The sequence below is a fragment of the Erythrolamprus reginae genome, chromosome 1 (assembly GCF_031021105.1).
Source record: "Erythrolamprus reginae isolate rEryReg1 chromosome 1, rEryReg1.hap1, whole genome shotgun sequence".
In the NCBI taxonomy this organism is placed as follows: Eukaryota; Metazoa; Chordata; class Lepidosauria; order Squamata; family Dipsadidae; genus Erythrolamprus; species Erythrolamprus reginae.
Window position 1 is genome coordinate 209,536,586 of NC_091950.1, and position 117,969 is coordinate 209,654,554.

At 40.5% G+C, this 117,969-nt stretch overlaps 4 protein-coding genes and 1 long non-coding RNA gene across 9 annotated transcripts; 3 read left to right on the forward strand and 2 right to left on the reverse strand.

The window, feature by feature from the left end:
* The first annotated feature begins 7,818 nt into the window (after positions 1-7,818).
* RFTN2 (raftlin family member 2) lies at positions 7,819-43,849 on the forward strand. Of its 3 annotated transcripts, none has more exons than XM_070737695.1 (10): positions 7,819-7,991; positions 8,457-8,603; positions 11,369-11,552; positions 15,921-16,032; positions 18,720-19,038; positions 21,664-21,867; positions 25,344-25,462; positions 29,344-29,447; positions 37,004-37,082; positions 43,170-43,849. In XM_070737695.1, exons 2-10 carry the CDS (start codon positions 8,465-8,467, stop codon positions 43,434-43,436), a joined length of 1,527 nt encoding a protein of 508 aa, XP_070593796.1. In that variant the 5' UTR covers positions 7,819-7,991; positions 8,457-8,464; the 3' UTR covers positions 43,437-43,849. The 3 variants fall into 3 exon arrangements, with proteins under 3 accessions (XP_070593796.1, XP_070593815.1, XP_070593805.1); XM_070737714.1 differs by lacking the exon at positions 7,819-7,991 and adding an exon at positions 8,143-8,252; XM_070737704.1 differs by lacking the exon at positions 7,819-7,991 and having other exon boundaries at positions 8,261-8,603.
* A 5,037-nt stretch (positions 43,850-48,886) lies between these two features.
* On the reverse strand, positions 48,887-86,189 carry LOC139156471 (MOB-like protein phocein). Of its 3 annotated transcripts, XM_070732112.1 has the most exons (9): positions 86,106-86,189; positions 83,127-83,291; positions 59,477-59,539; positions 58,949-59,049; positions 58,241-58,283; positions 54,682-54,768; positions 53,034-53,113; positions 52,835-52,946; positions 48,887-51,091 (listed from the first exon to the last, which is right to left on the reverse strand). In XM_070732112.1, the coding sequence occupies exons 1-9, from the start codon at positions 86,106-86,108 to the stop codon at positions 50,960-50,962; spliced, it is 786 nt and encodes a 261-aa protein (XP_070588213.1). In that variant the 5' UTR covers positions 86,109-86,189; the 3' UTR covers positions 48,887-50,959. The 3 variants fall into 3 exon arrangements, with proteins under 3 accessions (XP_070588213.1, XP_070588211.1, XP_070588212.1); XM_070732110.1 differs by lacking the exons at positions 83,127-83,291; positions 86,106-86,189 and adding an exon at positions 63,742-64,008; XM_070732111.1 differs by lacking the exons at positions 48,887-51,091; positions 52,835-52,946; positions 53,034-53,113; ... (2 more) ...; positions 58,949-59,049; positions 59,477-59,539 and adding exons at positions 79,472-79,677; positions 81,806-81,895.
* Positions 63,468-78,938, forward strand: LOC139156472 (uncharacterized). The gene is made up of 3 exons (XR_011557321.1): positions 63,468-63,990; positions 77,965-78,072; positions 78,174-78,938. It is a non-coding gene; the product is annotated as an uncharacterized lncRNA (long non-coding RNA).
* A 494-nt stretch (positions 86,190-86,683) lies between the features above and the next one.
* HSPD1 (heat shock protein family D (Hsp60) member 1) lies at positions 86,684-101,567 on the forward strand. Its single transcript, XM_070732114.1, has 12 exons — positions 86,684-86,828; positions 89,214-89,389; positions 90,472-90,724; positions 91,373-91,455; positions 92,003-92,098; positions 92,401-92,494; positions 93,749-93,917; positions 96,964-97,063; positions 98,305-98,550; positions 99,652-99,826; positions 100,713-100,891; positions 100,974-101,567. Exons 2-12 carry the CDS (start codon positions 89,216-89,218, stop codon positions 101,124-101,126), a joined length of 1,722 nt encoding a protein of 573 aa, XP_070588215.1. The 5' UTR covers positions 86,684-86,828; positions 89,214-89,215; the 3' UTR covers positions 101,127-101,567.
* Positions 101,428-117,731, reverse strand: COQ10B (coenzyme Q10B). Its single transcript, XM_070732115.1, has 5 exons — positions 117,409-117,731; positions 110,893-111,042; positions 108,999-109,191; positions 105,106-105,207; positions 101,428-103,149 (listed from the first exon to the last, which is right to left on the reverse strand). The coding sequence occupies exons 1-5, from the start codon at positions 117,483-117,485 to the stop codon at positions 102,982-102,984; spliced, it is 690 nt and encodes a 229-aa protein (XP_070588216.1). The 5' UTR covers positions 117,486-117,731; the 3' UTR covers positions 101,428-102,981.
* Between the last annotated feature and the right edge of the window lie 238 nt (positions 117,732-117,969).

Below are 117,969 nucleotides of genomic sequence, written 5' to 3' on the forward strand. Positions count from 1 at the left end.
TATGATGTTGCAGCATCCCCATGGTCATATGATTTACATTTAGATGCTTGACAAGTGACTCACATTTATGATGGTTGTAGTGACCCAGGTGATGTGATCCTGTTTTGTGACATGACGAACAGTCAATAGAGAAAACATTCACTTAATTGTGTTACTAATTTAAGAACTGCAGTGATTCACTTAACAAATGTGGTGAGAAAAGTTGTAAAATGAGGCAAAACTCACTTAACAAATTTCTCACACAGCAACATAAATTTTGGGCTTAACTGGTTGCAAGTTGAAGACTACCTGTATAGTCATTATATCTTTCCTAGATACTTTTCATTGTGGTCTCTGTAAAACAAACTTCTTAATTTGTGAATTTCTTCGTGTCACGTTCCATCTAGAACATTCTAGAGCTTTGAAATACTTGGCCACATCATGCTCTCTATGTATACCATATAGTTAAGTGTAACTTATGTCAAACTACAACAGCATTAATATTTTACCCTAGCTCTGATTTCCTTTAAATACTGTCTTATTTTTTTTAAATTTCATGTTTTTTAAAAACATCTTAGCTTGACGTCAAATGAAAACATTGTATTGTTTGAAAATCATTACTCAAGAAACCATTGTCTTCTGCCATAATCTATCCAGACTTCAACCGTATTGTCTTAAAGGTCACATTTCACAAGTATCAGCATTACAGGAGCAAATTTTACTCATAAGACAGGCCTCCACAAGTCTTTATTTTGGAGAAGGTCAGTCAATAGACTCAAGGTCTACCAGTCATTTATTAAACACACTTATTGCAATTAGCCATCTCATTTGTGAGCAATTTTCTGGAAACAAACCCTTGATTTTAAAGGGTTCATCTCTTTAAATCTTAACTGAAATTTAATTGACAACGGATATATTGCCCAATAAGGGCTCAAACTTTCTAGCTAAATGGCCTTGCCTGATTTCAACAAGGGAAAAAAGAGGGAGGAAAAAGATAAAGGCATCTACAACAGCCTTGAGTTCCTCACCATATCAGCCTTCTCAGTTCTGCTGAAGTTAATTCTATAAATTCCAATCTATGTGTCTAATTTTTATCAATTCCTCTTCATTTGACTTGAAATTGGGGAAGATTCAGGAGATGCTGGACAGCTTTTGGTAATATTGCTATTCTGTCTTCCAGGTTTCTATCCTTTAAATTTAAAACATTTCTTTGAGATTTTGCTTTGGCGTTCTAGGATGACAAGGCCTTTTTGCCTAAATATTCATGGTCCCAAATCTCTTTTTCCCAAAGGAGCCCTGGTAGCACAATGGTGAGAATGTAGTATTGCTATCTAACAATGCTGACTGACAGCAGTTCGGCAATTAGATTCTTACCTGCTCAAAGTTGACTCAGCCTTCCATCCTTCCAAGGTTGGTAAAATGAGGATCCAAATTGTTGAAGGCAATGCACTGACTCTGTAAATTGCCTAGAGAGGACTGTAAAGTGTAAGTGCTATTGCTATTATTTTCAAAAGGCAACTGGGCTTTCTTCGTTTTTCCTTGAAGATGGTTCACTTCTCATCCAAGCCTTCAGATCAGTATCTGCAGAGACCTTTTGATCTTGTCCATTTAACAGAGATCACTCCATTCATTGCTTAATGAACTACAGGCCTATCACCACAAAGCTGGTATCAGTTCTTTGAGGTAAGCAAGTTTAGAAAAAAGGCAGGGCAGGAATACTAAGAATGTGTGTATTGCTGTAAAATAGAATTAACACTCCTGAAAATCTATCGAAAGTTTTTCTAAGCTGCTTTCAGCAAACAAAAGTTGGGGTTACCTTAATTTTCTCAGGAAAGTTTTGAGTCTACCTTTAATGGCTTACTCGCTGAGGTTCAACAACCTGGTCCATCATTTAGCACAAGATGTTTCATCAGTCTTCATCTCTTTCCTTCCTGTATTATTATTGAAGAGTTCAAGAAATGTATGGGCCACGCCAGCTACTTTGCCATCACCCTCTTAGTGAAAGTAGAGCATTTCTATTAATTAGGTGCATTAACACCATTAACAATAGCCTGTGCTGATGGATGAGAGAGATTCCAAGACTGCTTAGATTCTCAGGAGCTTTTTCTTCTAAATTGCCTAATAAATAAAGTGAAATGCCAACATTTCTCCTGGAAAACATTCTCCTTAGCTCTATCTCATTTACTAATAGATCACAGGCAGATAGTCCAGATTTTCTCAGGAGGAACCGTAAAATAGTTATGGAATCCCAAGTTGGACCTAGAGAGATGTATGTATTTATTCAATTTCAATAGCCATCCAACTCAGCCAAGTGACTCAATAGTTGTCTATTGTACATTTGTCTCTCATTCTCCCAATATATAGGAAGATGTTAAAAACATTTCTATTCTGCTGAGGATTTGAATACTTTTATGACTTAGTTTGGGATCCATTTATTTTGGATAAATGTTATCTAGAACATGTTAAAGAATGTAATCACATGCTATTGGTGATTGCTATGAAAGAAAGAAAAAATGATTGGTAAGTATTTCTGAACATACACTGAAATGTGTATACTATCAAAAAAGTCTTTCTAATATTTTGCAGGCACTTCTGTATTTTTCTGTGACACATTATATTCTATTTTCCTACACAATGGAACCAAAGTATTCCATAACAGTTTCTCTAATATGGAATCACTCATATGTCTTGTTACTACCAACATCTCCACTTAGTATAGCTACTATAAATCATTCACACTATCTAACTATGTGGAAGGATTTTTCAAAATTAGCTATGTAGATCTGTTGCTAAGTTAAATTTGTCAAAACCAGTGGTGGATTTAGCTGGTTCGCACCAGTCCAGCTGAACTGGCTGTTAATTTTTTGTGTAGTTTGGTGAACCAATTGATTCTACCATTAGCTGGCCCCAACCATGGGAGTTGCCATCATGGTGGCGATGTTGTAGGGGTGTGACTGGGAGCCACACTGATCAGCTGGGAGACAGCAAATGTACCGGCCCCACCAATCAACTGGGAGGCTACACACACACACACACCAGCCCATTTTTGGCCTGGATAGCTTCTTGCAAAATCCTGCAGCAATCACTATTCCCTCACTAACCTGCTTTCCAGCTCTGTTCTCTGGCATTCAGGGCAACAAAAGAAGACCATATGAATACCAGTTTTAAAAAAAGTTCAGTCAGAGATTCCAACTTCGCAAGATCTTTTTTCCCTCTGAGAAGTTAGAAGTTCTGACTGAATTATTTCTAAATTGGTAGTCACCTGGTCTTTTGTTGCCCTGCATGCAGGAGAACAGAGCTGGAAAGCAGGTTAGTGAGGGAATGATGGTTGATCTGGGATGGGGTGGAAGTGACAATTTTGCATTATGATATCTCTGGAATGGGGTGGAAGTAAGGCTTTTGCATTATTGCATTATTAAAATTTGATATAAACCCTAATATTTAACTAATTAAAAAACTACTTTGAATATCTGATTTGCATGTTTTGTAATGATTTGTTTTTGAAAAAAGAAAAATATATTATTAATCTTTGTTTATTACTTTGATTTATACAGGCAACCCTCTGAGTATGTGACTCAGGATAGCTCATTAAAAAAAGTTTACATTTATAATACTGTTCAATTCTACATTGAGCTATATATGATAAAATCAGTAACTAAAATAAAACTAAAACTACCATATAATACACACAGGATCCACCTCTCATTCTAATTCAAGATCTGAAGGAAGAGTTAAATTTTCTGGGACCTCTTAAACGCAGCAAGGGTGTGAGATAAACTTCAAGGGGATTGGTTTCCTAGATCCCATCAGGTGGTACTGCTTAAGAAGCATCTTAGCTCAGTGCATTTTTCCTTTCCTGGCAAAAACTATAGGAAACAGTTCTTTTGATAACCAGCCCTGTTTTATAAAGTGCTTTATAGACACTGACCAACATCCTCAATTGCCTTGGACATTTATTTATTTGATTGATTGATTGATTGATTTTTATGCCGCCCTTCTCCTTAGACTCAGGGTGGCTTACAACATGTTAGCAATAGCACTTTTTAACAGAGCCAGCATATTGCCCCCACAATCCGGGTCCTCCTTTTACCCACCTCGGAAGGATGGAAGGCTGAGTCAACCTTGAGCCGGTGATGAGATTTGAACCGCTTACCTACAGATCTACAGTCAGCTTCAGTGGCCTGCAGTACAGCACTCTACCTGCTGCGCCACCCCGGCTCATTTACATCTAGTGGAAACCAACACAGCTCATAGAGCAATGGTGCTATATGATCATGACAAGGCTTGCTGCATTCTGAATTAGGTGCAGCTTTCACATGTTTTGGGGAGACAAGTTGGACAACCTCATGTATAGCACATTGCAGCAGCCCGTGTGCAAGCTGACCAAAGTATGAATGACTGTCCAAATAATAGCACTAATAGCAGCCAAGTTGGTTTTGTGTGAAGGTCGCTTTAGCCACAGTTGCCATTTATTTCTTGACGAAGAGTAGTGAATCCAAGAAAACTCCAACTGTGGACGAGTCTTGCAGAAAAGAGCCTCAGAAAGCCATCAAGATCCCCTGCACAGTAACTGGCGCAGACTGAATTAAGACCATTTGAAAAAAAAATAGAATAGATAAAATAATTGTAAGCAAATAATAGTTTTTGTGCAATGTGCTACTGCTGATTTATTCTACTATAGCTCTCAAGTGCATCTCAAGTGTGAGAGGCACGAGTGTGTGTGTGTGTTTCCAGAAGAAGAGGGAGATGGGGAGAGAGAAGAGAGAATATAGCTAATTGTAAAACACAATTGCTGGTTAAAATAAATTGATCACTCATTTGGTTATATTAACAATTGTATCTTAAATATAGACGAATTTGTGCACACAAATTCATGCCTCTATGCACATCTTCCCTTTGAGCAGAAACAACAGTGAAGAACAGGATGAAGATTTTATATTACTTAATTTTTATTTATTTATTTTGTCAAGTACGTATTGGTAGTATACAAAAATATAACAATGTTTATATACATGGTTATATTGTACTAATAATAGAGAAACATTAGGACAGGGACGCTAGGCATGTGGTGCACTTAGGCAGGCCCCTTACTGACCTCTTAGGAATCGGGTGAGGTCAACAGTGGATAGTCTAAGGGTAAAGCTTTGGGAGTTTGGTGATGATACTACACAGTCAGGAAGTAAGTTCCATGCATTAACTACTCGGTTGCTAAAGTAGTATTTCCTATAATCGAGATTGGAGCAGTTTACTTTGAGTTTGTATCTGTTGTGTGCCTGTGTATTGTTGTGGTTGAAGCTGAAGTAGTTGTTGACAGGAAGGAGGTTGTAATAGATGATTTTATGTAGTTCTAAGCTTTCTAAACCTAGGATTTTGAGTCTGAATGCATATTCTGTTGCAAGTGGAGAAGTGAAGGGCTCTTCTCGTGAAGTATTTCTGGACGTTTTCTAATGTATTTTTGTCTGAAATGTGGTGTGGGTTCCAGAGAGGTGAGGATTGGTCTGGTGAAAGTTTTGTATGCTGTGGTTAATAGTATTATATTACCGGAGAAGAAATTACGTAGGACTGGTTAACAACTCTTGTAGCCTTTTTGGCAATGTTGTTGCAGTGGGCTTTGGCACGTAGGTCATTTCATATGAGTATTCCAAGGTCTTTTACAGAGTTGTCTGCAAGGTCTTATTTATTTAGCTTATATTTGGTATTCTGATTTTTTTTGCCAATGTATAGGACAGAATATTTTTTGGTTGAGATTTGGAGTTGCCAGATGTTTGACCATTCGGACACAAAGTCAAGATCTTTTTGGAGGGTAGCTGTGTTATCGGTGGTGTTGAAAAGTTTTACATCGTCGGCGAAGAGAACGCAGTTGCTTGCAATATGATTGCAAAGGTCATTTATATAGAGTATGAAGAGTGTTGGTCCTAGTACGCTGCCTTGGGGTATGCCGCTGTTAACAGGAACAGGATTAGATATGGGATAACAGTGCGATAACAGATGAGATAACAGTGTGATGCATAAGGAATGGAAGATGAAGGGAGAAAAGGAACTGGAGGAAAAAGGAAAGAAAGAGGTTCCTGGACTGAGCGAGAGAAACCTGCTAGGATATCACAAACAGAATTTGCTACCTGGAGAAATGGGCCCCACTTCTCCCTAAAGTCATCTTCAAAGGCAAACGATTGCTGCTCACGTCCTTGTTTTTTAAATTTCCTTGTTTAATTTTCAGCAAAGTTATAAACACCCACACATATTCTCAGATGGGGGAAAATTGGCTTCTTAACTAAATATATCATATGCAAAAAGAGTATGCCATGTTGAGCATAATCCCTTTCCATGTGAAAATCAGCCATATTTTTATATCTATTTCATGTATGCTGTTAAGCTACTAACTTTCAAGTCATTTTACTTAACAAAGGAAAAAATAGAAACTATAAACTTTTATGTGTAGTCTAAATTTCTAAATAGTCCTCTGCATTAAATTTCCAGAAGTAAAGTGTGTGTTTGGATATGAGATCCAGAATAAAAAAATAGATCACTGTTGAAAAATAGGCATCCCTCTATTCTTGTATTGGTTTTTAATTTTATGATTCATTGCAGTCAGCCTGATGTTTAGACTGGATTTGGCATTTTTATCCACCTATCAAAAATCTGTGGTAGACAAATGTTTTTGATATTAATAAGAAAAAAACTTTTCTTTTTCCTTCTGTTAGTTTCTAAATTATGGATTATAATAAAGTGTCAGAATTTTATCTCTGTTGAAGAAAATAAATCAGATGCTTTCACAATTGACTGCACTTAGCTCATTCAAATAACTTTTCATAATCATATCAAAATATGTACAGTACCATACATTTTTCTTTATAGCAAGCCAAGAGCATACTTTTTACAGACATCTTAGCACAATGAAGACTTTACACAGAGACTAGAGACCACACCCAGCTCTAAGTTTAGTTTTTTGCACATGCTCAGTAGCACTTTTCCCTCATTAGCTGACTGAGCTACCACATGACTCTCCAAATTCATGAGTATTCCAACATGGTTATTTATTTAGATTAAATACATGGCTGCTCTGAGATAAAATATTCCTGTAAAACTCAAATTCTGTCAGATTCAGGAAGTCAAAAATATTGTATAATTGTTATAAAAACCAATTCAGTTATCACATTATCTAATATCAATCATCAATAATGCTACTGAGAATTTGCTGAATTCCAACACATGGAATTGATGCAAAGCCTCATCATTTGTAATAAAGATTTGTACCCTATTTTCTTGGGGGGGGGGAATTGTTTCTGAAATTGTGAAAGTGCAGTGTTCCAAAATATTTCAGTAGGCCTAAGGGATGTCCAAAGGGAGGAAAAACAGAATAGACCTGTAAAAAAATGAACAACAAATTTGCTGTTTTTCATGGTTATAATCTTTTGTCCAACTGCCATCTTCTGGGGTGACAAAAATCTTTTATCACATTCTGGCTTAACTTGATTATTGCATCTATTTAAAAATGAACACAAATAAAAGTATAATTGTTAAAAACCCAATGCTTCAGCTACTATTTTAGGAAAGTCAAATAAATTTTAAAAGATTGTTTTTACAAAATGTTCCAGAAGTTAGTAATTACTAAGGAACTTTCTCAATACCCAATTTTAAAAATGATATTGAATTACCCTGATCATTGCTCCACTGAATTGTTTTCTAGGCAGTGTAATCATTCCAAACACTATGATTTCACTGCTCTAGTCAAATCTTTATTTTTAATACGGTAACATTATGGGTGCTTTTCCAGCTGTCCTAAGAAAAGGAAGTAAGCAACTAACGCTCACATTTAAAATAGAGTTGAACTGCTTTTCATTTATTTTCCTCCCCTTTGAGATGCCAGAAGCAATTTCCTTTTAAAGTTGACTTCCTTTCTGGAAATGATTTTCTTCACAGACCATGGTGAGGCTCTCTATCCTATTTCTTTGACTCCATTTGCCCATTTTATTTCTTTTACTCGCCAGTGCACTGAAGCAGATCTTCTGACTGTAAGTAACCACGCTAAAGTTTTGCTCTAACTTTATTTTGTTTCTTTGGGGTTTTTTCATCATTATCAGCCAGCTAAGAGAGACAGACAAAGCACTCATTGGTGCCCTCTGCAACAGAACACTATTTAGGGGGCTGGCTGTAAATTGACGTGGCATGGAAAATCTCTGCTCACTTTGTAGCAGTTTGTATTTTTTTGAAAGAGGAGTAGTACTCCCGCTGAATTTGTTGCCTGGTATCCTTAAGAGTGATTGTGCCTTGCGGTAAATATGGAGAGAAAAGTTATCTTTTTTCTAACTTGGGAGCAGAAGATTGGTTGCTGTGTTTGGCTGTTTGGCTAACAGCAATAAAGAGGATCTAAAACAGATTGCTTGTTTTAAACCTGTCTTGTGAGAGAAGCCGATTTTGTGCCTGCAGAGTTTCTTCCTTAGCTTCTCCTTATTCTTCCCCTTATACCCATCCGCCAGATCTTAAGATGGGGTGTGGGCTGAGAAAGTTAGAAGATCCAGATGACAGCAGTCCTGGAAAAATATTTTCAACTCTGAAGAGACCGCAAGTGGAAACAAAAACAGACTCTGCTTATGAGTACATATTACTGGATTTTACTTTAGAAGGTATGTATGAAGTGTTTTAACCTTTCAGAAGAACTTACTGTATAAAAAAAGTTTGATTCATTTTCCTCTACTGCTTATTAAATTAAAAATTTAGAAATGACTATTAAAACATTTCTCTGTCTGTGCTTGTCATACATGGGTATCTCTGAAGATAGTATAGTATACAGTATATCACTTTACAAGACCTTCAGGATTACGGTGGAGCTATAAATAGTAAGTGGAACATTGAAGATATGAAATACAAATATAATAGAACATACTCTTCTTTGTTTTATATTGTTCATGGACATCTGTGCTGTTAGAAACAGACTACCCTGTAGGGCTACTTCCTTCTTTTGTAGGGTGTCTTGTTTCTAACCAACTCCATGTCCCAGAAAGTTGAAAAAATAAACAAACAGTCCCAGATGGCTTCCCACTAAGAACAGGCAGCTCTGTTCTGCGAAAGTTGCTTCTGGGATTTTTTTGAAGAAGTTTTCATAAAGCTATTTATGAACACCAGCTTTTTTTGTGTAGACCTTAGTAGGAATTAATCCCAAACACAACTTGCATATTACAGTCAGCGTCAATATGCTCAGAGTTATAATTTAAACAGAATTATTTTATAATCTATAGGATGCATAATGACCAATATACAGTACCACTGAACTATATACTGTATTAGCTTTTTAACATTTTTATTTGGTTTTGGATGAAACCGCTTTGGTTCATTATGAGGAGAAAAAACAGTAATAGATAGTTACAAAGTTTTATATTTGATTGCCTAAAATTAAATGCAACTATATTAATTATAATTGTGTATTTTGCTTTTGATTTAAATCACACTTCATTTTAAATCCACTTTTATTTTAGATTTAAATATGTATATTTTCAGGGTCATAAAAGTACTTTTATGGAGATTATTTCTTTTAAAAATAACCATATTGCTAATAATTCAAACAACTATTAGCAATTTTATGCACTAACTTTGGTAACTAAGATGATAGATGCCATTTTTCAATCATATATTATAATGAAATAGGCAGTGGGGTCCAAACTTGTCCTCCTATTACTGGAAAACCCTTTCCATTCCTGGCAACTAGTCAAAACTCAATGGAGACTCCTATTGGAGCAAACACGGAGGCAATGAAATCCAGTAGTAGAACCTGAGATGGTAAGGTATGAAGACTCCAGAAACAACATGAGACTTAAATATTTTACTGATGGTGGTGGGAAAGCTGAACAAAACTGCAATAATTATTTGCCAGCTTCTTATACGTCTGACACTTGCTATACATCAGTGTTTTTCAACCAGTGTGCCGTGGCACACTAGTGTGCCGCGAGACATGGTCAGGTGTGCCGCGAAGCTCAGCAAGAGAAAGAAAGAAAGCAAGAGAGAGAGAGAAAGAAAGCAAGAGAGAGAGAAAGAGAGAGAAAGAAAGAAAGAGAGAAAGAGAGAGAGAAAGAGAGAGAGAGAGAGAGAGAGAAAGCAAGAGAGAGAGAGAAAGAAAGCAAGAGAGAGGGAAAGAGAGAGAGAGAGAAAGCAAGAGAGAAAGAGAGAGAGAAAGAGAGAGAGAGAGAAAGAAAGCAAGAGAGAGAGAAAGAAAGCAAGAGAGAGAGAGAAAGAAAGCAAGAGAAAGAGAGGCAGGGAAGGAGGGATAGATAGAAAGAGCAAAAAAGAGAGGGAGGAAGGGAGAAAGAAAGAGGGATGGACAGATAGGGGAAGAAAGGAAGAGAGAGAAAGAGGGAGAGAAATAGAGTGAAAGGGAGGAAGAGAGAGATATAATTTTTTTTGTCCAAACTTTTTTTAGCCCCTCCCATTCTCCCCCCCCGATCTCTCCCCCCCCCTCGCTCAATGTGCCCCATGATTTTGTATATGTAAAAAATGTGCCGCAGCTCAAAAAAGGTTGAAAATCACTGCTATACATTATTTGTTATACTGAGAGGAGAAAATGTTTTGTCATTTATAGATGCAAGCTTCCTATTAAGCACAGAACCTGAGTATACTTCCTTTCTAGTTTGTTTTTTAACACAAGTTCCTATATCACATTATTACAAAGCTTGAAAATAGTTGGACAGTCACTGGTATCAAAAGCAGAGCTTCATATGTGGTAACGCTCCAGTGTCTAAACAAGTACGTAATTCAGATGTGCAATACTGTATATATACGCCAAAATCTATTCTAATGTAAATTTCCATTTTAAAAAACACTTAATAATTTAATAACCCTGTGTTGTTATTGCAACCACAACAAATATAATTTGTTTAACTTTCTCCCTGTACCTGTTATTATAACTATTAATGGTTTAACACTTCCCTTACTGCTATAGTAATAGAAGCCACATGCAATGTTATGTTTTTTGAAGTAGGTTTTTTTTTTAGGAAATTGATTGAAATATTATATCTTTTTCTTTTACAACAGTTCTCTGAAATTATTTGTTAAGTTCTTTTCTGAAATTCCTATTTTTCTTGGATTCGGCATCTCTTCTTGGCAATGTGGAATGAACTTCACACCTTGTGTGACCCTGCTAGGTGTATATACTCTAAGCATCTAATCCTGACTTCTCACATATCCCAGGAGCATTACTCCTACCGCTAGGATGAGGCAGGGCAGCAGAACTTTAGGAAGCGGGTTGTCTTAGTAAATATCTGAAGTGAATAGTTGGTGAATAGTGGACCCCTCTGGTGATAATGTATTACAGTACAACTGTACAGCTTAATCTTTATAAAAAGTTATTTTAAATGTTTGAATCCTATATCAAGTGTTTCTGTTGTTTTAATCCTTTTAGTTGTCTCAAATCCAGAAATTATCAAAATATGTTCTGTTTTGGATATTGTAAAGAATGTGGAGGAGTATTATGATAAAGGATATGTGGTAGGAACTATCCATCCTGTTTTACTTTCATCTGGACAAAGAAGGCATTTTCCAGCAATCCACATCTATCGAGTTGTGCTTGTGCGTCTCAAATTCAGGTATGCCATATAAGAAATGCTTAAATTCCAGTAAGTTTTTGGATTGAGCGGAATTCCTTCGTCAAAAAAAATTTGTTCCCTGCTTTAAGAGTAAAACCATTATTATAACAACCACATCACAATTTTGTTGCATCTTAGAACAAATTAAATCTTACGTTAAACTGCATGGCTTAGTTTATTCCCCATGCACAGGGCCGCCGATAGACCGGTACTACTGGGAGTGGTGTCACGGGCCCGGCGAAATTGAACAATTAGGGGGGCCCGCAGTCAGCAGCTCCTTGCACATGCGCAGACTGTACCCTCCCTCTTTTGCCGGCCGCCTGCCTGAGCCTCACCTCAGCAAAGTAAAAGGCCCGGCCAAATTGATTAGGTAAGGCAGGCGGCCCGGCCGGCAAAAGAGGGAGGGTACAGTCTGCGCATGTGCAAGGAGCTGCTGACTTGGCGCCAGGAGGCTGGCCGGCGGGGGCGGGGGCCCCTAATTGTTCAATTTGGCCGGGCCTTTTACTTTGCTGAGGTGAGGCCCTCACCTCAGCAAAGTAAAAGGCCCGGCCAAATTGAACAATTAGGGGCAGCGGCACCGGCAACGGGTCGGTGGAAGAGAAAGAGAATGGGAAGAAGGTGCTTCGGCCTGGGAGTTCGGTGACCACAGCTTGGCTGATCTTCTATAACATCACCATGATGGCTGGAATCCCACCCCCGCGAGGAAAGAAGGCAGGGAGGCCGGCAGATAGGCAGGGAGCCCCGATGGCAGCCGCAGAAGGAGCTCGGCCCTCCGGAAGCCAAGCTCCCCATCGCTATGGGAAGCCGGCCGCTTCTCCTGCTGAGCCCAGTCCTCGGCCGGTGGTTTTCGGCTCCTCCCGGAGCCCCGCGCGGCCAGCGTTCCCTCGTGCCCGGCGGGCTCCCCTTTCCTAAACCCCCGCCAGCCCCCTCATTCCCTTCCCGCCCTGCCCTCCTTCCCCAAGGAGTCCCTTGCCCATCATCCCCTGCCGGGCATGGGGGCTTCCGCCGCCTCCGCCTTCCGCAACGTCCCCCGAGGAGCCACATGGGTCTCCAGCCTTCTCCTGGTGAGTCAAGGACGCGGCAAGGATGCAGGCGAGGGAGAAAGGGAAGAACCTGGCGCCTCAGGCGCTTCCCTCTTGCGGTAGAGGGGTAGGTGGTTTATGGGGAGCAGGGGAGGGAAGGAGCCGGCATAGTAAAAATCACAATTTCTTTCGTTGCTTTTTCTTTCTTTCTCTATTTCTCTCTTGCTCTTTCATTCTTTTTTCTTTATCTTGCTTTCTTTCTTTCTCTTTCTTTCTCTCCTTCCTTTCCTCTTTCCATTTCTTTCATTCCCCCTCTCTTTTTATTTCTCTTTCATTCTCTTTCTTTCCTCTTTCTTTCTTTTGTTTCTTTTTCTTTCTCTCTTTCTCTCTTGCTCTTTCATTCTTTTTTTCTTTCTCTTGCTTTCTTTCTTCCTCTTTCTTTCTCTCCTTCCTTCCCTCCTTCCATTTCTTTCATTCCCCCTCTCCCTTTTTATTTCTCTTTCATTCTCTTTCTTTCTTTCTTTCTTTCTCTTTCTTGCTCTTTTTCTTTCTCTCTTTTACCTTCCCTTCCTCTATTTCTTCTTTTCTTTCTCCTTCCTACCTTCTTCCCTCCCTCCCTTCCTTCAGTCCTTCCTCTCTTACTCTCCCCTTTCATAAGTTTCCTTCCTTCCTTCCTCTGTTCCTGTCCCTTCCCCCTTTCTTTCTTTCTTTCTTTCCTTCCCTCCCTCCATTTCTTGCTTTCCTTCTCCTTCCTTCTTTCCTCCCTCACTCCCTTCTTTCACTCCTTCCTCTCTTACTCTCCCCTTTCACACCTTTCCTTGCTTTCTTTGCACCCTTCCTCTGTTCCTGTCCCTTCCCTCTTTCTTTCCTTCCTTCCTTCCCACCCTCCGTCCATTCATTCACCCATTCCTCTCATGATCGCCCCTTTTACCATTCCTTCCTTCCTTCCACCCTCCCTCCTTCCTTCCTTCCTAGCTCGCCCTCGCCTTTCTTCCCTTCCTTCCAGATGGGAGTGCCCCCTCAAGACACCCGCCCGACTGCTGGTACCCTGCTTTTTCTTTCCCCTCGTCCTTTCCAGCTCCTCGCCAGTGGCTGCCGGGTGTGGGATCCCCCTCCCCCCCCCTCGCTAGAAAGCACATGGTTTTGTCAACAAGAAGGGAGAAGTGCCAAGGAGCCGTAAATAAGCCTCGCTCTGCCTGACCTATGCCAGGAGGATCTTTCTTTCCCTTGTCACTCCCGCTTCTTTCTTTCTCCTGGACGAGTCCACACAATCGGCTTAACCCAGTTCCTGAAATAGCCTATGGCAGTGCTTCCCAACCTTGACAACTTGAAGATATCTGGACTTCAACTCCCAGAATTCCCCAGCCAGCATTCGCTGGCTGGGGAATTCTGGGAGTTAAAGTCCAGATATCTTCAAGTTGCCAAGGTTGGGAAACACTGGCCTATGGGACCGCCTCACTTGGCGTGAAGCGGGAAATGATCCCCGGGGGTTGGAGTGGCTTGGCGACTTAAAATAGTTTTAAAATGGCGGGGGGGGGCAGACACTTAGGCTGTATGGGGCCCCAAAATTCCTGATGGTGGCCCTGCCCATGCAAATAGCTGTTCAAATCAGGAGACTTGCAAAAATAATATCCTCTCCATCCTCTCCATCCTCCATCCTCCATGTCTATGTTACATTACCTAAAAGTGAGATGTTAAGTGCTGTTAAAGCTCAAGATAATGAATATACTAAACTCTCCTTAAACCTTAAAATGTTAACTTAAAGCATTTCTCAGGACATAAGTTTCCAGTCTTGTACAGCTATCTGCACTTCATAAACAATGTGGGACAAGACATTAACATTTCCTTACTGTTAGCTTTTTAAGCTGAAAAATGCTAAACTTCAAGTCTTTAAATCTAACTAGTTGTTAGAAAACAGTTATCTTCAATCATTTATTGCTTGTGTCATTTTGGAGAACTTCAAACAATATAAGTTGTTTGTCGTGATGAAAACCCTTTTTGCAACTATTTTGTCTGGAGCTGCAAGCCAAGTACTTTATTTTAATAAGGCGAAGTTGAAGGATAGATTGAAATTATCCTATTCATTATCTCAGTTGGACTCACATACATCAGCAGAACTCTAGAAATCTTTTATCCTGCTGCATCATCTGGGGTTCCTCTGAAAACTAATGAGGATTCTCCAAGCTCTACAAGTATAACAAAACTGCACAGGGCCTACTGAATCGAAGATTACTGTCATCCTCTTGTTACAAGGGGTAATGGCCTCAGTAAAACAGAACTTTAAAAATAACCCCAAGTTTCTTTTGGGATGGAACCCAAAAGAATCCATCAGATGCCTGGAGTGGATGAATCAAATAGGTCCTACCTCCCTGCTCCAAGGCCAACAGCTGATTTATCCAAGACAGGGGAGTGGTTGTAATATCACCAAGTTGCCACTGGGGATAAAAAATAAAAACTTTGAAATAAAAATAGGTATAATATGTAACACCTCTCCCTCCCCCCAACATACACACACATGAGTCAGGCCAGAGATAACCTAATCAAGTCCATGATTGTCATAGTGTCCAGGAACTCCTGAGCTGCTTCCAAGTTCACAGTCAGGGATAACAGACTGAAGTTTCCCAGAACCATAAGCCAGGTGAACTCCATCACAAATCCATCCCCAGATTTAAGCTACTCAGCTAAGGAAGCCACTCCAGATTTCTCTGCTATAGCTCTGGGTGTCTTGGCAGTCAAAGACCTCCAATATCTTCCAGGACACCAGACAAGTCTACCTCCCCTGTAATTTGCTTAATTTGGGCTAACTTGGGGAGGTTCTGCTTCACGGTGTCTGAAAAATGGCTGCCACAGCTCTGTCCCATTTCCAACTTTCCAACCAAACATTTTGCACCAAAGACTCCAAACTCCAACCCTCAACAACATTTTTAATATGCCTAAATTCCTGCATACCTTGCACATACACGCAGCCCTAACCCCAGAGCCATTACACAAAAGTAATGCATTTGTAGCTCAAATTAAGCCCCTCAAATCTTAGTCTGCACTACAGTTAAAATACCGTCACTGAACCTTCTTAGATATATGAAGGAAGTTTGCTTTTTAATTCACATATTTATACTTGCATATTTCATCAGAAAAATATTTAGTATTTAAATTAAATGTAAATAAGGTTGCTCAATGGGCAATTCAGTTCTGTTCCAAGCAACATGTCTGGGCAAAAGAATCAAGAATAAAGGAGTTGCCAACATTTCAATTTATAATTTTGGGGAATGAAAAAAGTTTTGCTTGCTAGTATTTTGCACAAGGTAGGTCAAATTTCAACAAAGGCTGCTTTCTTTCTGTGCTCTAGCCACAAGAACACACCAATGAGAGAACCAAGACAGCCCAGGCTTGTGATTGAAGAGTGTCCGTTAACGTATGAAAAACTAACAAATGAGGCAGTTAAGGAAGAGTTAGAGAAGGTATGACCATCTTCACTCAATACTGTACTTTTCCTTGAACTACAATCCTACTCTGAGAACTCAATATTTATGAACAAAACCATACATATCTAATATCAAACTTTGTCTTGATGCTAACATAACTGCCTTCAGGATCATCTGTTTCAACCACGTAATTCCACATTACTAAGAGGTTCAAGAAGCTAGGTAGCACTGCAATTCTGCGGCATCCCCAGTGCTATCAAACGGGGGTGTCAAACTTGAGGGTAGTATCAGAGTTGTGTTTGACCTAGCGGGGAGCGTGACCAGGATGGCCGTGGGTAGCTCGACGTCATTCGTGTTGGGGTACCTGTGATGGCCAAGTGCTAAGGCAGACCTTCAAACCCTCCCCCCTCTCATGATTTCCTTCCTTCCTTCCTTCCTTCCTTCCTTCCTTCCTTCCTTCCTTCCTTCCTTCCTTTTCTTCTTTTTCCTTCACTCTTTATTCTCTTTTCTTCTTCCTTCCCCTCTTTCCTTCTTTTTCCTTCCTTACTCTCTTCCCATCTTTCCTTCTTTTTCTTTTCTCTTTCCCTTTTTCCTTTCTTGGATGCTCAAATCAAAAGGGGAAACATTTATCATTGTTTTGCTTTGCTTTTAGCTGGCCGAGGGCTGCAGAGGCCTTCGTACCCCAAAACAGGGCTGGTGTGTGTGTGTGTGTGTATGTGCACTCCCCTGGGTTCCATTTTTTCTGGCAGTGGCACCACAGGCTGGTTCTTTGCTGTTTCCAGGGCAACCCTGTGAGGCGGATCTAGCCTAGATCTGTCCCACAGGACTTGAGTTTGACACCCTTGCTATAAAACAACCTCCTGAAGGGCATCGGGTTGGCTCCCTCCTTGTCATTTTTCTACAAGAAGCCTAAAAACTGGGTCACTTTGGGGGGGCTTTCTTTGAGTCTTTCCCTGATGCCACCTTGCTTTTGGGGTTTATGTGTGTATGTCCCCTTTCAATTTTAACGCAGAGCTAATCTGTTGACTGGCTTTACTATTATGATTGTTTTGATTGGTTTTAAATTCACACAACTGTTTTAACTTTTATGTAACCTGCAAACATTGAGAATCAGTTGACTGCAGCAGAAGAAAATACTACAAATAATGCTAGCATCCCATTTATAGACACCTGCAATTGAGTTCTCTCATAACTCTTCCCCTGCCCTGCTGGAGTCAAAGATGGGTAGGAGTTGAAAAAAACAGTGGTGGTGGCAGCTATGGAAAATGTTTCCACATCCATTTCTTTGTGTTGGCCTGCTTTACACAAAAACCTGATTTCAGAAGACAAAATATGCTAGGATTTCTTCAGAAAAATTCCAAGAGGTTTTTGATGAAATATTCTATTGAATCATACATTTAGTTCTGTATTAATACCTTCGGTTAGGTCCCACAGAGTTGGCCTTCTCCAGGTCCCGCCGACAAAACAATGCCATCTGGCAGGACCCAGAGGAAGAGCCTTATCTGTGGCGGCCCCGACCCTCTGGAATCAACTCCCCCCGGAGATTAGGACTGCTCCCACCCTCCTTGCCTTTCGCAAACTCCTAAAAACCCACCTTTGTCGCCAGGCATGGGGAAATTGATTTTCCTCGGCCGCTCCGTTTTATGTATGGTTTGTTCTAGTTCTATGAGTGATTTTAATCAGGGTTTTTTAACTGTTTTGCTTTTTTAATCATTGGATTTGTATTTTGTATTTGTGTTGCAAGCTGCTCCGAGTCTTCGAAGAGGGGCGGCGTACAAATCAAATAAATAAATAAATAAATAAAATAAATGATAACTGAGTCCCTCAGCTGTTCAGTAAAGCTTGCAGAATGCAGCCTTGAAATATTCCATGTTGACATTCCATGATGAAATGTTGAATATCATATTTAATGAAATGTTGAATGACAGCCAGCTTGGTCTAGTGATAAGGCACCAGGCTAGAAAGCATGAGATTATGAATGCTAGTGGACCAGTCACTCTCTTGCACCCCAACTCACCTCACAGAATTATTGTTGTGGGGAAAATAGAAGGAGTAAGGAGTATTAGGTATGTTGGCCACCTTGAAGTATTTCTAAAAATAATAATGGAAGATATATAAACAAATAATTCCAGAAGATCAGCATTTATCATCTTTGCATTGATGTTTAATACATTTGAAGTATGTTTTAAGAGCTAATTAAGGAGAGGTTAAGGCATCAGGCTAGAAATTGGGAGATTATGAATTCTAGTCCTGAGTTAAGCAGGAAGCTAACTGAAGAAGTTTGAGCCAGTCCTTCTCTGTTGGGTCTAGGAAAGAGAGAATAGCAAACTAATTCTGGAATCTTGCAAGTAGAGTGTGGGGATTTGTGTAGGCTCTTGTCACGATTCAGCAATGACTCAAAGGCACAGATATAAATAACATTTTAAAAATCCCTTTACATATCATTATTTTTACCCCTATGCAAATAGGCAAAAGACAAACTGCATATATTGTTCTCTTTGTAAAACTGAAGATACATGTTTTAAAGTTAGTCAAAATTCTTGAATAGATGGCTGTTTCATAATATTCATAGTAAAATAGATATGCTATTTTTATATATCAATTAATATTTCTTTCTGTGTATTCAAATAAAACCATCATACATAAGCTAGCTACACTCCTTCTTAGTGAACAATATACACATCCACCCCACTTAATTAATACTGTCTTTTAAAAAAATATAGGTCAATGATGCTGCCAAAAGAGGAATGAAGTTTGTTGGGTTTATAATCCAGTCTTGCTCCCAATCTAAAATCTGCAATGGTACAAACCTGGGTGAAGATATGGAGTCTGACTCGACACTATGCAGAAGGAACAGAGAGCAGAGGAGCCATGATTCAGAGGAAAATGTTAGAATCTGTAATGAAGGGACACTGAGTGGTCAATCCTCTGGGAGTGGAATACAGGAAAAAAATCAGCCAGATAGCAGCCCAACACAAAAGACTGAATTTCAAGATGGAAGAGAAGGCTGTCCCAGTCCAAATAAATTAAAGGAAAAAGAAGGTATTTAAACACATCATCTATATAGTCTACATGCACTATGTAACTATCTCAAACTATAGAAATCTAACAGTACAGCCATATTTGGAGGCACCATTCCCTGTAAGCTGCGCACATGCGCGTGCGCGCGCTCCAAAATACCCCCACGCGCACCTTTTTCCTCGGGCACGCAGTCCCCATCCCCCTGCCAGCCCGCGGGGGGGCGGGGGGGGGCGGGCGGGGAGGTGCGGGCAGTAGAAGGGAGCCGCGGCCACACCTGCCTCTCCATGGTGCCTCCGGCCCCCTCGCGCTCCTGGCCTCTCGGCCCTGCCCCCCACCCGCCCGGCCTCTCTTTCTCCTCCGCTGCAAGAGAGGGGGAGGGGCAGGCGTTCTCCGGAGGCTGGCGGGCGCGCGGGCGGGCGCGCACTCTTCCCATCTCCCTGCCTGCGCGCCCACCCGGAACATTCAAAGTAAGAGCGAAGGGTTTTCTTATTTTGAATGTTCCGGGCGGGTGGGCTGGCAGGGAGATTTGGGGAGCGTGCGCCGGCTGCCCCCCGAACACCTGGCCGCCCGCCCGCCCGCCGCTCGCTGCCCGCTCCGCCTCTCTTTCTCCTCCGCTGCAACATGGCGCCCGGCCACGCTCCACCTCCCGGGAGCCCAGCTGAAAACAAAACGGCTCCAAAAGTCGGCTGGGCTCCCGGGAGGCGGTGCGCGGCTGCTTCCTCTTCACTGCAGAGCCGCCGGGCAGAGGCGAAGACAACGGCGCCCTCCACTCTCTCTCCATCTCTCTCTCTCTCTTTTTCTCTCTGTTGCCGGTGTGGTGAATGAGAGAGAAAGAGAGAGAGAGAGAAAGGAGGGGAGAGAGAATGAGAAAGAAAGCGAGAAAGCAAGCAAGAGAGAAAGACAGGGAAAGAAAGCAAGAGAGGGGGGAAGGAGGGGGAGGAAAAGACATAGAGGGAGGGAAGGAGGGAGAGAGAAAGAACAAAAAAGAGAGGAAGGAAGAGAGAAAGGAAGAGGGATGGAGAGAGAGGGAATGAAAGATGAAGGAAGGGAGAGAGAAAGGGGGAGGGAGAGATAGAAAGGAGTGAGAAGGGGGTAGTTAGGGAGAGGGAAAAGGAAGGGCTTGGAGAAAGGGGGAAAGAAAGATAGAAAGGAAAGAGGGAGAGAGAGATAGAAAGGAAAGAGGGAGGGAGAGATAGAAAGGAAAGAGGGAGGGAGGGAAAGATAGAAAGAAAAGAGGGAGGGAGAGATAGAAAGGAAAGTGGGAGGGAGGAAAGAGGGAGGAAGACATAGAAAGGATAGAATTATGGATGCAAGAACTTGCTCATGTGTGATAGCGCACGCCCACACTTACTTACTTACTTACTTACTTACTTACTTACTTACTTACTTACTTACTTACTTACTTACTTACTTACTTTATTTATTTATTTATTTATTTATTTATTTATTTATTTATTTATTTATTTATTTATTTATTTATTTATTTATTTATTTATACTTATATGCCGCCCAGTGCCAAAGGGACTGCCGCTCAGACACTATACTTTTCCGCTCACCCCGAAAAAAAATTAGAGGGAACACTGTTTGGAGGTATTCTTAAACCTTTCCCATCTATCTCTTTGTTTATCTGCCCCTTTTTTTTCAGCAAAGAGAAACTATTCAAATTGAAAAATGTATTGCCCTGCTTTTTATAACGATTATTTTCAATCTGGAAACTACAACAGAATATTGTCAAGATAATATTATCATCTCCATTCTTACTGTCTTTAGGATAAAAACTGGCTAAACAATCATTCTCTCTTAAATGATATGGAGCATCAAATGAAAGTAAATAATTATCACAGAGCTCAGAACCTAAGGATACTTTGCCAAGGATACTTTGGAATCCCCCAAATATTTAAGATTCTTACCTTTCCCAAATTGTAAAAAAAATTGTTATAAGGCAGATACAGCAGCATCCTTCCCTCTAAAACTCTGCTAGCCCAACACACTTCCCCTGCAAACCTGAGCAGATAGAAACTGTATACCATGTTAATATATACTATGTTAATGTACTTATCAGGAAAGCCTTAATGAACTCAATATAGTCTGGAGGACAGAAGGGAAATGACCGAAATAGAAGAATGAACTTTAGAGATAAATATCTGTCATGTGAATAATTTGGCTGGGAATATTAGGATGTAGGGTCGCCAAGTTTAGTTTGCAAAGTGGCAATCCAAGTGAGATCTCCACAGCATAGTTACAGCTGTAAGATTATTGGTGAGATGTATGGCAGTAGCTGCAATAGATGAGCCAATTAAAATTTAAGAATGGAAGTGTAGGTGCTAGACATCAGAAAAAGACTGAGAAAAAAGAATCCTGTGAATATGATACAAAAAGAGAAGAAAAACATTTTGCAAATCACAATAAAAGAGGAAACTATGTTTTGTACTGAGAAAATGAAGGATGGATACCGTATATCAATTTGAATTAAAATAGTATTCAAATGTCATCCTGGACTTTCATCAACACGGATTTTAATTTGTATTCTTAATGCAAAATGTAATCTTGTAAATTTTTTAAAAATCTGTAGATATAATCTCCTTCCCACTGATATTTTTACAATGCATATTACCCTAATATCTTTTTTTCATTTTGTTTCCGCAGATACCAAACTATACACAGTTTTCAACGTCTTTGAAGATGATTCCATTAGTTGGACGTATCATGATGGTATTTTGTCTCTGAAAGTGTCACGGAAAGGACCTGTGATTAATACATTGGATGCTGATTGGTTAGATTTAACCACATTTTATTACAAACAAGGGTTGTCATTAATTGATTCCTTTGTGTGTTGGGAAGCCTCAAAAGGTAAGGAAAATGGTACTATTTTTCATGCCTAAAAATAAGGATATCAGTAAAATTCATTCAGAAAATTTTGATTGAAAAGAATGTGTGCAGGTTTTAAAATAGGCTGCAGAATAAATGAAGACAGTGGTCTGTTTGATACAGAATAGTTAAAGCTTTCAGATAAGGCTTGCATCTGTCACCCACCCACAGTTATAGATACTACATTTATCACTCATTGGCTTTCTCTCCCAGGGAACTATTAAAAGATCACCAGAGGGGAGGGAGAAGCAATGAAGATCCCCCACCAGCTGTTATCTATGCATATCACTTGTTTTCCACTGTAGAGAACCAACTGTTTTTAGCAGAATGGCTGGGGGAGGGGGAGGGGAAGTCTAACTTCCTTTCCTCCAACCAAGAGAGAGTCAAAGAGAGAAAGAAGGATTATTCACCCTTAATTTAGCAGTGAAAAATAAGAACTACCAACAGCTGGGCAGAAGAAAGCTATAAAGAGGCTTGGAGAAGATTAAGCAGTTTTTCAAACTTCCAATTTGTTCTTTGTAGGTGAGGTCAATTTTAAGTTCCCAGGTTGATCTGGCCTTCCACTTCGAAGTGAATTATGGAACTTAAAAAGATAACCAGAAATAAAAACCTAAACCTGAAATGTTTGCTGTCATGGAAACTTTTTGTTTTAAAAAAATGAGATATATGATGAACTCCCTATTACATACATCACAAGAGCAGCTGGCTTACCCATTTTTAAGTGGTTGCTACAGGAAGAATTAAACATGTGAATCCCACTCGTCATTTCTTTTAACGTTAGCGACCAAAAAAAAGGAACACATATATTCAAATTTTACTCTTATTTACATCTAAGCTACAGTATTTAGTTTCTAAAACTTAATTGAATTTCTTATTAAAGGCTAAACTGGACATGAAATGATTTAAGAAATGAACTATCATATTTTTTGGACTATAAGATGCACCGGTGTGTAAGACACACCAAGATTTCAAAGAGGTAAATAAGGAAAAAAAGTTTTTGTCCTTCCTGGCCCACAGAAGTATTCTGCAAGCCTCCCAAACCCTCTGTGTGCTCCTTTTTTTGCAAAAATAGGGGCGTTTTTGCCTTCCCCAGCTCCCAGGAGCACTCTGCAGGCCTCCCAAAACTTCTGCGCACCCTGTTTTTTGCAAAAATGAACCTGTTTGTGAAAAATGGAGCACGCAGAGAGAAGTGTGCAGAGTGCTCCTAGGGGCTGGGGAAAGGCAAAAATGCCTGTTTTTGTGAAAAACGTCCCATTTTTTTTTGCAAAAGTGGGGTGCACAAACAATTTTGGAGGCCTGCAGAGTGCTCCTGGAGGAAGGCAAAAACACCCGATTTTTTCAAAAAAGGCCCATTCTTCACCCTTTTTCACAAAAGTGGAGTGCGCAGAGGGTTTGGGAGGTCAGCAGAGTGCTCCTGGGGGCTGGACGAAAGCAAAAATGCTCCTATTTTTGCAAAAAATGTCCTGATTTTTTTGCAAAAAATGGAATATGCAGAGGATTTGGGAGGCCTGCAGAGTTCTCCTGGCGGCTGGGGGAGCCGCCAATTTTCACCAATTTTTCCACAAAATGTTTTTGCCTCCCCCCAGTCCCCAGAAGCACTCTGCAGGCCTCCCAAACCCTCTGTGCACCCCATTTTTTCGAAAAACAGGCTTATTTTTCGCAAACATGGGGTGCAGGTGCAGGGTTTTGGAAGGCCAAAAATGGCTGTACAGTGATCCCTCGATTTTCGCTGGTTCAAACTTCGCGAAACGGCTATACCACGGTTTTTCAAAAAATATTAATTAAAAAATACTCCGCGGTTTTTTTTCTATACCACGGTTTTTCCCACCCGATGACGTCATACGTCATCACCAAGAGTCACTTCTCTCTCTCTTTCTCTTTCTTTCCTGTCATTCTCTGCTTCAATCATTTTCTCATTTCTCTTTTTTCTCCCTTTTTCTATCATTTTTCTCTCTCTCTCTACCTTCCACTCTCCCCCCTCTTGCTCTCTCTCTCTTTCTCCCTCTCCCTCTCTGTGAGAACGCCTGCCCCACCTCTCCTGCAGCCCCATCGCTGATAGCTGGGACGAAAGTGCTCTCAGCTAAGGGACAGTGAGAGGGGTGAGGCAGGCATTCTCAAAGCGCTCAGAGCGGCTACCGGCCGAATGAGGAGGATGAGAAGCCGTAGCCGCCAGCGCTGCTGCAGGAGGACCCGTGTCCGAAGAAAGCCGGTGAGAGGGGTGGATCGGGCGGGCAGGCGGTAGCGGCGAGGGGGCCGGAGGCACTGGGGGGGCAGGGGCAGCTGACATTCAAAGCAATCTTTGCCGGCCTCCGCACTTTCATCGCTCCCTGCCCTAATTTCAAGCCCGGCTCCTTGCGCTGCCTTGAAAAAAGGTGCGTGGGGGTAGTTTTTGGCTGTCCATAGCCAAAAATTGTGTTTTTACTTCCGCACCGCTACTTCGCGGAAAATCGACTTTCGCGGGAGGTCTTGGAACGTAACCCCCGCGAAAATCGAGGGAACACTGTATTTGGTGTTCAAGGTGCACTGACATTCCCACCCTCTTTTAGGAAGGAAAAAGGTGTGTCTTATACTCTGAAAAATACGGTAATACATAAATCTCACAGATACAGATGAGGACTGTGAATTCTTAACATATGCAGGGGAATTTTTTAAATGTAATCTTTGTAGAAGTATAATAAACAGCAGATGACTTGCTTGAAGCTAGTAAGAAGTTTGACCTAGAATTTGCTTTGCTGCTGTACATTATTTGCCATTTTATTTATGAAAAAATGATGATGTCAGATTCCTTTTGCACTTAAGAAATGTACTGCATATTCTCTTTATATTATATCTACCAAATCAAAATTTAAATTGAACATAGCTGAAAACAGGACAACCCGATCTGGGGTGGTGTCAAAACAGTTGTTCGATGGCAACAAAGAGTCTTTCACATCCAAGATTTAGTAGCCCTAACTATTATTTAGAAATGTGTAGAAATGTAGTTTAGAAATTATTTAGAAATCAAGGATAAATAACTTCAGCTTAGTCTGAAAGCTTTTGCAGGTGGTTAGACAGTTGAATATTATTTGAGCATGGTTTAGTAATGAATATGTACTGTGTTAGAAAGTCAACTGGGGGGGGGGAGTTTAATGGCCAAATGCACTTTCGGCTCTGACCTCATTTCTGCCCGTTCCAACTCTACTCATTATAGGAACCCAAGATATGTGATATTTAATATGTGACATATGTGACACAGTCACTTAGAAATTAAGATGGGCATTGTCTAAACTTGCAGAAATAAGTAAGTACTGTAATATGAATTTACCAAATACTGTTAATTGACAAATCACATCAGAACGATCATGTGTGAGACAGAAAAGGAAAGCATACTCCTCTTAATTCATAAGTGTAGTACTATAAAGTTTAGATATTTTCTAAAAGCTATTGTTTACTACTTTTGCTTTTTTTTCTTTCTCTAGCTGACTTTGGGCCCAAATCATTAGAAGGGTTATTTATATATGAAGAAGAACCGGGGTTTCCAGGTTCGGAGAGGAAAGGAAATGATGCTATTGTTGTAGAACAATGGACTGTCATTGAGGTAATTCCCTGTTTTTGTTTTTGACAATTTAAATTACTCCTCCTGATTAATTGCAAGGGTTTATATAAACTCAGCATACAATTAGAAAAATAATCAATATGTGAGGGAGTTTGTAATATCTTGTAATTTTAAACGTATTTGAGGTTTCAGCAGAAAATAACTCACAGTTCAATTATCATTTTAGATAATTATTCCTTGTATATATCTTTGTTTTCTAGTGTCCGTAAAGGCCAAATCCTTACAGGAACAATGGTAGGAGTGATTATCACAACTAAACAGTTGATGATAGGCAATCATTAAAAATAATGCCCTGTTTAAAATTTAAAAATCCTCAAAGAAATGAATATCAATGCAATGCAATAACAAACACATAATGAAATCTTCAATTTAAGAAATGAAGCAGGTGGGTCTATTAAAATTGAATTAAATCTAAATGGGATTTTACAAACTCAAAAACATATATGAGAAGTTGCACTTTCCTGAAAGTGATGAGAATTGCAGTCTAAAATACAGTGATACCTTGTCTTACGAACTTAATTGGTTAGAGGACGAGGTTCGTAAGGTGAAAAGTTTGTGAGACAAAACAATGTTTCCCATAGGAATCATTGGAAAAGTGATTAATGCGTGCAAGCCCAAAATCCACCCCTTTTGCCAGCTGAAGCGCCCATTTTTGCGCTGCTGGGATTCCCCTGAGGCTCCCCTCCATGGAAAACCCCACCTCTGGACTTCAGCATTTTTGCGATGCTGCAGGGGAATCCCAGCATTGCAAAAATGGGCGCTTCGCTGGCAACCGAAATCCGGAGGTGGGGTTTCCCAGCAAGGGAAGATTCCCCTGCTGGGATTTCCCTGCAGCATCGCAAAAACGCGGAAGTCCGGAGGTGGGGTTTCTCAACAAGGGGAGCCTTCGCCTGGCAACGGAAGTCCAGAGGCGGGGCATCCCAGTGGCGGCAGTGGGTTCGTAAGGTGAAAATAGTTCGGAAGAAGAGGCAAAAAAATCTTAAACCCCGGGTTCGTATCTCGAAAAGTTCGTATGACGAGGGATTCGTAAGACGAGGTATCACTGTACTGTACAATATTATCTAGCACTTTTGCACCCTGGAGTTTGCCTTTTATATAAATGGTCGGGTCAATTGGAGGGAGAAACAAAATCACAAGGCTTAATTTGGAAGTTTGAAACAATTGTCATTTTCCTTCTCTTGTTCTAGAAAGAAAGTCATAGCACTAGAATCAGTGCATTGGCTTCTCTGGACACAAAAGCATATTCAAGAACTTAAACTGGACAGCTTAAGTACTGGTTCTGGTTCAAGGGAGTTGGCCACAAAGGCTGTCCTTTATGCATGGAAGACTTTATGAAAGGATTTTTTTTCCTTTAATTCAGAAAGAGCTGATGAAAGAAGTTTCATCAACCAAATTCAGCCACTGCCCTCCCCACAGTTATCTCTCACAGACTTACAAAGCTGACAAGTCTCAGATGGTCATTTGTTCTTTGGCTTCCCATATCCAACTTTTCAATCATCCACTTTTTGTTAAGATATCCGGTCCTCTACTCTTGTCTAACAATTCCTATCCCCCTGCTACATTCCTTCTTGTTAGCAGTAAAAGGTAGCAAAGTCTGTTCTTATACAGTAAATTTTGTTGGAACAATTTCGATCCAGTGTATTTTGTCTGTAAAATCCAAATTACACTGAGGACTGTTAAATAGAGGGTTTTACTATATTGCCATTTCTGTGTCTCATATATTGAATAGTTCATGCTGAGAAGCATTAATTCTCCATTGGATTTGCATATTTTATATTTTGTAATGGAGGACTCTTTGTCATAAAGTTTGTCTAAAGGAATGGCCATTTGCTAACAATGCATATGTGCAATACACCTCCACTTGGAATAACAAAATAATTACTCCTTTCATAGAAGTTATCCCACAAAAAAGCTCATCAGTTCAGTTCCCCAAGTGACTTCATAAATAGGTTTTGACAACTGGAATAAATTTCTTTGATTAGTTTTTAATGGAGATTTCAGAACTTTTAAGCTTTGATGTACCTCAGTTGATATACTTAAAGAGAAGAAAAGAGCTGTGAAATATTCCGAAATATCTAAAGGTCGCCAAACTCTTACTATTGTTCAAGTAACTCATACAGACAACTGTTGTAGTGTGACTTTTGGAATTCAGAAAGACTCGGGAATAAATGGAAAAGGAATTCTCCATTCTAAAGAATTTGCATGTGCTGATGAAAGAGAATTACACATTCGTTTTTCCCCCTTTCCTGCCTTTTTTAAGATAAAAAGCAGGTCCAACGATAGTGATACAGCTGCAACAGAAGCTTCTCAGAAGTTTTTTTTTTAAAAAAATACTGTTTTATATCCAACAATTATGCAAAAATGGCTTTGCATAAATTAGAGCTCTTAAGAGGAAAAAGTCCTCTGTATATATAAACAGATAATTTCTTCTTTGTTCTTAGCTCATCAATTTACTTACATCATTAAAGTTACAACATATATTTATTTTTAGGTTCAATCACATTTTGAAACCAAAGAGAAGATTAGGGAGAAAGGGCTGTGAGGAACAAGAATATTTCAAGACCACACACACACATACACAATCTTTTGACCCAATGTTATTTTTTAAAAAAAATTGAGGCTATACCAGTAATAACATTTGTGCAATGTAACATAACACTTTAAAAACTATTATGCTGTTACAGAAATAAAATTATTATTTAACCAATGGAAAAGAAAATGATGCGTACCATAACTTTTAAAATGTCATATATATTAATGTAATTAACAGTGTGTTGTAAAACTGAATAAGATTGCAACTCCAGAAATTGGATTTCATTTCTGATTAGACCGGCATTGGGATGCTCTATTTATAGTAAATACAGGGTTATTCAAAAAGAATGAACCAATTTCATGATGCAATATTTTATTAAGGAAAAGTAATTGAAAACTCCAGCCAAGTCACAATCAACGTTTATTTGCTATCTTACAAGTGTTCAATGTGGCCACCACCTGCAGCATGGGCAACATCAGTGCGATAAGAGAATTCCTCCCAGGCGTGTATCAGCATATCACAATCCATGGAGTTGATTGCTGTTGTTATTCGATGTTTAAGGTCATCAGGTTTAGTGGGTAGCAGTGGAACATAAACAGGATCTTTTACATATCCCCACAAGAAAAAAATGACACACAGTTAGGTCTGGGGATCTTATTTGTTTTATTTGTCAAGCATGTATAAGGTGGTAGATATTGGTATAAACATTAGCAAAGTACAACTAAATTAGGCAATAGGACAGTAGGACAGGGAGAGCAATGGGCACAATGGTGCACTTACACATGCCCCTAACAGACCTCTTAGGAATGAGGTGAGGCCGACTGTAGATAGATCTTGCAGGCCAAGCACAAAGAGCAAGGTCTTGGGCCCCTTTCCAACCAATCCATTGCTGGGACCCTTTTTCATTTAAAAAAGCTTGAACCATCAGATGCCAATGGGGCAGTGTTCCATCTTCCTACATCACCCCGGATAGAGGTTTTGGTGTGTGTTTTCAGGTCTACACTAAAAAATAAAATGGAACTAACCTTAATGGAACTGAATTTCTTTAGGAAAAGAAATATGTAATTGTCAAATTTCTTTCCATAAACACACCAGAACAGCAAAAGGAAGAAAAAAATATAACTATACCAAAAAAGTATATGCATGTCTGTGACCGTATATATGTGCCTATACTGTTCTTATTTTTTGGTATGTTCATGGTTAATAATCCTTTTTTAATATGCATAGACATTTGGATTTCCCCTCCTTCTTCTCCATATCTCGTGGTCAGTCTGTGGAAATGTTTACTCTACTCTTACGTATATATTTCTGTATCTATTTTTGTTAACAGGGCAGTGAAATCAAAACTGATTACGCTCCTTTACTGCATACTTTGGCTGAATTTGGCTGGCTTTTAACATGTGTGTTGCCTACTCCTGTCATCCGAATGGACAGGTAGATGATTTCAACCATTTCTCTTCCTATTCCTGGGAATGTAATTGAATACATATATTAATATAATATATATATTAAGGGAGAGGTTTGTGGCAGGGGTGAAATGCTCCCAGGGGTAAAATGCTTCCAATTCTTGCATACTGGTAGCAGCGGTGGCCCATGGTTCAGAGAACCAGTAGTGATGGTTGACCGGGCACGCCCCTGGACCGCTTACCCGGTCACCGCTTGGTCGCCCTGCAAGCGGATGTCCATGGGCTGCTGCACAGTCTTCGGAGAGGGGCGGCATACAAATCTAATAAATTGAAATTGAAATATTCACTGCAGTGCTGGCGCCCCCTCATGACATCAGGCTGGTCTGGCTCTCTCCTGGCTAGCCTAATGTCATGAGGGAGTGCCAGCACCGCGGTGCACATCTGCAACAGCCTAGGGACATCTGCTTGGCACAGCAAGGTAAGTGGCCACCGCAGTAGAAGGTAATGCCGACACTGGCAATGGGGGTGGGAGGAAGACCCACTGCGCTCTTCCCCGGCACGGTGCAGTTCTCTGCCATCACAAAACAGCGCCGCCGCCACAGCAGCAGAAGATAAGGCTGACTCTTACAGGGGGAGGAAGACCTGCTGTGCTCTTCCCCAGTGTGGCAAAGTTCCGGGATGGTGCTCTGCCACCGCTGCTGGCTCCCCCAAGCAAGCTCTCTGCCATCCCGGAACTGCGCTGCACCAGAAAACACACCGAAGGCACAATAGGCTACGCTGCCCCGGACCCGCTCAACCATGCTTCTTCTAACTCATCTATCCCATGGTGTGAACGAGACAATCAGGCGCACCTCCCTGCCCGCCTTTCCTTGTCAAATGTTGCACCTGCGACTCTGCCTGCTCAGCTCTGCCCGCCGTCACTTCCTAGAACACAAATTGACTTATGACCATTTTTCATATTTATAACCATTGCATTATCCTCAGGGTCACATGATCAAAATGCAAATGCTTGGCAAATGACTCATTTTTGATGGTTGCAGTGTCCCAAGGTTATGTGATCACCTGTTGTGATCTTTTGACAAGCAAAGTCAATGGGGAAGCCGGATTAACTTAACAACAGTGTTGCTATCTTAACAACCACATTGATTCACTTAACAATTGTGGCAAGAAAGGTTATAAAATGAGCCAAAACCCATTTAACAAATGTCTCATAGCAGTAGAAATTTTGGGCTCAGCTGGTCATAAGGGAAGGACTAAGCAAACATGAGAATAAATGGAATGATTCATGAATGATTCAGAACTACATAGGCAGTAAGACAAGGACATGTGACATCTCCTTGGTCTATGTATTTATGGGTGATATCCATGCTCATCTCAATCAAATGTCCATCTGAAAACACAATAAATAGCTTAGTTGTCTAAATAAGCCTTCAGATTTGCAAATATCTGTATTATCTTCCACATTGGTGATTTTTTTTTCTTTTTTTAATGTCTGCATAGGACTGTAACCAATAGCAGATTTTTAAACGTCTATTTGGTATTTAACCATCAGTTGGCACAATTTAAACAATCTCTCTCTATGATACTTCCTAGGCAGCTGGCCCACTATTATTGCTTGAGCAGAGGCAGGCAGGAGACAGGAGACTGGGACAGGCAGAGTAATTTAGGAATTGATTCAAGCACTTAGATATTTACTTCATGAGAATTGGCCTAGGTCCTGCACCTATTCTCTTTAACTGAAAGGCAGCATCAGTATTACAGACAGTAATATGATATTTTTATTTTATTTCTCACAGAGATAACAGCAATTTTTGAATTCCCCGTTTAAAAATAATATCTTAGAAATATTCATCTACAGATTTATAAATAACATTTAAAGTGTTTTCTGAAGTTGAGCATTTAAAGTTTGAAATGTCTGAATGAAATAAGTGTCAGGAGTTTCATCTTTTAAAATTACACTTTCTGCCTATTGCACCCAAAAGTGACCAGCTGAGAAAAGTTAACAGGAGATATATTATACCATTATTTCCATCAGTATCTTTGCAGACCAAATACCCACAGCATGTCTTTCAAGAAAAACAAGCTTAGCTCATGTAGAATGAAAGCAAATAGACTTGGCCCATAGACTCCACCCTTATCTTGAGTATTTGTAGATAGCAGAAGGGGCATTAGGGGGAAAAAGGAAGTTTGAAATATTTTATAACCAAGGGACTGTTGCAGGAAATAGCATTTTACTCATTGTGTAGCATGTAGTAAATAGCATGTGGAGTAATGAATAAACAAAACTCTATAGTATTTTTGGAGTCATAATAAATAGCAGTCCTTTGTGAAAATAAGCCATGCAAAGATGGATGTGGATCATTAACTATAATTTTTCTACAGATAGAGGGGGAGAGCTCTCATCACAGCTGCAAAATGTGACCAAAGTCAAATGCCAACTAGCTATTCAGTATGCATACCTATGTCCATATATGCCTGCACACACACACACACACACACACACACACACACAGACAATCCTGTTTTTTATGCCAGGTTTGGAATTATTATTAAGTCCACATATACTAATATTTTATTGTATCAAACTGGATTAAACAATTCACATAGTCTAAAGTCCCTTGAACTATACAAAAAAAAGCAATACAAATACAAAACTTATTTTTATCATATGCAAATAAAGAAAGATTAGTCCACAAAGAGGGCATTCATTTCTTATGAATTGAAGATTTCTGAACGTAAGTATTTAGTAGGAAAAAGAGGAAATAATAAAATTTATAAAAGGCAATTAAATCTGTTTTTCTTAGCTAGTCTTCTGAAAAAAACTTCCAAAGATAAAATGATTTTCAAATATATTTTATTGATTTTATTTTATCTATACAATTTTTAGTCCACCCATCTTACCACAAAGTAACTCTGGGCAGCTTACAATATAAAAAATAAAAACTATGTAAGCTAAAAACATAAATAAGACAACACAAAATCCAAACTTTAGGAGCCAAGTAAAAGACAGGTAGGCCGGGAGCAGGAGGGAAGGAGGAGAGGTGGGGTCTGTTGTTATTTTATTTATTTATTTGCTTTGTCGAGATATAATAAGATTCATATACATGATACTAGTAAAAAAAAAATTTTAAAGAAACATTAGGACAGGGGATGGAAGGCAAGCTGGTGCACTTAATTAGCCACTTCCACTGTGATCCTCCCACATTGGAGCCCCAAGCTAAATGGCAGAGCAAGGTGTAAATTTTTGTACAACTAATGGGGAATTGATAATTTCTTACCTTATACACAGAAAAAATATTAATATAAATAAGACACATAGTACTATTGTCTTCCTGATAGTTTCTAAATCACTAACACCACAATCTACAAAATCAGATTTTTAAAAGTGTATTTTGAGCACTCGTTTTCTAAGGATTAGTTTAAGTTATCTATTTTTTCCTTAAACATATAGATGATCAGAAGGGAATCAATTCCATTCTAATACAATGTGTTAAGTAAGCACCCTTTCTTAATCAGCTATGGGGGTGGGGAGGGTGCTTTTTTTAAAAAAAAAGTTGAAAGCTTTCTTTATCAGCTTCTTAAAGCAAGTGATTCCAGCCCCCATTTACTGGCTGTGGACTATGTGAGCCTGCCAGCAATTGGATCAGCCACATGAATGGTACACAAAGTATTTGTGCACAAAGGAATCTGTAGCCTAGTAGCCTGCTTTGGGACATTCGCTGCTAAATGGGAGTCCTTGACGCATCTGGGAAATTTGTTATAAGTCTGGAAGATGTTATTTGGGTCAGTTTTAAAAGTGCAGTCCAAGTTACAGAATTAATTAAATCAAGTTTTTTTTTTTTTTAAAGGGACTGTCCGCCTGCCAGAATAGACTGCTAGGATTTCTGAATTATAAGCGTAGGGTAGTTACTTTCATTTTAAAAATTGAGGAAGTGCCGCACCAATTTGTGTGAAACAGTTTACGCTCACATTGTCATGCGACATTGCTCACGTGGCTAAAAAAAAAAAGAATAACATGTTTTTCAGTCTGCAGTTCTGTTTTTCCCACAGACTTCGAACTCTGACCTCAATAGGCAAGTGGAATATTAATAGCTTCTACTTTCTGCTAAATGCAGAGAACTTTTCCTTTGCATCAGTTCACACTGTTTGTTCATAGGATTACAGGAATATTAGCATTTCCCCCAAAACAACTCTTTAAATCCTGTAATTAGAAGAGTTTCTGTTTTCACAGGAAGATTTCCTGTTGTTCCTCTCCCTAAAGTAGACCCACCAATGTCAACTATTATAGAAAAGGATCCCCCCCCCCCAAAAAATAAAGATAATAGCAAGAAGAGCTACTGGAACTTCTCCCTTCTTATATATATGAAAGCACTTTTTTGCTTGTTCAAGGTTTAGGATGTCACCACATGGGCCATAGGATTCCTTGGATACCACTTTCCAGAAAACCCTTTCAAGGATTGGAAAATCCCAAGTGAACAAAGCTTTAGAAAAAGGATATTGGGCTATTTCAGAGGCAAGGCTTTTTTTTAAAGCACTCAGATTCTCCCAACTCTTGTCCACAATCCTGACCCTGGAGGAAATTTAAGATTTCCTTTGCAGTGAAAGGTGAAAGATGTCAGACATGGATGGAAGAGTACAAATGCTTCTCTGTCTTTAGATCTGCCATTTGGGATTTGGACATTTTAGCATGATTGTCAATTTGTCATCAATATGGTTCATATTATCTTTAGTAATTGACTATAACAGAAATCAAGGTGATATATCCTGTCAAAACAGCATATAATTTGATGCATTGTGTCATCTAGTCTTCCACTGCATTTATTTTTTTCTTGTAGTTATTCCAGTATGAAAATAAGCAGAACTATCAGTATAAATATAATTCTTACTGGTGAACAAGTCCAATGCCATTAAATATAATCTGCAAATAGCAAATTCAAAAGGCAAAGCCTATAATAAATATCTAGTTGCAGCAATGTGTTTTCTTCCTCATTTTTAGATCCAAGTCTACCTATATCTTTTGTTAAGACAAAATATAAGAAGAAAATTCAACGTATAAAACAGATCCTTTATATGTACTTTCTTTCCCTCCTTCATTGAAATGCAAGGCCAATCCCAACTTCATTCAGTTCAATTGTGTATTTATCCCCTGACATTTATCGTGTTCAGCATTTTAATAAGGTGAGGTCTATTTTAAAGTTCTTTAAAGCAGCTTCAGTCCTTCAGCATGGAGCATTTCTTTAAAGTTTTAGCAGTGAGTTAATGCCTTTGATGATTCTATGCTGTCACAACATAAAATAGGATATAGAAAGATGACTTGTTTCCAGAGAAATTCTTAACCTCACTCTTTTTTTTTAAAGCAGAAATATAACTGAGAAGTCCCTTGTCTTGTCTTTCTAATGTCATCCATGAGCATTCTCAATGACATCCCATGATGTTTACAAAGCTGATGATTGATTGTTGCTAATATCATTCACTGTATACTAAACCAATCTTCTAGATTAGCATTCACCAACATTTTGATGGTCTGCAGAAAAATTATTTGCATTTTTTATATTGCACTAAACCAGGGGTCTTGTGTTGCTGCAGAAAGACTCCGACTTCAGGGTCTTTTTGTGCAGGTCAGTGAGTGGGGAAGAAGTTCCAACTTGGGGTCTGTTTCATCCTCCTGGTACAGGGCTTTGGGCAAAGTGCCACTGGTGGGGAAGAGCCAGAGGACCTTATTCCAGTGGGATGCATCATGGCCTGGAACTGCTGACCATCTCAGCCCACTGAAACACCAGGCGCTGGTACCTGGCCTTGCACTGCCGCGGGTCTTCCTTCTGCTTGGAAAGCCTATGCTCTTAGTCCTCAGTGAAGTGCTTCTGCTGAGCCTCCTTCTCTATCAGATCCAATTTGAACTGAGACAGCTGTTTTGCCAACTCTTTCTCATGATGGCTGCTTAGCTACAACAACTGCTTCCTGTTGGGGTCCTAAGGAACCCGGGTGGGGAAGCTAGGAGTGGCTGGCAGGGATGGGCAGGAAAGGCTGGCAAGGTGCCTGTCAACATGAGTGGCATCCAGTTGGCCCCACCCATCCAGTCCACCTAGTCATGCCCACCCGGTCTTTAGGAACATCATATTAGAGGTCCACGGGATTTAAAATTATGAATTTAGTGGCCCCCAAGGTTCAAAAGGTTGGTGACTCCTGCTCTAAATCACTGTTTGCAGAACAGGAGATTCATTGATCAATTTTGAACAAATTAATCCTGGTGAGAATTTGGTTAGTTGCATTGATAAACTATCAGGAAAAACAAGGGCTGCAAGGCTAAATGAAAAATCATCCTGGAAGACAATTGAACAAGCCATTTTGCTATTGTTGCCAAAAGCAAAACATCCCCTTCAAAACAAAAACAAATCAACAAAAAAGCTGTCTATGTGTTCATGAGGAAATGGGAATGTCTGGAGGCAAATTTAACTTTTGGGGATGAACTTAATAACAATGAAGCTCACATAGTGTGCCAAACCAAACTAAACACACTGCATTGGTTCTTTGCACAATATGTGGGTCCAGATGATTTGACAATACTTAGAATGAAGGAAGCTCTTTCAAGACAGACAGATGTTGTAATAATAAGGTAAGTGTAACCAAATTCTCACCAGGATTAATTTGTTGAAAATTGATCAATGAGTCTCCTGTTCTGCAAACAGTGATTTAGAACAGGGGTCACCAACCTTTTGAACCTCAGGGACCACTAAATCCATAATTTTAAATCCCATGGGCCTCTAATAGGAAGCTCTTTCAAGACAGACCGTTGTTGTAATAATAAGGTATGTGTATGTGTCACATTTATGAAATTTTAAAAATACGTTAATGAAAACAAAAGTGCTGCCATAAAATATTCATCAAGATCATTAATTCCAAGGTCAAATATCACTTGGACATATTACCATTAGGAAAAGCTGTATGTACTATTTACATTAACAGATGTAACAAATTTGAGCATGACTAGCTGCTAATTGCACTGAGGATAAGGTAATTTTAGAGGACGCATTGCCTCTGAATACATTTTGCTAGTACATTTATTTTAAATATTAAGAGAAAATTTGCTTAGAAAAGTATAGTCAGTAATTTCATAAATATTATATGTTTATGTTCTGTAAAAAAATGTATATGGGACATTTTATTTCTCAATTATTCCAGAAAAATTAAAATATGATGGGATGACTTAAAAAACGTAAGGGGGAGATTGCTTGAGAACAATATATAAAGAAAATCATAAGCTACAAGACTTAGTATCCAGAATTTCTTTGTAGATAGGAAGAACAGGCTCTTGATGGCATATCTGAGATTCTTCCTTTGCTGAAATAGCATATGACTGAATCTGTTATGACTGAAAGAAGTACTGTCTCTTTTACTGGATGCTAAAATAAAAGCAATACTGTATATAAATAAATGTGTTAAAATACATGCACAAGGATGTTTGTTGTATATGGCACCTCACTAATATCATCCAGTTTCGGCCTCATTAATTCCAGTGAATACTGTAGAATATGAAGAAAACCAGAGAAAGACAGAATTTTAAAAACAATTTCTTTAATGTTTCAGTGAAGGCAATCTAGCCACTAAGCAAGTTGTTTTCCTTCAGCGGCCAGCTATGGGGAACCCAGCTGTCCAGATATCTGAGGTAAGAATAACAATCTGAAATAATCTCTGCTTGCTGACTGAAAAACCACTCCTGTGTCTTGCCTATCACGTAAAGGGGCAATAGCAATAGCATTTAGTCTTATATACCACCTTCACAGTGCTTTTACAGCCCTCTCTAAGCAGTTTACAGACTCAGCCTATTGCCCCCAATGATCTAGATTCTCATTTTACCCACCTCGGAAGAATAGAACACTGAGTCAACCTTGAGCCAGTGGTGAGATTTGAACTGCTGAACTACAGCTAGCAGTTAGCTGAAATAGCCTGCAGTGCTGCATTTCATTCTGTCGGGCTCTCTAGTAGACTCCTCCCAAAAATTCACAGGTACAAATTTCAGATACACACACGTTTGAAAATTCAAAACAATGTTCTTTATAATGAAAATTCACTTAAACCAAGCCCTCTTTTGGTATAGCACAGAGCACTCATCTCCAAACAAACTGGTAATTTGTACAGGTCCCTTATCAGTTCTGTGATACTTAGCTTGCAGCTGTGAGGCAATTCACAGTCCTTCTTCTTTCACAAAGTGAAACACACTTTGCTCTGGTTTAGTTTCAAAGTGAGGAAAAATCAGCACACAAAAGGTCAAAGTCAGTAAAGCAGTCACGAAACACAAGGATCAGATAATCCTCCACAATGGCCAAACCCACAGGCTGCTATTTATAGCAGCCTCACTAATTACCACAGCCCCACCCAACCACAGGTGGCCTCATTTTCTTTGATAATAATCTCCCAGTTGTTGTTGCCTATGCATCACTCTCCGCATGCGTGGCTGTATCATTAACTCTTGTTCTGAATCCAAGGAGGAGCTAGATAATTGATCTCCTTCTGAGCTGTCTGCCCCACTCTCCTCCTCCCTGTCACTCATGTCTTCTTGGTCAGAGGAGCCTTCATCAGTAGATTCCACCGGGGCAAAACAGGCCTTCAGCATGTGGATGTCTCCCCCACATCCACAGTCCTTGGGGCAGGAGCTGGGGCAGAGCTAACCACAACACACTCTAACTGTGGCACCCCGGCAAACAGTTCATGTGGGCAAAGGGGTTTCAGAGAATTCAGAGGGTTAATTAGCACAAGCAGAGAGGATGTGTAGTGGTACAGGTCAGCTGTCTCCCTTGAATGTGCTTTCTTTCATTTTCTTCCTTGAACTTGCTAAGTATAATATACTTATACAATCTAACTTACTCTCATGTATCCTGCAAAACCATATGAAGCTCTTAGGCATGCTTCGGGAGTCTGCAACACGGGGCGGATTCCTCTTACCTTCTGTTGTGCATGGACCATGAGGTGTGCACATGCCCCTAGTGTGTGTTTGCTTCCATACATGCGCAGGAAGCAAAAATGCACCGAAATCTCACATGTGCAAGCGCCTCCTTGCGCGATTTTGCTTCTGCACACGTGGTCGCACGCAAATTGTGCAATCTGGTGGCTGCTACTGGTGCGGCGTCGCCTACCACACTGGTAGCCACCCACTATTGCTGCAACACCTATATAAATAACAATATCTGAAAGAACTCCATTAGTACTGAAAGCAGCTTTTTTCCCCGCACCATTATAAAGAGCTCATTGTGTAGAGTTATGCAATTACTAGGATGAGCTATGTGACAAATTGTTATCCACTTCCTTGTGAGATAAAAAGGACATTGAAAACGAAAGATTCAGCGTAGTTTGCCAAAGTGATGTCCTTGGATGATCTTTTGCCTGTTTCCTTATGCATACTGTCCATTATTCAGCTTTTTTAGCAGGATGTGGTGAAACTAATAACTCTTTTATTTCTGGCTTACCCTCACGGTCTCTGTGTAGAGTCCTAAGGGTCAAGAACTGATTAACATTTTTTTTCTTACAAGGCATCTCGCTGCATATTCCTGGGTCCTCTCTCTGTACTGTTGCATCGGATCCTCCCTCCGTAAATCTTTTTTGGAATTTTGTATTTTGAGATTTGGCAGTTATTTTATGTCATGAAAGAGAAAAGGATCAAAGGAAATGGCCACAAAGGACTGTTAATGATTGATTTTTTTTCTTTATTCATTTTCTCTCTTTTCTTCCCTAAAGCAGTCCTGGCAACAAGTATGGTAACTAAAAATGCCTAAAGCCTGAAAGTGTTTGGGGGGGAGGGAGAAAATACAAGTTGATCACTTCCCCAGGGCAGCCCCCTCCCTTCTCAAACTTTTTTTGAAAGGCTCCCCTGAAGAGGGTGAGCTATTATGCTAAGTAAGGGCAGAAAAGCAGTTTATTTCATGTTTCATGAAAGAGGCCTACATCTCTTTAAACATTTCTTTTTCCTGATTTTAAAATTATATTTCTTGGGGTGGGAGTGAAGGAAATTAAACAGATGGAAGGGACAGGAAGGCAGTTCACATGCCACATTTTTGTAGATTAAATCCATTGTTTCAGAAAATACATAAATATTTTCAGACACTTTTATTATTATTGTTGTTGTTGTTGTTATTATTATTATTATTAATAATAATAATAATTAGATTTGTATGCCGCCCCTCTCCGAAGACTCGGGCCGGCTCACAACAATAAAACAATATACAACAAATCTAATAATTTAAATGTCACTAAAAAACCCTTATTAAAAAGCAAAAACATACACACAAACATACCATGCATAAACTGTATAGGCCGGGGGAGATGTCTCAATTCCCCCATGCCTGACGGCAGAGGTGGGTTTTAAGGAGTTTACGAAAGGCAAGGAGGGTGGGGGCAATTCTAATCTCCAGAGGGAGCTGGTTCCAGAGGGTCGGGGCCGCCACAAATGAGGCTCTTCCCCTGGGTCCTGCCAGACGGCATTGTTTAGTCGATGGGACCTGGAGAAGGCCAAGTCTGTGGGACCTAACCAGTCGCTGGGATTCGTGCGGAAGAAGGCGGTCCCGGAGATATTCTGGTCCGATGCCATGAAGGGCTTTATAGGTCATAACCAACACTTCGAATTGTGACCGGAAACTGATCGGCAACCAATGCAGACTGCGGAGTGTTGGTGTAACATGGGCATAACTAGGGAAGCCCATGATTGCTCTCGCAGCTGCATTCTGTACGATCTGAAGTTTCCGAACACTCTTCAAAGGTATCCCCATGTAGAGAGCGTTACAGTAGTCGAACCTTGAGGCGATGAGGGTATGAGTGATTGTGAGCAGTGACTCCCAGTCCAAATTGGTGCACCAGGGGAACCTGGGCAAATGCCCCCCTCACCATAGCTGAAAGATGGTTCTGTAATGTAAGCTGTGGATCGAGGAGGACGCCCAAGTTGCGGACCCTCTCTGACGGGGTCAATAATCCCCCCCAAAGGTTATGGACGAACAGATGGAATTGTCCCTGGGAGGCAAAACCCACAGCCACTCCATCTTATCAGGGTTGAGTTTGAGTCTATTGACACCCATCCAGAACCTAACAGCCTCCAGGCACCGACACATCACTTCCACTGCTTTGTTGACAGGACATGGAGTGGAGATGTACAGCTGGGTATCATCGCCGTACTGATGATACCTCACTCCATACCCCTGGATGATCTCACCCAGCGGTTTCATGTAGATATTAAATAGTATTCCTAGAATGTCTCAATTAAGTATTTCTTTGTAAAGTACTTTTTACAGCAATAGCAACAGCACTTAGATATGTTTCATAGTATTTTACAGCACTCTCTAGCAGTTTACAATGTCAGCACATTGGCCCCAGCAATGTGGACCCTCATTTTATGACATCAAAAGAATGGAAGGTTGAATCAACCTTGAGGCAGTCAGGATTGACATCCTGTCAATGGAATGCAGTTTGCCTGTAATACTTAATTCTAACCTCTGTACCACTATGTTTCTAAACAGACTACTGTGTTTTCTTGAAAAATAGGACCCTGTCTTAAAGCTTTTTGCACCCTGAAATAAGTGCTTGGCCTTATTATTAGATGTCTTATTTTGGGGAAAACAGGGTAAGATTTAAATTGCTGAGCAATATCGCATTGCAATTGTCTCAATTAATTGTGCTGAGACTAAACTTTAAAATATTTGGACTTTAAAAAAATATAATACACTAAGCATACAGCAACCACTGTAAAAAAATAACTCTACTTGATTAAAACAAGTTTATAAATCTATAATATTGTACTACTCATTTAATGTATTAGTTTCTAAGCTTTTTTTACAGAAATATTATACAGAAATATCACTGAATTAACTGTATTATGAGAGCAACAGAAGATTAAAGAAGGACCATTAAAAACATTTGATCAAAAAACTGCTATTAAATTGCTATTTAATAACTACATGAAGCTACTGGGCGGGATCATCCCATGGCATGGGGTGAAGTATCATCAGTATACTGATGATACCCGGTTATACATCTCCGCCCCATGCCGATTTAGTGAAGTGGTGGATATGATATGCCAGTACCTGGAAGCTCAGTACCTACAGGCTCAGACTCAACCCAGACAAGACCAAGCGGCTGTGGGCATTCCCTCCTAAGGACTTTTCGATCTGTCCGTACATTGTTCTGGGGGGAAGATTTTGTCCCCCTCAGATAGGGTGCGCAACTTTGGTGTCCTCCTGGACCCACAGCTGAGTTTTGATCATCACATTTCAGCTGTGGCCAGGGGGACCTTCGCCCAGGTTTGTCTGGTACACCAGTTGCAGCCCTACTTGGACCAGGAAGGTCTCCGCAGTCACTCAGGCTCTCATCACCTCCCGCCTTGATTATTGCAATGTGCTCTACATGGGGCTACCCCTGAAAAGTTTTTGGAGACTGCAAATAGTCCAGAATGCAGCTGCGAGAGCTGTTATGGGTGTACCTCTGTGCACCCATATAATACCTTTGCTCCGCGAGTTGCACTGGCTTCCTATTAGTCTCCGGGCACAATTCAAGGTGTTGATTATTACCTATAAAGCCCTACATGGCTCAGGGCCAGACTATTTACGGGACCATCTCCTGCCGCATACCTACCAGAGACCAATAAGAGCTCACAGAGTTGGCCTTCTCCGGGTCCCGTCGACTAAGTAATGCAGGTTAGCGGGACCGCGGGGGAAGGCCTTCTCTGTGGCTACCCCGGCTCTATGGAACCAACTTTCCCCCTGAAGGTTAAAAAAAAATCCATAACATTTTAACTGAACAATGTAAGTGTATACCTGTTTGGATGCATTAAACTTTTAATTTATCGTTTTAGATTCAAATTGTTTTGAGGGTACAAACATAATTGAAGTTGCTGTTTTGCTCTTTAAAATATCTGTCTGTGTATAATTATGCTGTTTAATTATAAATCACAGGTGTGATATGCAATTCAAAGACATTTTCCAATTCAGACTTTATTTTAGCTTTATTTTAGGGGGAAAGGCATTTGCTAAAATAAGGAGCAAGCAAGAAAATTGTTTGAAAATCTTGTACAGCAGTAGCTGAGGAAGTAGCATGACCTAGCCAATCTTGTGTTGGATCAGACCTAAATAGCATCAACTCTGATTTATATTTGGAAGGGACGGGAGATTACTAGGGAACCCCAGGCTGTCTCCTAAACAGAGAAGTTGAAGAACATCCCACAAAACACTGTAAGTTTGGTAATAAAATAGATATGAAGTTACTAGGAATCAAGCTCACTATGAAAGAATATTTACACTACATACTAACACTGGAAGCTTAATTTAGAGTTTTATTTAAAAATCCCCTAAGAACAAGCATTGTTTAATGTATACAAAACAGGACTAGGTTAAGGCTCCAGCAACCCTTGGGGTTCTATGCTGAAGTGCCAGATTTATAGCCTGTTTATTCCAACTATAGGATAGGAATGCTGTGCAGACATTGGCAGAATCCTCTCTATTCAACATCTAAAATCTTTTCAATCTCCTGGGAACTTGGCAGGGCTCTGTACTTGCTATACATAATTATTGAAGACAGGGGATAAGGAACTACATTTCATAATTGGATTTGGTTGTAGAAATGCACAATAGATGTCAAAGCTTGCTTTGTAAAAACAGCTACTGTTTTGGGAAAAAAATGTAAATTCGACTTTCAACCAGCCATTCTAAAACCCCAGCACATATTCAGAATGATCCCTGACTACATCAACTATAAATTAGGTTCTTTTTTATTTCAGAAAAAAACTACTAAGCAATTTGGAGAAGAAAAGTTGAACATAAGAAGTGGAAACATTGGATCAGACACAGCTGCTTCTCAGCTTGTCCAACACATGCCACCTACAGAGGAATTCCATATAGCACCTTCTCCAGAGTGTTGGCCCAAGGATGAATCTGCGCAGTATGGAAGCTTCCCTGCATTCAAAAGCAGCGATGGCATGCTTAGAGAACTGGAGGAAGGACAGTTTGACCAAGAAGATGGAGTCGCTCAAGTTACTTGTATGTGACCAGAAAATTACTAAGAGGAACCTATAGGTATTTTTAATGTAAAAATGTAATATTTTATTAATATGCATAGGCGTAATTGTGTTTCCTCATAAACAGGTACATGCTGGGAGTCATTTTTGCCACCTGCTTTGAGGAATCTATGGAACTATTTCTATTGCATTTATAGAATTATTAACTTGTACATTAGGTCAATTGTATTGGTATGTTACATTCCTAGAACAATGCTATAAACTGCTGGTGGCCCTCTTTGCAATCTTTCTAGCAACTGGAAACAGCTATAGATGAGCTGTTGATTTTTGCCCTATTGCAAAGCGTAACCTTTTCTATAGTGTGACAATATGATGCAATGCTACTACTATACCGTTGTAAACATAACAAGGATTAAGAATAAATTAAAATGTTTTCTAAACAAGTATGTCATTATTGATCTTCACTTTTATTCTTTGTTTTTAAAATACTAAATTTCGAATTGTGATCATAAAACCTTTTGCTGAAATATCTGAGAGTGCTTTGTAAGATGAGATTGTTGAGAAGTTGAAGAAATAAAGCTTTACCCAAATGCCTTTAGATTCTGTCCTGGGAAGGCATGAGAGAGCTCTTTTGTAAAGCTAATTATTAATTTTAAATGTATTGCTTCAATCTGGGGAAGGAAAAATGATCAGAGCAGGCAGAAAGAAAGGGAATTTAACTACTGCTATATAAATGGGGGTATTTTGTCTGTATGAATCCTCGCTTGAGGATTTTTCCTTAGATGTACACCAGGGAAGAAAATTACATGAGTTCTTTGTGCTCTAGGCATTACCTATCAGCACCTTTACCACTGAACATGATTTTAAAATTACTTCTGCTATGTGCTATGTTCCTTCTTGCTTCAAATGTTCTAACATCTGTAGTGATGAAAACCTTTGAAAGGCTAGTCCTGTCCCACTTGAAAACCATCAGAGACCCACTGTTAGACCCCCTGCAATTTGCATACCGAGCAAACAGAACAACAGAGGATGCTGTTAATAGGGCTCTGCACTACATCCTACAAACATCTTGAATCTCCAAAGACCTGTGCAAAGGTCCCCTTTGTAGACTTTAGTTCAGCATTCAATACCATCATTCCAGACACTCTTCTAACTAAACTGAACCAGCTAGTGGAACCTGACCACACTTGTAAGTGGATCATAAGCTTCCTAACAAATAGGAGGCAGCAGGCAAAGCTAAGCAGAATCACATCAGATACCTGTACAATTAGGATAGAGGGTCTCCACTTCTCTCTATATACCAATGACTGCATCTGTAACAATCCATCTGTTAAACTACTGAAGTTCGCAGATGACACAAGTGATTGGACTCATTCGAGACAATGGTGAATTCGCATACAGACGGAAGGTTGAACAACTAACCTTGTGGGGTAATCAGAACACTCTGGAACGGAATACACTCAAAACCATAAAAATGGCGGTAGACTTTAGAAGAAACCTGCCAATACGTCCACCTCTTACAATACTAGATAACACAGTATCAATAGTAGAGACATTCAAATTTCTAGATTAGACCATGTCGCAAGAGCTAAAATGACACATAAAGTCAAAAACGTCATCAAAAAAGCACAACAAAGAATGTTCTTTCTGCACCAACTCAGAAAGTTCAAACTGCCCAAGGAGCTGCTGATATAGAGGAATCACTGAGTCTGTCATCTGCATCTCCATAACTGTCTGGTTTGGCTCTGCAACCCAACAAGACAAATACAGACTTCAAAGATAATCAGAACTGCAGAAAAAACAATTGCTACCAACCTGCCTTCCTTTGAGGACCTGTGTACTACACAAGTCAAAAAGAGGGCTGTGAAAATATTAACAAACAACTCATATCCTGGACACGAACTGCTTCAACTCCTATCTTCAAAACGATGTTATGGAGCACTGCACACTGGAACAACTAGACACAAGAGCAGTTTTTTCCTCTAACACCATCACTCTCCCTCAACACTGTCAAACTGTTTACTAATTTGCATTACTATTAATCTTCTCATCGTTCCCATCACCCATCTCCTCCCATTAATAACTGTATGACTGTAACTTTGTTGCTTGTATTCTTACAATTTATATTGACTGGTTCCTAATGATTTGATTGCTTATTTGTACCCGGACTATAATTAAGTGTGGTAAGTTATGTTTCTTGACAAACTTATCTTTTCTTTTAAGTACATGAAGTGCATATGCACCAAGACAAATTTCTTGTGTGTCCAATCACACTTGGCCAATAAATAAAAAAATTCTATTCTATTTTTATTAAAGCTGAATAAATGATAGCCTAACCAAGGAACTTTCTTTATTGAAAGCAGACCATGTATCCCTGTCCTGATATTAAATCTGAGAATAATTTACAGTGGTCTCTATTTCCCATCTGCAATGGGGCCACTTTGAAAACAGGTGGTCAAATTCCAATCTCTCCTATATGCCTGACCATCTGCTGCTGTAATCACATAGTAGGAATTTGTCCAACATAGCTAGAGTTAGCCGCTCACTCCAGTATCAGACCATTTTTTTCAGTAAATGCTTACCGCTGACTCTCCAACTGTGTTAAATTGGGAGATTAAAATGTTCCTTAGTGGACATATGCTTTAGGCAGAGTACCACTATGCCAAACATTCATCTAAACCTCCACATGAACCTCAGCTGCCATAGTCAGAACATTAAAGACCAAATGTTGCTTTAAAATATACTGCTCCATTTTATCCTTAAACTGCACAAGTAAACATTACAGTAACACAAATCCAACATTAGGATTGGGATTGAAATTTTGCATGGCAATTACAAAACTGAAGGTAGAGCAATTAAGACATTCCTATATACCAGACCATCCAAGTAAATAGCTTATAAATCCGAGAGTGAAAGTTCGTTTTCCAAACTTGTGGGTTGGTCAGACGTCAGAGAACAAACCTTCACCTTCATCCTACACCCGAGGTACAGATATTCACCACTATCCAACACCCGAGGTACAGATATTAGAACAAAGAATGTTCTTTCTGCGCCAACTCAGAAAGCTCAAACTGCCCAAGGAGCTGCTGATACAGAGGAATCATTGAGTCTGTCATCTGGACCTCTATAACTGTCTGGTTTGGCGCTGCAACCCAACAAGACAGACACAGACTTTAGAGGATCATCAGAATTGCAGAAAAAACAATTGCTACCTGCCTTCTATGGTGAACTGCACAAGTCAAAAAGACAAAAATACTGCACGAGTTAAAAAGAGGGCTGTGAAAATATTTAGACACCTCACATCCTGGACACAAACGACTTCAACTCCAACCCTCAAAATGATCCTATAGGGCACGGCACACCAGAACAACTAGATACAAGAACAGTTTTTTCCTGAATATCACCACTCTGCTAAACAAATAATTTCCTCAACACTGTCAAAACTATTTACTAAGTCTGCACTATTTATCATCATTCCCATCACCCATCTCCTCCCACTAATGATTGTATGATTGTAACTTTGAAACTGTATCCTTTTACAATTTATATTGACTGGTCCCTAATATGATTTGATTGCTTATTTGTACCTGGACTATGGAGTAAAATACACTGACAGCATATGCATAAAGACAAATTCCTTGTGTGTCCAATCACACTTGGCCAGTAAAATATTCTATTCTATTGTCTATTTGCAGGAATATCTTCTTTTACTGACGAATCAGATAGTATCTTTATAACCATTCCTAAATCGATAACAATATATTGTTTTCATTATTCTAATATACGGATTAATTACTCTTTAAGTCTATAAGGGCATAATTACAGTACTAGGTTTCAATCATTCTGGGTATTTATTTAGTTGTATTTGATTTCAATAGGCACCCATTAATATGAGTGATTTGAGGAGGCTTAAAAAAAATACAAAATAAATATACATGGTTGCTGAGTAGAACTATTATCATGGTTGATAATGCAGCCAAGAAATGGGGCCCTTAATTCACTTGACGTTGCAGACCCAAGCACACAAGCAACTCTACACGGCCTTACAAAAACCCAAGAGGTTCGTTCGGGTCATTCTGATCTGTAAAGGGAGAATATTTATTTATTTATTTATTTAATTTATTCCATTTTTTTTAATGCTGCCCTTCTCCTTAGACTCAGGGCAGCTTACAACATGTTATGCCCACAAACATATTGCCCCCACAATCCGGATCCTCATTTTACCCACTTGGAAGGATGGAAGACTGAATATTCTAGAAAGAATAGAGAACTACAGCAGAGAAGGCATGTCTCCTGGTCCTTTTCACCTGACATTCCTTAGCTAACATGACCTGTAACAGACCCAATCTACCAGAACAAATTGGACTCATAAAAGCAATTGAGAGAAGACAGTCTCTTAGGTAACCCATCCCTAACCTCTAAAGGACTTTAAAAATGATATGGAATGTAGAAAGAATGCAGCCCAAAGAGGCAGCAAAGCAAAGCATGAACTCTAGTCAGAAGACAGTAAAAATTGTCTATAGTAATGCAAGTGTTGCTTTAGTTTAGCATGATTTCTGCCTATATGTGAGGAATACTCAGAAGTAACATGTTTTTCTTGGGTTTAGGGTGTCTGACAGATTAATAACACTTCAATTGCACCCAGAAGCCAATACTGCTTATATAGCAATGATTTAAAACTGGTCAAAATCAATTTTGATCAATCAACTCAATTTTCTTCAATACAATATCCATATAAAAAGGTGATTATAGCTTTATTTTTAAAATGTTATCCGATAGCCAGATGAATCATGTTCCCTCTTACAAGTATTCGCTTTCACCTCAACAAGTATTGCTACAAGTTGAATGTAATAAAAATTAGAAATGTTCTTCCTTTGGAACCTACTGATCTTCAAGCCTTTTAAGTTAACTTCAATTAAACTTGTTCATAAACATGTTCTGTTCATACAGAATCATCTTACCTCTTTGACTATAGTAGCAAGCACCAGAACTGAAATATTGGACATAGTAATTACCTATTAATATCTATATTGGTGGGAATCAAGAGGGTTATTCATTGACTTAATAAGTTATACTAGCAACGAAAGTTATTACTTGGTCTTTTCTTTAGACTGCCTTAGGTTATTAAATCACATGTGCCCTGGGGCTCATTTAACTCCATGGAAAATTATACTGGGTCTTATGCATTGCTTCAATGACATACAGTAGTATATTTTGAATATCTTCAATATTCACAATTCAGAATTGGTATTATTCAAAACGACCTTAATACTCCAGTGTAAAATTTGTTTTAGAAATGTACTCTTTGCTTTCAAAAGACTTAACATGCTTTCAGGTTAAAGTTTAGTAAACATTTCACCCAGCTATTAAGACATATCTCTCATATGTTACAATCAGAGCATAGAACTTAAGTGTGGAGTACTGTATTTTTTTGACATCGGAATGCTCTTAACAAAGGTAACCATCATTTTGCAGCCCAATTTTTTTTGGAAAAAGAAAAATTTTAATTGCAACCTCTACTTTTTACAAAGTATTTCAAAAGACAAACATAGCTCAATTTCCCTATAATGCAGAATGTAAGTTAAACCCTCAATATATTTAGCATACAAATTCAATAGTTCACTTAAGCTTAATGAAGTTCTATAGTATCAGGCAGGCACATGTGCACACACATTAGAGGTACTCAAGTCAACAGCATTAAGAAATGTAATGTAATTGTAGGCCATTTACAGAACTTTGATTATAGTGCAGACAAATCAGATTTATTAAGATCAAAATCAGTTTCCACCACCACCACCAAAGGCATGTATTGGAAGAAGGAGATATGTTAAGATTTTATTGCAGCCTCAAAATTAGTGCTTACTGACATTTGTCTGTTAACTGGAGGCTACATTCAAATATAGAATGCCAATTGCATCTTGTAACCCCTGAAACGTAACTCCTCAACCACATGCTCTAATCAAATTACACATGGGCATAATTGCTGTTGCTAAGAACCACCTGATGTGATGACCCTGTTGACCATTAAAACCATTCCAAAATAGATAATAAAAGCAATTGAAGAAGCCAAATCTGTCAGTCAAGTGAAGAACTTTCAACGTCCAAGAATATCCCTTTAGCAGTTTCACTCAAAGTGTCTATCATCTGCTATGAAGTATCCAAGTACTGTATCTTTTTAAAAGATTCCCTTTCTGTTAGAGCAGCAATCTTGATACTCTATGGGACCAATTCATAATATCTTATATGCAATTAAGGCAAGAACATTATGTGCTCTGAAACCAAGTTATGAATAGTAGGAAATAAACTAGTTTGACCACATAAGGGCAAACAAACCTATTTCAAAAAATAAAGGGACATCTTTGATAAGAAAAGATCAGCCTTCATTACCTAAAAGTTAAATCATCATACCAAATTTGACTGGACAGTGCTAGTGCTTTTAGATTTCTGTAATCATGTACATCCAATGTATAGAAGCCTATTATAATTGTCTTTTAAAAATATTTAGCTCTACAGCATTCAAAATAGTTTAAACTCCATTAAGTTCTTATTGAACTTTAGTGCTAAAGCAAATCTTAAGATGTAAGGAACATACAGTGGGATAGGGAACATAATTGTGGAATTCAATGACTAGCATACAAAACAGATAATATTCCGGCAATATTTGGATCAATAAAAACCACTTGCAAATGATGGATAAAACTTTTCCAAGTACATGGGACTCGTCCTACAAATGAGTAAGATTATTTTGGCACAATCTGCTGTAGTGTTAACATAAATGTTTAATGCGAGGTATAGTCTGTAAGCAATTACTATAAATATGCACAAGTATAAGCCACAGAGAACTTTACTGTAGGCCAGGAGAAAGCACACATTGTTTTATCCATTGGTGAGAAGTTCAGCTAGGGAATCTTTGCCTTAAAGGGATTGGACATATAATTATTTGTGGATATGCAGAAGCCTTCATTGATACAGCAAGGCAAGTCCAGAAAGAAACCAAAAGCGCTAGAATATACTTTTGGCAGTATAATAAAACCTACCATTTGGTATTAATACTGCAGTAACAAATATTTCAATATACATGTACTATAACAGGTTAGTTCTATATATGCATACACCCAAAAGCAAAACTAAATAAGGATTGTTTCCATAAAATACAAAAGTTAGAAACAACTGAAATGGACTTGCAAGCTTCTGAAGTGTCAAACTAAAGCTGAAGTTCCAACTTCATTAGAATGAAAAGCTCAGGTTTAAACTGAACATTGTTTGAAGACTAAGATCCAATGATTGTTTAGCAGCAATTTTACAGAACTGTAAATTCATTTATTAACAGGCAGTATAAACAGATAATTCTAATTTTATTTAAAAACCATGAGTGCCACATTGAATATACAGCTCATGAATAACTTAAAACCATATCCCATATTAAGAGGCAACGCACACAGCATACAAAAAGTATACTAAACAAAGCTCTAAGGATACATGATTGAGATTTCTAAAATTATATATACAGTACACAATGTTAATTATGTGTTCATTTCAGTCCCCGATACTCCTCATGCCTCACTTTCACCAGAAACTGAATTCTGCACTTCCTCTTCTAAAATTGGTACGATCAGGTTATCCTTGGACATCAAGTTATATTTCATCACAAATTTGGTAAACCGATGACATAAGAAAGTCTCATTCTGAGGATACAAAAAATGTTACAGATTAGAAAAGTACATGTTAATGCAGATTAAAATTACTCAGGGACATAAATTCCTTGATTGGGAGCATTATGTTGGCGGAGGATATAGAATATGATTTGTGTTGTTTTTTGTAGTTTTCTAGGATGTACAATAAAGCTACTTTTAAGATTTCTTTTCAACTAAAAAAGAAGGAACTACCTGATAAATGACAGAACGTGGAAATGTCTTCTTACAATGTTTCTTACACTATCTTTCACAAAACATCAGCACCCATAAAACATGAAGAGGTAGTTCCAAGACCCCAATTTTTAAATGGATTTTGGATCCTTTCAATTTCACTAACCAAATACAATCCCCTGAGCCTGAATGAAGAGATTTAACAGCACTGTATACTTTTCAAGATAAACAAATGTTATAGAAACCACAAGAAGAAATAAAAGACAAAGATATTAAAGGCACAAGAGAAGAAAATTTACCCCAATTCCATTCATTCCTTTCTACCATTGATTCCATGAAATCCATAAACTGCATGATTTTGTTATTTAAAATTTTCAGTGATTCAGCTTAAATACTTTCTGAATACATATTTGATTGCTCATCTTAGTATTCAAGCTATCTTCATTTTTTTAAACTCTTTTCAGCCACATATTCTTCTCATGTATTCTTTCCCACTAAATTAATTTTATGTTTTTTTCCTGACATATCTAACTCTCACTTCCATTGAACAAAAAGGACAAAAATTTTTTTTAGCCACTTGTTTGTTTGTTTCAATCTTTCAACATCTCTGAGCAAATTACACATTGCTATCTTTTTACTTTTTGCAACCTATCAGTACCACAAACACTTTGTACATTTACCATAAATAAGCAGCCAAGAGGACACTCCTATAATCATTCAATACACTCGGCTATTGGCCCATTTGTTTAACGTCACATTAAAAAGACTCAAAAGAAATATAATAAAAAGAACCAAAAATTTACAAAAATTATTAGTTTTTAAGATTAAAATACATTCAGGTTTTACAATCCTTTCTTCCACAATTTTTATGAAAATGCTTTTACAGTAAATAAGATTATCAAAATAGATTAAATGCATAAGGTTTTGATAAAGAAACTGCAAGACACACATACCTTCCCTAGAGTTTATGTTCAAATTGAAGAACATTTTGAAACCATAATAATTATACCATGCTGTCATAAAACACAGCAGCAACACTCAGTAGGCATGCACTCTAAACAGCCATTCCAAAGACACCAATATAAAAAATAGCAGACCAATAAAGCTATTCCACCATTACAATTTCTGGTACTAAATAAGAGCACAATCTAAAGATTTACTCAGAAATAAAATCCATGTATTCAGTTGTCCCAGTTAAAATTGCCCTTCCAAACATTTACAACCCAATCCTATCGGCATTTATTCACAAGTTAAGCCTCACATATACTGCTCAAAAAAATAAAGGGAACACTCAAATAACACATCCTAGATCTGAATGAACGAAATATTCTCAGTGAATACTTTGTTCTGTACAAAGTTGAATGTACACAACAGCATGTGAAATTGATTGTCAGTCAGTGTTGCTTCCTAAATGGACAGTTTGATTTCACAGAAGTTTGATTTACCTGGAGTTATATTGTGTTGTTTAAGTGTTCCCTTTATTTTTTTAAGCAGTGTAGTTCAATAGAGCATATTCTAAAATACATAGCTAGAGGACAATACTCTTTGTAATAAAGCACTTACTTCATATTCATCAAATATTTGACGATGATGAAAATATGCATGTGAAAATATTCTGTAAATCCTACGGCAAACTGATCCTAGCTTGGCTACAGATGATTCCTTTATACTAACCCTGCAAAAACAAGAATTTTTTGCTGCATTAAATATTCCCCTAATCCTCAATTGACAATAAGATTTCTATAATTGAGAAAATATTTACCTGCTGGGGAAATATTTATTGCTATTCAGAAGACATGCAGCACCATCCAGTGTATGTCTAGTGTAGTCAATGGCAGGACACTATGAAAAAAATAATAAAAGTATTGCATTTAGTATAGATAACGTTTTAATACTTTCAAATAATCTAAAACCAATGTATGAAAAAAAAAAATCATCCTTTCCAAATTCAATTCTTCACACAGCCATGAAATTCACTGGGCGATATTACTACTACAGTCATACCTCGTCTTACGAACCTAATTGGTTCCAGGGGGAGGTTCGTAAGACGAAAGGTTCGTAAGACGAAACATTGTTTCCCATAGGAAACAATGTAAAGTCAATTCATCCGGGCAACCAAAAAAACCCCCGCAAAAAAACTGCGTTTGGCGACTGCTGGGAAGCCGCGTGGCTATTTTAAAATGTACAGCCGGGCTGGGGGGCTTCCCAGCAACCTCCCGAACCCCGAACCCGGAAGTTCAGCAAAGGTTCGGGGTTCGGGAGGTTGCTGGGAAGCCCCCCAGGCCGGCTGTCACCTTTTAAAACAGCCGCGCGGCTTCCCAGCAGCTTCCCGAAGCCGAACGCCAAACCCGAACTTTCGCGTTCGCCGTTCGGCGACTGCTGGGAAGCCGCGCGGCTGTTTTAAAAGGTGACAGCCGGCCTGGGGGGCTTCCCAGCAACCTCCCGAACCCCGAACCCGGAAGATTGGGAGGTTGCTGGGAAGCCCCCCAGGCCGGCTGTCACCTTTTAAAACAGCCGCGCGGCTTCCCAGCAGCTTCCCGAAGCCGAACGCCAAACCCGAACTTCCGCGTTCGGCGTTCGGAGACAGCTGGGAAGCCGCGCGGCTGTTTTAAAAGGTGACAGCCGGGCTGGGGGGCTTCCCAGCAACCTCCTGAGTCGAACCCGGGGTTCAGAAAAATTTTGCCTCTTCTTACGAACTTTTTTCGAGTTGTGAACCGGCATTCGGGAGGCTGCTGGGAAGCCCCGCCGCCCGGCTGTCACCTTTTAAAACAGCCGTGCGGCTTCCCAGCAGCCTCCGAACGCCAGTTCGTAACTCGAAAAAAGTTCGTAAGAAGAGGCAAAATTTTTCTGAACCCCGGGTTCGTATCACGAGTTGTTCGTAAGACGAGGGGTTCGTATCTTGAGGTACCACTGTATAAGGAAAAATGAGGAATTGTCTTGTGCTCTTCAGTTGATCTGAATGGGAACAAAATAAATAACACTAAATGCCAAATTATGGTTTGAATTGTGTATTTTTTATTAAATTTAATGTGGTGTCACATCATGAGGAAAAGACAATGTCCTCTGAAAATACTCACTTGCAAGCATATAGCAATGGCACTTTAGACTTAGATACTGCTTCATGGTGCTTTACAGCCCTCTCTAAGCAATTTACAGAGTCAGCATATTGCGCCCAACAATTTTCTCATTTTACTAATTATTGATTCAAATGGGATGGAATGGAAGCACATCAGAAATTAAGGGAATGTCACTAATAAGTAGAGAATAGCAACTCATTTACACTTCTGAAGATGAACAAAAGTGTAGAATTTTGTTTCTGAACATACAGTATAGGAAAGTAACGTTTGGAGCACTGTAACACAATTAGTAAAACATTTTTATTCATTACAGTTGCTGTTTTTCTGTCTTACCTCTTTGGGAGTTTTATGGGCCGCACAAAGAAAAATCCATTGTTCAGTTGCTGTCATCTGTGTGCATGTGTCTGGGTGGCATTCACTCTATTAAAATAGTTACACAATAAATATTTGTTGAGCCTACATGAAAAATACATTTTGTGCAAGTAACATTCTTCTTATCTGACCATTATATATAATTAAAAACCAAAATGCTAGGAGTCTTCTGTTTTAACTCCCATTTTTTTGGACTGTAAGACACACTGGTTTATAAGACACATTAGGATTTCGAAGAAGTAAGTAAGAAAAAAAAGGGTCTTTTTCCTCCCTGGTTTCCAGGAGCACTCTGCAGACCTCCCAAAACCTCTCTGTACCCTGTTTTTCACCCATTTTTGCAAAAAAATGGGGCACACAGAAAGTTTGGGAGGCCTGCAATACTTTTGGGCGAAGGCAAGAACGCCCCCATTTTTGCAAAAACCATACCATTTTTCACCTGTTTTTGAAAAAAATTGGGCACTCAGAAAGTTCGGGAGAGCTGCAGAGTGGTTCTGGGGGCTGAGGGAAGGCAAAAATGTCCCCTTTTTTTGCCCACTTTTTGCAAAAATTGAGATGTTTTTGCCCTCCCCCAGCAGCATTCTGCAGGCCTCCCGAACCCCCTGTGCACCCCGTTTTTGCAAAAATCAGGCCCCTCCTCTTTTCTTTTCTTTTTTTTGCAAAAAAATGGGATGAGGTGCTGGGGCTTCAGGAGAGCAAAAATGGCTGTATTCAGTGTACAGTGATCCCCCGCTCGTTGCGAGGGTTCCGTTCCAGGAACCCCCGCAACGAGCGGGTTTTCGCGAAGTAGCGCTGCGGAAGTACAAACACCATCTGCGCATGTGCAGATGGTATTTTTACTTCCGCAGCGCTAGCGAGGAGCCGAAGATTGAGGACTCAGCTCGGAAGCTGCACAGGTGTTTTAAAAGGTCTCCGCCGGCATGGGGGGCTTCTTAGCACCCCCCCAAACCCGAGTTGGGGGTTCGGGAGGTGGTAGGAAGCCCCCCATGCCGGCGGAGACCTTTTAAAACACCCGTGCAGCTTCCGAGCTGAGTCCTCAAGCCAAGCGCAGAAGTTAGCCTTGAATCCCTTTGAATCCCGACGCTTCTGCTGGATACGGGCGATGGGGGGGCGAGCTGCCACAGCCCCTGGCTTCCGCGCTGCTCGTCCCACCCACCGCCCGTATCCAGCAGAACCTGCTGGATTCAAAGTGCTGCTGGGAGCCGCAGGCGAAAGGAGCTCGGGCATCGGAGCGCGGCGCCAGGCATTGTTCTCCGGACCCCGCCCGCTCAGCCCCGCGGCGGCCCTTTCCCTCTCCAGGCTGCGGGCGGGGTCCGGAGAACAATGCCCGAGCTCCTTTCGCCTGCGGCTCCCAGCCCACAGCCTGTCTCCTGCTGCCCGGTTTAGCCAGGACACGAGCGGCGAAATGACTTGGAGGAATGTGAAGCTGAAACCATTCCTCCAAGTCATTTCGCCGCTCGTGTCCTGGCTAAACCGGGCAGCAGGAGACAGGCTTTGAGTTTTGGCTGCGGGGGGAGAAGTAGGACTTTCCTAACTCCCTCGCCCCGCAGCCAAAACTCAAAGCCTGTCTCCAACGCGCGCTACGATCTTCCGGGCGAGCCAGGCTCAGCGGATCAAGGCAGCCGCTTGGGCCGAGAGGAGCCGGCCTTGATCCGCTGAGCCTGGCTGGCCCGGAAGATCGTAGCGCGCGTTGGCTGCACCGGCGGCGAAATCGCTCGCCGCTGCAGCCAACGCGCGCTACGATCTTCCGGGCCAGCCAGGCTCAGTGACGGAAGGCAGCCGCTTGGGCCGAGAGGAGCCGGCCTTGATCCGCTGAGCCTGGCTGGCCCGGAAGATCGTAGCGCGCGTTGGCGGATCAAGGCCGGCTCCTCTCGGCCCAAGCGGCTGCCTTCCGTCACCTGATTGCTCTTCGCCGGCGGGATGCAAAGTGCTGGGGTGGGGGAGTGTCCTGACAGCCCCCCCACCCCAATGCTTCACCTCCTGCCGGGCAAGAGCGCTCGGGTGGCAGCTTCTTCTAGATACGGGCAATGGGCGGGACAGAGAAGCGGGGAGAATCAGGAGGCTCCTTTGGCAGCTGGGGGCTGCCCTGCTTTGTTGTTTTGGCTGCAGCGGGTGACAGGCAGCCTCCAGCCGCCAAAGGAACCTCCTGATTCTCCCCGCTTCTCTGTCCCGCCCATCGCCCGTATCTAGAAGTTGCCACCCGAGCGCTCTTGCCCGGCGGGAGGCGAAGCATATGGGTGGGGGGGCTGTCAGGACACCCTCCCACCCCAGCACTTTGCATCCCGCCGGCAAAGAGCAATAAGGCAGCAGCTTCTGCCGGACACGGGCAATGGGCGGGACAGAGAAGCGGGAAGAATCAGGAGGTTCCTTTGGCGGCTGGAGGCTGCCTGGCACCCGCTGCAGCCAAAACAACAAAGCCAGGCAGCCCCCAGCTGCCAAAGGAGCCTCCTGATTCTCCCCGCTTCTCTGTCCCGCCCATTGCCCATGTCCGGCAGAAGCTGCCTCCCGTGCCGATGTTCCCCGCCAAGCCCAGTTCGGCTTCCCTGGCTGCTTGGCCGGAGGGGGGGGGGGGCTCGGCCAAAAGGGGCTGGAGACGCAGCGATTTGCCTCCCGCCCCTCGCCCCTGTGCCACCGGCACGTCATCTTCCCTCCCAGACAAAAAGGCCGGCCTTTGGGGATGAAGGGGTGTGTTCAGCTCTGCGTCTCCAGCTCCTTTCGGCCGAGCCCCCCCCCCCCCCCCCCGGCCAAGCAGCCAGGGAATCCAAGCCAGGCTTGGCAGGGAACATCGGCACGGGAGGCAGGAGACGATCGGGCGACCGGAGCAGCAGCCAGGGAAGCCGAGCCGCGTATGGCGGTGACGGCGGCCGTCTCCTGCCTCCCGCGCCGATGTTCCCCGCCACGCCCGGCTCGGCTTTCCTGGCTGCTTGGCCGGGAGCTGGATGCTGGTGGTGGCGGAGGAAGGCGAATGCGGCTTGGAAGCTGGGAGGGGGGCAGAATATGGGAGGAGAGAGGCTTGCAATAGAGGGTGGAGGAAGCGGCCATGGGAGGGCGAGCTGCCTCAGGGAGGAGGATCGGGCGGGACCAGGTGGGGGCTGGAATTTCTCCGCCAGGGCGAAGGGCGGGCGAGCGGGTGCTGGGGAGGGCTTCTCGCCCTCCCGACAGCAAGAGGGGGGAGCGAACGGCGTGGGCAGGCGAAGGGCGGGCGAGCGGCAGCGAGGAGTTTGCGTGGGCGGTGGGGAAACTCCTCGCTGACGCCAGCAAGAGGGGGAAGACCCAGGGAAGCCGCTGCCATCTACGCATGCGTGCGCGTAGATGGTATTTTGACTTCCGGGTTGAAAAATCGCGAATTACCCTGTTCGCAATGGTCGGGGACGCAATAACCGGGGGATCACTGTATAGACAAACCAACATATGTTGCTTCTTTTGGTGGTGGTGGTGGGGGAGAGTATGTTTTACACTCCGAAAAATACAGTACTTTTTTAATAGACACTTAACTGCCTAAAGAAAAATGAAAAAAAGTTACCTGAAGTTTAACTGCAAGACCATTTAGTTCCAGACAGAATTGCCTAAAATGTTTAGAGGAAAAAAGTTAGATCCTCACCGTTTTTTTCTTTCATTTGATGTAATTACAAGCCTAGGAAATACCACAGACATTGTAAAATGCTGCTAATTGTTACCTTTGGAAAGAAGCATAAAAAATAACCTAAGTGTTACTTATATCCCAGTCAAAAGTTTAATATTTAAGATTTTCTAAGATTCTAATAAAAACAATGTTGATTGCTGATAGAGGGCAATACTACTTACATGGCCTCTAGAAAACATAGGTTATCCATCAGTTTGGGGAAAGGTTCAGTGAGCATATTTCACTTGGGCTGACTGAGGATCATTGTGGGGGGGGAGGCCAGGATGGGGTTTTTTTTGGGGGGGAGGGAATCTCTTGTAAATATACATCCCACTCAAATCCCATACCCACATGATTAAAAGAATAACACTAAGTAAACAAATAAGGCACTTCAAAAGGATGTATCTTTGCACTTCGACTTAACATATATCTCTTTTCTGAACATCTCATCACTAGAGTCTCAGACGTAATTAACAATTTTCTTAATGAGAAAGTATAGCTATTTTCAGTCCTTTTTTTAAACTTGGATTGCAAATGGTGCAAATGAACACTATTTCTTAAGAACAAACATTTTCCAAAAGAAAAATTTACATTAAATGTTACAGTTACCTTAAATGTTCATATTTCCAAACACCTTCATCCTGCCCTTCTGGAGGTTCAAGAATTTTATCAATATTTGAACAGTCTGCCCTTATATTTTGTTGGATATACTAAAGAGGGAAATGTTTAGAAATAGATGTATTATGAATCACAACTTTAATAATAACATATTGTACATGTGTGAAGCTAGCAAAATGTATATTGAGCACTTCCCAACTAAACTTTTTCCTGTTCTGCTAATCCCTGTTCTCATGTTTTGTTTCTATGTTCCAACACAGAAAACTTACTAAATGTACAATTTACTTTGACTAAAAACTATCAGTCCTGTAGCTGAACATATTAACTACAGTGCAAAAAATAAAACAACAGGCAGCTCAGTAAAGATGCAACATTTATGTGTTTTTAGTGTAAAAATGATGTAATAAACACTCAACAGCAAAGCAGGTAAAACTATATCATTAATGCAATCTAGTCCATTATAAATCCATAGTTGTCAAAAAGTAAATGAGTACCAAGATAAAGCTAAATGCTGAGTACCTGTTGAACTGCCAATGTACTATCCATCTCTTCAAATGATTCATCAGGCCAATTATAAAAATCCTTAAAAAAAAACAAAAAAAAACAAAAAGATTGATGCACAACAAAATCAAATCTTAAAAATACTCAACTTCATAACAGCACTTGGTTTGCCTTTTAAAAGAACAGACACAATTGACTTCTGGTCTGCATAATTTCATGATTTTTGTTACCTATTCTTACTGAATTTTATTCTAGTACCAGAAATATCTAGCAGTACTATGTACTATAAATACTTTTATGAAACAAAACCTCTTTAGAATGACATCCCCAACCCTGCCATCTTTTTTATGTATTTCTAAGTAGTTATAGTTTATTAGATTTGTATGCCGCCCCTCTCCGAAGACTCCGTACAATACAAAGTTAAACTTGGGGTCTAAATATGATAAATGCTGCAATAAACTATACCTGAATCAGTACAATGTATGAGTTAGAAAATTATAATACTGCAGTCCTACAAGTTTAACACTACAAGGATGCAGAATCTTACATCTTATAATTATTATTAAAGCAGTTAAGCTACTAGACTCCATATAGCATTAATGAAATTTTAAGGGAGGTGTTGAGAAATAATAAAAAGGCCCAGACCTCTTTGTCTATTACTAAAGTGTATTTAGGAGTTTTGCAACTTTTTAAAAAGTAGCTTACTTTTACTATACTAGTATAAGTAATTCAAACTATAAAGGTATCCATTCCTTTCTCTTCCTATTTTTCCCACAACAGCCTTGTGAATTGAGTTGGGCTGAAAGACAGTGCACAACTGGCCTAAAGTCACTCAACTGGCTTTCATGCCTAAGGTGGGACTAGAACTCAGTCTCCTTGTTTCTAGGTTAGCACCTACATCAAACTGGTTGTCAATTTACCAACTCTCAGTTGTACATCTATGCACGTTTAAGCTAAGGTAAATAACCATTAAACTCATATACTGTAGTATTTTATATTTATATTTATATAATTAAATGTAATACAAAGATAGGAATAATAGCAAATTCATTTTTTCTATAACACCCATGTAAGACTGTGTAAGAAGCCACTGCTATTCTTATGGACAGAAAGTTGGGGTTTTTTAAATTCCATATGGACATTTTAGCTGTGTTTGTGTTAAAATTTAAATGCTTCTGAAACAAAATTTAATAACAATAGGGCTTAATTGTAATCGCTGTATTGGTTAATCTAAACAATTCACTGCACAGTATTTTGGAATGCATTAGAGACATTTTCAAGAAAACATTGCTGTTTTACAATTAAAATTATATATGAATATATTTCACATACATTATATGCACTCTAATAATCCATGGCACTTTATATAAGTTTTACCAGATTTCCCCAAGCTTTTTCGCGAGGATAACCTAACAATCTTGGTTAACAAAACTTATAAATCCGCAAATTTCATAGAAACAGCCAAGAAAAACCAAATCAATAACAACAACAACAACAACAACAACAGAGTTGGAAAGGACCTGGGAAGTCTTCTAGTCCAACCCCCTGCTTAGGCAGGAAACCCTACACCAGTGATTTTCAACCTTTTTTGAGCCACAGCACATTTTTTACATTTACAAAATTCTGGGGCACACCACCAATCAAAATGACACAAAATGACACTCTAACACAGTACATATTATACATATAGTTAATAATATAGCAGCTTCAACTACTCGCCGCAGCCACACAATGACAAGTGCACGGCAGCCCAAGCGGGGATCTTCCTTCCCTGTGGATGAGAGGCGGCCTGCTATTGGTTCATCGCTAGTAGTCGGGATGAATCTTAGAAGATGATTGGTCAGTGAGCATTCCCTGTGCCTCTACAGGTATTTTATATTTATTTCAAAGAAAAAAGGCCTAGGTATCACTAAGTATTAATTTTTTTAAAATTCTAAGTGCTTCAAAAATACTATTTCAACTAAAAAATAGAATGTAATCAAAGACTAATCATTGTAGAGCAAGGATGTCAAACTGGATTTCATTGAGGGTCACATCAGGGTTGGGTTTGACTGGGGGGTGCAGGGCAGCAGCTCAACATCACTAGTGTCGGGGGCACCTTTGGCGGCCCAAATGCTCTGTCAGCAAAAATGGGTTCCCAAGCTCCATTTGAAGCTGTGATGGCCTCCTGCAACCTTCTGCCAGGGAAAATCGAGCATGAGAGAGTTGCACGCAGCCCACCCAAGCTGTTTTTGCTGGCAGAGGCATTGCAGGTTGGTCTTTTGCTGTTTCCAGAGCAGCCTGTTGGCCAGATCTAAGCACCTTATGGGCGGGATACAGCCCCTGGTCCTTGAGTTTGACATCCCTGCCATAGAAATTTGTGAAAATGTTAATTTTATTTTACATATTAATGTGCCAATAGAATAGATTGAAAACCATTTTGTTGAATCTAGTTATTAATATAAAATAACCTCCCATTATTTCTGTCTACCAAATAAGGCATTTTACTATATAGAGCGCTTCCAAGAACAGAACTACAGTAATCTCAGTAGCTTTCATAGCAGAAAAACCTGTTCAATAGTAAAAGAGGAGCATGAGTGACATACACATTCTATTCATTTTAAACTAGTCTCAAGAAAGCAAGATAGCACCAGATGTATAGAACTGTATAGAACAAGCAACTACAGCTAGTCCTCAGCTTATGACCATAATTGAGTCTAACATTTCTATTACTAAGCAACAGTTGTTATGTGAATTTCACCCTATTTAACAATATTTCTTGCTTGCCACAATTGTTAAGTTATTAAAACAGCCATTAAGTGAATCTGGCACACGGGGTTTGTTTGTCAGAAGATTGTTTGTCAGAAGATTGACCCCTGGGCACTGCAACTGTCATAAACTTTGGTCAGTAAACGAACTAAACGAATTCTGTAGAGGTGGTATAGGACTACCTGTACACAATTAACATACAAATGTTCTATCATAAGTGAACATCTGGCTTAGGCCATTCAGAGGGAGTTTGGCATTTCTAATTCTAGGCAGCAAAGTCAGTTTCTGAGAACTACAGTTCCAAATGTCAATCAAGTTCATTACATCTGCCACAAACAAGCTGCCACTTTGGAAGAAAGTAGGAGAGTAGCAAGGGAAAAAGCAAGTCAACCTACAGACTGCACCTAAAACCTCTTTCAGTTTTCAATAAAAATTCTAAAACAGAAATTTGAAGGACCCCTTGCTGAAAAAGGGAAAATCAAACAATTCATAACAATAGCCTTTCAGAGTCCGTTTTGAAGTGAGCGGCATATAAATGGAATAAATAAATAAACAATAATAATAGTCTATGACAGCATTGTATTATTTATTGGAGAAAGGGTTCTGGGATAAAAATAAGCCCTCTCCCAAACAGGACAATCCCCAAAAGCACTCATTCTGAACAGGAAAGGACAAATGATTTCCAGTACCGCCCATTTCTTCTGTGGGAAGACAAGAAGCTCAGAAGCACCTTGGCACCCTGTTATTTACCCGCCCTGCAAACATTCCTCTACACCCAGTCCCACTTTGTGAGGTCCACTTCCCTCTTTTCCCTACTTTACAGTCAAGGCTCCGGCCTTTTCCTCCCTCCTCAAATACCCCTTTTCCCTGCATAACCCCCACCCGTGTTCTACTCTCCTCCACTTCTTCGGGGACGGGGGAGGGGCGAAACCCGGCACAGTGACCTTGCTTCCGAGGCTTTTCTCCTCACGTTTTTCAACCCTCTGAAAGAGGCCATAGTCTTAATTTCGAATTCCAGAGTGAAATCGCTTTTTTGGCGGTTGATGGAGGGAGGGAGGGAGAAAGCACTATAAATAAACACCCGAATCCTGGCCCTCTTGTTCGTTACAGCGCCATTCCCCCCCCCCCCAGGGCTTCGGGCCCAGTGAGTACAGTTTCTAAGCCCGGAGAGAGACAGAGGGTTGTCAGTCCCGTCCCTCCCACACATACACACCTGAGGGGAGGCCGCATTGCCTAACCTTGTCTCGCCCCGCCTTCCGTTCCCACACCGGGCCCTGCTTAGCCCTGAAGGGGAGGTCCCCCTTTTTTGCCCTTTCTAGCTCCCAGCGGCGCCCCCCACACCTGCCCTCCTGGTCCAAAAGCAAGCGGAAAGGTCGTCTTCCCGGGAGTGGGGGGGGCAGCAAGTAGGCCTCCGCCACCAGCAGCTGCTTCCCCCCACCCACCACCATCCCCCGGCAATACCCGGCCCGTCTCTTCGCCGCAGCAGGGGTCCCCCACGCGTTCCGAGGCCTTGCGGGAGAACGACGGGTGCTTACCTGGGCCTTGGTGCCCGGCCTGTTCCGCCTTAGCACAGCCGTCCCCTCCGCCATGACCATAGTGACAGCGAGCGGCGCCAGGACCCGGATGCGGTGGCGGCAGCGGCAGCTACCCAACAGGCGGGGAGGGGAAGAGAAGGAAAAAAAAAAAGAGGCGGAAGACGCGCGACGACGACGAGGCCGACTTCCCCCGAGGGGCGGGGAAGGAGTAAGAGGGGCAGGAGAGCCCGCGGGGATTCGGAGAACCACGTAAGTCTCGACGTCACGAGAGGCGGGGCTAAGGAGGGAAGTTGGTGTGGGAATGATAGAGCGGAGAAAACAGCGCCTCCCAACTCGGGAGGAGACAAAGAGGAGGCGAACACGTGATGCATACGACACCGAAAGGGGCGGGGAAAGCTGAACTGAAAGGCGGGGAGGAAGCAGGGAAGTGGCGCACGCCGTTGACAGTTTGTCGGGGCGGGGGCAGTTTGAGGGTTTCCCGAAAAGAGGGCGGGGCGTTTCCTGTGGAAGAGCTGTTGGGAGGCTCGTCTGACGCCTCCGGATGCGTCTGTCGTTATAATACGCGTATGACTCCTTGAAACTGAGGAAATTCATTCGCCTCGGGGAAGGGGAGGTCACTGATGCTGTCCTCACAACTCTGCAGACGGCCTATTTATCGGTCGGAGATGGGGAGCGCTGAGCCCTCTCGGGGCCCGTGTTTTGAACGGAGAAGTGACCAAGTGCGCGAATAGACGTCCATTTACTGTTACTTCTGTATGACGATGGCGAAATCTCGAAGAACGAGATTTTACAGCTCTTGGGAAGCCTCACGGGGAAAGTTAGGTGAAGTGCTCTGGGACAGCTGTTTCTACAGGAGGGGCTCGCGAAGGAAGCCTGGCTACGGATTCCTTGTCAACTTTTAAGACTTGTGGACTTCAACTCCCAGAATTCCTCAGCTAGTTTTGCTCAGCAAACCTGGCTGAGGAATTCTTGGAGTTGGAGTCCGCAAGTCTTCAAGTTGCCAAGTTAAAGATTTCTGCTGTACATCGGCATCCCTTCAGGGGCTGATGGGCCATTTGCGAGCCACAGGCAAATCTGGAGGGGGAAAACCTCACTCTCCACCCAGCGGTTTGTCCAGTGTGGGCCTTGATTGAAAAGATGGACTGGGAGGAGAAGTGATCTTGTCAATATAGAGCAGCTCTCGAAGGGCATCTTCTCCCTCTCACAAGAGATCCTCCTGGTTAGTTGACAGACAGCTTCTCCTAATCCTGCTGAGTGTTGCCTCCAATTTTATTTATTAAATGGATATGCCTGCCTATCTCACTGTTTTGGAGATGCGGCAGCCAATTAATGAATGGTGGGGGTATTGCTCAAGCAAGATATTTGCAATTTCAAGTATAGTATGTCACAAAAGTGAATACATCCCCTCACATTTTATAAATATTTAAGTACATCTTTTCAGATGACAACACTGAAGAAATGACACTTGGCTACAATGTAAATTAATGAGAATACAGCTTGTATAACTGTAAATGTGCTGTCCCCTCAAAATAATGCAACATTAAGGTCTAAACTGCTGGCAACAAGAGTACATCCTTAAGTGATAATGTCCAAGTGGAGCACAGAGTGTCAATATTTTGTTGTGGCCACCATTATTTTCCATCACTGCCTCTTGGGCTTAGAGTTCATCAGAGCTTCACAAGTTGACACTAGAGTCCTCTTCCACTACTCCATGATGATATCATGAAGCTGGTGGATGTTAGATACCTTGTGCACTTCCACCTTCCGTTTCAGGATGCCCCACAGATGCTCAGTAGGGTTAGGTCTGGAGACATACATGGCCAGTCCATCACCTCAGCTTCTTTAGCAAGGCAGTGGTCATTTTGAGCAAAAAATATATTTTTTTCTGCATACAAACTTCTTCAATACATTTAAAAATATTTTCATATTATAATAAAAACACTATCAAGTTAGTACATTATTTATAATTGATCTCCCCCCCAAAAGTAATTAGTTTCAAATTTATTACTTTTGGTGTCAATCCAACCCCCCAACCTTGACCTCTAATTTTGTCATCTAGATATCTAATTTTTGTCTAATTGAATTCAAGCTTAATTTCTTTTAAACCTTATTAAAATAATTTCCTTCTCCTTTAATGCTTCAGATATCACATAGTGCCTATTCCTCTTATGTATTCTCCAAAACTCTTATAAGAAAACTACAAATAATAAAAGAGAAATTATAGTTTTAAAAAGGGAAAGAAAATAACAAAGAAAAAAAAGGAAAAGCCAAATAAAGAAAAAGAAAATCAAACTATTATTATATAACAATATAAAAATTAACCAAACCATTATTTTAAATCTTCAATTAATAATCATCTTAATATTATATAATATTATAATCTAATTGCATCATTTCATAGTTAATGCATATTTAATAATCATCCCTCCTCAAAACACCATCTTTGCCAATCCTCAGGGCTTTTATTTTTTATCATTTTAAACCCATATATTTTTTCCTTGCCTCCCTTTTTACCAAAATATAGAATCTTTTTCATTTCCATTCTGACTTCTTTCTTTTTTCCAGAGTGTATACACACTCTTGAACTATTTCCAAAAACAGGTGAGGACTGAGGTTTTTTTCTCTCTTATTCTTTCCAAAAACAGGTGTGGGCTGGGGGGTTTTCCTCTCTTATTCTTTGGGTGCTTTTTATCATATGCTTTAAATCAAGAGTCACTTCCCTCTCTGTTTTGTTTCTCTCTCTTTCCTTTCATTCTCTGCCTCAATCATTTTCTCATTTCTCTTTTTTTCTCCCCTTTTTTCTCCCATTTCTCTCTCTCCCTTCCTCTCCTCTCTCTCTCTCTCTTGCTTTCTTTCTCTCTCTTGCTTTCTTTCTCTTTCTCTCTCTCTCTTGCCTTTTCTCTTTCTCTCTCTTTCTCTCTTTCTTTCTCTCTCTCTCCCCCTGTCTTGCTCTCTCTCTCTCTCTGTGTCTTGCTCTCGCTTTCTCTCTCTTACTTGCTTTTTCTCTCACTCGCTTTCTCTCTCTCTCTTGCTTTCTTTCTCTTTCTCTCTCTCTTCCTCTCCCCTCTTGCGGCACACCTGACCATGTTCCGGGGCACACTGGTTGAAAAGCACTGCTTTAATCAGTTCCTTTTGGAAATACAGTACTTGGGAAAATATCTCGGGATACTTTTCTATTTCCATTTTTCTGTTGCTCATTCAATTCCAGCTGTTGAGAGCTCTTTTCTTCTTCAATTTCACTGCAGTCTTGCTGTGAACATTCAGTATAGAAAAAGGTGTTTTCATTTCTGATTTCTTCTTTCCATTCCTGGATCTCTCTCACTCGGTGAAGCAGTGGAAGTGATGTGCCACTGCCTGGAGGCTGTTAGGATATGGATGGGTGCTAAAAAACTCAAACTTAACCCTGACAAGACAGAGTAGCTGTAGGTTTTGCCTCCCAAGGACAATCCCATCTGTCCATCCATTACCCTAGGGGGGAATTATTGACCTCCTCAGAAAGAGTCCGCAACTTTGGTGTCCTCCTCGACCCACAGCTGATGTTAGAACACCAATTTTCAGCTGTGGCGAGGGGGGCATTTGCCCAGGTTTGCCTGGTACACTAGTTGCGGCCCTGTTTGGACAGGGAGTCTCTGCTCACAGTCCCTCATGCCCTTATAACCTCGAGGTTCGACTACTGCAATGCTCTCTATATGGGGCTACCTCTGAAGAGTGCTTGAAAACTTCAAATCGTGTAGAAGGCAGCTGCGCGAGCGGTCATGGGTCTTCCCAGATACACCCATGTTTCTCCAACACTCTGCAGACTGCATTGGTTGCTGATTGGTTTCCGGACACAATTCAAAGTGTGGGTGATGACCTATAAAGCCCTACATGGCATCGGACCAGATTACTTACGGGACTGCCTTCTGCCGCATGAATCCAGGTGACCGGTTAGGTCCCAGAGAGTTGGCCTTCTCCAGGTCCCATCGGCCAGACAACGTTGTCTGGCGGGGCCCAGGGGAAGAGCCTTCTCTGTGATAGCCCCGGCCCTCTGGAATCAGCTCCCTCCAGAGATTCGCACTGCCCCCATCCTCCTTGCCCTTTGCAAGGGTCTCAAGAATCATTTATGTCACTAGGCATGGGGCAATTAGATGAAGCCCCTTCACTTGTTTATGAGATGTAATGTGTGGTTGTGAATGAGTTGGCTGACTGATTTTAGTATATATGGGATTTTAGTAGTAATTTTTAATTAATTAGATTTTTTGTCGTGTTGTTTTTTGTATTCTGTGAACCGCTCTGAGTCTTCGAAGAAGGGCAGTATACAAATCTAATAAATAATAGTAAATAATGATAAAAGTATATCTTTAAACAAATCTCTTATGTCTTCCATGTTTTGCAAAGTTAATGTATCAAAAGTTTTATTCAAATAGCCAATTAAACTTTTTATTTATTTATTTATTACTTAGATTTGTATGCCGCCCCTCTCCGAAGACTCGGGGTGGCTCACAACGCGTGGAACAAATCATAAATAATCTGACAAATTTAAAATATTTAAAGATTTTAAAAAAGACCCCATATACTAACAGACATACACACAAGCATACCATATATAAATTAAACATGCCCAGGGGGAGATGTTTCAGTTCCCCCATGCCTGACGGCAAAGGTGGGTTTTAAGGAGTTTACGGAAGGCAGGAAGAGTAGGGGCAGTTCTAATCTCCGGGGGGAGTTGGTTCCAGAGGGCCGGTGCCGCCACAGAGAAGGCTCTTCCCCTGGGGCCCGCCAACCGACATTGTTTAGTTGACGGGACCCGGAGAAGGCCCACTCTGTGGGACCTAATCGGTTGCTGGGATTCGTGCGGCAGGAGGCGGTCTCGGAGATATTCTGGTCCAATGCCATGAAGGGCTTTAAAGCTCATAACCAACACTTTGAATTGTGACCGGAAACTGATCGGCAGCCAATGCAGACTGCGGAGTGATGGTGAAACATGGGCATACCTAGGTAACCCCATGACTGCTCTCGCAGCTGCATTCGGCACGATCTGAAATTTCTGAACACTTTTCAAAGGTAGCCCCATGTAGAGAGCATTACAGTAGTCGAACCTCGAGGTGATGAGGGCATGAGTGACTGTGAGTAATGAGTCCCGGTCCAGATAGGGCCGCAACTGGTGCACCAGGCGAACCTGGGCAAACGCCCCCCTCGCCACAGCTGAGAGATGTTTTTCTAATGTGAGCTGTGGATCGAGGGGGACGCCCAAGTTGTGAACCCTCTCTGAGGGGGTCAATAATTCCCCCCCCAGGGTGATGGACGGACAGATGGGATTGTCCTTGGGAGGCAAAACCCACAGCCACTCCGTCTTATCCGGGTTGAGCTTGAGTCTGTTGACACCCATCTAGGCCCCAACAGCCTCCAGGCACTGGCACATCACTTCCGCCACTTCGTTGACTGGGCATGGGATGGAGATGTAAAACTGGGTATCATCTGCATATTGATGATACCTCACCCCATGTCCTTGGATGATCTCGCCCAGCGGTTTCATGTAGATGTTGAATAGCAGGGGGGAGAGGACCGACCCCTGAGGCACCCCACAAGGGAGAAACCTAGGAGTCGACCTCTGACCCCCCACTAACACCGACTGCGACCGGCCAGAGAGGTAGGAGGAGAACCACTGAAGAACAGTGCCTCCCACCCCCAACCCCTCCAGCCGGTGCAGAAGGATACCATGGTCGATGGTATCGAAAGCCGCTGAGAGGTCAAGGAGCACCAGGACAGAGGATAAACCCCTGTCCCGGGCCCGCCAGAGATCATCCATCAACGCGACCAAAGCGGTTTCTGTGCTGTAACCGGGCCTGAAACCCGACTGCTGGGGACCTAGATAATCGGCTTCTTCCAAGGACCGCTGGAGCTGGAGTGCCACCACCTTCTCAACAACCTTCCCCATAAAGGGAAGGTTGGAGACTGGATGATAGTTATTAAGCACAGCTGGGTCCAGGGAGGGCTTCTTGAGGAGGGGGCGCACGAGCGCTTCTTTATAGAGTGATGGAAAAACTCCCCTCCCCAAGGAAGCGTTGGTAATCTCCTGGGCCCAGCTCCGTGTCACCTCCCTGCTGGCCGAAACCAACCAGGAGGGACACGGATCCAGTAAACAGGTGGCGGAACTCACAGCTCCAATGGCCTTGTCCACTTCATCAGGTGTCACCAGATCAAACTCTTCCCAGACAGGTGGACAAGTACGTGCCCCAGTCACCTCGACTGACTCGTTGTCGGTCGACTCTGTTTTGCAATGGAGTCGAGGTCGGCCCGGATCTGAGCGACTTTATCAGCGAAAAACGTGTTAAAATCCTCGGCACTACTCTGCAAGGGCTCCCCAACTCCCCCCTGGTTAAGAAGGGAGCGGGTCACCCTAAACAGAGCGGCCGGGCGGGATTCCGCTGATGCAATCAAGGCGGCATGGTACGTGCATCTTGCCGCCTTGAGCGCCACTTTGTAAGTCTTAATAAAAGCTCTTACAAGTGTTCGATCGGATTCAGACCTACTCTTCCTCCATCGCTTCTCTAGACGTCTCTTTTGGCGTTTCAACTCCCGGAGCTCCTCGTTGAACCATGGGGCTCTACGGGGTCTAATGCCACGGAGAGGTCGCAAAGGCGCAATCCGGTCAAGAGCCTCCGCCGCAGCCCTGTTCCAGGCCTCCGCGAGAGACTCCGCCGAACTGTGGACGAGTGCCTCTGGAATAACCCCAAGCGCCGTCTGAAAGCCCTCTGGGTCCATCAGGCGTCTGGGTTGGAACATCTTCATTGGTTCCGCCTCCCTGCGGGGGAGGATTGGAGCCAGGAAGTCAAGCCGTAGTAGAAAATGGTCTGACCATGACAAAGGCAACACTTCTAAGCCCCTTAGTCTCAGACCATTACTCAATTTTACTTTATAACACCCAGAAGCCAAAATTTTCCAAAACAGATTATATCCTTTCCTTCTCACCCTTTCCAAGTTCAAATAAAGTTCAAGCCCAAGATGTTATTTTTCTATTTATTTTTCAGTTCCTCTTTATCACTTATAAAAGGAAAACAATCTGCCCAGTCTCATTGCATCAAGGACAAATTCAGTGAACAAGTCCAACCAAATATTGCCTCAACTTCACCAGCAGATGTCATCAGTGTGCAATCACAGTTACTTTCAATTCTTCAATTCTGGCTTCTATAATCACTTTGAAATTTAAATTATGCTAATTCTGAAAATCCAGTCTTGTGTTCCCAACTTCCACAAATAAGAACAATTTGTAAAGTTCTTGGGTTTTAACATAAATTTTAAAGTTCATTTAAATGTCGAATAATATGTCCAAAAATAGTGCAGCCGCAGTCATTTCCGTTTCCGCCCAACTTCTGAAACAAAGAGATTTTTAAAAATCTGAATCAAGGTCCCCTCTGGCAGAATTGCTCACCCTTTCCAACAGGCTTTTATTCTTCTCACCCTCCAGGACAAAAGCTTATGTTTCTTCTCCTTCCAGATGACTCCCAACGCTTCGAATCCTATCTTCCCAACACATAGTCGCCGCGGCTATGCTGACCAAGGTCGTTTTACCCATGGCCGGTCGAGGTCACAACTCTGTCTGTCATGGGGCGTGCCAGCCCCCAAAACGACAGGAGACAAAGACCCCTTTTTCACACACACCCCTCCAGGGAGGTTCCGGGCCGATCTGACAGGAATTGGCACCTCCAAACAGCAGGGATTTGTCATCCCCCTACGAGCGTGAAGGAGAAGCCCTCTCGATGCGGTGCTGACCACGCCCCTGTCAAAGGCAGTGGTCATTTTGTTAGGTGTGTTTGGGATTGTCATGTTGGAATACTGCCCTGAGGCCCAGTCTCTGAAGGGAAGGGATCATGCTCTGCTTCAGTATACGTTGGCATTCATGGTTCCCTTAATGAACTATAGCTTCCCAATGCTGGCAGGACTCATGCAGCCCCAGGCTATCATATTCCCACCACCATGCTTGACTGTAGGCAAGACATACTTGTCCTTGTACTCCTCACCTGGTTGCTGCCACACACGTTTGACACTTCTGAACCAAGTAAGTTTATCTTTATCTCATCGGACCACAGGACATGGTTTCAGAAATCCACGAGCTTAGCCTGCTTGTCTGCAGCCAACCATTTGCAGGCTTGCTTGTGCATCATCTTTATAAGAGACTTCCTTCTGGGACGATAGTCCTGCAGTCCAATTTGATGCAGCGTCCAGTGTATGGTCTGAGGACTGACAGGCTGACCCTTCAACCTCTGCAGCAATGCTGGCAGCAGTCAAAAATCTATTTCCCAAAGCCAACTTTTGTATGTAATGATGCTGAGCACGGGCACTCAGCTTCTTCGGTCGACAATGGCGAGGCCTCTTCTGAGTGAAACCTGTCCTGTTAAATTGCTGTATGGACTTGCCCACCATGCTGCAGTTCAGTTTTAGTCTTGGCAATCTTATAACCTAAGCCAATGATGGGGAACCTTTTTTGGTTCACATGTCACTAAGGGAGAGTTGTGCAGGGTGTGTGTGTCATACGCACGTGTGCCCATACCCATAATTCCATACAGGGGATCCCCACACATGTTCATGTGCCCCCGCTCTTGGATCATGATGGCACACCCATTTTTCGCTCTCCCCATGCTTCAAATGACAAAAACCACCACCACCCAGGAGGCAGAAAGTGGCCCGTTTTGCTAACTTCCGGTTAAAACGGAAGGCCCATTTTTTGCTCTCCCCAAGCTCCAGAGCCTTTCTAGGAGACTGGGGAGGGTGAAAACAGCCTTTCCCACCACTCCAGAGGCTGGAAACATTCCATTTGCCGACTTCCAGTTGGCCTAGAAGTTCCGTTATTTTGCTCTCCCCAGGCTTCAGAGCCTTTCTAGGAGCCCTCCACAGTCCAGAAATGGCCCTTTCTGAAGCCTGGGGAGAACAAAAAACAGAAGTTGGCAAATGGAACGTTTCTGGCCTTTGGAGGACCTCCGGGAGTTGGAGGGAGGCCATTTTCGCCCATCCCAGGCTCATAGAAAGATTCTGGAGCTTGTGAAGAGCAAAAAACAGTCCTTCCCCATGCCTTTTGGAGGCTAGAAACAACCTGCCTCTGGACTGCAAGTGGGCCCAGAAGCCCTGAAAATCAGCTGCCTGGTACACACACATGTACGCTGGACCTGAGCTCCATGTGTCCACATGTCCATGCATGCCATAGATTCGCCATCATAGCCCAGGCCATCTTTATGTAGAGCAACAATTTTTTCAGATCCTGATCCTGCGTTCATTGCCGTGAGGTGCCATGTTCAACTTCCAGTGAGCAGTATATAAGAATGAGAGGGATAATACCAAATTTAACACACCTGCTCCCCCTTCACACCCAAGACCTTGTACCACTGACTCACATGACACCAAGGAGGAAAAACAGCTACTTGGGCCCCATTTGACAATTATCACTTAGGGGTGTACTCCCTTTTGTTGCCAGCAGTTTAGACCTTGATGGTTCTGTGTCATAATAAATGTAATAAATAAATGTAACACATGCTAAAACAGCACCATAATGAACACATTAGAAATGTTTTCACTATACAGATACGTTTTATTTCAAGGTCACAATATCATTTGAGAAATGTTGCATTTATATGGAACAAAAGCATTTGAGCACTTTTTGTAGAATGACAACTTCTCAGTCAAGTTATTTTCCAAGAATATCACCATCTCTAAATATGAAATAGTCCTGAAAATAGAGAATATAAATTAGCATTTACCAAAAAAAAAAAGTTACTAGTTCAGAAGTCAATGCCCAGTTGTTCCAGCAGAGATGGATTTACGAGCACATGGTGAGATTAGTGCTCTGCAAATAGTGAGGCAAGGACATGTCCTTTACATTGTTATTTCTTTGAACACTGGGGAGAAGAGATAATTGAAACTAAATTCCCGTAAGATAGCCTTCATCTGGACTGAAGTATTCTAATTTAAAGTAAACTAAATTACAAATCCTATCTGCATTCTTACTGCATACAAGAGTCTCCATTAATAGCCAGGTTAGTTCCAAGCCTGAATTGGATTCATTTTTACCACTACGCTACATATACTGTATAACCAAAGCCAGTATTATATCCAGCAATCTCATGCTATTATGTAAAGTTATGTTCTCTAGGGATTATCTTACAACCCAGCATACTATTACCTGCATGCACCAGTTTTAAGATACTTGCAGTTTTATAAGACACTCGTGAACAAAACTAATGAAGTGGTATATGGATGTGAAAGCAAGGGTAATTTACAAGGATAAAAAAATATGAAAACTAAATAATACTAAAATATACATAAATTTAGATTGTATGTCTTTTAATTTGTTTAGTGCTTTTTTTCAGTTTTGCTTTCTTCTGCCTTTTGCATAAAAGGTTCTTTCTGTGAAGAATGAGAGTGAGGGTGGTGTGGTGCAAAGAGTTGCAGGGACTGGGTTGAGGGAGCAGGTTCAAAGGTTGTGAGGACATTTGAGAGGCGGGAATTGAAGCAAAGATGTCTTAGGTTGCAATAGGTCTCCCCCTCCTGGGGCCCTATGTTCCACTTAGTGATTTATGCTGTTTAATGATTAGATTAGATTAGATTTATTGGATTTATATGCCGCCCCTCTCCGCAAACTCGGGGCGGCTCACAACAACAATAAAACAGTACATAATAACAAATCCAATGCCCACCAATCTAATTACAGTTTAAAATTAATAAATTTATAAAACAATCCCAATGTATATAAAAACAGACACACAGTCAATCAATTAATGGCAGGACAGGGTCATGCCCCCAACCGGAATTAGTAAAAGATCCAGCGCCAGCCTCAAGTGTATTCCTTATTGAAATGTTTGAGTCCCCTCCCCTCTTAACAGCTGCCGAAATTGCTATTGAGACAGCGAAAGACCCATGATTATCTCAGGTTAAACAATGGATTTTAAAAGGTTGGCCAATAGAGAAACAAAGCGATTTATTACAATTGTATAAAAACAGACAAGTAGAACTGAGTGTTTTAAGAGATTGTGTATTGTGGGGGGACCGTGTGGTAATTCCTCAAACACTTCAAAAAAGAGCTTTGAAAATTTGCACCAAGGCCACCCATGGTGAAAATGAAAAGCTTGGCTAGAAGTCACTTATGGTGGCCAGGCTTAGACAAGGACATTGAGTCACCCGCTACCCATGCCAGCAAATATGTCCTGATCCGCCGAAAACCAAGCCAGCTGAGTGGGAGACACTGAGGGACCCGTGGTCCAGAATACACATCGACTTCGCATATTTCTCCAAAGATCTCCCTGCTTTCTTCAGGGACACTAAATTTTCTGTTGCATTTTTCTTGTTACTTCATCCACTGATTCCACCAAATGCATCAGCAGGATTTGGTATTTACTTTTCTACCAAAATTGAAAAATTGATAAAGCACTGAGCTGCATTAATTCAGCTAATCAGTTTGCTTTGCTTTTCCCTCATGAGGTCACACCTCATAATTCTTCTGACAAAGAAGAAGTAAATGAAACCTATGGGTGGGCTGAATGAAAGGTATTCACCTGGGTTTTTATCTCTGTGTGGGTGCTTTACTTAGTTACTGAGGATTGGTTGGTTAAGTTTTTAATTTTATTGAGATAGTTTAGGTTTGTTCTATTTTACAAAATTTATTTTTTTACTTATTCATCTATTTACTTCATATTATATATATTTATTTATATTTATATATATTTGTTTAATATATTAAATAGTAGTTTAGCGTAGTTAAGGTTTACTTTATTTCCATCATGGCTCTTTTCCTCTATTATGTAGGAAAAGCCATATTTGAGGTAAGAGATCTTCGGTTTTATTTGTTTGCTTGTTAGCTTGCGTGCCTGACTCTAGGATTTAGAATTCAAAAAGGTAATATGACAGATAACATGACATAAATAATTTCATGATAGACATTAAAATTTGATAATAAAATAAAATAGGAATCAAAGGGATCTAGGAATAAGTAAAATTACAGTAATACCTCATCTTACGAACTTAATTGGTTCCGGGAGGAGCCAATAATGCGTGCAAGCCCATTAGGAAAATCCAAAACATTAAGGCTTTAAAAATTAAAAGCTGCCTGCAGACGAAGCTGAGGCAAAGGAGTGAGGGGAGTGACAGCGAGAGATGGCAAGAGGTGGCAGTCCCAACGAAGCAAGGTGAAAAGAGCCTCTCTTGAGCTCCATGGGTCTTTCAATCCTGTTTTTGCCCACCCCGTTCTGCTCATTTTCCCCACACCTTTCTCCTCTCTTGATCTCCATGGGTCCCTCCCGTTTTTGCTCACCCCGTCCTGATCATTTTCCCCACACCTTTCTCCTCTCTTGATCTCCATGGGTCCCTCCCGTTTTTGCTCACCCCGTCCTGATCATTTTCCCCACACCTTTCTCCTCTCTTGATTTCCATGGGTCCCTCCCGTTTTTGCTCACCCCGTCCTGATCATTTTCCCCACACCTTTCTCCTCTCTTGATCTCCATGGGCCCCTCCCGTTTTTGCTCACCCTGTCCTGATCATTTTCCCCACACCTTTCTCCTCTCTTGATCTCCATGGGCCCCTCCCGTTTTTGCTCACCCTGTCCTGATCATTTTCCCCACACCTTTCTCCTCTCTTGATCTCCATGGGCCCCTCCCGTTTTTGCTCACCCTGTCCTGATCATTTTCCCCACACCTTTCTCCTCTCTTGATCTCCATGGGCCCCTCCCGTTTTTGCTCACCCTGTCCTGATCATTTTCCCCACACCTTTCTCCTCTCTTGATCTCCATGGGTCCCTCCCGTTTTTGCTCACCCCGTCCTGATCATTTTCCCCACACCTTTCTCCTCTCTTGATTTCCATGGGTCCCTCCCGTTTTTGCTCACCCCGTCCTGATCATTTTCCCCACACCTTTCTCCTCTCTTGATTTCCATGGGTCCCTCCCGTTTTTGCTCACCCCGTCCTGATCATTTTCCCCACACCTTTCTCCTCTCTTGATTTCCATGGGTCCCTCCCGTTTTTGCTCACCCCGTCCTGATCATTTTCCCCACACCTTTCTCCTCTCTTGATTTCCATGGGTCCCTCCCGTTTTTGCTCACCCTGTCCTGATCATTTTCCCCACACCTTTCTCCTCTCTTGATTTCCATGGGTCCCTCCCGTTTTTGCCCATAGTCCTGCTCATTTTCCCCATACCTTTCTCCTCCCTTGAGCTCCATGCGTCTTTTCTTCCTGTTTTTGTCCCGTTTTTTCCGATCCTGGGAGGGGAGCCTCTGGGGATCCCAGGATCGCAAAAACTGGCGCTTGGCTTGCAATGAAAGTCTGGAGGCGGGGCATCCCAGCGGCAGCGGCAGGTTCGTAAGGTGAAAAAAGTTCGTAAGAGGCAAAAAAATTCCAAACCCTGGGTTCATATCTCGAAAACTTCATATGACGAGGGGTTCATATCATGAGGTACCACTGTATTTTAGGATAAATATTTTAAAAAAATATTTGCATCACCTTTTTCTGAGGTTCTTGGTGAGTTGTGTTAATATTTTTAATTTAAACACATCCACAGAACAGCCTTCCAGAACGTACATGTACCAAAGTCTTCTATGATAATCTGACCAGAACCATGTGAGAGGAAAGACGGATAGAAGCTGGCACTGACTGGCTGATTTAATAGTATTTTTGTACCAGTGACTTATATGAATTCTTGACAATTTACAAACAGCTGCCCCAAATCCATACAATTAGTAGTCAGGAGGCCCAGAGTCACCTTACAATAAACTAGAGATAGGAGGATCCAAGCCTCTATGTTGTCATCAACACTATCTCGGAGGCACTGTGAATTCTTCATACAACAAGGTTTGTATTGGAAGAAAAGGGCCATTATAACATCATTGAAACAGCAGAGCAACTAAAGGCAACTTCAGCTTTCCCCACAGCTGGCTAGAGGCAAACTTCAGGTGATGCCATGAGGTGTTTTGCTTAACAGTGGCTAGTGAGGACAGCTCTCTGGGTCTTGTAGTTTTTTCTTTAATAGCAATAGAGTATAGAGCACAGGTCTGCAACCTTAAATGCTCAGAGAGCCATTTGGATCCATTTCCCACAGAAAATAAAAGTTGTGACACATATTTTGAGCAACAGGGAACCACAGCAGAGGGCTGAGAGAGCCACCTATGGCTCCAGAGCTGCGGGTTGCTGACCCCTAATCTAGACACAGTATCACACTTAGTAAATTCACGTCCTCTGTTCAAAGGTGTTCAAGATGTCTTATTTTGCCAGGTGTTACTGTGAAAATATAGAGACCACCAAAAAAACCAGATGGAGCACATCCATGAAATAACAGTGAAGTATCAGGAGCTGGCCAAAAAGAATGCCAGAATAACAGCTGTAAGTCATTCAATTCCCTTACAATCCTGTCATAAGCTTCTCTTTTGGTCTGCTTGTATCTATTCTATAACTGATGTACGCTTTTCATTTCTGTATCTTAGTTGCAAGAAGAAATAGTACGTGCTGTGGAGGAAAACAACCAAATGAAAAGAAACATCCAACAAATAAGAATTTTTTTAAATTTTTTTTATTTAAATCATAAATTGGGAGATGACGTTTGTGTCATCATAAGAACATAAGAAGAGCCGTGCTGAATCAGGCCAAAGCCCATCGAGTCCAGCATTCTGTGTCACACAGTGCACACACACCCCAATTGCACATGGGGATCTTGAGCAGAAAGAGCAGGCAAGAACCCTCCCTTTCCCTTGACCCCCAACAAATGGTACTCAAGGGAATCCTGCCTCCCTGAACCAACAGAGGTGGCACAGGGACATCCGTTTCAATAACCACCGATACATTTGGCATCCATGAATCTGTCTAATCCTGCTTTGAAGCTATCAAGGCTGACAGTTGTCATGACCCCTTCTGGAAGTGAATTCCATAAACCAACGACCCTCTGGGTGACCTTAGCTGCAGTGGTCGCTTTTGCAAGGACCTTAAAGATATGTGTCTGCTTTTACTAAGAAAATATGAACGCTGATTTGCATTATGAAAACACCTGTAAACACCTGAATTACAATATCAGGGCTTCAATTTTAAGTGACTTGTATATTTCTGGGTCCTTCCCCCTCAGGGAGAAAAGGTAGTCTCAGGAAGAAGAGAGAATAGGAAAGTTATTTGTTTCAATTACCTTTGTGGAAGAAGAGAATGCAGAATCTGCCTTTAATCAGAAGCCTTGTAATAAAACTATCTTTATGTTCAAGCCATGTTATTCCTTGTGAATGAAAGATATGTTAATTACTTATTTAGATCCCTTAATAAGACTGAACTATCTGAGGGACTCCTGTCATTTCTATCCATCTGGTACATTCGGGCAGAATACCCGTGCTTCAGCTTCCCTCAAACATTGTCATCTTGTGGGATCAAGGATGCCTTCCCTGTTGCTATCATTGTACTTTGCAATAGGATCCCACTAGTGATATGAATGCCAATTCTTCTGGTGTTCCAGAAGATCCTTAAGATGTGGCTCCATCCCAGGCCCTAAATGGAGCTGGTTATTTCTGAAGCTCCTGTGGCATCATGTTTTTATTATGATAGCTTTTAATCTGGACCAACATTTTGTTTCATGCTTTTAACTATTCTAATTGTTTCTGTATAAGCTGCCCAGAGATTTTTGGGAATAGGTCATAATAAATATAATAAAAAGCAGTTTAGACCTTGATGGTTCTGTGTCATAATAAGTGTAATAAATACATGTAACACGTGCTAAAGCAGCACCATAATGAATACATAAGAAATATTTTCACTATACAGATGCGTTTTATTTCAAGGTCACAATATCATTTGAGAAATGTTGCATTTATTAAGAAAATAATTATTTACATGATGGAACAAAAGCATTTGAGCACTTTTTGTGGAATGACAACTTCATGATAATGCCATAGTATCAACTTCTCAGTCAAGATATTTTCCAAGAATATCACCATCTCTAAATATGAAATAGTCCTGAAAATAGAGAATATAAATTAGCATTTACCAAAAACAAAAAGTTACTAGTTCAGAAGTCAATGCCCAGTTGTTCCAGCAGAGATGGATTTACGAGCACATGGTGAGATTAGTGCTTTGCAAATAGTGAGGCAAGGACATGTCCTTTACATTGTTCTTTCTTAATTGAAACTAAATTCCTGTAAGATAGCCCTCATCTGGACTGAAATATTCTAATTTAAAGTAGACTAAATTACAAATCCTATCCGCATTCTTACTGCATACAAGATTCCCCATTAATAGCCAAGCTAGTTCCAAGCCTGAATTGGATTCATTTTTACCACTATGCTACATATACAACCAAAGCCAGTATTATATCCAGCAATCTCATGCTATTCATGTTATGTTCTCTAGGACAGTGATTTTCAACCTTTTTTGAGCCGCGGCATATTTTTTTACATATACAAAATCCTGGGGCACATTGAGGGGGGGGGTTTCAATAAAAAAAGTTTCGACAAAAAATTCTCTCTTCCTTTCGCTCTATTTCTCTCCCCCTTTGTCTCCCTTCCTTCCTTCCTCTTTCTTTCCCTCTCCCTCCCTCTTTTTTGCTCTTTCTATCTCTCCCTCCCTCTTTCTTGATTTCTTTTTCTCTCTTCTTTCTTTCTCTCTCTCTTGCTCTTTGTCTCTTTCTCTCTCTCTTGCTTTCTTTCTCTCTCTCTTTGTTTCTCTTGCTTTCTCTCTCTCTCTCTTTATCTGTCTCTCTTGCTATCTCTCTCTTTTCTCTCTTGTACAGCATGCCGGCAACAACGGCATCGGGCAGTAGCCTTGGGGCGGCGGCAGAGCAGTCGACTGCGAGTGGGAGCCCTGACAGCGGTGGCTGGACGTGTTGCTGGACAGTGCCTCCACTCGCAGCCGCCCCCCCCGACTACTGCCCAATGCCGCTGCTGCTAGCGCCCTCCTGCTACCGCTGCCCTGCTGCCAGGCCCCAACGGTCACTTGATGCAGACACCGCCAGGGAAGCTCCAGCCGGGCGGGGCGCTGCCGGTGCCTCTGCCCTGGAGCTCCCACTCGCAGCTGCCGCCGCCCCCGACTACTGCCTGGTGCTGCTGCTGCAGGCGCTGTCCTACCGGGCCCCAAAACTCATCTGCTGTGAAGAAGGAAGGCGTGAAAAAGAAGGCACGAAGAAGGAAGCCGCAAAAAAGAATGTGCGAAGAAGGAAGCTCAACTTCTGGCCTCGGAAGCTGAGCTTCGCGGCACACCTGACCGTTGAAAAACACTGCTCTAGGGATTATCTTGCAACCCAGCATACTATTAACTGCATGCAGCAGTTTGAACATACTTGCAGTTTGGTAAGACACTCGTGAACAAAACTAATGAAGTGGTGTATGGATGTGAAAGCAAGCGTAATTTACAAGGATAGAAAAATATGAAAACTAAGTTATACTAAAATAAACATAAATTTAGATTGTATGTCCTTTAGTTTATTTAATGCTTTTTTCAGTTTTGCTTTCTTCTGCCTTTTGCATAAAAGGTAGAAAGAATGGGAGTGAGGGTGGTGTGGTGCAAAAAGAGTTGTAGGGACTGGGGGGGAGGGAGCAGGCTCAAAGGTTGTGAGGACATTTGAGGGGCAAGAATTGAAGCAAGGATGTTTTAGGTTGCAATAGGTCTCCCCCTCCTGAGGCCCTGTGTTCCACTTAGTGATTTGTGCTGTTTAATGATCAATCAGAGAGACCAGGGTGTGGAAGTCTTTGAGCAAGGCCATCTCACTTAGTGGTGATCACATGCAACTGGGCAGGCTTCATAATGATCATAGATAGAGACATGTTTTCTAAATCCAAAAGGACTAAATTAAAAGATACCTTCAAAACCAGATCTACAAATGTTAATTTTGCTTAAATATATGATTGTTAAAGGAATTCAAAATGTATATTTATTCTAGACTTCATGTCTGGACAAAGCAGAAACCAAAATGCAGTATTTTAATAATGAAAAAGGAACAAGCATTTTAGAAATAAATATGAATATTTGCAGCTAAGGAGTAGTCAGATAGAAATGAGCACACAGTTGAACACAAAAGCTTGGAGTGTCAGATATTTGAGGACTTTTAAGTGGTGGAATTGAGAGAATGAACATTTAGTATAAAACTAACCTTATCATCCAGTACAAGTTTTGTACCCCCATACTCAGGTAGTAGAACCTTCTCACCAACCTTTACACTAACTGGTTGAGTGTTTCCATCCTAAAGGGAAGAATGTGAATTATAAACATTACACTAAAAAATACCTTGTGGCAAGAATATATTTTGAATTCAAAATTGCAAAATCAAATGAATAATAATTCCTGGGCATAGTTCTGTTTCTCATCTTGAGAGACACATTCACTATAAATCAAAGCTAACCTAGTGAATTTCATTTTGTATTTTCCAACACAGTTTTTAGATGATGCAATTGCGTCTAAGTAAACCTTTTTACATTTAAATATGTTTCCACAACAAAGCTTGCTGGTAATTGAAGGGCAATCTACTTAGGGATAGGGGGAATGGCTATCCATGGAGCTTATTATGTTCTGTTTGAGGTGTTCCAGGATCAGAAGGAACAGGAAAAATATTGTTGTGAAAGGCTAGAGGTAGTGAAAAAGGCATAAGTGGGCCCAAATGAATATGTCATATCAGAATTCAATTTGATGATAAAGGAAAACAACAAGGAAAATGGGAGAATAGGCTGAGCACAGGACGGTAAAGCAGGAAAATGATGATACACATTTGCTTTATGTCACTTGCTCCTTAAAAATCAAATTGTCCATTCAAACCTCTGAAATGTGAAATGTATGATCCAAGCACCCTTCGTTTGTATTCAATGAACGCAAGAAACCAAGGGCATAATTTAAAAAATCCAGAGAAAAGGCTAGTTAAATGGCCTGTATATCTTTTAACCACCCCATTTTATTATAGTGAGTATATTTACTGGATTTCTTAAAAAGGAACATATCTATGTGAACAAAGTAAGAAAACTAACACCCCCCAAATTGCCAAGGGTTAACCTAACCCCAGGCAGAGTTTCAGAATTTTTAAAGCACAGTCCAAGGAGATACTGTACCAAAGGGTGGGTGCTTCAACAGAGAAGGTGTTCTTCTTCAGTTCTGCAAGAAGAGATTTACTGAAGAAATTCAGAGCACACTGAATCTGTCCAAACATACAGGATGGGCAGAAACAATTAAGAGACTAGTGATTTTTCAAATCACCATTCACTGTGGCATGAAGGACCTTACAGATAAATTAGACAAACCATGTTCTTTTGAGTCATCACTTCAGATATATTTTCTTACTTAAACAAAAATATAGAATGGCCATGCATGGATAAAACAGCAGCAGGAAAACAATTTCGAAATGACTACAGACTTTCCCATTGAATTCTTCTGAATTCTTCTGAAAAGCTATGAAAAAACATAATTATGACTAAATTCCTAATTACCTTGTTTTTTGAACCTGATCCAACCGCCACAACAGTGGCTTGTAACACCTTTCCTTGAGATTTTTCTGGAATCATAATTCCTCCTTTAGTTACTGTCTCAGCCAAACATCTTTCGACCAGTACTCGGTCAAAAAGAGGAAGAAATTTTTTAAATGCCTGTCCTGCCTGTTAAAAAACAAAATTAGAAGTCATCATGAAGCCATAGCAAAATTAATTTGTCATCTATAAACTAACTTAGGGCTTATATAGCTTGTATGGAATATGAAATACATTAAGGGCTCTGAAAAGAACCCTCTGATGCTAAAATTACAGTTAAACCAATCTGGCTTCCCCACTGACTTTGTATATCAAAAGCTCACAAAAGATTACCAGATGACCCTGGGACATTGTAACCATCATGAATATGAGCCAATGACCAAGTGACTGACTTTTGATCATGTGACCATGAATGAGAATGCTGCAGCAGTCATTAGGAGTGAAGAAATGGTCAAAAGTCACTTTTCTAGTGCAGTCATAACTTCGTACTCATAACTAAGCAAATGAGTATCACTAAGTATCTTATCCCCCACCCCCCTCCTTTTCCTTGTCTAATTTAGACAATTCTCCAATCTTCTGCACAAGGAGCGAAGAACAGAGAAATTGATCTTTGGCCACTACAATGACATATGGAAAGAAGTGTGAGTTAATTGTAAAACGTCTGAAGAAAATATTAACTTCAAGATAATTTTAAGTTAACATTCAACAGTTTAGGCATAGTGAACTTTGGACGGGCATTTGGAAGGCTTGGCTACTATAGATATTTTAGTGTGATTTTTAAAAATTCTATAAGTGCTTTATTCAGCTCAGTTAAATGCATCAAATCAGTTCCTTAACTGCAGATTCATTCTACCATCTGTAAATTATCATGCAATAAATTTATATAGTTAAGTGTAAAATGATGCTATGCAATTTACTTGCACAAAGAATAAATGATTTCAAATAATAACTACTTGTTTTAATTAAGTGAAAACAAATCAAATCAAAAGGAATCTTAGCAAATTCATTTAGGATGTTTCTTTCAATAAATTCTAGCTGATTCTAGAGCTAGATTATGGCATGGATGATGACAGAAATTACTAGAAGATTCTTCTAGTGTACTCTAGAATCCTCTAGAGGCCACTGTTGCACCAGGAAAAGAAAACTGAGCCAGCCTCTAATACTGTACAGAAAAATATCCATGGCATGCAAGTAACTGAAAAGGGTATACAGTAATGCTTGTAATCTTTTTTCCTATGGGCTTTTCAGCAACCTTATCAAAACAGCCATCCACAAACACCTCCAAATATATCCATTGGTGCCTACAAGGAGAATCCTTTTTAGTGTCCTATCCAAGTTAACTTTCCGAAAACAAATCCTGACAGAGGGCTCAAAACTATGCGATTTATCAATCCTGTTTTGAAATAGGATTTCTTTTGCACCAAGAGATGAGAAAGGAAATTAAACATGAACAAGACAGCAGGAAGGGAGTTTTTATTAAAACATTTCCAGCACAAAGCTAATTAAATTCTATTTCCCACGAAAACCAGTTTTAAGCAGCAGTTACAATATATTTTTAAAAAAATTAAGCCTATTTCCCCTCATTCTGTGTCATGTATGTCTTTAAATGGGCGTTAACTATTATGGCTGCTCTACCAGAGAACTATTATGGCTGCTCTACCAGAGAAATTTCACACAGCAACCTTCTTACACAATTTTGTAGTTACAAAGGTTCACAAAATTTCAAATAAAAACTACACATACACTCAATAGCCTGGCAATGTCCCCCTGAATTCAGTGTTCATTTCAACAAGAACTGGCTGCAGATGCGCTATGCAACATGCATATTTTAAAATCCAGTATAAACAGAATAAAGCTTTTTGGGTGATGCCTCAGTTTTAGCAAAAATATTAAATAAGTTTTTTAAAAACCCAAACTAGACATATTTTTGAATGAATAATTCCATAGCACAGGGCATGGTAATATTCTTAGATGCATTTTGGCCGACTTATACATGGGTCATTCTTTGTCAAGTGGACCAGGTGAAATTGAAGCCTTATTTGAAAATAAACTATCATAAAAACGTGTATGAAAGAAAAAAACTGCTTTCTAATGAAATAAAAACGAAGATGATTGAAGGTGGGAAAAGAGGATAGAAAAAAAACGTGCTCTTTCTAATAAAGATGATTGAAAGTGAAAAAAACAGCTCTGTTTTCTCACCTTCAATCATCTTCATTTTTATTTCATTAGAACGCACGTTTTTTCCTATCATACACGTTTTTGTGTTGGTTCCTTTCAAATAAGGCTGCAAAAATCAGTGCAGTGGACACCCACACAACTTTTTTAGAAATAATATCTCACTTCTTCCGGGTAACCGAGTTATGGTTTATACCGAATATTAGAGGGGTCTTAGTCCTAAGCAATACCACTTTCCAACAATAGAGGAGGAAGACGAAGGCATGTGCAAAATCTTTTCTCGGTTTAATCTCCCAAACATTTCGGATCTTTTAAGTTTTTCCCATTGCTGCACGATCGCTTGTTTTAGCCGAAACCAAAAGTTTGACCTATCGAGCATCTCTTAGGATGCCGCCAAAGGATTCCGAAGAACCAGAGGGCTGGAATAACCTTCCCGTGTCCTCTACCCTTTGGAAGAAGTCTGCTGGAATCACAGTGGACAGAAGGACGAAGTGGAGATCGTGGAGACCCACATCCCGCTAGGGCAGCGGTAGGCAAAGTTGGCTCTTCCATGACTTGTGGGCTTCAACTCCCAGAATTCCTGAGCCAATCATGCTAGCTCAGGAATTCTGGGAGTTGAAGTCCACAAGTCATAGAAGAGCCAACTTTGCCTACCCCTGCGCTAGGCCGAAAAAAGGAGGTCTCAAGGCTCGTTTCCCTCCACTTTCCCCGCTTCTATGCTCCACGGGTGACCAAAGGCGGAGGAGCAGAAGCCCGTCAGTCACTCACCATGCCGGCTGCTTCCAATGATCCCCTTTCTCGGTTCCTGCCGCTGCCCCGGCGCGTGCTCCCCACTGCTGTTAGCGGGCAAACCCACACGTGAAAGGGTCAGGGAATGCGCATGCGCCAGCCACACCCACTCCGGAGAGGGGAAACTGCTTCCTGTGTTATCAGGCGGGAGAGACCTTCGCCTTTCTTTTCAAGGGTCGCATACAAATCTAATAAATTGAATTGAATTGAATTTCTCCTGGTTTACTCCCCCGGGGTAAACTCCTTCGCTGTTTCCCTCTCAATTCGGCGCTTTGTCATCCAAAAAAAGGCGACACATGCCCGGAAGTGATGTCACTGCTGAGCACGACCTCTGGTGAGCATGGGCATTCCAGAAAATTCTGGAAGTACGCAGCCCGGGAACCTGTATAACCCTCAGAGACGCAGCCTTGGGAAGAGCGGGCCAATCAACGCGGGCGTCTCCCGGAAGCTCCGCCTCTTCCATCGCGCGGCCAGCCTGAATGGGAGCCGAAGGGGCGTGGCGCAGGGAGGGGGCGGGCCCGGCGGAGTTGCCGCTAAGCTCGTTCCGGGGCGGCCTCCCGCGCCAACCTTTCACGTGGGGAAGGAGGCGGGGCGGTGCAAGGGAGGTGAGAGCAACGCGCTGCTTCCAGCCCCCGCCAGTGGTCGAGAGCAGCCACCTTGTCCGTGCTACGGTATCTCGCCCGTTGCCTGAGCCCACCACAGGTAAAAGCGGGGGTTGGGGCGGCGGCTCCCGCTCCGTGAGGAGGACGGGCGTCCTGCGGGGGAAAATCAAGGCAGGGCGGCGAGAGTCGGTGCTGCTTTTCACGTGTTCCGCTCCTGTTTTGGAGAGAATGGGCCGGCGCCTACTGCGTGCGATTGCTCTGCGGGTGCGCTGCCCCTTTCGCCCATTCCGCCTGCTGCGCTTGGAAAAGATGGGATTTGTAGTCCAAGCGGTTGGAAAGGCCGAGAGGGGATTACTCCGATACAAAGGCTGCGGAACAGCGGACCGGGAGTGGTGGCGGATGCGGCTAGATTGCGGGTCAGGCTGATGGGGGTGGAGGGCGATCGTGATGCGTGGGATTAATAGATGCATTGCGATCGATGGAGACGCTCTTGGCCCTTCCCCGATCGGCCTGGGGTCCGCAGGCGGTGTTTATAGACCAGACTTCCGCGGTGGGGTTGGGTATCGGCTTCCAGCGGGTCCACGCGGTGGTGGTAGCGTCAGCTTAGTCGCAGGGGTAGGCAAAGTTGGCTCTTCTATGACTTGTGGACTTCAACTCCCAGAATTCCTGAGCTAGCTCGGGAATTCTGGGAGTTGAAGTCCACATGTCAGAAAAGCCAGCTTTGCCTACCTCTGGGTTAGTGGGTTTTAGGGCAGGGGTCTCCAATCTTGGCAACTTTAAGACTTGTGGACTTCAACTCCCAGAATTCCTCAGCCAGCGTTGCTGGCTGAGGAATTTTGGAAGTTGAAGTCCAAAAGTCTTAAAGTTGCCAAGGTTGGAAAGCCCCTGATCTAGAGGACTTAACGCAGCCCTGCCAAATTTAGACAGTGGATGTCGACACACACACGTGAAGATAAAAGGGAGAAGTGGGAGTCTTCTGATGCTCCCATGAGTTGAATTCAAAAAAAGGATTAGCGAGCTGCGAGTTTTATTTGGCTGCAGTACCGCTGTCCGAGTGCTAGGGGGCGCTGCTGCTCTTTTGACCTTGTCCTCCGACCTAGTAAATGAATGAAGCACGTGTGTGGGCCGAAAGATATGCTTACGCTTGACTTGTTAGTAGACTTTACCCTCTTCTTTTCCCTCGCTTTTTTTTCTTTGTCCCCCTTGCATTTTTTTTAATGATAGTGGCTGAGACATCACACTTTGAGGTTCTTTTTAAGTTACCAATCCATAGATACCGTGTTTCCCAGTATATTTTGCCCCAATAAGAAATGGGCGGAGAGATAAAGAATATCTGTATCGTTTATTCATGCATTTCCTCAAAAAAATGAATTCTAATAGGATATGACTATTAGACATTTCTCAAAAAGATAACGGGAACACTTAAAAAACAGAATATAATTTCAAGTAAATGAAACTTCTGTGAAATCAAACCATCTACTTAGGAAGCAACACTGATTGACAGTCAATTTCACATGCTGTTGTGCAAATGAAATACTCATTGAGACTATTTCATTCATTCAGATCTAGGATGTGTTGTTTGAGTGTTTCCTTTATTTTTTTTGAGCAGCATATATCATTGCAGTTTGAAACAGATTATCAATGTTTTTTGCCTTAGGTTTGGCATTTTTGAGGGATGTTTATGAGTACTCTCACAAAGCAGTTGCTGGTATTTCCAACACAAAATATTCATATAATAGAAAGAAGAAGAAAATATCCTAAACTGCTTCAGGCCATCTTCAGGAAGGAACTCCTAAACAAGAAAGTCCTAAAATGACTTTTATTAGGTAGTACTAAATAGATTTGTTGGAATTAACACCTGAATCCATATTCCTACTTCCCTAATTGACCATACAATACATTTTCAAAGATCCTTTAAGAGCTGGTTTGTTTTAGCATCAGGCTAAAAACTAGGAAAATGAATCTGGCCTTAGACATGAAATCTGGCTGGGTGACTTTGGGCCAGTCACTTCTCTCAATCCAGCTCATCTCACAAGGTTGTTGTGGGGGAAATAGGACAAAGAAGTATGTTCACCAATTTATTTTAAAAAATTAAGTTGGGCTATCAGTGAGCCTTTAAAAAGTTGTAAGCCAACATGTGATCCCTTTTCATGGAAGTGATCTGTGAGTTGAATTCAAGGGCATTGAATTTGGCAGTTCTACTGTAGTGATTGATCATGCTAATAATACATGTTCTATACTTTGTTTGCCATTTTTAAAAGGCAGTCCTAGTCTGATGAGTTGTAGCAAATCACTGCTCAGACTTACCATATTGCACAACTCTTCTAAACCATGTTGGGAATGAATTTGGGATCTCTCTCCCAGCATATTTGTTGCACATCAGTTTAGGGAAGTTTATTTTGGCATATAGTAGGCATGGTTATGATCTATTTCTATTCTTGATTACGTTGACACTGACTTGCATTTTTCAATTTTTTATTTATAGAAATGCTGCGTTTACCATCAGTGCTACGTCAACTAAGGCCGGTATCCAGAGCCTTGGCCCCACACCTTACAAGATCCTATGCAAAAGATGTGAAATTTGGAGCAGATGCCAGAGCCCTTATGTTGCAGGGAGTAGACCTTCTAGCTGATGCTGTAGCTGTCACTATGGGACCAAAGGTATCGGAATAAAAAGTCCAGCACTATGTAGATATTTACTTGTGAAGTATCTTGATTTTATGGCGAGCAATATCCAAAGTAGTTTTGTGGCTAGAATTACCTGAAGTGATATATAATTTCAGCAGGAAAGTAAAATGCTTTATGTGGAAATCACTGGACATTTAATTTTTACCATACCAGTTAGATTTTAATTAACACTTTTCTATACAATGTTTTGAAATGTATTTCCTTGTAGCACGTTGGAATTTGCTGTCAAGTAAGCATGTGCAATGTTCCCTATAAATTGAGTACTCTTAATATCAAATTAATTAGTTGAGTTTAAAAAAAAACTAGTGAAATTTCCCCCCTGAATTTACAGCCATGCATGATGTCAGTAAAAGTTGCCCTAGTCTAATGCAGTTATAATATCAACAGCAGGCCCAACTATACAGTTGTGTGGATAGTAATATGTACAGGTAGCCCTCACTTTAATGACCACCTGGAGTCTGGAATTCTATGTGACTAGACTCAATTTTGTCACCATTTTTACATAATAGTGTCAAGCAAATCATTTTGAATAAAAAATACTCTTTTAAACAAACTTACTCCTTAGATTAGGGGTAGGCAAAATTAGCTCTTCTGTGACATGTGGACTTCAGCTCCCAGAATTTCCTGAGCTAGCATGTTTGGCTCAGGAATTCTGGGAGTTGAAGTCCACAAGTCATAGAAGAGCCAGGTTTGCCTACCCCTGCCTTAGATGATTGTATTGTTCCATTATTTCCTTGGACATAATTCTTTTTGTATGCCAGGTGATTTTTGTGCATTGTTTTTGCAGATGCATAACCCTGTTTGTGCATAACCTTTTCACATTTAGCCATGCTAGCACATTTCCAGCTCTTATTTATTTGGGAGCTCCAAATATTTTGTTTCATATTCTATAGTAAGACATAATTATGATGCTTTTCTAGTAAGTCTTAATAGCACTTAAACTAATATTTGAATTGCTGTAAAATATTGTCTAATCATTATTAAGTGATCTGAATGGAACTTAAATTTTATATAAGCTCTGTAGGCCAGTGTTTTAATTTTGTATGTTATTTCAGGGAAGAACAGTAATTATTGAACAGAGTTGGGGAAGCCCAAAGGTGACAAAAGATGGCGTGACGGTAGCCAAGGCAATTGACTTGAAGGACAAGTACAAAAACATTGGAGCAAGGCTAGTTCAAGATGTTGCCAACAACACCAATGAAGAGGCAGGAGATGGTACAACAACTGCAACGGTACTGGCACGTTCAATTGCCAAGGAAGGATTTGAAAAGATCAGTAAAGGAGCAAACCCAGTGGAAATTAGAAGAGGTAATACGAACCTTCTTTCTGATGTGAGTTTGGTAAAAGGAGCTGTAGTCAGACTTATCAAAACTGATTTTTGAAGTGCTTCCAAATGGGCTATTTTTGTTAATGTTTCCATAATTATCAAGGAAAAGTGAGACGTGCATGATGTTACTTTAATAAAGTATTCTATATATTTTCATATTGTGTAGATTGTAGCCTAACTGTAGCTAAGTATTTTTGAGTCATATATGCCTCTTCTTTGGTGTTGTTGGCATAATATTTGCATACCGGTTATAAAGAGTATGGGGCTGTGGTTTAAATTTCTCAACTTTTGATACCAGCACCGATTCTAAACTCCCATACAGCTGTCTTGAATGACTTTGTCAATTTTCCCTTCATTATTACAATGCTGGATAATGTTGAATGGAAAAGTGCAAAATAAAACACTTTACCTCAGCTATCTGATATTTCTTCTGAGGCATAACAGATTTGAACATGAACATCATAGGAATAGACTGGTGTCTATTTACTTGAGACAAAATTGTGTATATGTAACAAGGAGAGAGATTTTATCACAATAACTTTGATATGGGAAGAATGTGAGAACAATCTCTCTTTAATACCTATTTACTGTTAGGTCTGTGGATTTTTTAAATGAACACTTTTTTTCAGGTGTGATGCTTGCTGTGGAGGCTGTAATTAATGAATTGAAAAAATTGTCCAAGCCAGTCACAACACCAGAAGAAATTGCTCAGGTAATGACATCTCAGCCTTAAGCAACTGATTCTGTTTTCCAACATGCTTTTAAAAATTGATATAGGATACACTGTTTAATAAGCCTAATAAAACATCCTAATTTGGGAACATGATGATGTCCGTCCATGTTCGAAAAGGACTTTGGCATCTAACAGGTTGTGGGCTGTCGGCCATGTGTCCACAGGTGGCTGGTAAGGCCTATACAGGCATGAAATGTTCTGCTACATGTTGGGCAGACATGTATGGGCACCATTGTCGCAGCATTTGCATCTCTGGCTTTGCGGAGTGCTCGCTTCTCATCTGCTATGAATGTTCTTCTGGCCTCGATGTCTGAGAGCCTTGGTGGGTCAGCATGCACCATGTTGATCGATCTTGTGCCAGGGTTTCCCAGGAGGTAGTGTTGATATTATGGGACTTGAATTTAAATATGGGAACATAGTCTTTATATGTGTGGTGTGATGTCATGTTACCAATGTTTTAAAATGTGATGGGATTTTGTATTTACTTTAATTTCCTAGAGAATATATATAATTTGTCTATGTGCAGGTTGCCACAATATCAGCAAATGGGGATAAAGAAATTGGTAACATAATCTCCGATGCCATGAAGAAGGTTGGACGGAAAGGGGTTATTACAGTGAAGGTACAACCCTATGTTCCTTATATTATTTTGGTTTGTTTTATGATAATATTTTAAGACTTACTGAGAGCATCTAAAGAAATGTGAAATATGATATTTAGGAACCTTCATAGTATTTAATAGAAGATTTAGGTTGGGGAATAAGATGCACATGTTATATACCAAAATTAAGCTGGGTTTGGTAATTTCAATTACTATAAATTGGGCATTTTCCTTTTACTCCGTGAAAAATGACTGTTAGCTGATAGCGCAGTCTTTTTGCTTCAAACCATACTAATTAATTTTCCAAATCATTCAAAAAATAGGATGGAAAAACTTTGAACGATGAGTTGGAAATTATTGAAGGAATGAAGTTTGATAGAGGCTACATCTCTCCCTACTTCATTAATACAGCCAAAGGTAAGATGCCATTAATTGAACCCCATGTCTTCCTCTGATCCACTAGTGTTTTTGTTTTAATAATAGGAATAAACTAATTCATGACTTTCCCTGGTCCTATTCATTTATTTTTTTGGACTCAAACAAGTTTTGCTACAAAATATGGCAATTTAGTGCCCTATCTTGAACCCAATTAGGCAAGATATTGTTACTAGTAGACTTGGGGATACTAAGGAAGTATGGAATCAAAATGGTTGCATTGCATATAGTTAAAATGTACTCTCTTCTTTCTTATACTCTAAATGTAGCTTTTCATTTTTAGGGGTTGGTTTTTTGTATTTTAACTATTCATGTCACTTATTATTAAGTTTTTATCAGTCTTAAACTGTTAATCTAGCTATAGATTGCCCACACATAAACAAAATAATACGAAATTAACTAAAATGTTCTGGGATTTAGAATTCAAGACAGGCAAATAAATCCCTTACAACATTCCAGACCTAACAATTCTGTCATTAAGACCGATTTTTAAAAAGTCAGAATACTGGACATGACAGTACCTGGAGATAGCAGAAGGGGGGGGGGGGGGGAATGGAGAAAATCCAAAAATACAAAGATCTGCAAATAAAAGTAGAATGATGGCAAAAGAAAGGAAATGCAGTACCAATAATGATAGGTGCTTTCTTCAGTCTCGATATATATGGAGCACCACTTGAACTTCATTGGCATTGACAAAATCATCCATCAGTTACAAAATACAGCTTTTTGGAACAGTTTACATTTGCAAATTAAGCCTTTGATATTAAACAATGTCTGCCTATGCCAGGTCATTGGAAAGTAATCAATACATAGTCAAAAATGCTGAATGCAGTCTAAACATCTAGCTGACTAGACATGTAACAATAACAACTATTGTAGTAACTGTGATTTCAGCATTTCTAAGGGAGCCATAATGGAAATTTTCTTTCAGCTAAAAATCAAGATAATGATGATGATAATAATAATTATTATTACTATTACTATTATTACTATTATTAATTAGATTTCTATGCCGCTTCTTTTCGAGAACTCACAATAACAATATAGTACAAATCTAATAGTTAAAAACTAAAATTAAAATCCCAATATCATTAAAAAACAATCAATACTACACAAGATAGTTTTTTGGATCCATCTTTGCATGGAACTTGAATATGCATGTTTTGCAATTGCCACTGGAAGACCACTTGCAGATTCCAGATGTGTTGCCAATGCTCTATTATTGTTTCTTTGCAGGACAGAAATGTGAATTCCAAGATGCTTATCTCTTAATCAGTGAAAAGAAGATTTCCAGCGTTCAATCCATAGTACCAGCTCTTGAAATTGCAAATAATCATCGTAAGCCTTTAGTCATTATTGCTGAAGATGTAGATGGAGAAGCCCTCAGCACACTTGTACTAAACAGGTAGGTTTGATGTAAATATTTCTTTTTTAATGCACTTTTTCCAAAATATTTTCAATAAAAGCTGTATTCGTACAATCAGTTTTAGGAAAGGAAGTTGTCTCCCCTGAAGAAGAATTTGTTATATGTTTGTGTTAGTGGAAGCTGTGTCTATTGCTGGAACAGAAAGGGTGTTTTTAAGCATTTGGGAGCAGACTTTTGAAAAAAAATAACAATAGGGTGACAGAGCAAAGTGCTAAATGTTTATACATATTTACTTTATCCTGCAGTAGTAGAAAAGCATCCAAGAATAATCTCCATTGTCTGACAAGAGGGGAAGCCTTGTTCCTGTTTATTAGTGATAAGAATTATCAAACAATTATGTACAGTGATCCCTCGAGTTTCGCGATCTCGATTATTGCGAAACGCTATATCGCGATTTTTCAACCCGGAAGTAAACAACACCATCTGCGCATGTGCGCCATTTTTTTTTTCTATGGCCACGCATGCGTAGATGGTGGAGTTTGCTTCCCCCTGGCCAGATCAGCTGCTGGGTGGCTTCCCTGGGTCTTCCCCCTCTTGCCGGGGTTTCCCCTTTGCGTGGGCGGCGGGGAAACCCCAGCGTTGCTTCCCAGCTGAGTGGCGCGAGCAACGGCGTGGGCGGGCGAAAGGCGGGCGCGCGGACATTGGCACACGAGCGGTGTGGCGGCCGGACAAACGGCGGCCGCTCCTGGCGGCAGCACGAGCAACACGAACGGCATGGCGGGCGAACAAACGCACGAGCAACGCAAGCGGCGTGGCGGCCGGACGAATGGCGGCCGCGCCTGCCGGCAGCACGATCAACACGAACGGCGTGGCGGCCGAACAAACTCACGAGCAACGCAAGCGGCGTGGCGGCCGGACGAATGGCGGCCGCGCCTGCCGGCAGCACGAGCAACACGAACGGCGTGGCGGCCGAACAAACTCACGAGCAACGCAAGCGGCGTGGCGGCCGGACAAATGGCGGCCGCGCCTGCCGGCAGCACGAGCAACACGAACGGCGTGGCGGCCGAACAAACTCACGAGCAACGCAAGCGGCGTGGCGGCCGGACGAATGGCGGCCGCGCCTGCCGGCAGCACGAGCAACACGAACGGCGTGGCGGCCGAACAAACTCACGAGCAACGCAAGCGGCGTGGCGGCCGGACGAATGGCGGCCGCGCCTGCCGGCAGCACGAGCAACACGAACGGCGTGGCGGCCGAACAAACTCACGAGCAACGCAAGCGGCATGGCGGCCGGACAAACGGATTCTCCTCCGACCTGCCCTCACCTTAGCTTCCAGCTGATGCTTCGATCCTTGGAAGAGGCCAGAGCGCCTTTCTGCACCACACTCTGCGCTCGGGTTCCTTTCCGGAAGATGGAAGTTTCTCTCTTTCCATCCTTTCTAGCAATAAAATACTCGATGGTTAAAATGGTTTTAACCATCGAGTATTGTATTGCTAGAAAGGATGGAAAGAGAGAAACTTCCATCTTCCGGAAAGGAACCCGAGCGCAGAGTGTGGTGCAGAAAGGCGCTCTGGCCTCTTCCAAGGATCGAAGCATCAGCTGGAAGCTAAGGTGAGGGCAGGTCGGAGGAGAATCCGTTTGTCCGGCCGCCACGCCGCTTGCGTTGCTCGTGAGTTTGTTCGGCCGCCACGCCGTTCGTGTTGCTCGTGCTGCCGGCAGGCGCGGCCGCCATTCGTCCGGCCGCCACGCCGCTTGCGTTGCTCGTGAGTTTGTTCGGCCGCCACGCCGTTCGTGTTGCTCGTGCTGCCGGCAGGCGCGGCCGCCATTTGTCCGGCCGCCACGCCGCTTGCGTTGCTCGTGCGTTTGTTCGGCCGCCACGCTGTTTGTGTTGTTCGTGCTGCCGCCAGGCGCGGCCGCCATTTGTCCGGCCGCCACGCCGCTCGTGCGCCCCTTGTCCGCGCGCCCGCCCTTCGCCCACCCATGCCGTTGCTCGCGCCACTCAGCTGGGAAGCGGCGTTGCTCGCGCCAGCAGCGGCGGCACGAGCGGCGCGGCGGCCGGACAAGCGGCGGGCAGGCGGGTCCTCAGCTGTTGGGCGGGGGTCTTCCCAAGTGCGGAAGTAAAAAACACCATCTGCACATGCGCGAGGGCACGCATGCGCAGATGGTGTTTTTACTTCCGCACCACTATATCGCGAAAAATCGAGTATCGCGAGGGGTCTTGGAACGTAACCCTCGCGATACTCGAGGGATCACTGTATCTATTTAAACAAGACAGTTAACTTGTTAATAAAGCAACTGTAAAGATAACGTATAGTAATTACAATTTTGGTATTACCAAGCCAAAAAAAGAAAGATTAGCTAATTGCAGTTGAGACTGGTGCTGCAAACTTAAGGTAATTTGTAGTTAAACAATTTTATCTTCATCCATTTCTACCTTAAATTTAGCCATTCATTAAATGATTTTGGCCCAACCCACCTCATAGGATTGCTGTGGGGAAAATAAGCAGGAGGAGGAGGAAGGTGTGTTGGATGTGTTTGCTGCATTGAGTTATTTTAAAAAGTAATAAAACTGGATAAAAATAAATGATTTTTGTATCCGAAGTAATTTATGGCTTTAAAATTCCTAATATGCATGTTAACTTGAATAAATCTCACAATTATATCCTTTAAAAAAAATAATTGTATGATTGATTTCAAGCCAAGCACATTTGATTACTTTGTTATATTCCTGTTACTTTTTAATATTTTGATAAAGGTATTTCAGAATATTTGGTAGTACTACCTATATGTATTTTATTTTAAATACATTTTGAGAAAGGGTCTATGAGTTCTCAGACTTGGGTCTCTAGGACAAAAGGGTTAAGAAATGGCCTAAAGAGATTCTTGGGAGGGGAAACTGAATCTTTACTGGAAACCAGGAATGAGATTACAGTATTTTGGTCCGCCAATAACAGCCAGTCAGTCCAGTTGAATTGTCATATTAAAATAAGATCTAATTAAAATTGAACATGAGGTAACTTGGACTAGGAACTGATAAAAAGATTTCAGATTTAAAATGCACACTGCTTACTGATTTTCTTTCTCAGATTAAAGGTCGGCCTGCAGGTTGTTGCAGTAAAAGCACCTGGGTTTGGTGACAATAGAAAAAATCAACTTAAAGATATGGCAGTTGCTACTGGTGGTGCTGTAAGTAAAACCTAAAAAGAAATGAAAAAGTTCTTAAGCCACAGAAAATTGGCAGCATTAATGCAAAATTGACACGTCTGCATTTGTGTTATAGCTAGAGCTGTAGGATTCTAACCTACTTTTATTATATATTTGACTTATAACACTTGATCCTTATTTATATCAAAGGAGAATTTGGGAGGGTGATTTATGCCAAAACAGACTAGAGGTGAGAATATACTATAGGTAGTCTTCAACTTCCAACAATTCACAGTGACTGTTCAAAGTTAAAGCGGGACTGAAAAAAGTAACTGATGACCATTCTTCACATTACGATTGTTGCAGCATGCCCATGGTCACGTGATCAAAATTCGGCTGTTTGACATTGGCATGTATTTAAGACAGTTACTGTGTCCTGGGGCTCATGTGATCTGCTTTTGCAGTCCTCTGACAAGTCAGTGGAGAAGCCGGGTTCACTTAATACGTTACTAACTTAACAACTTGGCGAGAAAGGTTGCAAAATGGGGCAAAACACACTTAACTGTCTTGCTTGGCAATGGAAATTTTGGACTCCATTGTAGTCATAAGTCAAGGACTGCAAGGACATGTTCTGTGCAGAGAGTGTTGGGATTTAAGCCACAGGTGCAGTTTTGCATTCATGCAATGGTATAATGGGCCCCAGCATTTTAAAGTCCATTATCTTATCTCATTTAAAGCACCAGGGTAGAAACCAGAAGACTGAGTTCTAGTTCTGTCCTACGCAAGTCAGTTGATGACATTGGACCAGTCACTCGTCCGCAGACCCAAAGAGAGAGCAAGGGACAACTATTCCTAAACGTCTTGCCAGAAAACTGCAGGGAGTTCTCCAGGCAGTAGGCAGGAGTCAACACTTGATTTGGAAGCAAAACAAACAAAACCCAACTATCTACGGAAGCAAATGGCTTTCCATGTTGTGAAGCAGGAGTGCTCTGCTGCAAAACTCTGAACTGATGACATTGAAGCCTGCACAAGCATAAAGCTTATAATTTTGTCTGAGCTATATAGATTGAAAAATTTACACTATTGAGGTGCCTGGGCTGTAAATAATTACTTCATGTGACATTTACTAAGTGTCTTTAATCTGGGAGAAACTTTTAGATAGGAGTACAGTACTGAAGAAATGTTAATGAATCCAATAAAGAGGGATTGTTTAATAGTGATTATTAAACATTTGTAAAATTGCAACTACTAACAAAACACTTGTTCAATATAACCTATTTCAGGTGTTTGGAGAGGAAGGTTTAACTATAAATCTGGAAGATGTTCAGCCTCATGACTTTGGTAAAGTTGGAGAGGTCATTGTAACCAAAGACGACTGCTTATTGCTTAAAGGAAAAGGTGATAAGACTCAGATTGAAAAACGGATTCAAGAAATAATTGAGCAACTAGAAAGCACAACAAGTGAATACGAAAAAGAGAAGCTAAATGAACGCCTGGCTAAGCTTTCTGATGGAGTAGCTGTATTAAAAGTAGGTATACTGTGGGTTTTCTGCCTGGGTAAAATCAAGTTAATGTAATTTCATGTTTTTATATTGATTTGCCCTTATTGTTTCTTAGCTGGGTACATGCAAATTTAATAATAGAAGGTAGTATAAATGGGTTCAACATGCTTCAGATTTGATTAACATTACAACTTAGTTTATGATCCATGATGTATTAACTAAAGCCTGATTTAAGAATTTGTTAAAAATGGCTGTTGTGAAAATGCAACATACAGGAAGACTTCATAATTAACTCCGTGACAATAATGATCATTCAAGACAGCAATTATATTCATTTATGGCCTGAAGCATCTCTTAAAACTGGAGGTGGTGGTGTTTCTTGAGCAGTAAAGGTAGTAAGATACTTAACCAGAACTGAAAACTAGGATTAGTGGTTTTTTTATGTCAAAGGGAGCTGTAACATTTCTTGAACAGCAGCATTCCAATCATACAAGAGAAGTTGCATTTCCCAGTCATTCAGATTTCAGGATTTTGCAGATAACTTCTAAGTACAGGTAGTCCTCAATTTAAGAGCAGTCATTTAGCAACCTGTTACAACCAACACAAATAGGGGACTTATGGCCGAGATTCAAAGTTCCACCTGTCAGGTCTTCTTTGTGGCCATTTGATTGGACTTTGGGCACTCAGTAACAGGACTACAATTATGGCCATTTGCAGCATAGCAATATGTGCTATGTGGTTTAGTCTCATCATACTGCCCTCAGCAATCTTGATCCTCATTTCGCCGACCTTGGAAGAATGGTCAATCAACCTTGAGTCAGTCAGAATCAAACTGCCAAACTGCTGGCAACCAGCAATCAGTAGAAGTAGCCTGCAGGACTGTGTTCTAACCACTGTGCCACCATAGCAGTTGCATTACTGTCTTATCACTAAACTGGCACTTCTCATTTTCTGTGCAAAACCACATCATAACAAACCTTTGGTTGGCTTAATGACCACTACAAAAAAATGTAAAAGCTATATTAGATGACTTTTTAAAAAACAAAACGACCATAACGGGCAGGTTCCATTACAGTCCTATGTCAACAACTACCTGTAAGAATTTGATAACTAGGGATTTCTTCTTAGGTTGGAGGAACAAGTGATGTTGAAGTTAATGAGAAGAAAGACAGAGTCACCGATGCCTTGAATGCCACTCGTGCTGCTGTAGAAGAAGGCATAGTTCTAGGTGGTGGCTGTGCATTGCTCCGTTGTATTCCAGCACTGGATGCTTTGACTCCAATCAATGAAGATCAGAAAACCGGTAAGTTAATACCAGTTACTATAATACTTGGACATTTAGATTTTAAACTGCCAAATTTCCTATAGGGCGCTCTCTTCTCTCCAGCATAGCTGCTTTTTCTTCCCTTCAGAATTTACTCCAAACTATCCAGAGCTTGTTGAGAGCTGGAAAATAGATGAAAAGACTTCACAATTTCCAGATTCAAACTGGAAATTTTATATTCGGAAATCCTCCTTTGGAAGGATAGGCAATGTATCTAAATCAGGGGTGGGCAATTAATTTTGCCATGGGGCCGCATGAAAAATTGGGATGGTTTTAGAGGGCCGGATTAATATAATTAACTCAATTCTACCCAATAGTGTATATTATTGGGTAGAACTGAGTTAATTATAATTATATATTATATATATTATATACATATAATTATATATTATAATTATAAATTAATTGCCCACTCCTTCCTTCCTTCCTTGTTCCCTCCATTTCTCCTTCCTTTTCCAGAGACAGAGAAGCTTCTGTCTCTGATTTTCTCTGCCTTTTATTTCTGCTTATGGGCAGTTCTTTACTTCTCTTTCAAAATATTCCTTTCAGGTGCCTGTCTTCAACTGACCTACATTGTCAGTTGAGAAAACATAGTACAGGCTTTGCCTGAAAATAGCTTTGGATTCCTTTTCTCCTTCCTTCTTTCCTCCCTCCATTTCTCCCTCCTTCCAACCTTCATGGGCCAGTCACAGACAGCGGACGAGCCACATCTGGCACCTGGGCCGCACTTTGCCCAGGTTTTATTTATTTATTTGTTAGATTTGTATGCCGCCCCTCTCCGTAGACTAATGTTCAGTGTTGGTTCCATCATCCCCAGTGAAATTAGTTTAGCTTCATTTTTATAATCAGAACTCATTTATTTTAGGCATAGAGATTGTAAAAAGAACCCTGAAAATTCCAGCTATGACTATTGCCAAGAATGCAGGGGTTGAAGGATCGCTGATAGTTGAGAAAATCATGCAAAGCCCGCCTGATGTTGGTTATGATGCAATGCTTGGTGACTTCGTGAATATGATAGAAAAAGGCATTATTGACCCAACAAAGGTAACTACCAAATTTTCTAATGATTCTGTGAAGTGCTCTTAGTGTTTCAGTCTTTTACAGAATACTCTTAATCCATTCGTAGGTTGTGAGAACAGCGCTGATGGATGCTGCAGGAGTAGCTTCCCTTTTATCTACAGCTGAAGCAGTTGTAACTGAAATCCCTAAAGAAGAGAAGGATGCTGCTGCTGCTGCTATGGGAGGAATGGGTGGAGGAATGGGAGGTGGTATGTTCTAAAGCCTAGGCTACATGGATGTGTATCATGAACTACAGTGCATGACCTGATAGTTTAAGCGAACCTTGGGTCAGAGTCAGAAAGGATGGATAGTGACTGCAGAGAAAGGGTCTGTGTTTAGGAAAAAAAATCACTAACATTGTTACTGGATTTCAGTTGTATGATTGTTTACAGTCATTATCCATGCCTACAGATAATTTATTTTGTACTTTGAATAAAGACATTTGTACATTCCTGATACTGGGTGCAGATCCATGTACCAATCTTGTGCTCTGAACTTAAAACCAGTTGAAGCACTTGCAATTCTGCTAAATAAGACTTTATTGGTGCCTGCTGTCACTAAAAAATGCAGAAGCCATTGTGTGCAAGACTGAATAAAATTGTGTACAAAGTAGACAAATACAATTATGTGACAACTTTATGTAATAAAACAATTGCTCTAAGGTATGGTATGTATTAACTTATTCACAATATCTGTTCATCCCAAGTACTAAATTTTCCAGGACAATATTTTTTGGATTTCAGAGCCAACTACAACAACTAATTATGAAAGTTTTATTTCTCAAAGAAAGGAAAGTTATTCCTCAAAAGTTAAACTTTCATATAAAATTGTCAAGTTATTTTTCTTTAAATACATGAAAATAGAACGGATGATTGAGCTGCCTTCCTAGTAAAAAAAGTTTAATAATTTTTTTGTGACTGCACTGTGAAATTAAGAACTGCACTGAAGCAATTTAGAATCTAGCTGTACTTCAATTTGATCTACAAAATCTTCTTGCCTGAGTGATTTTCATGATTAAGGTGCCAGAGCTAACTTGATAATAGGACTTATTACCATTGTGAAGTAGTTTGTAATAAGAAATACTGCTGACCACAGATTACAGTATCCTCACATTTATGAAAATAAATGAGAGGAGTGCATTGTATCAAAAATAATCATAGGGCCAAACGTATGTTTATGAATCAAGCTAGAGTGATCAAACTATTACAAATTGTAAGTGCAGTAATATATAAAATTATAAAAGATGTTAAATTCAAATACACTGTTTTAAACTATATTTACATATAGCTAATGCCAAAGTTACAGAAGTCAACTCTGGCAAACAGTAGTATCCTTTTTCCTGTTTGTTCCTAATATGTTTTTCAACTTTCTAAGGCAGATTGAGAGAATTATAGATGAAGGTGGAGAAATGTGCTTTGTTAGCACTCTCAGTTTTGCTGGTAGAAGAAAGCCATAAACCCCCAGGCATTATGTCATTAACTGGAACATTTTAAAGCTAGAGTTCATGATTATTCATAGAAGACCCCCAGTATAGGTAGTTACCTGTTGGAAACTTACAACAGTTTACTACAGTACCATATTAAATAATGCACTGCTGAAGCTGAGCCCTTTCTGTAGGATTCATACAACTTACTAAAATACTGCATGTTAAGTTTGCTATCCAGGTTTATGCAAAAACAAACTTTGTTTTCAGAACTGCACACTGCTTGTTAAAAGCTAGTTTTGAATACTAAAAATAACTTAAATATGCATTTAATATAATAACTTAAACTTGATTCCAATAGTAAATATTAAACATTGTCAAAATAAGGCTATAGAACTGGTAACAGTGCTGAGTTTTATACATGCTGAAAAGATGAGGGGAGGCCATTGTAAATGTAGCTGCCACTCAGTGAACTTACCAGCACCTTAGAATTGCACTTGACTGAAGCTTCTATGTACACCTGCATCTTACATGCATGTTTTATACAGTAGTATTATACATAATTGGCAAAAAATGCCCCATATAATTGGAAGCCCACATGAGAAAAAGATCTCATATGTAAAGATGGTGTCCAGAAAATTTCAAAACAAATTTATGTATGATGCACTTCGTGAAGCATTAACTCTCGAGGTATTACAGTTTCTGGACCATAGAGCTTGCCTGCTCTTCTTTCAAATGCAGCTACCATCTGTTTAACAACTTCATCAAAGAACAATGTGGCAAGCTGAGAATGCAGAAGGGAGCGAAACTCAAAAGAAATCTGTAAAGGAAAACAAATTTATCATTCACCCCAATGATTAAGATGGGTAGGCAGTTGTTTTTATATTAATCTATCCATATTGGGGAATAATGGCTGGTTACAAGATCCTAAGAAAATTTGGGCATTCATTTTCTGCAATTTCAGTCTAATATTTATAGATTACAGTTTTCTAGCCATGAATAATTTGGTCTTCATTAACCTTAATTGCCATTCAGGTTGTGTGTGGTACTTCTCAATATATAAATAAAATCAGTACCGCAGGACTTACAACAAAGTGACATTAATTTACTTCCCAGTTACATAGTGCTCTGCACACAATGCAGTGCTTTCTTAGTTACTTTGTCTTTTGTCTGTATCCCTTCCACATAATCATTCTAGTTTTGCTATGTTCTATGTATTTACTATTCAAAATATTTCATGGTCTTGGGCATAGTAGGGGCATTCCAAAGCTTCTGTCTGTAACTGAAAGCAGCTGTGTTTTCTAGGATTACACAGCCATCTTGTAGTCCACTCCTAAATACCAACAGGTATGTACGTGCCTATATGGTCACACACATATATGGATCCTTTTTTCTTTAAAATCAAAAGTGCTGCAGTTAAAAATAACCAAGAAATGTATTTCCATATAAGAAGGCTAAATAATTACATTTAAATAAATAAGTACATTGGTCCACTGATGCATTTTTCTAGTCGTCTATAGTCTAAAGCAGTGGTGGTGAACCTTTTTTCCGTCGGGTGTTGAAAGCAAATGCAAACACACTATTAAACCTGCACAAGTGCCCACACCCATAATTCAATGCTGGGGAGGGCGAAAACTGCCTCCCCTGCCCCCCACAGAGGCGCTCTGGAGCCCATTTCCCAATTTCTGGTTAGCCCAGTGTTTAGCAAAAACACCCTCCCCCACTCCCCAGTGCCCCTCCAGAAGCTGAAAATGCCCTCCCAGAGCCTCTGGGCAAGCTGAAAATCAGCTGGCCGGTCTGCACATGTGTTGAGCTGAGCTAGGACAATGGCTCGTATGTCGGCAGATATGGCTCCGAGTGGCACCTGTGCCATAGGTGCGCCCCCACTGATCTAAAGAGTAACAATTGTCAATAATAGGCAATGATTTGGCCAGTTTTGATAATTTCCTGTTTAATACAACATTATTAAAGGTACTAAAAAAAGCTAAGTTAGTCCTTGCTTAATGACCAACTCATTCACCGACCATTTGAGTTTACAATGGCACTGAATGATGTTGCCATTTGCAATCTTCACTGTAAGCTTCCAACAAGCAAAATCAATGGGGAAGCTGTTAAGTTGCCAATGACAACCATGTGACATCACGCTTAATGACAGTGCAGGATTTGCTTAATGATATCAATCAAGTGCCATCACTAAGTGGTGTAGCCATATTTCACATATACTTGGCCATGGTCCCAATGGTCATGGTCCCAATTATCTTTAACGGAGAACTACCTACATTGAATGAACCCCCCCACCCCGAAAATACCGAAAACAAAACTATTTGAATGAAATGCCATAAAAATATTGAAATAATGAAATTACTAGTGCTAGTGGAATAATTTATTCCATGCACGTTACAAATTGCTTGGAAATGAGCATTCTTCATTGCTTAAAAACAAATTCATTAAAGTTGGATTGCTGCAACTAAAAATTATAGTTCACAAAAGTAATGTTGCAATCATAATTAAAAGCAAACCATACAAAGCCAGTCTGGCAGTGTGGTTAACGTACTAAGGCAGAAATTGGGAGATCATGAGTTATAGTTCTGCCTTAGGCACAAAACCAACTGGATGACTTTGGACTCGTCACTTTCTATCCTTGGAAGCTACTTCTATACCATGTACAGTAAAATACATATTCCAAATACTTACAAAGGACAATACAGCAATCAGGTATGGTTTCCAAAATACATTTTTCTCTGATCTAAATAGCTTGGGTTATTTTGCTACTTACTGAAAAATCCAAGGTGCATGTCCTTTGATAGCCAGGGATTCCTGGACTGAAGCGCCACACAGTTTCCAGATGATTAAATAATTTTCCATCTGTACACGATGCCTATGAAAAAAATTAACTAAATTTATATTGCATTCAAAACTTTGAACCCCATGCTTTTAATTTAATTTAAATATTAATTTAATTTTAATTTTGACACTTTGTGTATTATATGATCATCACCACAGTAACTTCAAGAAAAAAAGTTTTTTCAGCATGGAGCAAAATTGGAAGGAATATTACATAAATATTTTTAAAAGTTCAAAATCAATGAGTTTTCTCTTAGAATACTCTAGTTTCCTTTGAACATTGCAACTGTTTCTCAACAGTATTTTTTCACTTCTGCAAACACAAGTGTTTTCTCAGGTGAAACCCAACAACTGGTGAAATAATCAACAACTTAAAGATGAGTAATTTCTTAAGAACAATCTAGATCTATGCTTTGTTTAATTTCGTCTCTTTGTAACTTTAAAAAAAAATTCTGAAGGATACGTTTTGAAAAATCTATTTCATGTTGGCCCCACTATAGCAATTACTTTATGGGAAACCTAATCTTAGCAGTGATTCAAAAGAAGTTGAAGTATGCATTACAGAAACAGCCTGGAGGTAAATAGAAAATATTCAACAAGTACAGGACGATACTAAAAAACTGGTGGAAGAATTTTCCAGCTTCAGTCCCTTAGCACCAGTACTTAAGATAGGAGTGATATGAACCAAGAAAGGCAGTGCCAATTTCAGCAGATAATAGAAATTCAAACATAGAACTTGTTCAGCCTGGTATAATGCAGTAATGTATCTCATTATACCAGTCTATACAAGCATAAAATTGGGGGGGGGGGATGCTGATGGAGGAAGGGCTTTTAGAAGGTAGACAAGTTAGGAAACAAGATAAAAGTTTACTTCCTTATAAGCCCCCTTTGGATAGCTTCAGAGGAGTAGAATTGAAGAATCCATTCAGATCATTATAGCTTTTTTTTAAAAACTTTATAATTATTTTTGGGCAATCTATTGGCTTGGCAGAAATAAAATGAGGTAGTTCTGGTAATATTTAATGTAGAGTTTTAAAAGCAATCATTACATAATCTCAACAATTATAGTCTAAGATACGAAAGTGCAAAACTAAGTTTAAACTATTTGCATAACTGGTACATAGCAATTCTGAGCAGTCGTGTAGTCTTGAATGTTTCATTCAATAATGGGCAACCTAATTTATCTTGCCATTGGACCAGCTCTTTTTAATCTGTATTCAGTAGAGTATACATGCTAATAATGGCTTTTCTGCTATGGTAGTGTCTGAACCTTTCTGGCACCGAGTGCCAAAACAGGAGCATGCATGCGTGCACAGACACATGCCAGAAACTATAGCTCTTCTGGGTTCTGGCATGCCAGCCAGTTGGTCTCATTCATGAGAGTGACAGAAACTGGAAGAGTAGCTGCTCGGCATGCATGCCATATTGGTGCTATGGCATGACCTCGTCACAACAAAAGCTATTCTGGAGCAGTGGTTAGAATGCAACATTGCAGGCAGATCTAGGACAACTTGCCATACTCCATTTTCCATGGCCAACTTGCAATGGGATAAGAGTTGTACCAATATCAGAAATGGAACACAATAATTAAAGGAGTGCAAAAGGAAGGCCAAAATGAAATGAATGACAAAAATTAAAATGTTTTAATTATGAGACAGGGTGGCGCAGCAGGTAGAGTGCTGTACTGCAGGCCACTGAAGCTGACTGCAAATCTGTAGGTAAGTGGTTCAAATCTCATCACCAGCTCAAGGTTGACTCAGTCTTCCATCCTTCTGAGGTGGGTAAAATGAGAATGCTGGCTCTGTTTAAAAGTGCTATTGCTAACATGGTAAGCTGCCCTGAGTCTAAGGAGAAGGGCGACATAAAAATCAAATAGATAAGAGATAGATAGATAGAAAGAAAGAAAGAAAGATTGTTCCATGACGAGTTGGCTGTAGCAAATTGTCCCATTCTGTTGCAGGCTAACTGCCCACAGTCTGCAGTTCGATCCTCATAGGCTCAACCTTCTTTTCTTCTGAGGTTGGTAAAATGATGACCCAGATTGTTGGGGACAATCTGTTGACATTGTAAGTTATCCAGAGAGTACTGTAAAGCACTGTATATATTGCTATTGCTATTCTGGATCAAACTGCTAAAGTTGAGAGACCAAGTTACAAGAACTATGATTATTGCAAGAAGTTTGCAGTAATGCTACTGTTGGAATTCATTCAAGCATTGGGGTTTTCTGCTTTAATTTCAAGCAGTATAGGGGAGTTTAAAAGGACATTTCCACCCAGAAAAATAAAGTCTACTTGCAAATTCAAGGGATTTAAAATTTCAGGTTTTCTTGAGTGGGTTTGATTTTTAGGTAGGTTTCAATCATTTCAGGCATGGCTATAAAACTGAAGCTTTCAATTCTATTGACTATAGCCTCCTCTTAGACAGGTTATTTGAGCTGGGATGTAGTAACACTGTGCTATTGTGGTCTACGCCTACTTGAATGTCCAACTAGTGCTGGGAAATTACCATTCTGCATCATCACAATTGGACTGTATAGTTCCTCAGGGCTCCATTTTAGCTGCTAATATTTAACATCTACATGAAACCATTAGAATAGATCATCCATTGAGATTGAGATGCCATCAATATATGGAGATACCCATGTCCACCTCTCCTTTTCCTCTAGGAAAATTGCTTGGACAGGGAAGAGGAGTGGATGAGAGTCAATGAACTAAGACCCAATCTAGGCGAGATTTGTTGATGGTGAATCTGTCCAGCTGGGTGGTACCCTGCCTGGCCTGGAGAGATCCACATTCATCCTAAAGGAGCATATTTGCAGTTTGGAGGTGATTCTTGACCTATCACTGTCAGAAGCCCCAGTGGACTCCCTTGAACAGTTTCTTTCAACAGCTTTGGCTGATTTATTAACTGTGATCTTTTCCAAACACCTCGCAATGCTCTGGTAACGTTTTGGTTGGATTATTGTACTGTATGTGGAGCTACTTTTAAAAACTATCTGGAAACTTCAGTTGGTTCAACATTAGAGTAGCTAGACTATGCACTGCGACTGGCTGATATGAATATATTTCATCATCTACCCTGACTATCAGTATATTTCTGGATCCAATGCAAAATAATGGCTTTGACCTTTAAAGACTTCAAGGCTTAGGATCTCATTATCTGAAGGAGCACTTTCTCTAGTATGTACCCAAATTGGACCTTAAGATTTTTTAAGGCCCTCCAGATCCTCCACCAAAAGAGGAAAAATGGTTTTCTACACGGGAAGGAAATTTCTGAGGCTGTTTGCCCAGGTAGACTCAACTGGCATTTACATTATTTCAGTAGCAAGTGAAGACCATTTTATTTTCACGGACTTTAAAAATATATTTTAATTATATTTTAACATATATTAATTCACATTGTTTCAAGACTGTTATGACCACCTTACTGCTACCTGGATTATATAGTGCATTTATGTAGCATTTAATTTGATTAGATATGTAGTAACTCAAATTGTATTATTTCCCTATTTTTGGTATAAAACACAGAGTTTCGACTATTGGGCATTTAAAAAATTAAATAAATAAATTACATATACACTGAATAAATTATACTCTTACACGTTACACCAGATTTGCTTCTAGAGCTTTCCCTCCACATCCTTTTCCAGTTTAGTGGTAGTTACATACATACATTATCTTCCCAAGCAATAAGTTATATTCAGATATACAAGGAAAAGAGTAATCAGAGGGAGAGACAGCCCAAGATTTTTTGGTCTTATGGCTAGATAAGATCCGGTATCAGCAACTCTTGGAATTACATATAACAACAACAAATATGCATTACCTTGACTAAGTGAGGTCTGACTAGTGTAATAACTGATGTATATCTTTCCAACACAGGAGGAAATCCTACTTCTAATTTAGCTTTGCAGTATCCTGAACGTTTGGATAATACGTCTGATTTTTTGCACCAAGGAACAAAGTTCTTGTATTCACTTACAACAGCCACCACATCATACATTTCTTGCATAGAATACCTAGTAAATAATGCAAAATCAAAAATACAACTATTAGAGATATGTAGTTAAAATATATATTTTATTTCTCTCTTTACTGTTCCAATCATTCTACAAACAAATATGCAATTTCAGCTAGCTTTCTCACACAAGGTTGTAGTTCAAGGACACAATCCTGCCTGTCATTCCAGTATTTAATTGCTCTGAAACTGTTCATACTTTTCCTCTGCACAAGTCTTAGTCCCAATGGATTTAGCAGAAGCCTATGTATACAGAAGCCTTTAAAAGAATCCTTACTTTAATCACACCTCCTCTCAACCTTGATTATTTCCTTATAACACAAGGATATTAAGGATTATTTATGGTATTTTATCTCCAAAAAATTAAACATATTGGATGGAAAGTGGAAAATAGAAGCTAGTAATCAAAATGTTTGCAAACTGAATATTGAAAATATTGAAAATTGAATAAATAAATAAACTGACTTCCTTGAAAAGGATAAAAATAAAAATGTACAATAGTTAAATAGTAGACCTTCTGTTGATTAAAGGGAATGGCAAACATTTGGGGCCACTCATTATTGTACATGGCCTTTGTTTTTATTCCCCAAAGTGATTAAAGAACCTTAAACCAATCTTCAGAGTACATTAAAATGAATTTGAGAGTTAAAGTATATAGTAAATAAACATTAACTTTTAGAACTGTATATGGTTTATTTCTTTCATAAGCCAATATGAGACTCTCAGGCAACATGTTGAAAGGAGTTACGGACTGCACCCTGACCTGCTACCAGAAGAGTGCATCAATAGTAGAGGTAGTCTGTGAGTTAAGACCATAGTAGAGGCTGCCCATTATGTTTGTAACATGTGATGTTCATAAAATAGATTGGTCATGTGACAACTGAGTTTATGAACTTCTTTGGAATAGTCATTAAGTGAATCAATGCTTTAACTATGCTTTTTGGCAAAACTTGTAAACACAGTTAAGTGACTATGGAACACTTGAAATAGTTGTAAATCTAGTCTAGTTGCAAAATACGTGAAGTGTGGTCATGTCAGTGTGAGGCAGAATTGTCAAAATTTCGAATCAGGTTTTAAATACTCCCAGGTAGGCTCATTGGAACTACTGTATTAAGTTCCTGTCCTGTTACCCCTAATGCAATATATTCATATACATCTCTGGAGGAAGCACGGTATGTTCTCCGACATCATATGATGGGGCTGCTTCAACATTGTTAACAAACTTACCCAAGATATATTGCTAATTGATTGTATGGAATAATATACTACACTATATATACTGCCATACTCTATCATTATTTCAAGAAAAAGACTATATCCCATTCATAAATAATTAACAATGATCTCAAACTAGAATTACATTGTAAGCAAAGAACTATAAATCCTATATTGGCTTTGGCAAATTTAGAGCTGCCCTAAAAATTATACTTTAATCCTGTTTATATATAGTAGGACCATAAACTGCTCAGGGTGGATTAACAACAGCATATATTTAAAAAAAACAAATTAAATAAAATTTAAGGAGTGCTTAAATGATTTCAAATTGAAGTGTGAAATTCAAGAATGAAATAGATAAGCATCAATTTTAACTATATAAACAATATGAGCAAAGGCAACTGAAATGAGAAAGACTGTTTTCATCAATGCAATCCATTAGTATCTACTTTTCTGTAATTGTGCACTGTACTTTTCTTATACAAACCCTATAATTCTTCTTTCTGAATATTCTTTCCTTTTGTTCACGAATGGTGCAGCAAAGTTGAAGTAAGTCCTTCTTGGAAAGGCACAATTTTTTGCTGGATTTTGTGGCGGTAGTGCTTTGCTCCTCAATATTTCCCAAGAAGTCAAATGCCTGGAACAATTTCAATATTTTCATCAGAACAAGCATCTGGTTAACACCGTAAAGATGAGCCAATGAAATGGGAAAACAAATAAGAGTAACACAAGGACAATCAGACTCAGGATTAGGTTAACTTTTTATGCCTTGGGCAAGCTAAATATATCTCAGTCATGAGAGAACCTGGCAACAGTACAATATAAAGGCTGTCCCTCTTAAAAGTTGGCTCTGAATCAATTTGAGGCCGCACACTACTTGGTTCATATATTTGAAAAGCAAGTTTCCTGTCAGGATAGCAAGCATCAAATATATTGAGCCTTTCTTCTATGGTTATAAAACACAACAAGCAGAAAGCTGAAATTTTTCATAAGACTATTATTTTTTCAGTGAGAACATAGGGTATACAGATACAGACTGTTAGAATGATAGCTGTGATATTTTTAAGGCCTTCTTCCTTTCAAATCTTCTCTGGCACTTACCAGCATATCCAGCAAGGCATGGATCTTCTATTATAAATATTTGATTCAGTTAACATTTTCTTCCACAGACATATACTTAATTGAAATAAATGTTACTTGTTTAGATTTAGCTACCTGTATATTTAAAGGTAGGTATGAAGGCATGAACAATTTCTTGCTAATGGTAATCTTAAAATGAAATACTATATCCACCCAAAAGTTCCGCTCCTGCACCAGCATTTCTAACAGGAGTTACTGTTATGTCTTTAAAACAGGAGTAGGCAACATTTCTTAGCTTGGGGCCTTGCCTTTGTGCCCTGCCAGGAAGGTACAGAAAGTCATAGTATTAAAAAAAAAACCCACCAAAAATAGTAATTGTTTTTACATTTAAGGAGGATATAATGATCAAATAGATGTTTTAAACCTTACTGAAATACAAAAAATAAAGGACTTTTTAAATGTTTTCCTGTATCTGGGGTTGTAACCAATTCACAAACCATAAGTTGCCAAGTCCTATTTTAAAAGTACTCTCCTAGAACGCTTTCATTCAAAAAGAAACTGCAGGAACCCTAGTCTTAAAAGCAAATCCGGATAGGCATGGGAAGGGCTGCAAAGAGAAAGGAAAACCAACCTTTCTTCTGTGCGCTGCTTGGAGTGTCCAAGCATGGGTTAACTTCTTGTCTGTAAGCCAGGGTCTGAGTAACAAATATCCGGCCAAGCCTCTTCCTCGGCCGCCAGTGAGCCAGTTTTTTTTACTCAGTCAAGCCAAGAGAGATGCAAAATGTATTTCTCTACTCAGTTTTGGACAACAGGCAAGACATTTCCATGGAGTTTCAAGGTTTACAGGATTTGATATTTGTATTTATCAGGAAAGGGAAGCCTCCCTGTCACGCTGCGGCTTGTATTGAGGCAGCTGGAAAAATGAGGTCTGCAATGGATTTAATATGCCTCCATATTGTGGAATTTGCCTGAACTATTTATGGCGTGCAGTAGTGTTTGTCCAAGGTTCTGGAGGGGACCCATTTCTGCTTGGAGTGTTGGCCAGCGTTGAGTAATGGTTCCCAGTCACACGGCCTTGTGACTGCAGCACTAATATTTGAATTGCCAGGAGTGCTTGTCCAGTAATCCAGTGAGGCTCTGGTGGCTTTGGACACGATTGGGACAAATCAGATGTGGGTCGGTCTTCCAATCCAAGGTGCTTTGGAATTGGATCAAATGTAAGCTGCATTATCGAGAGAGCTTGTCCGCGACTCCGGCAAGCCTTCGGTACCACTTGCCAGAGCCACCCAGTTGTGAGTTGGGTCTCCCGCTCATGTGGTCTCATCTCCATTGTATTAAGGGGTCATGGCATTAGGTTGAAAACCACTGTGATAAAGTTACCCCTGGGCAAAGTAAGCCTCAAAAAGTCCATCTTCAAATATCTACCTTGGTGGATGACTACAGTAGCATGGGCCACCGAGGAATCCATTGAGGACATATGCAGGGCAATAGCCTGGACAACTCCACCACCATTTATTCAGCATTATAACTTTGATTCCTTTGCTTCAGCAGAAGCTTTGTTTGGTAGGACAGTTCTACAGAGGATTCATTGCAGGAGTCCTGAATATTTCTTACTCAGTCCCTGGCTAACAGAGAAGAAGTTAACCCATGCTTATATGCTCCTGTAGCGCACATAGAAGGAACGTTCAGGTAAGACAATGTTCATTTTCACTTCTGTTGGAAGTTTGAAAGACTGGAATCTTTTAAAACTAAGAGTTTAATATATCCAATATTTAATCAGAGGTATATCATTTAAGATTGCTCCAGATAAGTCACTAGCAGCATTTCTAATTTCAACACAAAAATCAAATAATGAAAATTATACAACTTAAAATGACATTAAAATATTGTCTCTAACTTTTAACTAATAAATTTAAATTATCTCTTTAGTATTCCTCTTAATTGCCTACACTATTGTTTGGAAAATTGAACAAAAATAACACTGACCAGAATATCTGATAAACAAATTTGTCAGGCCAGTTTTCAAAGGAGGCCATTAATTTAAAAGTGGTTTCATTTTTGCGGTTATTGAAGTTGTGAAACACTTATTAACTAAATCAAAGGCTAAACTTTTATTTTCAATCACAAAAGTCTTGATCAATCTGAAATGTAACGTTAGAATCAAGAAGTCTTAAGAGAAGTTAAAAATGGACTTGACCTTCCTCAATTAGCAAACAGTTTTATGTAGGAGATTAAAGGATGTATTTCCTTGATCAAATATAAGCATAACTACTGGTATCTTTGAATCATACTACAATTAAGCATTCCAAAGAATAAAATTTATTTTTCTGCTTCTGAGGTTATTAATTATAATTCATAATTAAAAAGGAGGAAAATTTTGCACTAGAAAGAGGAATATATTTAGTAGGAAAGTTTACCCTAGCCTTCATCGTATCTCAAGTGTCAGTTTTGGAAAAAATAATGTCATCATATGATGATTGTATGACGTTATGTTTGTATCATGTTAATCTCTGAGGAACAGCTTTAAATAATATACAGATACATTAAAAATAGCAAGAACCATTTACATTTAACTGAAGATTAGTAATTCTAATGACTGAAAATGTAGGTTACTGTCTGATTTAAGAGGATGTTCAGGAAGAGATAATATCTCTACTGGAGAGGCCTACTATGCCCTTTTTAGGGCTGCTTGTTCATCTTTGATACCCATCTGGGATGGGGACAAGCAATAAACAAGAGTTTACATGCAGCTCATGGTTGTTATCCAAAAAAGAAAATACTAATTATAATCATAAATCTCATTTGTAGATATAAATATGATTCTAGGATAGGATTTTTTAAAAATACTGCAATTTAAAAGAGAATGTGAGTTATATAGTTTATTCATCTTCAATTCAGGCATGTGTTATCCCAATTATGATTGTAGTATTTTTAAACTTTGACTTTCATATACACTGCTCAAAAAAATAAAGGGAACACTTAAACAATACAATATAACTCTAAGTAAATCAAACTTCTGTGAAATCAACTGTCCACTTAGAAAGCAACACTGATTGATGATCAATTTCACATGCTATTGTGTACATTCAACTTTGTACAGACAAAGTATTCAATGAGAATATTTCATTCATTCAGATCTAGGATGTGTTATTTGAGTGTTCCCTTTATTTTTTTGAGCAATATATATATATATAAAATATTCAATTATGAATTACCGGAAACACAGGAAAAGTGAAGGTCATTACTGTCTTCACGTGTGCCAATACACACAACCGTAGAAGGGAGAAGAAAAACAATGAGCCGGGATGGCGCAACAGGTAGAGTGCTATACTGCAGACCACTGAAGCTGACTGTAGATCTGTAGGTCAGCGGTTCAAATCTCATCACCGGCTCAAGGTTGACTCAGCCTTCCATCCTTCCGAGGTGGGTAAAATGAGGACCCGGATTGTGGGGGCAATATGCTGGCTCTGTTAAAAAGTGCTATTGCTAACATGTTGTAAGCCGCCCTGAATCTAAGGAGAAGGGCGGCAAAAAAATTGAATAAATGAATGAGTGAGTGAATGAATGAATGAATGAATGAATAAATAAATAAATAAATAAATACAGATTTACTGAGACATAAGTTGCTAAGTAAAAATCAGAAAGTATGGTATATTCTAGAATCAGATATAAAATAACATTGTCAAAATATTATATTTTCCCATTCTAAATCATAAACTATGAATAACTGAAATATCAGTGTCTTTTAATTTTGGTACCATGCAAACAATAAAATTTTGTTCTTCAAGACAGCCACAATGTTCTCCAAACTTTGTGTTGAGATGAGAAATACCTAATGGATAGATTAATACATCATTTTATGAACAGATAAGATCTTAAGAATATTAGAGCATGCACGCCTTCATCAATCAAAACATAGGTGACATGACTAAGAAAATATCTTTACTTTGATAAAGACTTACAAATTAGCAAACTTTTCCCTATTTTATCAGAATAATCTGATATGGAAAGAATTGCTGCTTTATTTTGCTAAAGTATTCTTTATGTGTGATTTCTTTTAAGTTGCTAGATAGATTTTAGGACCTAGATGGACCATGGGGTCTTTTTCTGCCGTCAGTCTTCTATGTTTCTATGTTTCTATCCCCCAAAGTATTATGATTAACAAGAAAAGCAAGTGAGAAAGTGTGATTAAAACTTAATATTTTTCTTCAATTGTTAAAATTATTACCGTAATCATAACAATACTCCCAATTAAATTTTCATACTGAATTACACATTGTCAGATATATCAATGCAGGACATTACACAACATTTTCCCTGCCAACTGGCCCACCTAATACATACAACTGACAAGGAGCAAAATGACACTTAGCATATATGGAATAATTTACAGGAGGAAGAGTCAATAAGTATAACATCTGGAGCAACCATAAATTCAGCCATATATTGATTGTGTCCAATAGTCTATTAGAGTTATACCACATGAAGCCAGCTAAGAAAAGACATACAATACTGTACTTGTTTCTTCAATAAGAAAATTAAGAAATGCCTCATTCCCCATGCTATTCATTTAGGGATACATGGAGTCTAAAGATTATGCCAATATTCTCTCAATGCTAGTCTGGTTTACTGTTCCTAGCTACATATTAAATGGAAACAGCAAAATAGAACAGAACAGAATAACAAAAGAAAAAGGAAATTTAAGCAAGTCAAAGTTACACATAAGAGAAATTTAGAGATATAACTTTGGATACTCTTTTCCTAGTAATAAATATCCCAAAAATTCAATTTGATGTCATTCTCTTAATGGCTGTCTAGCTAACACACAGTTAAGTACCTTAGCCAAGGCAGTTATAATACAGCCTTTGCTTTGTTAAATAGAACACTTTTCAATATGAATTATTTATCTTTGACAGAAAGTATGCATTTTCTAATCTAATCTATTATCATTTTCAAGTCTGGGATTTGACTAGGTTTTTTTTTTAAATGTCTACAATTTCAGAAAAATATGAAGGTGTTAAATGTCTCCAAAGAGCAAGAGCTGAAGTACAATATTATGTATTTATTCTGCTTTAGAATAGATGGCACACAACAATATACAAGTGTAAGTCACCAGATAGCCAGGTACTTTCATAAGTAACTGGATTGAAAGAAGTAAAAAAGAAAAGAACTCTAAAAAAAAGTCACTTCACTCAGAGCAGCTCAAACTTAGAAAAACTTAAGGAAAAGGGCTTTTGCCTCTTATCAGTGAAATGGGCAAACTAAATTTAGCATGCAAATATATTAAAGTTCCTTTACAACATTTGTGAGACACGTGCACTACTAATAACACTACTAATAACACTACTAATGGACTGAAAATTAGACGACCACCCCATAAGAGCATTGACACTTTCGACAATTAATCGAGAAATTAAATAATCACAGGGATAAGAGGCGATCAATAGCCAACCTGTTCCATTGCAGAAGTGTTTTATTGTTAGTAGCTGGGGATCAACAATAATCTGTCACGGCAAACAACCGGCGTCTTTTGTCACTTCTATTTTACCCATCACCCATGACAATAAAAATGGCTATCAAAGTTAATAATATTAGATATAGGAGTGTGTGGGGTGTGTGAGAGAGGGCATCAAAAGCTCACCAGGGGCTCCCCAATAGCTGTGACTATGAAAGCGGGCAGGAACTCTTGACAGAGACGGGTGGGGAAAGGAAAAGTGAAGGCGACGGGAACCACCCCCGGCGCTCGTGACCAAGGAAAGGAGCCTCGGAAACCGCCGCCGCCGCCGCCAGATCCGTTTGGCCGCCCACTCAACCTATGGGACGCCCACCAAACTTTCCTGCTCGAGCAGAGAAAAGTGACGGCTGGGCGGGGGGTGCTTGGGGGGGGTGTCTCCAAGACAGCCTGAGCTCCCTCTCGCCGTACCTGAGGGCTACTCTACGCGAAGGAATTGCCAATCTCTCCAGAAGAGCCTTGCCGAGAGCCCGACTGCTCCGCGCCATACTCGACTTTCCGCGGCGCCTCCAGACGCCCTCACAGCCCCATCCTATTCTGGCTGCCTCGCCTCCTCAACGGCCTCCCAATACCTGTCCACACCTCCCTCCCAGACACGGAGCCAATTGCGCGCGAGAGTCGCCCAACGGCAGCCTATCGGCGCAGAGTTCCAGCCGAGCGTCAGCCTACGGATTTTCACCGCCCCCTTATAGACGCTCCTACGGTCTGCTCCTTACGCTCTTCCTTTCGCCCCCACAGCACGTGACTTACCGGACTCGCGCAGGCGGCAGAGTTCAGGGCGTCGGGGCCGCGCCCGATCACAAGACTCGCTCCCGGGGTTATACGAGGCCCTCGGGTTCGTTAATGTTAGAATTGGCGCGCGATTGGCTCTGCGGAGTGCCACTCGCTCGCCCTTTTAAGCGACGTAGCTTGAAATGCCAGTAATATTAGAAAGGCACGCAGAGAATGTCCTTGTTGTAGAATTTTTTATTG

Bases quoted from the DNA above. Each gene is read 5' to 3' on its own strand.
- COQ10B (XM_070732115.1), bottom strand. From the start codon at position 117,485: ATGGCGCGGAGCAGTCGGGCTCTCGGCAAGGCTCTTCTGGAGAGATTG. The intron at 109,192-110,892 runs GTTTGTATAAGA...ATTATTTACTAG, and splicing joins TCAGAAAGAAGAATTATAGG to GTATTCTATGCAAGAAATGT. The intron at 105,208-108,998 runs GTAATGCATATT...TTTTTTTCATAG, and splicing joins TCAGACCTCACTTAGTCAAG to GCATCGTGTACAGATGGAAA.
- HSPD1 (XM_070732114.1), top strand. From the start codon at position 89,216: ATGCTGCGTTTACCATCAGTGCTACGTCAACTAAGGCCGGTATCCAGA. The intron at 97,064-98,304 runs GTAAGTAAAACC...AACCTATTTCAG, and splicing joins CAGTTGCTACTGGTGGTGCT to GTGTTTGGAGAGGAAGGTTT. The intron at 99,827-100,712 runs GTAAGTTAATAC...CATTTATTTTAG, and splicing joins CAATGAAGATCAGAAAACCG to GCATAGAGATTGTAAAAAGA.
- LOC139156471 (XM_070732112.1), bottom strand. The intron at 58,284-58,948 runs GTAACTGTAACA...TAAACATTTTAG, and splicing joins TGGAAATATGAACATTTAAG to GCAATTCTGTCTGGAACTAA. The intron at 54,769-58,240 runs GTAACTTTTTTT...CTATTTTAATAG, and splicing joins GTCTTGCAGTTAAACTTCAG to AGTGAATGCCACCCAGACAC.
- RFTN2 (XM_070737695.1), top strand. From the start codon at position 8,465: ATGGGGTGTGGGCTGAGAAAGTTAGAAGATCCAGATGACAGCAGTCCT. The intron at 8,604-11,368 runs GTATGTATGAAG...TAATCCTTTTAG, and splicing joins ACTGGATTTTACTTTAGAAG to TTGTCTCAAATCCAGAAATT. The intron at 19,039-21,663 runs GTATTTAAACAC...TTGTTTCCGCAG, and splicing joins TAAATTAAAGGAAAAAGAAG to ATACCAAACTATACACAGTT.